Source organism: Pseudoliparis swirei, chromosome 8, assembly GCF_029220125.1.
Source record: "Pseudoliparis swirei isolate HS2019 ecotype Mariana Trench chromosome 8, NWPU_hadal_v1, whole genome shotgun sequence".
Lineage (NCBI taxonomy): Eukaryota > Metazoa > Chordata > Actinopteri > Perciformes > Liparidae > Pseudoliparis > Pseudoliparis swirei.
The window spans coordinates 1,320,164-1,464,342 of NC_079395.1; the positions used below are offsets into that span (position 1 = coordinate 1,320,164).

The 144,179-nt window shown below is 44.4% G+C and overlaps 5 protein-coding genes, 3 long non-coding RNA genes, 4 other non-coding genes and 1 pseudogene across 12 annotated transcripts; 7 read left to right on the plus strand and 6 right to left on the minus strand.

The window, feature by feature from the left end:
- Positions 1-4,384: 4,384 nt before the first annotated feature.
- LOC130198233 (zinc finger protein 200-like) lies at positions 4,385-9,669 on the minus strand (the record flags this gene model as incomplete). The annotated part of the gene is made up of 3 exons (XM_056421380.1): positions 9,624-9,669; positions 8,712-8,891; positions 4,385-5,148 (listed from the first exon to the last, which is right to left on the minus strand). Coding segments are annotated over exons 2-3 (939 nt in total), but the record flags the coding sequence as incomplete, so codon positions are not given.
- Positions 9,670-15,912: 6,243 nt separating this feature from the next.
- LOC130198211 (tripartite motif-containing protein 16-like) lies at positions 15,913-20,884 on the plus strand. Its single transcript, XM_056421358.1, has 2 exons — positions 15,913-16,341; positions 18,456-20,884. Exon 2 carries the CDS (start codon positions 18,677-18,679, stop codon positions 20,354-20,356), a length of 1,680 nt encoding a protein of 559 aa, XP_056277333.1. The 5' UTR covers positions 15,913-16,341; positions 18,456-18,676; the 3' UTR covers positions 20,357-20,884.
- A 17,304-nt stretch (positions 20,885-38,188) lies between these two features.
- On the plus strand, positions 38,189-41,241 carry LOC130198216 (tripartite motif-containing protein 16-like; annotated as a pseudogene).
- Positions 41,242-42,213: 972 nt separating this feature from the next.
- Positions 42,214-51,596, minus strand: LOC130198346 (uncharacterized). Its single transcript, XM_056421498.1, has 4 exons — positions 51,326-51,596; positions 47,924-48,176; positions 42,878-42,926; positions 42,214-42,366 (listed from the first exon to the last, which is right to left on the minus strand). The coding sequence occupies exons 1-4, from the start codon at positions 51,594-51,596 to the stop codon at positions 42,214-42,216; spliced, it is 726 nt and encodes a 241-aa protein (XP_056277473.1).
- Positions 51,597-58,565: 6,969 nt separating this feature from the next.
- Positions 58,566-59,472, minus strand: LOC130198251 (uncharacterized). Its single transcript, XR_008832592.1, has 2 exons — positions 59,395-59,472; positions 58,566-59,280 (listed from the first exon to the last, which is right to left on the minus strand). It is a non-coding gene; the product is annotated as an uncharacterized LOC130198251 (long non-coding RNA).
- Positions 59,471-60,318, minus strand: LOC130198248 (uncharacterized). The gene is made up of 3 exons (XR_008832588.1): positions 60,102-60,318; positions 59,833-60,000; positions 59,471-59,519 (listed from the first exon to the last, which is right to left on the minus strand). It is a non-coding gene; the product is annotated as an uncharacterized LOC130198248 (long non-coding RNA).
- A 193-nt stretch (positions 60,319-60,511) lies between these two features.
- On the minus strand, positions 60,512-61,908 carry LOC130198249 (uncharacterized). Its single transcript, XR_008832589.1, has 4 exons — positions 61,603-61,908; positions 61,070-61,204; positions 60,858-60,951; positions 60,512-60,536 (listed from the first exon to the last, which is right to left on the minus strand). It is a non-coding gene; the product is annotated as an uncharacterized LOC130198249 (long non-coding RNA).
- An 8,316-nt stretch (positions 61,909-70,224) lies between these two features.
- LOC130198347 (uncharacterized) lies at positions 70,225-71,453 on the minus strand. Its single transcript, XM_056421499.1, has 4 exons — positions 71,317-71,453; positions 70,715-71,199; positions 70,500-70,604; positions 70,225-70,371 (listed from the first exon to the last, which is right to left on the minus strand). Exons 2-4 carry the CDS (start codon positions 71,114-71,116, stop codon positions 70,225-70,227), a joined length of 654 nt encoding a protein of 217 aa, XP_056277474.1. The 5' UTR covers positions 71,117-71,199; positions 71,317-71,453.
- An 8,191-nt stretch (positions 71,454-79,644) lies between these two features.
- On the plus strand, positions 79,645-79,727 carry trnal-uaa (transfer RNA leucine (anticodon UAA)). The gene has a single exon. It is a non-coding gene; the product is annotated as a tRNA-Leu (tRNA).
- A 927-nt stretch (positions 79,728-80,654) lies between these two features.
- Positions 80,655-80,737, plus strand: trnal-uaa (transfer RNA leucine (anticodon UAA)). The gene has a single exon. It is a non-coding gene; the product is annotated as a tRNA-Leu (tRNA).
- A 10,165-nt stretch (positions 80,738-90,902) lies between these two features.
- Positions 90,903-90,985, plus strand: trnal-uaa (transfer RNA leucine (anticodon UAA)). Its single transcript has one exon. It is a non-coding gene; the product is annotated as a tRNA-Leu (tRNA).
- A 946-nt stretch (positions 90,986-91,931) lies between these two features.
- trnal-uaa (transfer RNA leucine (anticodon UAA)) lies at positions 91,932-92,014 on the plus strand. Its single transcript has one exon. It is a non-coding gene; the product is annotated as a tRNA-Leu (tRNA).
- A 16,652-nt stretch (positions 92,015-108,666) lies between these two features.
- Positions 108,667-110,461, plus strand: LOC130198350 (tripartite motif-containing protein 16-like). The gene is made up of 2 exons (XM_056421501.1): positions 108,667-108,682; positions 109,173-110,461. The coding sequence occupies exons 1-2, from the start codon at positions 108,667-108,669 to the stop codon at positions 109,841-109,843; spliced, it is 687 nt and encodes a 228-aa protein (XP_056277476.1). The 3' UTR covers positions 109,844-110,461.
- The last annotated feature ends 33,718 nt before the right edge of the window (positions 110,462-144,179 follow it).

The following is a 144,179-nucleotide window of genomic DNA, read 5'->3' on the forward strand; positions in this document are numbered from 1 at the left end:
CAATAATCACAACAAAGATTATAGTACACACCAACTGTTACTAATAAAAGAGCCATATATACAACTATTTATAGAGAGATGTGTGTGACCTCTGTCTCCTGGCCAAATGAATGTCATGGAGCATTGTTTATTTAATATAGAAATACATATGTATATATTTATATTTATTTATGAATATAGAAATTTATATTTATTCATGTATTTAAATATATATATTTTTTCAATATGTATATATATATAAATATAAATATAAATACACATAGACATATATATTAAAGAAAAATATTTAAAAAACATCTCTCTCTCTATATATAAATATAAATACACATATATATAAATAGAGTTCTCGAGGACAGTAACTAATCGTATTAGTAGCACAACAACGACACCTTATGAATGTCCCAAAACAGGAAGTTGTGCCCCAGCATCAGCAACTCAAAAGGGCCGATTCATGATACTGAGGAGCAGGAGACGTGGTTCACGAAACAATCTTCATTTTTACACTCAATAATCACAACAAAGATTATAGTACACAGCAACTGCTACTAATAAAAGAGCCATATATACAACTATTTATAGAGAGATGTGTGTGACCTCTGTGAGATGTCTCCTGGCCAAATGAATGTCATGGAGCATTGTTTATTTAATATAGAAATACATACGTATATATTTATATTTATTTATGAATATAGAAATTTATATTTATTCATGTATTTAAATATATATATATTTTCAATATGTATATAAACAACTTCCTGTTTTGGGACATTCATAAGGTGTCGTTGTTGTGCTACTAATACGATTAGTTACTGTCCTCGAGAACTCTATATATATATACATGTGTATTTATATTTATATATAGAGAGAGAGATGTTTTGAAAATATTTTTCTTTAATATATATGTCTATGTCTATTATATAATATATAAATATAAATATAAATACACAGACATATATATTAAAGAAAAATATTTAAAAAACATCTCTCTCTCTCTATATATAAATATAAATACACATATATATATTAAAGAATTTGACTAAAAAAACATCTTTCTCTATTTCTATATATATGTAAAAGAAATCTCTATATATTTTTTAAAAGTGTAAACATATACATATTTATTTATGAATATCGAAAAATATATTTATTTATGTATTTAAATATATACATAAACAAAAAATATTTCTTCAATATGTATGTATATATAAATATAATTACACATAGACATATACATTATTATTATATTATTTAAAAAAACATATCTCTCTCTCTCTCTTTATATATATATATATATACAATAAATCTATATTTAAAAAAAATTGTATACATATATAACTACTGATAAAGTAGATTTGTATTTTCTTTCTAATCAACAGACGTCACACTCAAACTTTTAAAACCTTTAGGAGGATTCCCTCTGCTGCCCTCTGCTGGCCCTTCTTTAAACGTCCAGTTTGGCTTTTTACGAGGGCTTGAACGTTGCATTTCATTGTCAACCTCACACAGCTGAGGCTCAACATAGAGTAATCATTTAGTAGTGAAGACAAGGACAGCTTTAAATAATCAAAGTACAGGTGGAGCGAGAGACGATGAGAGAAACCAAACGACTGTCCTCTGAGAAACTCCAACAGCAGCTCTCAGTGAACGACTCTGCTTCGGTCTGAAAAGGTCTCTGATTGATCATCTGCAAACCTGAAGCTCCTCACTCCACTAACGACTTGTGCATGAACCCATGTGAATGAATGCTCCGGTGTTAGTCGAAGACAAAGGGACAGTCCTGACACCAACGAGGACTCTCTCCATCCTGGAGGACGTCAACAGGCTGTTCAAGAGAAGCCCAGTAGACGACCTGCTGAGCAGCAAACAACAGACGCTCATCAAGAAGCTCACGAGTGAACCAGATCAGATGATTCTGCAGTTTGTTGGTGATTTATAGGAAAAAATAAATCTGTAGTATTGATCAACTTGACATTGTTCTCATTTAATTGGGTTAAAGTTTCTCTGACTTCTTGAATTGTCATTAAAGAACTTTGTAATAATTTTGAAGAATTTTAAATGTTATTCTTGATTTTACAGGGAACCAGTGGAGAGCAGCTAGTGCAGGAGTCATGTGATCTCTTTTCTTAGTTTTAGTGAGAACACGAGCTGCAGCATTCTGGATCAACTGGAGGGACCAAAGAGACTTATTAGAGCAGCCTGATAATAAGGAGTTGCAGTAATCCAGTCTCGAAGTAACGAACGCATGAACCACTTTTTCGGCATCTTTTTGGCATGTGTCTGATTTTAAAAATATTGCGTAGATGAAGGAATGCAGTCCTTGAGATTTGCTTTACGTGGGAGTTAAAGGACAAGTCCCGATCGAAGATAACGCCGAGATTCTTTACAGTGGTGTTGGATGCTAGGGCAATGCCGTCTACAGAAACCACATCACCAGATAATTGATCTCTGAGGCGCTCAGGGCCGATTAAAATTACTTCGGTTTTGTCTGAGTTTAACATCAAGAAGTTGCAGGTCATCCATGTTTTTATGTCTTTAAGACATGCTTGAATTTTACTGAGTTGGTTGGTCTCCTCTGGTTTTATCGATAGATATAGTTGAGTATCATCTGCATAACAATGAAAGTTTATGGAGTGTTTCCTGATAATATTGCCCAAAGGAAGCATGTATAAGGTAAATAAAATTGGTCCAAGCACAGAACCTTGTGGAACTCCATGATTAACGTTGGTGGTTATCGAGGCGTCATCGTTTACAAATACAAACTGAGATCGATCTGATAAATAGGATTTAAACCAACTTAGTGCGGTGCCTGAAATGCCAATCGACTGCTCCAGTCTCTGTAACAGGATGTCATGGTCAATGGTGTCGAACAAGACCAGTACAGAGATGAGTCCTCTATCAGCACTAAGGTCGAACAAGACCAGTACAGAGATGAATCCTTTATCTGATGCTATTGGGAGGTCAATAGGCATGTCCATATTATTGTATGTAAGGAATAAATGTGTCCATATCAGTGTGTGTGTATAAAATAAGTTTGTCCATATTCGTGTGTTTGGAATAAGTGTGTGTCGCCATGGGAAAGGCGCTCACCTCAGGGGCTGGATGATGACGTTGCCGTGGAGACCTCTCAGTCAGGTGACGTCCCGATCCAGGAACTGATTAATTGAAGACTCAGAAACAAGTGATGTAGTCAAACTGTAATGCAGTCGATGTTTATTTAACACAAGATAAAAAAAATAAAAAGTTTAACAGCTAAATAAGTAAAACTCGAGCTGATGAGCAACGTGTTTTTCCAAAGAGTGATGGATCAATATCTGAACGTCCGTATCCGTCTAGAAGGATCTATTCGAAGACCTCTATTCCTTCTTTTTTTCATGGACATTTTGCTCAAATTGTTTAAAATAGATTTTTACGGACACTCTGGACTCGCACACCTCTCACACATGATTACAATACTTTGTGATACAGCATGTACCAAGGAATGACATCGTAGTACACATTACATCAGTTACATACATCACACACAGATTATATTGCAGAGTGCGTCACTACATAGGGACTCCACCACAAGTTAGCCGCTCCCGGTATGCGGTCTGCAGCGTAAAGACACCTTTATCCTAGAGTGCTTCAATATAAGAAATAAAATATCCGTTTCATTGAAATGGAATCGATGCTGCAGAGACCAGTGGAAATACTCACAGTATCGATCGATATGGCAGTAGCAATATTTACAATGAGATGAACCATAGGACAACAGCACCCTGTGGACCACACGTAACAGCACCGGCACACAGCTTGAACTCTTATATGAGGCCCACTGGGTCGTCTGGCTGGCAGCTCTCAGCCAAATGTCCTCAGATGTAGGTTCATCTGCAGGCAGGGTCACGGGCGTCACCTGCATGGATCCTGGGGATGGGGAGAGAGAGAGAGAGACAAAGAAAGAGAGAGACGTACGAAACACATTCTATCCTGTGTGGATTCTCTTGTGTTTGGTCAGAGTTACTTTTCTTGCAAAACTTTCCCCACAAACATCACAACTGAATGGTTTCTCTCCTGTGTGGACTCTCATGTGTTGCTTCAGATTATCCTGCTGTGTGAATCTTTTCCCACAAACATCACAACTGAATGGTTTCTCTCCTGTGTGTACTCTCATGTGTGTCGTCAGACTTGCCTGTTGTGTAAATCTTTTCCCACAATCATCACAACTGAATGGTTTCTCTCCTGTGTGGACTCTCATGTGTTTCTTCAGATCTCCCTGTTGTGTAAATCTTTTCCCACAATCATCACAACTGAATGGTTTCTCTCCTGTGTGGACTCTCATGTGTGTCGTCAGACTTCCCTGTTGTGTAAATCTTTTCCCACAATCATCACAACTGAATGGTTTCTCTCCTGTGTGGATTCTCATGTGTTTCTTCAGATCTCCCTGTTGTGTAAATCTTTTCCCACAATCATCACACCTGAATGCTTTCTCTCTCATGAGCTCTTTTGATCGTGATTCATTGGATTTGTTGCCAGTGTTACATCCCACATGACTTACAAGAGCTTCCTTATATTTCAGGGCATGTGCAGCAGACTCAGGTGCCCTGGGCTCCTTCCAGACATTGTCCCCGTCTTCACTTTCAGGTCCAGAATCTGACAAAGCTTCTTGCCAATCACCACAACTGACCTCAGTCTCAGAAGAGTCTGAAGCCTCTTCATCATCAGCATTTGGATGTGAATGACGATGTGGATTTAGGTTCCTGTCTGGTCCTGATCCCCCACAGTCCTCTCCATCAGTTTCTGTTTGTATTGGTGTAGCTGAGCTGCAGGCGGGAGGCTCCGCCTCTTTGTTGTTCTCCGTCTGGCTTTGATGAAGCCGTGAGGTCTGAGGTTCGTCATCTTCACTCTTCACAGTAACAGCAGTGGATAAGAACTTGGTGATATCGGCCTCCTCCAGCACAATGAGCTGATCTCCCTCTAGACGGGTCCAGAGATCCTGCAGCTCCTCTTTTATGAGGAGGGGCTCCGGCTCCTGTTTTATGTGGAGGGGCTCCGGCTCCTCTTTTATGAGGAGGGGCTCCGGCTCCTCTTTTATGTGGAGGGGCTCTGGGTCCTCTTGGTCCTGGTCCTCAGGGGGGACATCTGGTTTAATCCAAACCAGCTGCTGGACATCTGCAGGGAGCACATTATGAACAACGGTGACTTCAGACTGATATCAACTTTCATTACTGACTAAATGTGTATTTGTTGCTCTTCATGTACAAACACAGAAATACAAAACAATAACATTTGTAAGCAGCGGGGCCCTATTTCTCGTACGCGGCTCAACAAAGTCGATCACATGTCCTATTTTCCCGCTTAATTTAACGAGATGATTGACATCAGGCTCTCTCTGCGTCTCAAAGGCTGATCCGCCCTCAAACTGTCCCGTTAATTCTAACCAGACGTCAGTCCTCAGCATGATTGCCCGTCCGACATCAAAAGGGGGAAGCGTCGATCACAGAAACATTGATTTTATAACGGCACAAAGTCAAATAAACTCAAAGGAAGAAATAACCACTATTTCTGCTCTATACTTGTGAAATCACACAAACGTGGAAACATCAAACTACTCAACGCGTTTGGTGTGAACATAAGTGTTAAATATATCGGCTAATTTTAAGTGCCTCGTCACCCCATCATATAACCATCTCTACTCTTCCAGAACAAGTCGATAATATAAATGTGTGCAAACATGTATGTGGAGATGATCATACAAAACAGGAGTTTGAATATGTGTGTGAATGTGTGTGTGGGCCAGGGATCGTAATGAACATCCAGAAGTTTAAGCGCTAAATAAACTTTATGAACAGCTCGGCATACAGCGGCTTTCCTGATGTTCTGCATCGCCGACACTGGACCACACTGTACCACACTATATTACTTTACATGTCATTAAGCAGACACTTTTATCCAAAGCGACTTACAATGAGTGCATCAACCAAGAGTACAAACTCAGAACAACAAGAACCCAGAAAGTAAATTTTTTTCAAGAAAGTCAAAGTACAAAAGTACCAGAAGTATGAGCCACTGAAGTGCTAATCTGTGTTTTAATCCAGATATAATCGGAAAAGATGTGTTTTTAGTTTCTGGCAGAAGCTGTAGAGACTTCCTGCTGTCCTGATGTCAGTGGGGAGCTCGTTCCACCAATGAGGAGCCAGGACAGCAAACAGTCTGGATGTAGAGTGATGAGCTCGAGGTGCAGGAGTCACAAGTCGGTTGGCTGTTGTGCCGGGGTGTACGGTGTGACCACATCCAGGATGTAGACGGGGCCCGATCCGTTCAGAGCACGGTACCCAGAACCAATGTTTTGAAGCGGATGCTGCTCCACCGGTAACCATGAAGAGAGGGGGAACGAGAGGATCAGTTGGGTGTCATCAGCATGGCTATGGTAGGAGAAGCCAATGACAGAGCCGAGAGAATAAGTGTACAGAGAGAAGAGGAGGGGACCCAGGACGGAGCCTTGAGGAACCCCAGTAGTGAGAGGACAAGGATCAGACACAGATCCTCTCCAAGGTACCCGGTAAGTGTGGTCGTTGAGGTAGGAGGAGAAGAGGGAGAGTGCAGAGCCTGAGATACCAGGACCTGAAGGGAAGAGATAAGGATCTGGTGGTTCACGGTGTCAAATGCTGCAGAAAGGTCTAGAAGGATAAGGACAGAGGAGAGAGAGGCTGCTCTAGCAGAGTGAAGGATAAGGACAGAGGAGAGAGGCTGCTCTAGCAGAGTGAAGGATAAGGACAGAGGAGAGAGAGGCTGCTCTGCAGAGTGAAGGATAAGGACAGAGGAGAGAGGCTGCTCTAGCAGAGTGAAGGATAAGGACAGAGGAGAGAGGCTGCTCTAGCAGAGTGAAGGATAAGGACAGAGGAGAGAGAGGCTGCTCTAGCAGAGTGAAGGATAAGGACAGAGGAGAGAGAGGCTGCTCTAGCAGAGTGAAGGATAAGGACAGAGGAGAGAGAGGCTGCTCGAGCAGAGTGAAGCTGCTCAGACAGCAAGGAGGCCAGTCTCTGTTGAGTGGCCTTGAATCCAGACTGATGAGGGTCAAGAAGGTCGTTGCCGTGGAGACAGGAGGACACTTGGTTGAAGAAAGATCAGAAGGTCACGAGCAACAGTCTGGAGGATGTGAGACGGGACGGGGTCAAGGGGGCAGGTGGTCGGTCGGGCGGAGGTCACCAAGCTAAGAACTTGATTAGGAGACAAGGGGGTGAAGGAGGAAAGAGAGGGGGATGAAGAAGAAGTGGGTGGACTGATAGAAGATGGGTTAGTAAAGGACAGGGGTGCTCACACTTTTTCAGCATGCGAGCTACTTATTATGTGACCAAGTCAAGGCGATCGACCGACGGGGGTGCTAGTAAGTGTGCTCACCTACCGCGACCGAACCGACGGAAGTGCTAGTTGTTGACGGGGGGTGCGAAGAAGACTATTTCTTTGCTCTGTCCGTCCCAATGCGCGCCAAACGTGTCGTCGAGTCTCGCGGCACGCGGACGCGGCGGGCAGAGGACTGTCAACGCGACACGTAGAAACAGAAATGACATGCTGCTGCTGTAATGTGGCGCTATAGAGAAAGTGACAGGGGGGCGGGCCAAATTTTTTTTATGTCATGCGATCTACCAATACTACGCCGCGATCGACTGGCAGGTCGCCGCGATCGACGTATTGAGCACCCCTGGTAAAGGAGGAGCGTATGTCGTCTTCTCGTTTGTAAAGTAGTCACAAAGTGTCAGAAGGGTGGAAGGAGGAGGGGGGCAGGGGGGTCAAGGAGGTTGGAGAAGATAGACGAGTTCTTTGGGGTGAGAGAAAGAAGACCGAATGTTGGTGAGGAAGAAAGAGCTTTTGGCTGCAGAGACAGAGAAGGAGGAGAGGAGAGATTGAGAGGAGAGCAGGTCGTCAGCTTGATTAGATTATCGCCATTTCCGTTCCGTTGCTCGCCATGTGGCTCGAGATCAGAGTCAGACGACCACGGAGAGGAGAGGGTTTGGGAACCGGTCGAGTCTTAAGAGGACAAAGAGAATCGAGAGGAGAGACAGAGTAGAGACAGAGTGGTACCACAATGTACATTACTATAGAACAATGTACATTACTATAGAACAATGAACATTACTATAAAACAATGAACATTACTATAAAACAATGTACATTACTATAAAACAATGTACATTACTATAAAACAATGAACATTACTATAGAACAATGAACATTACTATAAAACAATGAACATTACTATAAAACAATGTACATTATTATAAAACAATGCACATTACTATAAAACAATGAACATTACTATAAAACAATGTACATTAATATAAAACAATGCACCACACTGAAACGTATTTCCACAACTGGATGTCTGAAGTCATAATTCAGCCAACGACCTTCTCTCGTTCTCTCCTTTCCAGCGGGAGGATTTATTCTCTGATCACGTGTCAAACAGAAGCTCATGTGATGCATCACAGAGTCCTTCTCAGGCAGCACAGGTCAGAACCCAAAACCACTCTGCTCTCCCAGAACAAGTCCGGCTCTTCCAGCACCCACATCCCGTGACGTGGTCCTGACCTCGGATCTGCTCGTGTGCTCCTTCCTCACAGGAGGGGCCCTCCTCCCCCTCTCATTGATTATTATTTACTCGACACATCTCCTCGCCGTGTCGGTCGTAAACCCGACACGAGCACGAGACGGGATAATAATGAAAAAGCACAAACCTGATCTGTGCAGCTGAACTCGAGGGTTGAACACGGCCTCCAGGAGTTTGTGTCGTCGCTCATTTTCCCTCAAACGAGAAACTTCCTCCTCATAATCTGCTGTGAATCTGTCAATCAGCCCCAGAGTGCGTTCAGAAGCCGCCTGGAGTCTCTGCTTCACCAACAGTCTCAGCATTTCTCCTGGAGACGGACACAGAAGGTCACAGTCCAACAGTCAGATCGTGACCTCCTAACGTCGCTTCCTAACCACTTCTCCTTGACCTCTGGGGAACACGTCACGGGGTCAAGGAGAGATGGGAAGGAGAGGTCATGAGGAGTTAGGAAAATGTTGGTTTGCTTTATATGCAGATTATAATCTGATCCCAATAGATTATGAAACACCACAACTCAGTGTGACCTAGAAGTGACTTGATGGTGTTTTAAATTGTAATGTTGATTCAAAAGATGATCATCAGAAACAACTCTGACTAAAGGACCAGCTGCACTCAATGCAGTTTAACCCTTTCACCACAACTTCTGGAGCTGAAGTCACATCAAAGACTGAGGCTGCAGAACACCTGAGAGATCAGACACTCTGACCGCTTTACGACACTGATCGCTTTATAGAACTTTCACCACTTTATATTAACACACACACACACTATTGCAAACAATTAGATCCGTTGGATCCTCGTAACACACACACGGTTATTAACAGACTAACACATCTCCGTGAGGTCCTGGAGGTTTGACTAGAGGACCGTCGGGTGTGTAAAGTTCCTCCCTGGTGAAGCTGGTCGGAGGAGAGCTGGAGACGAACCATGTTCACCAAAAGTCTCGCTGACTACAACCAACGAGCTGGAAACGGACTAAATGTGACGTAAAGCCGTAAAACGAGCATGAAGACCGGGACCAGGAAGAAGAAGCACCGACCTGATCTGTGTCGCTCATGTTCTCTAAAACGAGAAACGTCCTCCTCATAATCTGAGAGTAATCTGTCAATCAGCCCCAGCGTGTCTCCAGAAGCCGCGTGGACTTGCTGCTTCACCAACAGTCTCAGCATTTCTCCCGGAGACACGGGCTGTGTCTACTACCGCGCACTTGAGCACTTCGAGCACTGACTTTCAGTGTTCGAAGTGCGCCACTGAAAAATCCAGCAGAATTCAGTGCACTGAAAGTACCCGGATGGTGCACTGCAAACGGGCAAAAAATGTAGTGTAAAACGATGGACACTACTCGCCCTAAGCGGCCGCCATCTTGGCGACGTAGCGGAAGAGGAGGAGCCCTTTCGCCAGCTTTTCATTTTATTTCTAAAACAATGGCGGACAGCACAAGCGGTGAACCACGGCTACAGACCGTAAATGTAAGTATCAGCGGTTATTACACATTGTACTGGTATTACAATGTACTACTAACATGCCATTCTCAGATTAGTGAGCATACCTAGGTAGCATTAGATGCCATTGGATCTGCATGGCAGTTATGATAAGCTAGCTGGGTAATCCACCACCCGCCAGTCTGGCAATGTACTACTAACATGCTTTTCAGATTAGTGAGCATACCTAGGCAGGTCGGCTCCTGGCGCTTGCTCCAGCGGCAAGTCCGACGACAGATAGCTGTCAGTCATCGGACAGTGTTAAACAACGGCTGTTCTGTTAACCAATCGAAATAGCAATTTTAATAATGGATTAACAATGGATATGCTCAGTTTAATAACGGGTTAACATGACACATGACGTTGCCCAAACGCCCGATAATTAATACCGTTACGATAGCTATCTAAGCTTGTCCTTCTAGAAATAATTGTAGCTTTCAATCATCGTTGTGTGTTGTTTTTTTAATGTCGTGTATGTATTAATTTAAATGTAATCGTGGTCTGGGACAGAGCACTGAATGGCTATCCTATTTCTGTTTCCTGCCCCAGAGACGTTTCCTGGAGGTGCTGGTGCTGGTCCTCTGCTGCCCTCCCGACATCTGGCTCCAATGACCTCTGGCACCTCACATCCACCTCCAGGGCCTTTAAGAAGATGGACCGCCATCGCGTCTTCAGTATGGCGAAGGAACTCACCAGAACACAGCTCGCCTTTGACAGACAGCAGATGTAGCTTGGAGGTGGACAGGCTGCCTGAAGGGGTCATGAGGCAGATGGGTTGGGACAGGCAGGGGAGCCACCATCCCCAAGGATACAGTATCCTGGTGGAGGGGATGACTGCTCATAGAAGATGGGGCTGTTATTCAGGACCCTGGCATCATGCACTGAGCCCGGGGCCTGTCGAAGGCCCTGGCCACCACCCGATAGGAGGTGGCGCTGGCAAGCCAAAAAATACAAACTAGACAGGAGATCTCGGGGCCCCAACCGTGGTCACAGTCAGTGCCCAGCACAGCCATGAGGGCGTTGAATGACTCTCGGGTGAGCCTGAAGTCCACCCTCATGTCACTGTGGTCATCAAAATACAACGCCAGCAGTGGCATTGCAACATTGATACGGCAGCGCCGCCTGGGACTGGGTGGCTGCTGTAGAGTGTGTGGGGGAAGGAAGATTATATTAATATGTAAGTCATTTTATCAATAAAATGTTGTCATTGAGGTTTTGTAGTCTTTTATTGCGTTTTCTGATTTATATTAGAATTGATGCATGTTTGTAACAACAAATTAATATGCCTGTGTGTTCAATTGCTCATTGATTCCTGTATCAGGGTAAACTTCACCACAACAGAGATGTGTATAAAAGTACAGTCAGTCAAAGTAGGCCTATTACTGTGTGAATTCAAGCAGATGATGACTATCATTTCAGTGGATAATTCTTAAAACTAATTGGAATCTAGGGACAAACATGTACAGATTTGTCATGTTTTATTTCCATATGGTGTGTATGTGGATTGCAAAGAAGAAGGCTACTTCTGACAAAGATAATTGAGAATTTAGCATACCTAGCGAGGAGAATTTAATTGCAACTACTACATGAAGCTATGCTGTGAAGGTAAGGCAAAATCACACAATTAAATGTACATATACCATCTCGACTTCAGCCAGAAGGGCGAGGCTCCTGCCGCGATTGTGGAGGTATCGCAGTTTCCACATGGGGTGGAGAAAGGTAAACAAGGGGCAACAAGAGGGCAAGAAGTGCATTCATTTGGTCACTTTAAGGGTTAGGGTATCGCAAGCAGATTTGCATACGTCACTCCCGGCTTAATTTCGCGGGTGCCGTGAACAGATTTGCGTCCGTCACTTCCGCCAAGTGGTGAACGGTTAAGTGTTCCATTTGAGACAGCACTTCATCAGCGACGCAGTACACTGCAATGCAGTGCACTGCATTGCAGTGTACTTCGTTAAGTGCGCGGTAGTAGACACAGCCACGGAGACCGACACTGGAGGCTCGTGGGAGAGGAGAAGGTCCGCAGAGTCCGTCTCCGAACTACGCATGCGCGGTTAGATGAGCGTCCGACTGGCCCTGACGTCATGATCACGTTGGGCACCGATAATCTCACGAGAGCGAGGCGCTTGCTGTTGCTTCTCCACGGACTGCCTGGCCCAGTGCATGATGGGAGATCCCAACGAGGTCTGTAAACTACAAGTTGCCTACAGAATGAACTAACAGGAAGTGAGTGACTTCCTGTGTTTTCTTGACAGGCAGCTGGAGACCCTCCCACGTGATGACGCTGTTTTAAAACTCATATTGGAATTACATTTAGGTTATTTGCAAATAGTTATTAAAATAAATATTTTGCATTTTGGATATTTTCTCAAAAATAAAGCAGCCCAAAAAATGCCAAATAAGATCAGATAATACATTATATAATAATAATATAATATATCATTATACAATATATATTAATAAGTTCAAATATGTATTATATTAATTATGAAGCGCCCTGATTCTCTATCTTTAAAAGAAAGAGAAATCATAATCACTGGCCAGTTATATATATATATATTATAACACAATACAAACAGAAATGATGTGTAAACATAAGGTTATTATTACTAACATTATCTATCCAACTGTTATTCTGAACCGTCGGGTTTTAATAGAGGGGTCTTACCACCGATGGCCGCTAGAGGGCAGTGTAGCCTCACGGTGGGCCGGTCTCAGATTGATATTCACACAGATCGTCTTTTTCTCATCTCACAGACCTATTCCTTCACAATCATCTGTTGAATAACTTTAGTGAATTTATAGAATAACGTGATGACTTCTACCGTGTGACCAAACATCTGTAATATTTACATCAAAACATCTGCTGAGACAAACAAAGGAGTGAGCCGCAATGAGCCGCAGTCATTGAGAGGAGACGCTGTGAAACCACCCGAGGACACGAGTGATGACGTCATCGCCGAGGCGTTGTGAGCGAGCAACAACCAACGTGGACACGCCCACACTTACCAACTGAGTCTGGCTGGTTGCCAACTTCCTGTTCTACAAACTGGTTTCTTGGTCTGTGGCAACAATATTAAGGTGTGAGATCATGGAATTATTCATGGAGTAATTGAACAACTTCTGACCTCCACATATGAATTATACTTGGAGTCTAGCTTTAAAATACATGTTGCGTGTCGACGTGAAGAGGAGTCACAAGCTTACGCCTCTGAGCCCCACTAGATATCGGTAGGTCTCTGTTTGCTGATGATGGGGCATTATGGAAGAAAGGAAGGAACATTGAACATGCAGTCAGAAAAGTTCAAAAAGCAATCGATGAGGTGGTGGAGTGGGGATATGATTGGGGGTTCAGGTTCTCAGTGGAAAAAACACAAACGGTTTTTTTCACCAGGAAAATAATGAAGGATGGGATGAAGCTTACGATGTATGGGAAAGAATTAGAAAGGGTGGGCACATTTAAATTTCTGGGGGTTCTTTTTGATTCACGGTTAACATGGGCAGATCACGTCAGGAGAGTAGAGGAAAAATGCAAAAAAGTAATAAATGTGATGAGATGTGTGAGTGGTAGGGAGTGGGGAGCCAGCTGTTCAGCTTTAAAAACCATTTATGTGGCCTTGATAAGATCGGCGTTGGATTATGGAAGCATAGCATATGGATCAGCAGCTAAATCTTTAATTGGTAGATTAGATGTGGTTCAGGCGCAGGCATTACGAGTTTGTAGTGGAGCTTTTAAAACATCGCCAATCCCTGCCCTGCAGGTGGAAGTGGGAGAAATGCCGCTGGATTTAAGAAGAAAGCAACTAATGGCAAACTACTGGGCTAATTTGCAGGGACACAATAATGCTCACCCTGCAAATGGAGTGTTGCAGGCGGTCTGGGAGAATGGGAGGAGCCAGAAAAATAACTTTGGTCGGATAGGCAATGACATTGCAAAGGAGTTTAAGGTGTTTGATCTCAGAATAAGCCCTCTGTGGTTTACCGGTGGCGGCTCCATGGACACTGGTGTGGCCTGAAGTAGACTGGTATCTGTTAGATTTAAAAGAGAAGAGAAAGGAAAAGGGATTTGTTAAGTGCATTTGAATATCGAGTCACGGAAATATACAGTGAGTATACTATGATTTATGGACGGTGCGAAGAAACCTGAGACGGGACTGACAGGATTTGGGGTGGCAATACCAGATAAAGGAGTAGGGATCAACAGGAGAACATCTGATAGGCTAGGGGTCTACACAGTGGAGATGGTGGCAGTGCTGGTGGCGTTACGATGGGTGGAAAAGGCAAAACAGGGCAAGGTGTTAATATGCTCCGATGCAGCCTCAGTCCTAGCAAGCATCAGATCTTTTCATTCAAGCAGTCAGCAAGATATTCTCTATGAGGTCCTTCAGTCGGTCACACGTGTTACCAACCAGGGAGGTCAGGTGACATTCATGTGGGTTCCAGCACATATAGGGGTGAGTGGGAATGAGAGGGCAGACAAGTTGGCAAAGAGTGCTTTAAAGAAAGGAGACATAGAAATGAGAGTTAACATCAGTAAGGCGGAGGTCAAGAGTATTATCTGGGAAAACGTCAACCAAATGTGGCAAAATAGGTGGGACAGAGAGGAAAAAGGGAGACATTTGTATCTTATTCAAAGGAGTGTTACGGCAACCAGGATGGGAAGTTGGAACAGGAGAGAGGAAACGGTGCTGACAAGGCTACGGTTGGCCATACTGCACTTAACATGACATTGAAAATGATCGGGAAACACCAGACAGGCCTGTGTGAAGGATGTGGAGAAGAGGAGTCGGTGGAGCATGTGGTGGTTCATTGTAAGGCGCATGAGACTCATAGAGAGGTGATGAGGAAGAAACTGGGGGAATTGGGGGTGCGTGAGTGGACACTGAAGGGAATACTGAGCATGGGGGGGAGAGCACAGATTAGAGTACTGTTCACGTTCTTAAAGGACACAGGGGTTTATTATAGGGTATAGTTGAAATATAGGGATGAGGGTTACATTTTGGTTTGTTATATATTTTTATTTGTTTATTTATTTATATATATATATATAATTTTATTTATCTTTTGGGGGGGGGGGGGGTTTGTTGGTGTTGGGGGTAAGGCGTCAACTAACGGAATAGTACTCCAGAGGGTGGCGGTAATGCACCAATTATATGGATGCCAACCGCCGTTAAAAAAGAAGAAGAAGAAGAAGAAGAAGAAGCCTCTGAGCCCTCGTGCTCGTGGAGAATAACAGGAGACGGTATTCATCATCACTGCTGGTTGCTCGCTGCCTCGGCATTTCATGTCAGATCCTGTTGTCGTGTTCCACTTGAGACAGCTGCTTTGCATCAGAGCGTCGACTTCGACCCAGAGAGTTACATGTAGAGATGGCGTCTGCAGCAGAGAGATTTATAACAACATGAAGGCATGCAGAGGGCGAGCCGGGGGAACGTTAGACTCTGTGAGGGAGAGGCTCCTGACTGACTGCTTCTACCTGCTCGGCTGCTTTAATGACAGGCAGCCAACTGGTTCAGGAGAACAAACAAATCACTGGGACAAACCTCAGCAGGCAAACTGGATTTGAGGAAGAGTTGTAGAGAAATATGGAGCAATCATCAACATCTGAGCAGCACATAAATATGTTAAAATGAAGAAAGTGAGGTGATGTAAAACATGGAGCAGGTTGTAACAGAGTCTTTGTCTGTAAATGAGGAACAAAGTTCACATTCACAGCGCTCCTCCTCCAGGAATGAAGTACAGCTTGATAAGCCCTCCTCTTCCTCCTGCTCTCAAACACAGGCGGCTGCACTCTGTCCACACACTTCCTGGTTCCTCCCACTAGAGCTGACACGCCCCGTTCACTGAACCGTCACATGTTGTTCACATCAGAAGTCAAAGCAGAGTCGCTTCTGAGGAAGTGAAACTCAGACAGTCGTTGCTCCTGAGAGGTGAAAAGGAGCAGAAAGGAGTTCAGCCTCGAATCTTCGGCCCTGTGTGTGTGTGTGTGTGTGTGTGTGTGTGTGTGTGTGTGTGTGTGTGTGTGTGTGTGTGTGTGTGTGTGTGTGTGTGTGTGTGTGTGTGTGTGTGTGTGTGTGTGTGTGTGTGTGTGTGTGTGTGTGTGTGTGTGTGTGTTCGTTCCTTCTTCTTGTTATTGAGGTGGTCCCTGAGGAGGAGAGGCGGCTGTTGGACCTTGAACGCATCTTCCCAGCTTCCAGTGAGTGAACGCAACGCGGGGGAGCCGAAAGAAACATGAATCCAACTTTGAACAACCAAAACATGAACAAGGGCGACACGGTGAGTCACGTGATCTGGTCGTGTGGCCGTGTGCGTCAGGGCACGTTCCTCTTTTCTTTCTTCTCTTCTTTCTTTCGGGGGTGAACATGTCCTGAACTCTGTCTTGTAAACGTGACGGACTTCTGTTGGACAGGATCGAGAGTGGATTTGGATTTGGACCGTGACGAAGGGGGCGTGGCTGTGAGTGACGTGGGATGTTTCTCTGTGTCCAGTGTTTCAGTTTTTCTCGATTGCTAAGACACATTTCTTGAAACTCAAAACAGTTTTACCTGTGCTCAAAATCAAACACTGCTCTCAAATCATGAACAAAGTGATCCATATAATATTCACTATCAAGCAGTCAGTAAACAATACACCAATAAATAGAAAACACATTGTTCAAAACATATAGTTCTCAGGGAGAAGTAGATTTTTAATCAAATTTCATAAGAAGGAAAACATGTTTGATGAGTCGCTACACATTGATAGATTTACTCCTGTGCTTTGCTCTCTGCATTTCTTTTGTTCTTCCTCCTCCTTGTACCCTATTGTTACAGGACTGCACTCTGCAGCTCACAGCGTGTCCTTTGTCTCTGTCAGACGGTCATTCTTGTTCTTTGTTGGGATGAAGCTGCAACCAGTCAACATGTATTGGTCAGTCCGTCCTGTCAGCGTAACCAATAGAAAGCAGGATGGTCAAGGCCCCACGGTGAGTTCATGGTCCATGATCCAGCCTCCAATGCACTGCGGGCCTCCTGCAGTCGACACTCCTCCAGTGAAGGGAGTCAACATGTCACCAACGGGCTTCTTCTGGTCTCCGGGCGGAGCACTTCGTCCACATCACAAGCAACATGTCCTCTCCTGAGGCGCCGGGGGAAGAAGCCTCTTGTGTGTCTTTGAAGCAGCTGCAGAGAGCGGAGTCCAGAACATGTGCGACCACCGAGAGACGGGAGCATCCTGACCCCGCCCCCTGAACGCCGTCACCATGGCGACGCACAACATCGGCTCACATCGGGCTGAGTCCAAGTCCTGCTGCCCTCGTCGTCTGTGGACCATCACCTGGTCTCTGGCTGCTGCTCCAGGGTCGCCACGGGTTACACTCTGTGTCCTCTTCCTCCTCTCCTCCTCCTCCTCTTCCTCCTCGTCGCCCTCCTCTTCCTCCTCGTCGCCCACCTCGCATACGCCCTCCTCCTCGTCGCCCTCCTCTTCCTCCTCGTCGCCCACCTTGCATACACACTTGCCCTCATCCTCTCACATTGTTTCTTCTATCCATTCTCAGACTTTCTCCTTCCCACCTTCAACCACCTGTTTGCTCTCCACTGGCTTATATTGGTTGTGTCACATCATTTGATACGAGTTAAATCCATTTAGAGTGATTGTGTTGATCCATGACGTGTGTTCTCTCTTTGTATTTCATCGTTGCCCCTTGTGTTTACAGTATGGATGACGTGTGCATTAGAGGGCAGAATGTGTTTTGGGACTGAGGATGTGTTTAGAGTTTTGCTGAAAAGTCTAAGTGAGATCTGCAAATTGTGTTTTACCATGTGAAATAGTTTACTGTATTGACAACAGACTATTGCACAGTTGGCTAAATGAGTTCAGGCGTCTGAGAACTTTGTTCAACCAATGGGTTTTAGTGTTTTAGCAATTGAGAAAAACTAATGGGTTTTGACCTGGGTGACCTCGACCCACGTGACTGAAAGGGTCACGCACGGGTCCATTTGTGTGGATCTAGTACTACAGATGTGTAACCTGTGGCTCTATTTTAATTATTGTAACTCAGGTTTATGAACTAGTCACCAAGTTCAGCTACAGAGTTCAATTGTTGTGGGGAAAAAACACCAAATTAAATAGTTCAGTTTTTAGGGATTCAACAAAAATCAATCAAGATCACACACATATATTTATAATAAATAATAAACTTTCAGGTGGTCAGTCATCCGTGTGGTTCACCCTGTGGGCAGCTCTCCATCTGATATCAAGTGGTGCTCGAAGTGATCATCTGCTTCATTAACGTTAACCTGCTACTCAGTCAGACTGAAAAAAAAATTTGTTATCCTTTGGGATGTTTCAGATGCAAAACATTGTTTTTGGATTATTAATTTTCCTATTTTCTTTTTCACTCCCTCTTTCAGCTCCTCCTCCAGGAATGAAGTACAGCTTGATAAGCCCCTCCCTCTTCCTCCTGCTCTCAAACACAGGCGGCTGCACTCTGTCCACACACTTCCTGGTTCCCTCCCAATAGAGCTGACACGCCCCGTTCACTGAACCGTCACATGTTGTTCACATCAGAAGTCAAAGCAGAGTCGCTTCTGAGGAAGTGAAACTCAGACAGTCGTTGCTCCTGAGAGGTGAAATGGAGCAGAAAGGAGTTCAGCTGGATCGGGAAACCATCTCTTGTTCCATCTGTCTGGATCTCCTGAAGGATCCGGTGACTATTCCCTGTGGACACAGCTACTGCATGAACTGTATTGAAGCCCACTGGGAGGAAGAGGAGGGGAAGAAACTCCTCAGCTGCCCTCAGTGTAGGCAGACCTTCACACTGAGGCCTGTCCTGCTGAAGAACACCATGTTGGCAGCTCTAGTAGAGCAGCTGAAGAAGACTGGACTCCAAGCTGCTCCTGCTGATCACTGCTATGCTGGAGCTGAAGATGTGGCCTGTGATGTCTGCACTGGGAGGAGACTGAAGGCCTTCAAGTCCTGTCTGGTGTGTCTGGTTTCTTACTGTGAGAAACACCTCCAGCCTCATTATGATGTACCTGCCTATGAGAAACACAAGCTGGTGGAGCCCTCCAACAAGCTCCAGGAGAACATCTGCTCTCATCATGACGAGGTGATGAAGATGTTCTGCCGTACTGATCAGCAGTGTATCTGTTACCTCTGCTTAATGGATGAACATAAAGGCCACGACACAGTCTCAGCTGCAGCAGAAAGGACCGAGAGGCAGAGAGAGCTGGAGGGGAGTCGACTCAACATCCAGCAGAGAATCCAGGACCGAGAGAAAGACCTGAAGCTGCTCCATCAGGAGGTGGAGGCCCTCAACCTCTCTGCTGATAAAACAGTGGAGGACAGTGAGAAGATCTTCACTGAGCTGATCCGGCTCATGGAGAACAGAAGCTCTGACATGAAGCAGCAGGTCAGATCCCGGCAGAGAACTGAAGTGAGTCGAGTCCAAGAGCTTCAGGAGAAGCTGGAGCAGGAGATCACTGAGCTGAAGAGGAACGAGGCTGAGCTGAAGCTGCTGTCACACACAGAGGATCTCAAGCAGTTTCTACTCCACTACCCCTCACTGTCACCACGCGCTGAGTCTACACACTCGTCCGGCATCGATATCCGTCCTCTGAGACACTTTGAGGGCGTGACGGCTGTGTCAGAAGTCAGAGATAAACTACAGGACGTTCTGGGGGACAAGTGGACAAACGTCTCACTGGCAGTGACTGAAGTGGACGTTTTACTGTCTCCTTCACAAGCAGAGCCCAAGACCAGAGCTGGATTCTTAAGGTATTCATGTGACATCACTCTGGATCCAAACACAGCAAACACACGTCTGTTATTATCTGATGGGAACAGAAAAGCAACATTTATGAGAGAAGAACAGTCTTATTCTAGTCACTCAGACAGGTTCACTACATGGTATCAGGTGCTGAGTAGAGAGAGTCTGACTGGACGTTGTTACTGGGAGGTGGAGTGGAGAGGAGGAGTTAATGTAGCCGTCTCATACAAGAATATCATCAGAACAGGGAGCAGGGATGAATGTCTGTTTGGATTCAATAATAAATCTTGGGCGTTACTTTGTTTCAATAACATTTTTACATTTTTCCACAACAAAGTCCAAACTCCCGTCTCTGGTCCTCAGTCCTCCAGATTAGGAGTGTACCTGGATCACAGAGCAGGTATTCTGTCCTTCTACAGCGTCTCTGACACCATGACTCTCCTCCACAGAGTCCAGACCACATTCACTCAGCCTCTCTATGCTGGACTTGGGTTTAATTATTATTCTCCTGGAGTCACTGCTGAGTTCAGTAAACTCAAATAGACAGAAGTGAGTTCAGGGACATCTGGTTAAAGTCTGTGTTTTAACTCTTAAACTTATTTTGTTTCCATCATCGTCGCTGAGCAGACTTTTCTTCAGCTGTCAATCAAACCTTGTGGGCGGGACTTGTCCATCTTCTCCTTGTTGTTGTGTAGGTGTCTGAGTTCCTGTAGGTGGCGCTCCTTCCTGTGTGTGTTGAGTCATGGAGGCTCTCACTGCTCATGATGCTCTTTGTTTACCTGAACTCATATTTCTCTGCAGGGAAATGTAAAATGCTCTGAGCTCTAAATGTTTGATGAATATTGTTATTGATGTATTCTTTAATTTAAGTTTCTCTTCCTCTGCATGGGTCTTAAAGAGAGAAAGCACCAGAGCTTCTTTATCGGAGATATTTTGTTCTTAGAACTTCATGCAAATTATTCTATTAATACATTTGTAAGACTAAATGTTGTTGTTGTTGTTTTCCCAATCAACATACACATGATGTACTGTGTTGCATTATGAAATAAAGTATCATAATCAATCAGTAAATCTCTCGTCGTTCTTTTCCATAACTGAGGTGGTGGTCCAACACGTCTCACAGACTTCACTGAAGGTTTCATGTAACGTTCAAGTTCTTTCCGTGCGTCGGCTTCACTTCTCAAAGCCGGAGGTCGGCTCCTCTGGAGGTCACGAGTGTGACCCTGTTTCCTGCATGTGGTGTGTGTGCTGTGCCTTTAAGGGTCTGAACCAGGGATGTGAAAGAGGTGAGCGCTCCCCAGCTGAGTGCTTCTGCTCTTCCGGTCCACTGTGTCCTGACTCACGGTGTCGCTGTGGGCAGGCGCCAACCCTCTGGTTCCCCCTCAGGGAAACACCCAGAATGCACTGGGGCCAGAGGCCACTGAACCGGAAACACAGGACTCACAGACGGGTGGAGTCACTTCTACATTTAATACATGCATCAAAGTGCACAGACAAGAAAGTAAAGCATGTGGGGTTAAATAAAAACATAACGTATACAGTCACACAATGTGTTGGTCATTTAGGAGTCACGCCCACTTACACTAAATAAAATGTACCTGTTGACAGCAACAATAAAAGGCCCACGCTAAGATGGCTGCTCTCTCTCAGGTGTGTCTGACTACAGGAAGAAAGGCCCAGGTGAGCTTCCAACTCCCTTTTATAGGCTCCACCCCTTTCACACAAAGGATAATAATTTCAATTCAGTTTATTTGTATAGCCCAATTTCACAAATTCCCCTCATAGTGCTTTACAATCTGTACACATAGACATCCCTAACCTTTGACCTCACATCGGATCAGGAAAAACTCCCAAGTAACCCTTCAGGGGAAAAAAAAGGGAAGAACCCTTCAGGAGAGAACAGAGGAGGATCCCTCTCCAGGATGGACAGAACAATAGATGTCATGTGACCAGAAGGACCGATTTAGAGTTAAAATACATTCAATGAATATGACAGAGTGTATGAATAGTTCATAGTCGGCATATTCCACGATGGAGACCTCCACGATCCATCAGGCAGATGGAGGTAGAGAGGAGGAGTGGGCGGAGTCTCAACAGGGCAGTGGCGTAGTTGGTAGCAGGAATTCCACGTTCCAGACCTCGATGATCCATCGAACCTGATTCAGCCCTGACTATAAGCTCTACGACTATAAAATAAAATAAAATAAAAATATCACTATTTTAAAGGATAAAACATTATTAGTTTTAATCTGCATCCACTGACAGAACAGGTGCCTCACTTGACTCAACACCAACATGTCCGTGTTGTTTCAAGTTTCAAGTTTTTATTGTCACATCCCCTTTTATACAAGTATAATCGGTTCGTGAAATTCTTATGTGCAAAACACCCGACAGCAGTAGCAGACTAAAAAAGAATAAGAATGAGAATAAACTATACAATATCCACACACAAAAAAGAAGAAAGTATTAACAATATATATATAAAACAGTGTAATAGAATATACATCATGACAATATATATATATAAAACAATGTAATAAAATATACACTTTTTTGAGACTATATATATATATATATGTATATACATACAATATATATATACAATATATATATATATAAACAATGTAATAAAATATACACCATGGCCATAGATATTCACAGAATATGTTCTGGTGTGTAGTGTTAATGAGGGTCTCAGTCCTTGTTCAGCAGCCTGATGGCCTGACTGAAGAAGCTGTCCCTCAGTCTGTTTGTGCGGCACTTGATACTGCGGTATCGCCTGCCTGACGGTAGAAGGGTGAACAGCTTGTGGCCGGGGTGGTTATTGTCTTTCATCATCCGTTTGGCCCTGGCCACGCACCGCTTGGTGTATATGTCCAGGATGGAGGGAAGCTCACCTCCAACGATGTACTGTGCCGACCGCACCACCCTCTGTAGTGCCCTACGCTCCAGGGCGGTGCAGTTCCCGTACCAGACGGTGATGCAACCTGTCAGAACACTCTCGATGGTACTGGTGTAGAATGTTCTGAGGATGCGGGGGCCATGTTGAATTTCCTCAGTCGCCTAAGGAAATACAGGCGTTGTTGGGCCCTTTTCACCACGTGAGTGGTGTGCGTGGTCCATGTGAGGTCCTCGGAGATGTGCCGCCGAGGAACTTGAAGCTGCTGACCTCTCTACTGCAACTCCGTCTATGGAGATGGGGTGTGCTCTCCTCTCCGCTTCCTGTAGTCCACGATCAGCTCCTTGGTCTTCTTGACGTTGAGGACGAGGCTGTTCTCCTGGCCCCACTGTACCAGTGATCCAACCTCCTCCTGTAGGCTGTCTCGTCGTGCCGGTGATCAGCCCCAACACTGTTGTCGTCAGCAAACTTGATGATGACGTTGGAGCTGTGCATGGCCGTGCAGTCGTGGGTGTACAGGAGTAGAGGAGAGGCTCAACACGCATCCCTGAGGGCTCCGTGTTGAGGGTCAGCGGCTCTGAGGTGGTACTGCCCATCCTCACCACCTGGCGGGCCCGACAGGAAGTCAGTATCCAGCTGCACATGGTAGAGTGCAGGCCTGACCTCTGAGCTTGGTGTCGAGCTTGGCGGGAACAATAGTGTTGAACGCTGAGCTGTAGTCCACAACCAGCATTCGCACACAACAGTTCCTCCCCTCCAGGTGGGAAAGGGCGGTGTGAAGTGCCATGGCAATTGCGTCGTCGGTGGATCTGTTTTGACGATATGCAAATTGCCATGGGTCCAGCGTGGCAGGCAACATGGAACAAATGAAGTCCTTGACCAACCTCTCGAAGCATTTACTGACAATCGAGGTGAGGGCTACGGGTCTCCAGTCATTCAGGCAGGTTACCTTGGGGTGTTTGGGGACAGGCACAATGGTGGACATCGCCAGTCGGTGTTCATTTAGGACAGCAACTTCATCTTCAAACCCGGTACTTTTGGAGACTGCTTAATCCCATCCAGTTCAAGAAGAAGTTTTTTTTAAACTTCAAATGTGAAGCGCAATGCTGGTGGGTAAGCGAGGTTCATGGCGTAAATAAGCCCCATCAGCAACATGCAAGCTTTGGCACGCTGCCGCATCCCGCCAACATCTCCTCGCCTTCAAGGAGGATCGATACCTCAACGGGATCTTCTCCATCGTTGCCACGGACAACCACGATCTTCACGATGTGTTGAGTTGCATCACTGCGGCTGTCCACCTGGATATAACATACAATAAGAATTTAGACAATAAATAAATAAATAAACTTACCAGGCAGTCTTCAAATAACGCCTCCTCTTTCTCGCCAAGGTACAGGATAAGGCTGTGATAATAGTTTCACGTTTCATCTCAATGCTTTGGTTCTGTGAATAGATAAATATGTTGTCAATAATGAACCCCTTGTTCACGCAAAATGAACTGCATACATCTGCAGAAACGGTGAAAGCAAGACTCATTTGTGGAAGCATGGAGTGTGGAGGAACAAAGAAGCAACAGAGGAGGAGTTGGTGTCTCTGCATAAAGCAGGTACAGTGTGAACAAGCATCACTTTGAACAAACACACCTGACTCAGTCCAACATGGCCTCAGCTTGGTCCCAAGGACAACACCCTTGGCTTTCATCAAGCTGATAAGTTGTAGTGTGTGATAGTCAAGCTCGTACATGAACGTCCGCTCGAGGGGAATTGTCGTAATTCTTCTGAATCCTGCCTCTGAATGGACAAAAGTCAACAACAGGAACTGAGCCCAATGCTACAATACACAATACAAGTTAGCACTGCAATAACGATGAACACAAATAAAGCATCGGTTTGGCTTGTCATTTAGAACAGGGGTCCCCAACCCCCGGGCCGCGGAAAAAAAGTGAATAAAAAAAGTTGTAACTTTTTTTTAAAAATCTGTCGGAAAAATATATTATTTTGAAAAAGGAGCGGATCCACCCGTGTGTACGTCTGAGCCGCGTTCAGGAGTCTTAAAGTTCGGGTTTATCGTTGCAGGCGAGTCTCACGCGCCGAACCCTCTGCCGGCGGCACAGTGACAAAGAATCTTAAAACATATTCAACCTGCTCAATGAATTCTGTCACTTCAGGGAAATGACAACTGTTTTCAAGTTGGCCGATAAAGTCGCTGCTGTGTGGGCGAGTGAACAGCGGAATATTCGACATGTTTCAGACGTTGATCGTCTGTGTCGCCGTCTCCATTAGCGGCTCGTTGCAGGTAAACAAGCGCACGGCTCACACTAATTCGGCGTCATGATGAGTTGTAGTTTTAGCACTTTATGCCCTTCGTATAATTGTATGACGTCATATTTATTACGTCATTTATATTGCCGGTCCGTGAAAATAATTCCTGACACGGAACCGGTCCGTGGCTCAAAAAAGGTTGGGGACCTCTGCTGTAGACGACCTGCTGAGCAGCAAACAGCAGACGCTCATCAAGAAGCTCACGAGTGAACCAGATCAGATGATTCTGCAGTTTGTTGGTGATTTACATGAAAACATAAATCTGTAGTATTGATCAACTTGACATTGTTCTCATTTAATTGGGTTAAAGTTTCTCTGACTTCTTGAATTGTCGTTAAAGAACTTTGTAATAATTTTGAAGAATTTTAAATGTTATTCTTGATTTTACAGGGAGCCAGTGGAGAGCAGCTAGTGCAGGAGTCATGTGATCTCTTTTCTTAGTTTCAGTGAGAACACGAGCTGCAGCATTTTGGATCAATTGGAGGGACCTAAGAGACTTATTAGAGCAGCCTGATAATAAGGAGTTGACCTAAGAGACTTATTAGAGCAGCCTGATAATAAGGAGTTGCAGTAATCCCGTCGAGAAGTAACGAACGCATGAACCAGTTTTTCGACATCTTTTTGGCATGTGTCTGATTTTAAAAATATTGCGTAGATGAAAGAATGCAGTCCTTGAGATTTGCTTTACGTGGGAGTTAAAGGACAAGTCCCGATCAAAGATAACACCGAGATTCTTTACAGTGGTGTTGGATGCTTGGGCAATGCCGTCTAATTGATCTCTGTGGCGCTCAGGGCCGATTAAAATTACTTCGGTTTTGTCTGAATTTAACATCAAGAAGTTGCAGGTCATCCATGTTTTTATGTCTTTAAGACATGCTTAAATTTTACCGAGTTGATTGCTCTCCTCTGGTTTTATCGATAGATATAATTGAGTATCATCTGCATAACAATGAAAGTTTATGGAGTGTTTCCTGATAATATTGCCCAAAGGAAGCATGTATAAGGTAAATAAAATTGGTCCAAGCACAGAACCTTGTGGAACTCCGTGATTAACGTTGGTGGTTATCGAGGCGTCATCGTTTACAAATACAAACTGAGATCGATCTGATAAATAGGATTTAAAGCAACTTAGTGCCGTGCCTGAAATGCCAATCGACTGCTCCAGTCTCTGTAACAGGATGTCATGGTCAATGGTGTCGAACAAGACCAGTACAGAGATGAGTCCTCAATCAGCACTAAGGTCTAACAAGACCAGTACAGAGATGAATCCTTTATCTGATGCTATTGGGAGGTCAATAGGCGTGTACATATTATTGTATGTATGGAATAAGTGTGTCCATATCAGTGTGTGTGTATGAAATAAGTTTGTCCATATTCGTGTGTATGGAATAAGTGTGTGTCGCCGTGGAAAAGGCGCTCACCTCAGGGCCTGGATGATGACGTTGCCGTGGAGACCTCTGTCAGGTGACATCCCGATCCAGGAACTGATTAATTGAAGACTCAGAAACAAGTGATGTAGTCAAACTGCAATGCAGTCGATGTTTATTTAACACAAGATAAAAAGGTTAACAGCTAAATAAGTAAAACTCGAGCTGATGAGCAAAGTGTTTTTCCAAAGAGTGAAGGATCAATATCTGAACGTCCGTATCCGTCTAGAAGGATCTATTCGAAGACCTCTATTCCTTCTTTTTATGGACATTTTGCTCAAATTGTTTAAAATAGATTTTTACGGACACTCTGGACTCGCACACCTCTCACACATGATTACAAGACTTTGTGATACAGCATGTACCAAGGAATGACATCGTAGTACAGATTACATCAGTTACATACATCACACACAGATTATATTGCAGAGTGCGCCACTACATCGGGACTCCACCACAAGTTAGCCGCTCCCGGTATGCGGTCTGCAGCGTAAAGACACCTTAATCCTAGAGTGCTTCAATATAAGAAATAAAATATCCGTTTCAAAGAAACGGAATCGATGCTGCAGAGACCAGTGGAAATACTCACAGTATCGATCGATATGGCAAAAGCAATATTTACAATGAGATGAACCGTAGGACAACAGCACCCTGTGGACCACACGTAACAGCACCGGCACACAGCTTGAACTCTTCTATGAGGCCCACTGGGTCGTCTGGCTGGCAGCTCTCAGCCAAATGTCCTCAGATGTAGGTTCATCTGCAGGCAGGGTCACGGGCGTCACCTGCATGGATCCTGGGGATGGGGAGAGAGAGAAAGAAAGAGACGTACGAAACACATTCTATCCTGTGTGTACTCTCTTGTGTCTCTTCAGATTTTCCTGCTGTGTGAATCTTTTCCCACAAACATCACAACTGAATGGTTTCTCTCCTGTGTGGATTCTCATGTGTTCCTTCAGACTTCCCTGTTGTGTAAATCTTTTCCCACAATCATCACAACTGTATGGTTTCTCTCCTGTGTGGACTCTCATGTGTGTCTTCAGACTTCCCTGGTGTGTAAATCTTTTCCCACAATCATCACACCTTAATGATTTCTCTCTCATGAGCTCTTTTGATCGTGATTCATTGGATTTGTTGCCGGTGTTACATCCCACATGACTTCCAAGAGCTTCCTTATATTTCAGGGCATGTGCAGCAGACTCAGGTGCCCTGGGCTCCTTCCAGACATTGTCCCCGTCTTCACTGTCAGGTCCAGAATCTGACAAAGCTTCTTGCCAATCACCACAACTGACCTCAGTCTCGGAAGAGTCTGAAGCCTCTTCATCATCAGCGTTTGGATGTGAATGACGATGTGGATTTAGGTTCCTGTCTGGTCCTGATCCCCCACAGTCGACTCCATCAGTTTCTGTTTGTATTGGTGTAGCTGAGCTGCAGGCGGGAGGCTCCGCCTCTTTGTTGTCCTCCGTCTGGCTTTGATGAAGCCGTGAGGTCTGAGGTTCGTCATCTTCACTCTTCAAAGTAACAGCAGTGGATAAGAACTTGGTGATATCGGCCTCCTCCAGCACAATGAGCTGATCTCCCTCTAGACGGGTCCAGAGATCCTGCAGCTCCTCTTTTATGAGGAGGGGCTCCGGCTCCTCTTTGTCCTGGTCCTCAGGGGGTACATCTGCTTTAATCCCAACCAGCTGCTGGACATCTGCAGGGAGTACATTATAAACAGTGACTTCAGACTGAAATCAACTTTCATTACTGGACACGTTCAAGGAGTCTGACTGAATGTGTATTTCTTGCTCTTCATGTACAAACACAGAAATACAAAACAATAACATTTGAAAACAGCAGGAGAGTTGTGCATTGGTGGAGAGCAAAGGGTGGTTGAATAAATATGGAATGTTTAACAGGGTTCACACACATGTTGACCAATGGGTGTCCAGGACTTTAAACCAAATTTCAAGGACCAACTGTTTCGTGAAATCTCGGTGCATACATGAAAAAGTGAGAAAATGTCATATTTCAACTAACAAGGAGAATTCTAAAGCATACAGTATATAACCTTAAATGACAAATGAATGAGCAACAATAGTTTGATTAGTTTATACTTTTGATCAAACTATTGTCCCATATCTGCAAATCCATCTGTTGTGACTGTAAATGGTGGTTCAGGCTTTGGTCAGACAGAAAGACATCGGCCCTTCAACACGTTGACAAAGTGACTCTTGAAGTGACGGAGCCCCAACGAGCAGCGAGATGAGCTGCCGGGGAACATTCGTCAAAGAGCAGGCTGGCATCTTCGGATGATTTTAAAGAAAATGTAACATCACCTCCAGTCAGGGCTTCACTTTGTGACAGCATCGCCTGAGCCGAACAGAGAGAAATGCTGCGCAGCGTAGCAGCTGCCCTCGCTGTGGTGAGCTAGCCGGTGATGGGTATGCCGCAGCTCCGCTAACGAGCAGCTCCCCTAGCAGCAGCTCTCTGATGCCTGCTTCCTTTAGCACGGCTCGTTAATGCCTCTCCCATGTTTGACATGTCCAATGTTTCGCCACCACAGAGTAGCCAGCATGGTTAAAGCTACACTTCTCTGGCATAGAGGATTATCCCGACCGCTTCCCTAAACTACTGTTGCTATGGCCACCAAACCCTTCAGTTAAGGTGCGTTCAGTTGCAGTGAAAAAAACAATAGAAAGTGAGAGCGTATGTGCCAGCTTATATTTTGAGCATCTTTCTTTTACAAATATTTTAAACTCAGCGTGAAAAACAACATTTATATTGGTAGTTCGTCCAGCTGCTCATTGAAAATGTTTTTTTTCTTGTTCATATTGTGTGCCGTTCACAAATAATTTACTTTTATATTTAACTTAAATTCTGTGTTCCTGGTCACATCAATTTGAAAGCTGGACCAAAGTGTTTTGATTTCATTCAATTAGAATTAGGCCAAATAAAAAGCCTCAAGCTGTAAATCCAGTCTGGACCGTCGTTTTCTCTCAACGCCTCAATAGGGAGATCTCGCCTGTCACGAAGACAGAGGTCAGGGATCTCAGGCTCAAAAAGGTTGATGACCACTGCAATAACAACAAAAATTAAGATATTTTGTATTATTATATTATAAAATAGCTATAACTTTGTAATTATGCTTGGGGCTTAGAAGGCCTGGCACACACTAGTGTAAATATATATATATCTGCTGATCCGATAATACCGATCACTGTGTCGATTGAAGCATTCTATTTATTGTGAAGCATTATTTATGAAATGAATTATTCTTAACAACATTGGTTTTGTATTTTAAGTCTTTAAAATTAAAATACATTCAATACACTAAACTTAAATTGAGTACATTAAAATTGTTTGATTACTATTGTAGGGGATTTCAGATATGTATGGAACACATCTGCATCATTCATTTCCTGGAACTCTTGGGGAAATCTATATACAGGACTTTAAATAATCAGAAATGTGCTTTTTTAACATACAAATGTCTGACTTTTATTTTTCTAAACTCTTCCTTGGTACAGTAACAGTTTTAATTTTAGAATTTAAGCTAAATCTCAGAAACGATCTATAAAGATACAAAATCAGTTCATTGTTTACTTTTATATGCTAGTGTATGATTTGTCGACATCTTATTTTGAAAACCGGATATTGTGTCACGTGGTTCTTTCCGCTAACTTTGCAAAACCGGATGTTGTGTCACGTGAATCCTTCCGCTAACTTTATCAAAACCCTCGGCGCTCTCGATCAAATGCGTTTACCGTGAGCATCAGTCTCTAGGGGCTCAGACATGTGAGAGTCGGCTGAGTCGACCCAGAGATTCAACTCGGGGGACGGGGACGCCGCTCGGTGGTGAGGATCCCCTCGTTTTGAGAACGCCGATCAAAACCGATAATGGGAATATCGGCCGATATGGATCGGCACCGATCAGATCGGAGTAGTCCTATCCCTAATACATAAAACTGCCTGTAGTAATAATTGTAATTGCCAATATTCAGGTTTATTTATATTGATTAATTAATGTTCTTCTAACGTTACCCTGCGATGCGCTTGCATCATAGAAGACTGAAAATAAGAATATATATCACCGGCTTTTATTTTGACATTCGTTTTAAGCACTACCGTTATCATATTTTTGGATTCAGAGACAGAAACGGAAAACAAAAGTAGTTTCCCGTTTTTGGTTTCAAACAGAACACGAACAAACCACGCAATCTACGTATTTACGTATTTTGAATGAAGCATCAAACAAACGAACAAAGCTCCCCGGACCCTCCACGTGCAGATCCCGTAACACGCGGCATGGAGACCGGGACCAGTGAAGAAGAAGCACCCACCTGATGCGCGTCGCTCGTGTTCTCTGAGCTGAGACACGGTGTCCTCATAAGCTGCTGTCAATGTGTCCAACAGCCCAAAAGACTCTACGACGGCCGCGTGGACTCGCTGCTTCACCAACAGCCTCAGCATTTCTCCCGGAGACACGGAGACCGACACCGGAGGCTCGTGGGACTCCATCTTTGAACGACGCACCATCACGTGGTCACTGAGAATCTCAACAGAGCCGAGGCGCCGCAGTTGCTTCTCCACCGACTGCGTGGCCCAGTGCATGATGGGAAACGCCTCGCTGCCCTCACGGAGAGCTGATTGGCTCTTAGATTTCTTCTTCTTCTTCTTCTTCTTGTTTTTTAACGGCGGTTGGCATCCATATAATTGGTGCATTACCGCCACCCTCTGGAGTCCTAATCCGTCAGTTGACACAACAACAACAAATTATATATATATATATATAAAATAAATGAATTAAATAAATGAATTAAATAAAAATAATAAATGAATAAATTAATAAATAAATTTAAAAAATAAATTAAAAAAAATAATTAAAAAAATTAAAAAAAATAACCCTCATCCCTACATTTCAACTATGGCTCTTAGATTTCATCACAAACGCCACACTATATACACCATACGTTGTTATGTTGTCATGGTAATGGGATATATTCAAGTCCTACAGTCTCTCACACTCGAGCTCTTAACAGGTGACGTCAGGGAGCCTTTGAGGGTTCAGGGTTTATTCTATATTAAAATGTTATTGTATTGGGTCATCCAACAACAACAGAACACACCAGCATCGACCTTTAGTCTGACTTTTCAACATGTAAACGTCTAAACAGAATGAAAGTCCATCACCAGGTGGCGCTAGAGGACCACCAAACCAGAGAGAGTCCCAGGCTGCAGACTGGAGAACTGTCGTCCAGCTGGGTTTTCTCTCTTCTTTACTGCTCACATGAACGTCTCACTTGTGTCAAAATAAAACCTTTTTTTAACAACATGATGCAGACATTTACATTCATCTCTCAAAGCATCAACAGCACACTGAATGCCCTTTGTTTACCTTTTTCCTTTTCTCACACAGAGGGTTCCAGTGCATTCAATCTACTCTCCTTTCAATAAATACACAACAGAGCAGAAGGTGTACATGTTGTTTCACAAAAAACACACAGAGCAGCAGAATGATGCAGGAATCAATAAAGTTACTTCTGACTATTCCAGGTAAGTTTCACATCTTTAACATATTGTCATGTATTTATTATTTATTGTTGACGGTGTGGCGAGACAAGGGTGTGGTTTGAGTTCTAGAGGACAGTAACTAATCGTATTAGTAGCACAACAACGGCACCTTATGAATGTCCCGAAAGAGGAAGTTGTGCCCCAGCATCAGCAACTCAAAAGGGCCGATTCATGATACTGAGGAGCAGGAGACGTGGTTCACTAAACAATCTTCATTTTTTACACTCAATAATCACAACAAAGATCATAGTACACACCAACTGCTTCTAATAAAAGAGCCATATATAAAACTATTTATAGAGAGATGTGTGTGACCTCTGTGAGATGTCTCCTGGCCAAATGAATGTCATGGAGCATTGTTTATTTAATATAGAAATATATATGTATATATTTATATTTATTTATGAATATAGAAATATATATTTGTTCATGTATTTAAATATATCTCTTTTTTTCAAGATGTATATATAAATATAAATATAAATACACACAGACATATATACTAAAGAATTATATTTAAAAAACATCTCTCTCTCTCTCTTTATATAAATATATAAATATAAATACACAGATACATATATTAAATAATTAGATTTCAGAAAACATCTCTCTCTCTCTATATATATATATAAATATAAATACACATCGATATATATATTAAATAATTAGATTTAAAAAAACATCCCTCTCTCTCGATATATATACATATGTAAAATAAATCTCGATATAATTTAAAAAGTGTATACATTTGTAAATACATATATTGTGACGGTCCCCGTGTCTAATCAGTAATCAGTCCCTTGTCCTTAGGTGAGTGATTGCCGGATGCAGCACACCTGGTCCTGGAGAGCAGGAAGGCATAAAGGCCTTGAGCTCACACGGTACAGAGGGCGCGTTGTTCTCCTCACAGGTGGATTGGTGGTGGTGGTGGTTGGGACTTTGCTGCTGGTTCCTTTGCTGTTGGTTTCCTTTGGTTTGGCTGACAACACTTACACTCCATTACACACACATGCACATGGACACTACTGATGTTACTGACTGCCACACTTCACTACGTTGTATTCCGTTGTTCTGTTAAATAAACACTTTTTCCTTAATTTAATGCTGTGTCCGCGCCATATTTGCCATACCCTAAGAGCCGGGTTGTGACAAATTGGGGGCTCGTCCAGCTTTTTCCCGTGTGCAGTAGGTGACTTGGGAACGTGTAGCAGTGGCCTGTTGAATTTGTTTCCTTGCAGCATTTGCGGCAACGATACGGTAAAAAGTGTTCTTAAGGTGGGTTTACGTCGTAACCTAGCGGTACGTGGCGCATATATGCAAATATTTGGTTGAGCACTTTCCAAGGCATTCATTTGTTGTTTGTACCGCTCGTGGGATTTGAGGTTTTGGGTTTGAGCTACTCCGTAAATTACGATATTTATTGTGGTCTTTGCTCTTCAGTATTCGAGGAGGTTTGTTACATTTATGCTGCGGCGGGTCCAGATGGCGATTGCAGGTTGCTCGGTGCGTAAGTGGTGTGGAGTTTCCCCTGGTAGGCGTAGCGACGTTCCCTGTTGGGTTCGTTGAGCGGTGTTTGTTGTTGTGCTGTGGCGAACGTGGTTGAAGCTTGCTTGGGAGCATGGCCGTAGTGTCTGTGGAGTTGCTCTAAACCAGCGGTCTTCAGTGCATAAATACCCACCACAAGTAGCTGCATGAAGACTAGGGACAAGCTTAGATAGTAGGGAGACTCTACATCAAGTTGAGGGTTATTCCTCATTGCACGCAGGGGTTCACTTTGTGGGGTCTGTCTGGGTCTGCCGTGGTGATAAACGTGGCTTTTGTTGGTCGTCTTGGTAAATAGTTGAGATGTCGGAGGCTGAGGCGTTCGTTGATGCTCCATCTCAGGAGTCCCTGGATGTGTGCACAAGAGAGCAGCTGCTTTGGATCGCAGATCATTACAAGGTGGTGGTTGAAGGGGACAAATGTTTCAAAGAGAATATCAAAGATGCTATAATGTCAAAATTGATTGAGAAAGGAATTATGTCTGAGGGTGAAGATTCTGGCCCCGTTTCTACTGCTGTGTCTTTTCGAACTCATGGACTAACGTTTGAGCAACAAAAGGAGTACTTCTAATAGACTGGGTGACTGAGAGTGACACACACCCTGTTCAGGGCTCTCAAGTTTTGAAGACAGGCAAGAGTGACATTTCTGCAGATCCATACGACTGCACCAAGAGGATGACTATGTGCTGGCCTTTGGTCATCTTTTATAACATAATTTATGCATATCAACACTATAAATGAACATAACTAAAGTTTACTTTCAATACAAATCCTTTATGACTCATTTGGCTTGATTTTTAGTGGGCGGGTCATTATGACCCTGAACACAGGTGTCTCATCTCTTTTTATCTACATCACCCCATGACATTTTTTTTACTAAATGGTAATAAAATGTAGGAGAATATACATGTTATAGTAAACTAATGCAATTTAATTTAGATTTAGATTTTTTCAATGTACCTAAAAAATAGTTTGAACATGTATTTTTCATTAAATCTATGGAGGGGTGAATAACTCAATTCCACTAAAAACTGATTGGATTGTTAGTAATGGTGTTGGTGATGAGGTACAAACTATAGTTATTAGGATTTTTTTGTTTCTGACCACTTTTGGGTCAAACTGACCCGGGAGAATGACGGCTGTATGTAAGAAACGAACATAACAGGAGGGTTAAAGTATAACATACTAACCTTACACACACTTATAGTTTCGTTGTATGCATTTTTTTCGCGCAAATAAATTAACTGCACCCTACCTGTGTTATTGCATTGCAGACTTGCAGCTTCAAGTTGTTGGTCCGTCACTCGCTGTCTTTTTAACCCGTGGTCTTTACAAAACTTCCGAATACTGGCCACGGACGCTCCTCTACGCAAGCCACATTCAAATATCAAGTGTTTTTTTATGTCCACATCACTACAGCCACTATGCATCATTTGTTCTACAATAAGGTAACAGGCTGGAGTCCATCTTGCGTGTTTCAGTGCAAAAGGGTGTATATAGCAGTGGCAAACCTAAACACGTCTACTGCGGGAGATAAACACAGAATAAACTCAGTTACCCAAAATGCAACCCTTTGTAGTGTCAACTACATTTAACCCTCTTGTTATGTTACGGGTCAAATTGACCATTTGTTTCTTTGTAAATGTGGGACAGTCTTTCTTGCTCCCTCCAACCATATGTTTCAAAACACACACACACATTAAATGAGAAGGTGATTCTTGCTGTGTACATGAATATTAAACTTCCCGTCGTCACCACTGTCGCTAACATATCCAGGTTTAATTCTTTATTCTTTATATTGACTAACTAATATTCTTCTAACGTTACCCTGCTGTGTTTGCATCGTTAAAATATCCCCGTTTAATTATTTATTCTTTATATTGATTAATTAATATTCTTCTAAGGTCAATACGAATATGTATCACTGGCTTTTATTTTGACTTCATTTTAAGCACTTCCGTTCTGTCGTTTTTGGTTTCAGACAGCAGAAACGAAATACGGAGGTGGTATTCCGTTTTTGGTTTTCAAACGGAAAACGAAAAAACCACGTGATTTCCGCATTCCGTATTTGGAATTAAACGAAAAAACAAACTAACAAAACGTACACGGACCGTCTTACCACCGATGGCCGCTAGAGGGCAGTGTAGCCTCACGGTGGGCCGGTCTCAGATTGATATTCACACAGATCTCACAAACCTATTCCTTCACAATCATCTGTAATAACTTTAGTGAACTTATAGAATAACGTGATGACTTCTACCGTGTGACCAAACATCTGTAATATTTACATCAAAACATCTGCTGAGAGAGACAAACAAAGGAGTGAGCCGCAATGAGCCGCAGTCATTGAGAGGAGACGCTGTGAAACCACCCGAGGACACGAGTGATGACGTCATCGCCGAGGCGTTGTGAACAAGCAACAACCAACGTGGACACGCCCACACTTACCCAACTGAGTCTGGCTGGTTGCCGACTTCCTGTTCTACAAACTGGTTTCTTGGTCTGTGGCAACAATATTAATGTGTGAGATCATGGAATTATTCATGGAGTAATTGAACAACTTCTGACCTCCACACATGAATTATACTTGTAGTCTAGCTTTAAAATACATGTTGCATGTCGACGTGAAGAGGAGTCACAAGCTTACGCCTCTGAGCCCTCGTGCTCGTGGAGAATAACAGGAGACGGTATTCATCATCACGACTGGTTGCTCGCTGCCTCGGCATCTCATGTCAGATCCTGTTGTCGTGTTCCACTTGAGACAGCTGCTTTGCATCAGAGCGTCGACTTCGACCCAGAGAGTTACATGTAGAGATGGCGTCTGCAGCAGAGAGATTTATAACAACATGAAGGCATGCAGAGGGCGAGCCGGGGGAACGTTAGACTCTGTGAGGGAGAGGCTCCTGACTGACTGCTTCTACCTGCTCGGCTGCTTCAATGACAGGCAGCAAACTGGTTCAGGAGGACAAACAAATCACTGGGACAAACCTCAGCAGGCAAACTGGATTTGAGGAAGAGTTGTAGAGAAATATGGAGCAATCATCAACATCTGAGCAGCACATAAATATGTTAAAATGAAGAAAGTGAGGTGATGTAAAACATGGAGCAGGTTGTAACAGAGTTACATGTCCTGAACTCTGACTTGTAAACGTGACGGACTTCTGTTGGACAGGATCGAGAGTGGATTTGGATTTGGACCGTGATGAAGGGGGCGTGTCTGTGAGTGACGTGGGATGTTTCTCTGTGTCCAGTGTTTCAGTTTTTCTCGATTGCTAAGACACATTTCTTGAAACTCAAAACAGTTTTACCTGTGCTCAAAATCAAACACTGCTCTCAAATCATGAACAAAGTGATCCATATAATATTCACTATCAAGCAGTCAGGAAACAATACACCAATAAATAGAAAACACATTGTTCAAAACATATAGTTCTCAGGGAGAAGTAGATTTTTAATCAAATTTCATACGAAGGAAAACATGTTTGATGAGTCGCTACACATTGATAGATTTCCTCCTGTGCTTTGCTCTCTGCATTTCTTTTGTTCTTCCTCCTCCTTGTACCCTATTGTTACAGGACTGCACTCTGCAGCTCACAGCGTGTCCTTTGTCTCCGTCAGACGGTCATTCTTGTTCTATGTTGGGATGAAGCTGCAACCAGTCAACATGTATTGGTCCGTCCTGTCAGCGTAACCAATAGAAAGCAGGATGTTCAAGGCCCCACGGTGAGTTCATGGTCCATGATCCAGCCTCCAATGCACTGCGGGCCTCCTGCAGTCGACACTCCTCCAGTGAAGGGAGTCAACATGTCACCAACGGGCTTCTTCTGGTCTCCGGGGCGGAGCACTTCGTCCACATCACAAGCAACATGTCCTCTCCTGAGGCGCCGGGGGAAGAAGCCTCTTGTGTGTCTTTGAAGCAGCTGCAGAGAGCGGAGTCCAGAACATGTGCGACCACCGAGAGACGGGAGCATCCTGACCCCGCCCCCTGAACGCCGTCACCATGGCGACGCACAACATCGGCTCACATCGGGCTGAGTCCAAGTCCTGCTGCCCTCGTCGTCTGTGGACCATCACCTGGTCTCTGGCTGCTGCTCCAGGGTCGCCACGGGTTACACTCTGTGTCCTCCTCTTCCTCATCGTCGCCCTCCTCCTCGTCGCCCACCTCGCATACACCCTCCTCCTCGTCGCCCACCTCGCATACACCCTCCTCCTCTTCCTCCTCATCGCCCACCTCGCATACGCCCTCCTCCTCTTCCTCCTCGTCGCCCACCTCGCATACGCCCTCCTCCTCTTCCTCCTCGTGGCCCACCTCGCATACGCCCTCCTCCTCTTCCTCCTCGTCGTCCACGTTGCATCCACACTTGCCCTCATCCTCTCACATTGTTTCTTCTATCCATTCTCAGACTTTCTCCTTCCCACCTTCAACCACCTGTTTGCTCTCCACTGGCTTATATTGGTTGTGTCACATCATTTGATACGAGTTCAATCCATTTAGAGTGATTGTGTTGATCCATGACGTGTGTTCTCTCTTTGTCTTTCATCGTTGCCCCTTGTGTTCACAGTATGGATGACGTGTGCATTAGAGGGCAGACTGTGTTTTGAGACTGAGGATGTTTTAGAGTTTTGCTGAAAAGTCTAAGTGAGATCTGCAAATTGTGTTTTACCATGTGAAATAGTTTACGGGATTGACAACAGACTATTGCACAGTTAGCTAAATGAGTTCAGGCGTCTGAGAACTTTGTTCAACCAATGGGTTTTAGTGTTTTAGCAATTGAGAAAAACTGTAATGGGTTTTGACCTCTGGGTGACCTCGACCCACGTGACTGAAAGGGTCAGCACGGGTCCATTTGTGTGGTTCTAGTACTACAGATGTGTAACCTGTGGCTCTATTTTAATTATTGTAACTCAGGTTTATGGACTAGTCACCAGGTTCAGCTACAGAGCTCAATTGTTGTGGGGAAAAAACACCAAATTAAATAGTTCAGTTTTTAGGGATTCAACAAAAATCAATCAAGATCACACACATATTTATAATTAATAATAAACTTTCAGATGGACAGTCATCCGTGTGGTTCACCCTGTGGGCAGCTCTCCATCTGATATCAAGTGGTGCTCCAAGTGATCATCTGCTTCATTAACGTTAACCTGCTCCTCAGTCAGACTGAAAAAACATTTGTTATCCTTTGGGATGTTTCAGATGCAAATCTATGTTTTTGGATTATTAATTTTCCTATTTTTTTTCACTTCCTCTTTCAGCTCCTCCTCCAGGAATGAAGTACAGCTTGATAAGCCCCTCCCTCTTCCTCCTGCTCTCAAACACAGGCGGCTGCACTCTGTCCACACACTTCCTGGTTCCCTCCCACTAGAGCTGACACGCCCCGTTCACTGAACCGTCACATGTTGTTCACATCAGAAGTCAAAGCAGAGTCGCTTCTGAGGAAGTGAAACTCAGACAGTCGTTGCTCCTGAGAGGTGAAATGGAGCAGAAAGGAGTTCAGCTGGATCGGGAAACCTTCTCTTGTTCCATCTGTCTGGATCTCCTGAAGGATCCGGTGACTATTCCTGTGGACACAGCTACTGCATGAACTGTATTAAAGCCCACTGGGAGGAAGAGGAGGGGAAGAAACTCCTCAGCTGCCCTCAGTGTAGGCAGACCTTCACACTGAGGCCTGTCCTGCTGAAGAACACCATGTTGGCAGCTCTAGTGGAGCAGCTGAAGAAGACTGGACTCCAAGCTGCTCCTGCTGACCACTGCTATGCTGGAGCTGAAGATGTGGCCTGTGATGTCTGCACTGGGAGGAGACTGAAGGCCTTCAAGTCCTGTCTGCAATGTGTGGTCTCCTTATGTGAGAAACACCTCCAGCCTCATTATGATGCACCTGCATATGAGAAACACAAGCTGGTGGAGCCCTCCAACCAGCTCCAGGAGAACATCTGCTCTCGTCATGACGAGGTGATGAAGATGTTCTGCCGTACTGATCAGCAGTGTATCTGTTACCTCTGCTTAATGGATGAACATAAAGGCCACGACACAGTCTCAGCTGCAGCAGAAAGGACCGAGAGGCAGAGAGAGCTGGAGGGGAGTCGACTCAACATCCAGCAGAGAATCCAGGACCGAGAGAAAGACCTGAAGCTGCTCCATCAGGAGGTGGAGGCCCTCAACCTCTCTGCTGATAAAACAGTGGAGGACAGTGAGAAGATCTTCACTGAGCTGATCCGGCTCATGGAGAACAGAAGCTCTGACGTGAAGCAGCAGGTCAGATCCCGGCAGAGAACTGAAGTGAGTCGAGTCCAAGAGCTTCAGGAGAAGCTGGAGCAGGAGATCACTGAGCTGAAGAGGAACGAGGCTGAGCTGAAGCTGCTGTCACACACAGAGGATCTCAAGCAGTTTCTACTCCACTACCCCTCACTGTCACCACGCGCTGAGTCGACACACTCGTCCGGCATCGATATCCGTCCTCTGAGACACTTTGAGGACGTGACGGCGGCTGTGTCAGAAGTCAGAGATAAACTACAGGACGTTCTGGGGGACAAGTGGACAAACGTCTCACTGGCAGTGACTGAAGTGGACGTTTTACTGTCTCCTTCACAAGCAGAGCCCGAGACCAGAGCTGGATTCTTAAGGTATTCATGTGACATCACTCTGGATCCAAACACAGCAGACACACATCTGTTATTATCTGATGGGAACAGAAAAGCAACATTTATGAGTGAAGAACAGTCTTATTCTAGTCACTCAGACAGGTTCACTACATGGCGTCAGGTCCTGAGTAGAGAGAGTCTGACTGGACGTTGTTACTGGGAGGTGGAGTGGAGAGGATCAGTTTATGTAGCCGTCTCATACAAGAATATCATCAGAACAGGGAGCTGGGATGAATGTTGGTTTGGATACAATAATAAATCTTGGGCGTTACTTTGTTTCAAAAACGGTTTTATATTTCTTCACAACGAAGTCCAAACTCCCGTCTCTGGTCCTCAGTCCTCCAGATTAGGAGTGTACCTGGATCACAGAGCAGGTGTTCTGTCCTTCTACAGCGTCTCTGACACCATGACTCTCCTCCACAGAGTCCAGACCACATTCACTCAGCCTCTCTATGCTGGACTTGGGTTGAATTCTTTGGGAGACACTGCTGAGTTCAGTAAACTCAAATAGACAGAAGTGAGTTCAGGGACATCTGGTTAAAGTCTGTGTTTTAAGTCTTAAACTTATTTTGTTTCCATCATCGTCGCTGAGCAGACTTTTCTTCACCTGTCAATCAAACCTTGTGGGCGGGACTTGTCCATCTTCTCCTTGTTGTTGTGTAGGTGTCTGAGTTCCTGTAGGTGGCGCTCCTTCCTGTGTGTGTTGAGTCATGGAGGCTCTCACTGCTCATGATGCTCTTTGTTTACCTGAACTCATATTTATCTGCAGGGAAATGTAAAATGCTCTGAGCTCTAAATGTTTGATGAATATTGTTATTGATGTATTCTTTAATTTAAGTTTCTCTTCCTCTGCATGGGTCTTAAAGAGAGAAAGCACCAGAGCTTCTTTATCGGAGATATTTTGTTCTTAGAACTTCATGCAAATTATTATATTAATACATTTGTGAGAATAAATGTTGTTGTTGTTGTTGTTTTCCCAATCAACGTACACATGATGTACTGTGTTGCATTATGAAATAAAGTATCATAATCAATCAGTAAATGTCTCATCGTTCTTTTCCATAACTGAGGTGGTGGTCCAACACGTCTCACAGACTTCACTGAAGGTTTCATGTAACGTTCAGGTTCTCTCCGTGCGTCGGCTTCACTTCTCAAACCCGGAGGTCGGCTCCTCTGGAGGTCACGAGTGTGACCCTGTTTCCTGCATGTGGTGTGTGTGCTGTGCCTTTAAGTGTCTGAACCAGGGATGTGAAAGAGGTGAGCGCTCCCCAGCTGAGTGCTTCTGCTCTTCCGGTCCACTGTGTCCTGACTCACGGTGTCGCTGTGGAAGCGAGGCGCCAACCCTCTGGTTCCCCCTCAGGGAAACACCCAGAATGCACTGGGGCCAGAGGCCACTGGACCGGAAACACAGGACTCATAGACGGGTGGAGTCACTTCTACATGTAATACATGCATCAAAGTGCACAGACAAGAAAGTAAACCATGTGGGGTTAAATAAAAACATAACGTATACAGTCACACAATGTGTTGGTCATTTAGGAGTCACGCCCACTTACACTAAATAAAATGTACCTGTTGACAGCAACAATAAAAGGCCCACGCTAAGATGGCTGCTCTCTCACTGTGTGCTCTCTCAGGTGTGTCTGACTACAGGAAGAAAGGCCCAGGTGAGCTTCCAACTCCCTTTTATAGGCTCCGCCCCTTTCACACTTAGGATAAAAAAGGAAAATAAAATAAAAATATCACTATTTTAAAGGATAAAACGTTATTTGTTTTAATCTGCATCCACTGACAGAACAGGTGCCTCACTTGACTCAACACCAACATGTCTGTGTTGAAGCAGCTGCTGAACATCGCCAGTCGGTGTTCATTTAGGACAGCAACTTCATCTTCAAACCCGGTACTTTTGGAGACGGCTTAATCCCATCCAGTTCAAGAATAAGTTTTTTTTAAACTTCAAATGTGTAGCGCAATGCTGGTGGGTAAGCGAGGTTCATGGCGTAAATAAGCCCCATCAGCAACATGCAAGCTTTGGCATGCTGCCGCATCCCGCCAACATCTCCTCGCCTTCAAGGAGGATCGATACCTCAACGGGATCTTCTCCATCGTTGCCACGGACAACCACGATCTTCACGATGTGTTGAGTTGCATCACTGCGGCTGTCCACCTGTGTAAAACATACAATAAGAATTTAGACAATGGTATCAACATATTAATTAACTAACAGCTCATTAAACATTACACAAACTTTGATCAAATAAAATGAATGAATGAATGAAAAAACTTACCAGGCAGTCTTCAAATAACGCCTCCTCTTTCTCACCAAGGTACTGGATAAGGCTGTGATAATAGTTTCACGTTTCATCTCAATGCTTTGGTTCTGTGAATAGATAAACATGTTGTCAATACTGAACCCCTTGTTCACGCTAAATGAACTGCATACATCTGCAGAAACAGTGAAAGCAAGACTCATTTGTGGAAGCATGGAGTGTGGAGGAACACAGAAGCAACAGAGGAGGAGTTGGTGTCTCTGCATAGAGCAGGTACAGTGTGAACAAGCATCACTTTGAACAAACACACCTGACTCAGTCCAACATGGCCTCAGCTTGGTCCCAAGGACACCACCCTTGGCTTTCATCAAGCTGATAAGTTGTGGTGTGTGATAGTCAAGCTCGTACATGAACGTCCGCTCGAGGGGAATTGTCGTAATTCTTCTGAATCCTGCCTCTGAATGGACAAAAGTCAACAACAGGAACTGAGCCCAATGCTACAATACACAATACAAGTTAGCACTGCAATAACGATGAACACAAATAAAGAATCGGTTTGGCTTGTCATTTAGAACAGGGGTCCCCAACCTCCGGGCGGCGGTACCGGTCCACGGCTTGGTTGGAACCGGTCATGGAAAAAGTGAATAAAAAAAGTTGTAATTTTTTTGTTGTTGAATCTGTCGGAAAAATATATTATTTTGAAAAAGGAGCGGATCCACCCGTGTGTCTGAGCCGCGTTCAGGAGTCTTAAGGTTCGGGTTTATCGCTGCAGGCGAGTCTCACGCGCCGAACCCTCTGCTGGCGGCACAGTGCCAAAGAATCTTAAAACATATTCAACCTGCTCAATGAATTCTGTCACTTCAGGGAAATGACAACTGTTTTCAAGTTGGCCGATAAAGTCGCTGCTGTGTGGGCGAGTGAACAGCGGAACATTCTCCATGTTTCAGACGTTGACTGGGTGGAAGAGGCTTTTAAAAGAGTTTGAGCGGTACTCCAACCACAAAAGACCCGACTGCAAAAGAATAGACCTGCAACCCATTTGTAAACAAACCCACCCGGTGAATCGAGCCCGTCCGAGCTAGAAGAACATGTGTTGGAGATGCAAATGACGGTGGCCTTAAGGGACATTTCACACAACAACTCTGCCGGTGTTCTAATGACAGCGACCAGAACTCGGTTAGGAGCAGCGGACCAAACACACGTCTGTGTCGCCGTCTCCATCAGCGGCTCGTTGCAGGTAAACAAGCGCACGGCTCACACTAATTCGGCGTAATGATGAGTTGTAGTTTTGGCACTTTATGCCCTTCGTATAATTGTATGACGTCATATTTATTACATCATTTATATTGCCGGTCCGTGAAAATAATTTCTGACACGGAACCGGTCCGTGGCTCCCAAAAGGTTGGGGACCGCTGATTTAGAACACATATACATGAATAAACTTCTGTTGGGAGCAGCAGTCCTACATGGGGATGTTGTTGGGTGTTGTTTTAACAGTTATTCCCTTACCTCAGCTTCAGAGAACAAAGCAGGCCATCTCTGTTCCAAGTCATCAGCCGCAGGACTTCCGGTCGCGGTCTCCAGCCTCCGCATGGAGAATGTCATGGCCATTTTGTCTTGAGTCACCTTGGTGTTGTTCTTCTTCTGTACCTCATGAATAAGCTCCTGTCTCACCACCTCCAGACTGTGTGTGGTACTTGTGCATGAACCCATGTGAATGAATGCTCCGGAGTTAGTGGAAGACAAAGGGACAGTCCTGACACCAACGAGGACTCTCTCCATCCTGGAGAGGGACGTCAACAGGCTGTTCAAGAGAAACCTGTAGACGACCTGCTGAGCAGCAAACAGCAGACGCTCATCAAGAAGCTCACGAGTGAACCAGATCAGATGATTCTGCCGTTTGTTGGTGATTTATAGGAAAAAATAAATCTGTAGTATTGATCAACTTGACATTGTTCTCATTTAATTGGGTTAAAGTTTCTCTGACTTCTTGAATTGTCGTTAAAGAACTTTGTAATAATTTTGAAGAATTTTAAATGTTATTCTTGATTTTACAGGGAGCCATTGGAGAGCAGCTAGTGCAGGAGTCATGTTATCTCTTTTCTTAGTTTCAGTGAGAATACGAGCTGCAGCATTCTGGATCAACTGGAGGGACCTAAGAGACTTATTAGAGCAGCCTGATAATAAGGAGTTGACCTAAGAGACTTATTAGAGCAGCCTGATAATAAGGAGTTGACCTAAGAGACTTATTAGAGCAGCCTGATAATAAGGAGTTGACCTAAGAGACTTATTAGAGCAGCCTGATAATAAGGAGTTGCAGTAATCCCGTCGAGAAGTAACGCATGAACCAGTTTTTCGACATCTTTTTGGCATGTGTCTGATTTTAAAAATATTGCGTAGATGAAAGAATGCAGTCCTTGAGATTTGCTTTATGTGGGAGTTAAAGGACAAGTCCCGATCAAAGATAACACCGAGATTCTTTACAGTGGTGTTGGATGCTAGGGCAATGCCGTCTAATTGATCTCTGTGGCGCTCAGGGCCGATTAAAATTACTTCGGTTTTGTCTGAGTTTAACATCAAGAAGTTGCAGGTCATCCATGTTTTTATGTCTTTAAGACATGCTTAAATTTTACCGAGTTGATTGTTCTCCTCTGGTTTTATCGATAGATATAATTGAGTATCATCTGCATAACAATGAAAGTTTATGGAGTGTTTCCTGATAATATTGCCCAAAGGAAGCATGTATAAGGTAAATAAAATTGGTCCAAGCACAGAACCTTGTGGAACTCCGTGATTAACGTTGGTGGTTATCGAGGCGTCATCGTTTACAAATACAAACTGAGATCGATCTGATAAATAGGATTTAAAGCAACTTAGTGCGGTGCCTGAAATGCCAATCGACTGCTCCAGTCTCTGTAACAGGATGTCATGGTCAATGGTGTCGAACAAGACCAGTACAGGGAAGAGTCCTTTATCAGCACGAAGGTCTAACAAGACCAGTACAGAGATGAATCCTTTATCTGATGCTATTGGGAGGTCAATAGGCGTGTACATATTATTGTATGTATGGTGTAAGAGCCAAATGCATGATTTCATTTGTTATAATAATTTAGTTTTAAAAGATTTAAAAAGGTAACTGAATATAAATCCTTTTCATTATGATTTGAAAGAATGTTTAGTTTAACATATATAATTTAGTCTTGTATTTGAAAGCTTCATAATTTGTCTGAATGTGAGCTTACAATCAGATGATGTCACGTCAGTATAACAGCTAGCTGTGTTGGACTGTCAGTCATGTGAGTTCAGAGTTGTTGGAAGCGACATAGTTTTTTGACCGTGTGACCGTGTACTATACGATTTTTAAGTAAACATAATTTTGTATGAAACTACTTGTGTCACTCGCGTGTCAATTAATAGCTTTTTAAAGACTGATCTCAATAGTGTGGTACAAAAGAACCAGAACTAGACGGAGTGCCACTACATATGGAATAAGTGTGTCCATATCAGTGTGTGTATATGAAATAAGTTTGTCCATATTCGTGTGTATGGAATAAGTGTGTGTCGCCGTGGGAAAGGCGCTCACCTCAGGGCCTGGATGATGACGTTGCCGTGGAGACCTCTCAGTCAGGTGACGTCCCGATCCAGGAACTGATTAATTGAAGACTCAGAAACAAGTGATGTAGTCAAACTGCAATGCAGTCGATGTTTATTTAACACAAGATAAAAATAAAAAGGTTAACAGCTAAATAAGTAAAACTCGAGCTGATGAGCAACGTGTTTTTCCAAAGAGTGAAGGATCAATATCTGAACGTCTGTATCCGTCTAGAAGGATCTATTCGAAGACCTCTATTCCTTCTTTTTATGGACATTTTGCTCAAATTGTTTAAAATAGATTTTTACAGACACTCTGGACTCGCACACCTCTCACACATGATTACAAGACTTTGTGATACAGCATGTACCAAGGAATGACATTGTAGTACACATTACATCAGTTACATACATCACACAGATTATATTGCAGAGTGCGTCACTACATAGGGACTCCACCACAAGTTAGCCGCTCCCGGTATGCGGTCTGCAGCGTAAAGAAACCTTAATCCTAGAGTGCTTCAATATAAGAAATAAAATATCTGTTTCAAAGAAACGGAATCGATGCTGCAGAGACCAGTGGAAATACTCACAGTATCGATCGATATGGCAGTAGCAATATTTACAATGAGATGAACCGTGGGACAACAGCACCCTGTGGACCACACGTAACAGCACCGGCACACAGCTTGAACTCTTCTATGAGGCCCACTGGGTCGTCTGGCTGGCAGCTCTCAGCCAAATGTCCTCAGATGTAGGTTCATCTGCAGGCAGGGTCACGGGCGTCACCTGCATGGATCCCGGGGATGGAGAGAGAGAGAAAGAGACGTACGAAACACATTCTATCCTGTGTGGACTCTCTTGTGTTTGGTCAGAGTTACTTTTCTTGCAAAACTTTCCCCACAAACATCACAACTGAATGGTTTCTCTCCTGTGTGGACTCTCATGTGTCTCTTCAGATCTTCCTGTTGTGTAAATCTTTTCCCACAAACATCACAACTGAATGATTTCTCTCCTGTGTGGACACCCATGTGTCTCTTCAGACTTCCCTGTCGTGTAAATCTTTTCCCGCAATCATCACAACTGAATGATTTCTCTCCTGTGTGGACTCTCATGTGTCTCTTCAGATCTCCCTGTTGTGTAAATCTTTTCCCACAAACATCACAACTGAATGATTTCTCTCCTGTGTGGACACCCATGTGTCTCTTCAGACTTCCCTGTTCTGTAAATCTTTTCCCACAAACATCACAACTGAATGGTTTCTCTCCTGTGTGGACTCTCATGTGTTTCTTCAGATCTCCCTGTTGTGTAAATCTTTTCCCACAAACATCACAACTGAATGGTTTCTCTCCTGTGTGGACTCTCATGTGTTTCTTCAGATCTCCCTGTTGTGTAAATCTTTTCCCACAAACATCACAACTGAATGGTTTCTCTCCTGTGTGGACTCTCATGTGTGTCTTCAGACTTCCCTGGTGTGTAAATCTTTTCCCACAATCATCACACCTTAATGATTTCTCTCTCATGAGCTCTTTTGATCGTGATTCATTGGATTTGTTGCCGGTGTTACATCCCACATGACTTCCAAGAGCTTCCTTATATTTCAGGGCATGTGCAGCAGACTCAGGTGCCCTGGGCTCCTTCCAGACATTGTCCCCGTCTTCACTGTCAGGTCCAGAATCTGACAAAGCTTCTTGCCAATCACCACAACTGACCTCAGTCTCGGAAGAGTCTGAAGCCTCTTCATCATCAGCATTTGGATGTGAATGACGATGTGGATTTAGGTTCCTGTCTGGTCCTGATCCCCCACAGTCGACTCCATCAGTTTCTGTTTGTATTGGTGTAGCTGAGCTGCAGGCGGGAGGCTCCGCCTCTTTGTTGTCCTCCGTCTGGCTTTGATGAAGCCGTGAGGTCTGAGGTTCGTCATCTTCACTCTTCAAAGTAACAGCAGTGGATAAGAACTTGGTGATATCGGCCTCCTCCAGCACAATGAGCTGATCTCCCTCTAGACGGGTCCAGAGATCCTGCAGCTCCTCTTTTATGAGGAGGGGCTCCGGCTCCTCTTTGTCCTGGTCCTCAGGGGGGACATCTGGTTTGATCCCAACCAGCTGCTGGACATCTGCAGGGAGTACATTATAAACAGTGACTTCAGACTGAAATCAACTTTCATTACTGGACACGTTCAAGGAGTCTGACTGAATGTGTATTTCTTGCTCTTCATGTACAAACACAGAAATACAAAACAATAACATTTGTAAACAGCAGGAGAGTTGTGCATTGGTGGAGAGCAAAGGGTGGTTGAATAAATATGGAATGTTTAACAGGGTTCACACACATGTTGACCAATGGGTGTCCAGGACTTTAAACCAAATTTCAAGGACCAAATGTTTCGTGAAATCTCGGTGCATACATGAAAAAGTGAGAAAATGTCATATTTCAACTAACAAGGAGAATTCTAAAGCATACAGTATATAACCTTAAATGACAAATGAATGAGCAACAATAGTTTGATTAGTTTATACTTTTGATCAAACTATTGTCCCATATCTGCAAATCCATCTGTTGTGACTGTAAATGGTGGTTCAGGCTTTGGTCAGACAGAAAGACATCGGCCCTTCAACACGTTGACAAAGTGACTCTTGAAGTGACGGAGCCCCAACGAGCAGCGAGATGAGCTGCCGGGGAACATTCGTCAAATAGCAGGCTGGCATCTTCGGATGATTTTAAAGAAAATGTAACATCACCTCCAGTCAGGGCTTCACTTTGTGACAGCATCGCCTGAGCCGAACAGAGAGAAATGCTGCGCAGCGTAGCAGCTGCCCTCGCTGTGGTGAGCTAGCCGGTGATGGGTATGCCGCAGCTCCGCTAGCAGCAGCTCCCCTAGCAGCAGCTCTCTGATGCCTGCTTCCTTTAGCACGGCTCGTTAATGCCTCTCCCATGTTTGACATGTCCAATGTTTCGCCACCACAGAGTAGCCAGCATGGTTAAAGCTACACTTCTCTGGCATAGAGGATTATCCCGACCGCTTCCCTAAACTACTGTTGCTATGGCCACCAAACCCTTCAGTTAAGGTGCGTTCAGTTGCAGTGAAAAAAACAATAGAAAGTGAGAGCGTACAGGACTGTCTCAGAAAATTAGAATATTGTGATAAAGTTCTTTATTTTCTGTAATGCAATTAAAACAAAAATGTCATGCATTCTATTACAAATCAACTGAAATATTGCAAGCCTTTTATTCTTTTAATATTGCTGATTATGGCTTACAGCTTGAAAACTCTAAAATCCTATCTCATAAAATTTGAATATTTCCTCAGACCAAGTTACTAAAAAGATTTATAACAGCTGAGTGTTTGTCAAGGCTCAGGAAACCCTTGCAGGTGTTTCGAGTTAATTAGACAATTCAAGTGATTTGTTTAATACCCTACTAGTATACTTTTTCATGATATTCTAATATTTAGAGATAGGATATTTGAGTTTTCTTAAGCTACAGCTACAGCTTGCTGATTATGGCTTACAAGCCATAATGAGCAATATTAAAAGAATAAAAGGCTTGCAATATTTCAGTTGATTTGTAATGAATCCAGAATGCATGACATTTGTTTTTTTAATTGCATTACAGAAAATAAAGAACTTCTGAGACAGTCCTGTATGTGCCAGCTTATATTTTGAGCATCTTTCTTTTACAAATATTTTAAACTCAGCGTGAAAAACAACATTTATATTGGTAGTTCGTCCAGCTGCTCATTGAAAATGTTTTTTTTCTTGTTCATATTGTGTGCCGTTCACAAATAATTTACTTTTATATTTAACTTAAATTCTGTGTTCCTGGTCACATCAATTTGAAAGCTGGACCAAAGTGTTTTGATTTCATTCAATTAGAATTAGGCCAAATAAAAAGCCTCAAGCTGTAAGTCCAGTCTGGACCGTCGTTTTCTCTCAACGCCTCAATAGGGAGATCTCGCCTGTCACGAAGACAGAGGTCAGGGATCTCGGGCTCAAAAAGGTTGATGACCACTGCAATAAGAAGAACAAAAATTAAGATATTTTGTATTATTATATTATAAAATAGCTATAACTTTGTAATTATGTTTGGGGCTTAGAAGTCCCGGCACACACTCGTGTGTGTATATATATATATATCTGCCGATCCGATAATACCGATCACTGTGTCGATTGAAGGATTCTATTTATTGTGAAGCATTATTTCTGAAATGAATTATTCTTAACATTTATTTTGTATTTTAAGTCTTTAAAATTAAAATACATTAAATACACTAAACTTAAATTGAGTACATTAAAATTGTTTGATTGCTATTGTAGGGGATTTCAGATATGTATGGAACACATCTTCATCATTCATTTCCTGGAACTCTTGGGGAAATCTATATACAGGACTTTAAATAATCAGAAATGTGCTTTTTTAACATACAAAAGTCTGACTTTTATTTTTCTAAACTCTTCCTTGGTACAGTAAAAGTTTTAATTTGAGAATTTAAGCTAAATCTCAGAAACGATCTATAAAGATACAAAATCAGTTCATTGTTTACTTTTATATGCTAGTGTATGATTTGTCGACATCTTATTTTGAAAACCGGATGTTGTGTCACGTGGTTCTTTCCGCGAACTTTGCAAAACCGGATGTTGTGTCACGTGAATCCTTCCGCTAACTTTATCAAAACCCTCGGCGCTCCCGATCGAATGCGTTTACCGTGAACATCAGTCTATAGGGGCAGACATGTGAGAGTCGGCTGAGTCGACCCAGAGATTCAACTCGGGGGACGGGGACGCCGCTCGGTGGTGAGGATCCCCTCGTTTTGAGAACGGCGATCAAAACCGATAATGGGAATATCGGCCGATATGGATCGGCGCTGATCATCCCTAATATATAAAACTGCCTGTAGTAATGATTGTAATTGCCAATATTCAGGTTTATTTATATTGATTAATTAATGTTCTTCTAACGTTACCCTGCTATGCGTTTGCATCATAGAAGACTTAAAATAAGAATATATATCACCGGCTTTTATTTTGACATTCGTTTTAAGCACTTCCGTTATCTTGTTTTTGGATTCAGAGACAGAAACGGAAAACAAAAGTAGTTTCCCGTTTTTGGTTTCAAACAGAACACGAACAAAGCACGGTATTTACGTATTTACGTATTTTGAATGAAGCATCAAACAAACGAACAAAGCTCCCCGGACCCTCCACGTGCAGATCCCGTAACACGCGGCATGGAGACCGGGACCAGTGAAGAAGAAGAAGCACCCACCTGATGCGCGTCGCTCGTGTTCTCTGAGCTGAGACACGGTGTCCTCATAAGCTGCTGTCAATGTGTCCAACAGCCCAGAAGACTCTTCGACGGCCGCGTGGACTCGCTGCTTCACCAACAGCCTCAGCATTTCTCCCGGAGACACGGAGACCGACACCGGAGGCTCGTGGGACTCCATCTTTGAACAACGCACCATCACGTGGTCACTGAGAATCTCAACAGAGCCGAGGCGCCGCAGTTGCTTCTCCACCGACTGCGTGGCCCAGTGCATGATGGGAAACGCCTCGCTGCCCTCACGGAGAGCTGATTGGCTCTTAGATTCTTCTTCTTTTTTTGTTTTTTTTGTTTTTAGGCGGCTGGCATCCAAACTGGTGCATTACCGCCACCTACTGCCTTTCTTTGCGAACTACAAATAGCAAGCCCTTTATCCCCTCAAAAAGAAAAGAAAAGAAATAAAAATAAACTAAACTAAGAAGGGAGCCCTGTCAACTTCAGTGCCCTACATTCTTCTATTCAACCCTGTCTCCTTCAGATACTGCAGCACCCTTCCTGCATCCCTCAATTGCACCCCTCCTCCTGCCAGCCTCCTCTTCAACCTGCCTCGCTCGTTTCTAAATTTCTGGCAATGCCACATGACATGATCCACCGTTTCTGCTATCTTGCAGGACTCGCACAGTCTGGTTGGGTGTTTTTTAATTAATTGCATTGTTTTGTTTAGCTTTGTATGTCCAATCCTGAGTCGACCCAATATGTTTTCTTCTCTAGTGCTAAATATTGTTGTCCTCCCCTTGTTAACATCCTTCTGAATAGGATACAGATGTCTTCCTGTGCCTCCTGCCTCCCAACTGTGCTGCCATTCCTTAATCATGTTCACCTTTATTATTGATTTAGCTTCTGATTTGCTAAATAAAATATCCTTCTTGTTCTGACATTCCAATGCTTGCTTTGCTAGTTTGTCTGCTGCTTCATTTCCCTTTACCCCTCTATGTGCCGGCACCCACATGAATGCTACCAAAATACCCATATGCTTAAGACGGAAAAGTGCTTTGTGTATTTCATTGATTAAGTCCTGCCTGCTGTTAGATGTGAGTGATTGTAATGACAATAATGTTGAACTGGAATCCGAACAAATGATGACCTTACTTATCTGAACCTCCTCCACCCACTGTAGTGCTGCTAGAATGGCCAATGTCTCGACTGGATACACCGACAGATGGTCTGACGATCTCCGTTTGACTTCATAACGAAAAGATGGGCTGGTGACCGCAAAACCGGTTCTACCTGGACTAGGATCTTTCGATCCATCCGTGAATGCCGGAGTAAATGATTTATATGTCGTCTTTAGCCTATCCTCCACCATTCCTGCAATATTATCAATGTTTTTAAGTGCTTGGGTTTTGTTCAGAGTGAGAAAAAATGGATCAACTAATACTGAGGAAAATAACCAAGGAGGTGTTACCGATAGCGACACGGTAGCAGTGGATTTGATCTGATTCAACCCCATCTCCCTTGCAAATTGTCCACTACTCCACGCAAAGCAGCCCCGTTTGTCCCTTTGGCTTTCCCAACACGGCATGAGCCCCTTTGTGGTTGGCTGCTTGTCCACGGAATGCCCTTCAGATTGGCCCAATAGCTCAACATTAACTGTTTATGTCTCAAATGCAGCGGCATCTCACCCACCTCCACCTGGAGAGCAGACACAGGACTTGTTCTCAAAGCCCCACAACAAAGTCTCAGAGCCTGAGATTGCACCACATCCAACTTTTTTAGTGAAGTTTTTGCCGCAGTTCCAAACGCTATACACCCATAATCAAAAACTGATCTCATCAGCGCAATATAAATATTCTTCATTGCAGGCCTGCTGGCTCCCCATTCCGACCCGGTTAGGCACCTCATCACATTTAAAATATTTTTACATTTCCTAACTATCATCTGAATCTGCTCATTCCATGTTAGCTTATCATCGAACCACACCCCTAGAAACCTAGAAACCTTCACTTGTTCAATCATTTGCCCATATAGCTTTAGCTGAGTAACCACTCCTCTCTTCCTAGTAAAGCAGATTGTTTTAGTTTTCCCCACAGAAAACTTGAATCCCCATGCATAAGACCATCTTTCTACTTCATTCACGGCCTCTTGTACCTTCCCTTTAATATGGTTTATGTTCTTCCCCCTCTTCCACAACGCTCCATCATCTGCGAATAGGGATCGTCCAATATCACTCTGAACTCGAAGGAACACATCATTTATCATGATGGAGAACAGTATTGGACTGATTACACGACCCTGAGGTGGACCATTCTCCACCGGGTATCTTCTCGATAGTGCTGTCCCAATTCTGACTTGGATAACTCTGTCAAGTAAAAAGTCTTTAATCCAATTGTATACTCTGCCCCCTATTCCCATAATATTCAACTTAATCATCAACCCTTCCTTCCAAACCATGTCATATGCCTTTTCCACATTAAAAAACACCGCCATCACTGACTCCTTATTTACCTGGGCTTTTTTGATTTCTGTCTCTAAACAAATAATTGGGTCCATAGTTCCTCTACCTTTCCGAAATCCACTTTGATGAGGTGTTATCATTCCCCTGGTCTCCATATAATATCTTAATCTCTCGGTTATCATTCTCTCCATAATTTTACCGACATGAGAGGTTAGTGCTATGGGTCTATAATTTGTTGGATTTGATGAATCTTTGCCCGGTTTCCTGATTGGAATAAGCACAGCTTCTTTCCATGATCTAGGAAGTCTCCCCATTTCCCAAATTTTATTATAAAATGATACCAATTTCGTCATTGCTAACCTCCCTAAATGCTTCAGCATTATATAACATATTTCATCCTTCCCTGGTGATGTCAATCCGGCTCTTTCTATCCCCCTTTGAACCTCTTCCAAAGTAAATGGGGCATCCATTGAACTATGAGTATTGTCTCTTCTTTCCAGAGCACCAGGATGAGCCGACCGTGTCCTTTCCCTCCCTAATTTACCCTCTCCTGTAAGGTTGGCAGAGCTGTGGATTTCTGTTAACGCTTTTGCCATCATCTCTGCCCTCTCCCCATCTGTCGCTGCCGTTTCCTCCCCTTTCTTCAGTACTGGATACTGCCATACTTTTCTGATTCCTCTCATGCTTCTGATCATCCCCCAAATCTCTCCCACAGGTGTTGATCTCCCAATTCTACGACAGTAATTCCTCCAGCTTTCCCTTTTTGCTTTCCGAATGGTTCCCCGTACTCTTGCCTGCGCTTGTTTGTACTGGATCAGATTCTGGAAGTTATGTGTTCTTTTTAACAGCTTAAGAGCTTTGTTTCTTTCTTTCACTACTCTCCCACATTCCTCTGTCCACCAGGGGACCCCCTTTCTTTTCATCCTTCCTTTACTTTTAGCTATTGCTTGTTTTGCTGCTTCCAGTATTGTAAATGTCATTTTTATATCAACCTCGTCGACATCTTCATTTAAGTCTATTTTATCCATTTCTTGCTCGCATATATATTTGAAAAGTTCCCATTTTGCCCTATTAAACACCCACTTTATATCCACTCTCCCTGCTCCTTACTCCTTTGTAATGCTATTTTACACTTTATTGGAAAATGATAACTGCCCACTGATGTTTCCTCTTCTACCTCCCACTCGCATATCCCTGCTAAACTCCTCGATACAATGGTGAAGTCTAGCGCCGACATGTTCCCTGTGTGCACATCTAATCTAGTCCCTCTGCCATTGTTTAAACAAACCAAATTGTGTTCCTCTAGTAACTCTTCCATTACCTCCCCATTGAGATCTGATCTTGCTCCACCCCATAATGTACTATGTGCATTAAAATCTCCACATACCACCACCTTGTTGCCACCTATCCTTTCAATTTGTGCCAATATATTCACCTCTAATTTTTTACAGGGATTATAAAAATTTACAACTATGACCTCTCCTTCCCTTGCCCAGATCTCCACAGTTACATATTGGAGCTCGGTCCCTATCTTCACCTCTCTAAATGTGACGTCTTCACTCATAAATGTGGCACATCCTCCTCCCTGACCCTCCCTATCACACCGAACACACGCATATCCAGCTAGTCTGAAGTCCACATTTGGTTTTAACCATGTTTCCTGTATGCATATGACATCTGGCTTACTAGGCATATCCCCAACATATTTTTTGAATTCTTGTCCATTTACCAACAAACTCCGAGCATTCCATTGTAGAATTAACATGATGATTAATCCTGTGAGCATGATTCTTTGGTTAACTGCCCCTGTTTCCTAAGCTCTTCCTGTACCGCCATCCCAGTTATTCTGTGAATATTTAAGTATCTTGCTGCACTTTTTACTATTATTTCAATTTTCTCAGATCTCCCTTTTGCCTGGAATGTGCAGTTAACCACTTCTGCCATGAAAAACACAAAGTTCTCCTTATTTACTGCCATTATATTCTCATCTCCCCTCTTAGCCGATAGTTGTTCACTTGGCTGTTGAGCCGGTTCCTTCCTTACTACATCTCCCCCCCCCCTCTTTCCCCCCCTCTCTCCCCCCTCTTTCCCTCTGAGCCCTCTTTGCTGCTTCTGCATACGATATATTCATTTTCACTTTCAGCTGCTGCACTACCACTGCCTTCTTTCTCACTTCACACCCACCATAGGCCACACTGTGTGCACCTCCGCAATTTGCACATTTGATCTCTGTCCCAGCCTCACATTTCCCGTAGTCATGTTCCCCTCCACATTCTCCACATCTTTGCTTCCCTTTACACGCTGCCGCAATATGGCCATACTTTTGGCATTTGAAACACCTCAAAGGTGGTGGGACATACACTCTTACTCTATACCTTAGATACCCCACAGTAACTGAGTCAGAAAACACCCTTTCTTCAAAATCTAGCAGCACTGACAAACTGTCCACCCTTTCTCCACCTCGTCTTGCCTGCAGACGTTTAATCCCTAGAACTTTACCCCCTTTAATACTTGCTCTCAGTTCCTCCACGTTCTCTTCCACTGGGATACCGTATATCACGCCTCTAACAAAGGGCCCATCATTCAGCTTCTTCACGCTCTCAACCACTATGTTGCACACTTTTTTCAGCTTCATTGCTTTCCCTCTCTGCCCCTCGTCCTTACACTGGATCAACAATCCGCCATCAGACAGCACCTTCGCCATCACAATCTCACCAACTTTCTCCTTCAACCCGCGAGTCAGCGCCACCGGGCTTATTTTCCGAATGTCATTTCCGTCCTTGAATCTCACAATTATTTTGAACCCCTCCTTCTCTGCAATCTTCTCCCTCATCACCCTGCTTTTCTCTCTCCCGTCCCCACGACTACCAGATCTACTGCTACGACTCCTGGCTCGTTTCTTATTCCCCACTTCAGTCCAGCTATTATAATCCATATCCTCACTCCCACCCTCTCCATCACTATCGCCTGCCGTCCTTAGTCCAGTCACAGGTCAGTGTATGTACACTCCGTTGAAACTAATCCTCCAAACTTTCTGTAGTTAGTCACGCTTACAAGCTTCGCACCACTCCGGAAAAAACAAAACAAAACGACAGCCGCCCGCCTCCCTGCCCTTCGCCCCCGTCGCCGACGTCATGGGAAACGCCTCACGGAGAGCTGATTGGCTCTTAGATTTCTTCTTCTTCTTGTTTTTTAAGGGCAGTTGGCATCCATATAATTGGTGCATTACCGCCACCCTCTGGAGTACTAATCCGTCAGTTGACACAACAACAACAAATATATATATATATATATAAAATAAATAAAATGAAATAAATAAAATAAAATAAAATAAAAATTAACCCTCATCCCTACATTTCAACTATGGCTCTTAGATTTCATCACAAACGCCACACTATATACGCCATATGTTGTTATGTTGTCATGGTAACAGGATATATTCAAGCCCTACAGTCTCTCACACTTGAGCTCTTAACAGGTGACGTCAGGGAGCCTTTGAGGGTTCAGGGTTTATTATATATTAAAATGTCATTGTATTGGGTCATCCAACAACAACAGAACACACCAGCCTCGACCTTTAGTCTGACTATTCAACATGTAAACGTCTAAACAGAATGAAAGTCCATCACCAGGTGGCGCTAGAGGACCACCAAAACAGAGAGAGTCCAAGCCTGCAGACTGGAGAACTGTCGTCCAGCTGGGTTTTCTCTCTTCTTTACTGCTCACATGAACGTCTCACTTGTGTCAAAATAAAACCTTTTTTTAACAACATGATGCAGACATTCACATTCATCTCTCAAAGCATCAACAGCACACTGAATGCCCTTTGTTTACCTTTTTCCTTTTCTCACACAGAGGGTTCCAGTGCATTAAATCTACTCTCCTTTCAATAAATACACAACAGAGCAGAAGGTGTACATGTTGTTTCACAAAAAACATACAGAGCAGCTGAATGATGCAGGAATCAATAAAGTTACTTCTAACGATTCCAAGTAAGTTTCACATCTTTAACATATTGTCATGTATTTATTATTTATTGTTGACGGTGTGGCGAGACAAGGGTGTGGTTTGAGTTCTAGAGGACAGTAACTAATCGTATTAGGAGCACAACAACGACACCTTATGAATGTCTCTAAAGAGAAGTTGTGCTTCAGCATCAAGAACTCAAAAGGGCTGATTCATGATACTGAGGAGCAGGAGACGTGGTTCACTAAACAATCTTCATTTTTACACTCAATAATCACAACAAAGATTATAGTGCACAGCAACTGCTACAGTAAAATTGGCTGAGTAAAATGTACTCAAATTGAATAAAATTTTACTCTAAAAAAGACAACATTTGGTCCCAGTCCAAATAGAGTAAAATTTACTCTTATGACAGAGTTAAACTTTCAGTTAAATTTACTCTATTTAGTGCAAGAATTTTACTCTACCTGATGATAATTCACTCTTTAGCATAAAATAAAAACAACTCTACCCTAGTTTTACTCTATTTAGTGCAAGAATTTTACTCTACCTGATAATTCACTCCATTTAGCATAAAATAAAAACAACTCTACCCTAGTTTTACTCTGTATAGAACTGAATTTTACTCAATATAGAAATCAAAATTATAAATGGTACATCATTTTACTCCAAATAGAATATATTATGAAGTGAATGTTACTCAAAAGAGTTTAACTTTATTATGAATAGAACAGAATTTTACTCACTATATAACTTTTTACACTCAGTCATTATACACTGCAAAGTTTTTAAAAAGGTGAAATAAATAGATCAGAACCCAATACCTTAAGTGACACCTTTACTTTATTAAGTGTTCACAGGAAACAGTATGGCACAATATAAAAACTGGAGTCATTATGACTGCAAGACACCTGTAAATCAAATGCTTTGTGACAGAAGAGATCGTTGACAAACACAATATGAGGTCCGTCTGTTGTGTACAAAACTTGAACTGCATTAAAATGCTCGATGAGACACTGTTTTGTAGTGCAAAAGTAACAAAAAACAATGTCTCATCCTTCACAACAGCATGGTGGATCTTATGAAAAACTGGCATGTCACAATGAATTTTAACACATACAACTAAATTAGTATTTGTCTGAGAGCTCTTACAAATGAAAAACAACATTTTAGAATACCTTAATTCTGGAATGGAGCCCTCACAGAAAAACAAATCAGAAAAATCTACTCAACGCAGCATCTGAGCCCTCAACTCTGCAACTCTAGGATTCACCTTGGTTGTATCAATATCGATTTCATAAATGGTTGACTGAAGGACGTTGTACACATTGACGAGATCGTGGTTGTACGAAGTGCCAAAGACAAAGTGAGCTTAGAAAAGCTCATCAAATCAAGCAAGAGAGCCAGATGACTTACAAGATCTTGCATGTTTGTCAATGAAGTACTTGTGAATCACATTCCTCTGAGTTCCCACAGCAAGCAGGTATGGTTGAAGGCTGCCTGCGATTCCATCGAGATGCCCCTGGATGCTGGTCCCTGTCTGTGACAGAAGAAAAAGTTTGAGAAAACAGCTTTTTTTTTAAAACACCAAGAAAACGACAAAAAGATATGTGGTGTGATATAGCTCGTGATGTTTCCTGTATGGCAGCCTTACCTTGATGAACTTCACAAGATTCTCACTGGTTTGTCTGGCGGAGAGCTTTCCTGGTCTCTTGCGGCCAAGAGGTGACGGCAGCAGGTGCACAAGGATCAAAATGGACGACATGTCACTGTCCCATCCTGAAAGAATAAAGTAATAATGAAAAACAAAGACTTCCAGGATTACTTTAATACAAAAATCTAAACACTACTTTATGTACCAAAAAAAGTCAGCACAAATAGTGTTGCACTTCTAATGCTCCCATTTACAATAAATAGGCTTTATGCACAGCTCCACTACTTCCTGAACTTAAGCCAGCTCCTTTATTTCCTGTCTTACATTGTTGGACCAACTGATTAATCCAGCTGCATCAAGTGCTTTTTCCTAAAAACATTCAATCTTATCACAACCAAAACAGAACAATAACAATATAATCCATTTATTTCGCCTCACCACTTTCGACTTCTGTTGTGGATTCAGCAGTCTGGACGAGGTACTGCAGATCATCCGACTGAGACCACGGCTTTGTTCAAGGACTTTTTTCTTGTAAATTGTGGGCCACTTCTCCAGGAACTTTGCAGAGATGTCATCATCAAACATCAAAGTAAAATCTTGCTCAATCTGCAGAATAGATGAAATCATGTTGTTAATGATGTTTCTTAAATACAAGTCAACAAGTTACAAGTTAAAATACAAGTTACAATGAAGTAAGTTGAACATACTAATCCTTGTATGTCCAGGAATCTTGGGAAGGCCAGAAAGACATCAGAGGACTTCACTGGATCATGAATGATCTTTTGGCGATAGTTGAAGGTCTGCTTCATCTTCGTCATAACAATTCCTTCATCAGCTGTATGCTTCATCAGTGCAATGGCCTCAGAACACAAGCTGTCAGTTATTGGGGATTGTCCCCTCCCTCAAGTCTCTTTCAGCTGATGGGCCCCCTGTAACAGTGGATATGATGGATATGACAGTGTCCTAGGATTTAATAAACAACACTTGGGAACTCTGCCATGATTCTCATGTATGCAGTTTGGTTACAGGTAACAATAACACATACCCATTTGTGTTCTTGAGAGTCTCATGGCCTTCTTTTGTCCATCAGAAGCTTCCTTTGGACAAACTTCAATCTCAAGCCAGATACCCACTCCCATCTTCTGCATTGTAGAAATTTTACCAAAAAGATATTATTCAGAGTGAAATTAATTGTTATTTTGGACAAGTTTGAATTAGCAGGATAACATATTTTAACACTTAAATCTAAAAAAATGCAGCAGCTGAGCTGAACTTGCTCAAGACTGGACTGCTACCACTGATGGTGGACGTGCATGAATGTTAACATCTTTAGTTTTTCTCAAACCATAGCCAAGCAGTTAATATATACATATTTTTTAAATCTAGCTGTACATCATGCTCGAAAACTGTTGAGTTTAGAAGTGAAGACTAAATAGGTAGGACTAATTATTTTCTGAACTTACATAACCAAACTTGCTCCTTGGATCAGCCAGGTATGGGAACAAGTTGATGATCCCCTTTGCGTGGTCCTCTTTGACACGCCTTGAAGGACTTGTCCTACACATATACACACAAACTATGAGCACTGTTGAAAATATTAGAGTGTAAATGACACTGTCAGCAAACTTGGTGCATACAAAACGTTAGTTGTGAATTAAATAATATTTCAGCATACCCATGTTCACTTATTTGTGCAACCAATATCTTGACCATGTCGCTCCGCCTGCCATCTGTTAAGACTTTTTGTCTGAGCATACTCATTGATGATCCTCTCTCCGCCAGGTTTGTTCTTTAGAACATCTTCAATCATCTAGGTGACATTAAAAAAAATTACACTACTATAAAATCAGATCAATGTAAACACATAAATCTCCTCATCTACGAGCACACACGACTTCTATGTAGAGCTGCAACAATTAATCAAACAAAAAATAATCAACTATTTTGATAATCGAATAATTGGTTTGAGTAGGGTTTTTTGAAACCAAATAAGCTTTTAAGAAGATTTCAGCTTCTTAAACGTTAATATTTCTGGTTTCTTTGTTCCTTTATGACAATGGACTCAATATCCCTTTAGTTTGTGGACGAGACATTTGAGGACGTCATCTTGCGGACGGAAACTGACATTTTATTGACTAAACAACAAATCGATTAATTGTTTAAAATGTAAACTTTTTGAAGGTGTGTAGTGCAATCAGCATTGCTTACTTTGGCAAGAGAGGTGTTTTCAGCTCTCTGTCTTGTGGCAGGACTGCACTGCAATATTACGGTGTCATCAGAGTCCCCTTCAATATCCCCACTGGAGCTGGTAAAGGAGCTGCTTGCAGGGGAACTCAGGCAATCTGTCAAACCATGTAAACATTCAGCTGGTGTGATTAACACGAATACCATACAATTGCCAAAAGTATTAAAGTAACTACCAAAAAAATATCATACAAACAAAGATTATTGGAGCTATAATAAACTAACAATCCAGCAGATTTATCTGCTCGTCTTAAATAGAACATGTTAGGCTCGCCAAGACTCAAAGAATGAATGACACGGTGTGCTCAGTGGCTACGTGGTTAACCCTTGTGTTGCCTTTGGGTCATTTTGACCCGAATCAATATTACACCTCCCCGCTTTAGGATTAATTTGACCCCATTCAATGTTTAATGTCGGTGTTCTTTCGGTAGTCAACAAACAAACATAAAGTGCCTCACACTTAAACTTGGAAAACAATATTAATTCTAATAATTTTCTGGAGGTTTTAATTGCTGGCGTCAAATTGAACCCAAAGGGTAAAATATGTTAGTAAATATAAAGTTAACAGGAGGGTGAAACATTGAATCGGGTCAAAATGACCCAACGGCGGGGGGAGGGTGTAATATTGATTCGGGTCAAAATGACCCTAAGGCAACACAAGGGTTAAGACTCTTAAGTCCAAGGTTGGGATGCTGAACTTCTTGGAACCTGTGAACATAAAAAAAATTAATGCACTTAAAATTTATTATGAACTCCAGAACAAGGGAAATTTAATAAAATAAGCAATATAAACCTCTACAGTTAAGGTATATCTTCTCCTTAGTAATAGTGCATTAAAATCTGCACCATGCCCCCAAACCGACAGCTTCAGTTTGTTTACTGTGTTAGACTGAAATTCATTAGGTTTTCCACTCACCACTTTCCAAATACAATGCGTACTTGGCCCTCAAAACAGGTATTTTTGTCGATCTCTGTACTTCACTCCAACAGCATTCATCCTACATGACATGAAAAGGTTATATGTATTAGCTTTTGCACATCTATTTACAAAGTCATTCGTTAACATTCATGATCCATTGTCCACCTTGACTTATTCCATTTGTATTGTACACATGTTGTCTATGCTGCTCTGATTAAGTAAATCGGGTGAACAAAATAATGGCCAACTCTATAGCAGCAACAAGTTACGTAAATGACATGTCTATAAGGTTTGTATGATGCTAGTCCAACACACTGGCCATGAGGGAATGTCAGTAGAAGTATATACCTGCTAACCAAACTGCAGATAAAAATAGAAGTAAAACACACAAGCTTGCTCATCGAACAGCGAAAACGGTCAATGTACAGGACTCAATTCAGAGTAAAACATGTGTTTGCTAACCAAACAGCAGGTCTAACAAAACAGACATTACTAAGTAGGAAGCAGGTGAATTAAAACACCAAATGCTTACTAACCGGACAGCAGGTTAAATAAAAACCACACAGGATTGCAAACCACATGCTTGCTAGCCGAATAGCAGTTGAAACACACAATAGCTTGCTAACCTCGTGCTTGCTAGCCCAATAGAAGTTGAAACATACACAATAGCTTGCTAACCTCGTGCTTGCTAGCCGAATAGCAGTTGAAACACACACAAGATGTCACGTCAATGTACACCATTAAATTTAGAGTAAAACACATGTGCTTACTAACCGAACAACAATGACCCTAACACACAAATTCGCCAGCTATCATGTAACTCACCGGCTTTACTTTTCAAATAAGCCAACAAAAAATGCTGATGACATTTTATCCTATATTTAGTACTTTGCAGACTTACCTGGCTCACCGCCATCTCGCTGCCACTCACCTCACCTTGCACTGCGGGACTAGAAAATGGCGGCAGAAACGAAACTTAACAAACATTAGTGGGCGTGTTCTTAATATTACTCCAAGAAGGTTTACTCTGTTTTTTAACTCCCATTCTTGTGGTCATCGGAAATAATTATAATCCGAAATGAATAAAAATGACTCTTTCAGAGGAAAATAATGTTAACTCTGGAAAAATTACTCTACCCTTTTCCTGTGTACTAAAAAGAGCCATATATGCAACTATTTATAGAGAGATGTGTGACCTCTGTGAGATGTCTCCTGGCCAAATGAATGTCATGGAGCATTGTTTCTTTAACATAGAAATACATATGTATATATTTATATTTATTTATGAATATAGAAATTTATATTTATTCATGTATTTAAATATATATATATTTTCAATATGTATATACAGGACTGTCTCAGAAAATTAGAATATTGTGATAAAGTTCTTTATTTTCTGTAATGCAATTAAAAAAACAAAATGTCATGCATTCTGGATTCATTACAAATCAACTGAAATATTGCAAGCCTTTTATTCTTTTAATATTGCTGATTATGGCTTACAGCTTAAGAAAACTCAAATATCCTATCTCTAAATATTAGAATATCATGAAAAAGTATACTAGTAGGGTATTAAACAAATCACTTGAATTGTCTAATTAACTCGAAACACCTGCAAGGGTTTCCTGAGCCTTGACAAACACTCAGCTGTTATAAATCTTTTTTTTTACTTGGTCTGAGGAAATATTCAAATTTTATGAGATAGGATTTTAGAGTTTTCTTAAGCTGTAAACCATAATCAGCATTATTAAAAGAATAAAAACTTGCAATATTTCAGTTGATTTGTAATGAATCCAGAAATGCATGACATTTTTGTTTTTTGAATTGCATTACAGAAAATAAAGAACTTTATCACAATATTCTAATTTTCTGAGACAGTCCTGTATATATAAATATAAATACACATAGATATATATATTAAAGAAAAATATTTTAAAAACATCTCTCTCTCTATATATAAATATAAATACTAGGGCTGTCAATCGATTAAAAAAAAGTAACTAATTAATCGCACATTTTGAAATTGCGATTTATTAATCGCGATTCATCGCGATTAAAAGTTTTTTCCTTCTTTTTAAAGACAAAACTTCACACAGAGCTGTGTTTTCAAAGAGGCTCCTACATATACAGTGCCAGCGAGGTATTTAATATCGTGGATGATAAATTGTTTCTTCAGTGAAACATCAGATTAGTAAAAAAAAAAAAGTATATTGAGACCCCATTGGTCCTGTCATCTTTAACATTGAACAGCAGCAGAACCAGTGGCCTTGGTAACTGACTGACATTCACATATGTCACGTTAACCCTCTGGAGGCTGGGGGCATTCTATACATTTTACCAAAAAAATTAAATTCACCGTTTAAAGTCTTTTGCATGTGACACACCCCCACGTGTTCTACATCAAACATTCCAGAACAATCTCAGCTCTGTAATGAGGCTCATTGTCCTCACGCCGTGTTCTCTGGTTCTCTGACTGACAGGCTGCTAAATGAGCCTCACCTGTGAGGTGGGAGGTCCAACAATTCAAGATGGCGGCGCGCACGGACGCAGCGGCCCCTCTCTGTCCTGACCATTTGGTGTTTTGTTCTGTTTCTAAATGTTTGTGCAAAAGTTCGTCCATAAATTGTTCGCCTCGTCTGTCTACGTCGGAACCCAAATATAGTCGCCAGGTTCTGTTAACCATCGGCAGGACCAAACTACACGGCACTCTGGACGCTGAACAAGCGGAAACACTCATGAGCACGGATTACCATGGCCCACGACCGACCACACCGGACTCGACTGCCACTCCTCCCCAGAAAGGAGGCGCGCAAGCGTTGTGAGAGGAAGCAGAAGAGGGGTAAACGGAGGAACCCGAGCTAGGCTAGCGGCTGAGCCAACTCGTCCAGCCATACCATCCATTATCATGACTAATGTGCGATCCTTGGACAATAAAATGGACCACATTAGACTGCTGCAGACGGAGCAGCGAGGCGTGAGGACTGCTGTGTGCTTATCTTCACGGAAACATGGCTAGCGACAACATCCCGACTCTGCTGTGAGACTGGAGCAGCTAACATGCTACCGGCGGACAGAGCCCTCGCTGATGGAGGAAAACTCGCGGCGGCGGGGTCTGTGTTTACATCCGGGACGCATGGTGCCGGGACGCTGCCGTGGTATGTAGACACTGCTCACCACTGGCGGAGTTTATGATCGTAAGGTGCCGTCCTTTTTATCTGCCGAGGGAATTTACGGCGATTCTGCTAGTCGCTGTTTACATCCCCCCGACTTCCAACAACAGTGATAGAAATGCGGCACTTTGTGAACTGTATCAGGCCATCAGCGAACAACAGACGGCTCACCCGGACGGCTTCACCATCGTTGCTGGAGATTTCAACCATGCAAACCTTAAGACTGTCCTTCCCAAACTACACCAGCATGTTGATTTCCCTACAAGAGGAGACAACATTTTGGATCTGGTCTACACAACCCACAAAAGGCGTACAAGGCCTCCCCTCCCCACATAGGTCGCTCTGACCACATCACCGTCATGCTAATGCCAGCATACAGACCCAGAGTGAAAGCCTCCAGACCGGTTCTGAAGCAGGTAGGTGTGGCCAGAGGGGCCTCCTGCGCTCCAAGACTGCTTTGACTCAACAGACTGGGGAATGTTTAAACAGGCAGCCACATACAACGACCACACAGACATTGGGGAGTACACAGACACTGTTACTTCTTACATTAGCAAGTGCATTGATGATGTGACCCACGTAAAGACCATCACCACTCGGGCTAACCAGAAGCCGTGGCTAACAGGGGAAGTCCATCGGCTGCTGAGGACTAGAAATAGGGTCTTCAGAGCTGGGGACGAAACGGACCTGAAAACAGCGAGAGCCAACCTGTCACACGGCATCAGGAAAGCAAAAAATTCCTACAAAAAAGATAATCCGGCACTTTAAAGACAGCAGAGACACACGCAGCCTGTGGCGGGGCATTCAGACCATCACAGACTATAAACCCACGCCACAGAACTGCGACAGCAACATCTCTCTGCTTAACAACCTCACCAGCTTCTTTGCACGGTTTGAAGCACAGAACAGCACTCGTCCACATAAGACTCCGCCCCCACCCCACGATCAGGTGCTGTGCCTGTCTGCTGCCAGCGTGAAGGACTCTCTCGTCCATCATCACCCACAAGGCAACAGGTCCAGACAACATCCCTGGTCGTGTGCTGGAGGTCTGCGCAGAGGTGCTTAAGGACGTCTTCACGGATGTCTTTAATACTTCTCTGAGACAAGCTGTTGTTCCATCATGCTTCAAGTTAACCACCATCATACCTGTGCCAAAGAAATCCACTCCGTCCTGCTTCAACGACTATCGTCCAGTGGCACTGACCCCCATAATCATGAAGTGCTTTGAACGACTAGTCATGTCGCATATCAAATCCATTCTCCCCCCCACTCTGGACCCTTTCCAGTTTGCATACGGGCCAAACGGTCCACGGAGGATGCAATCTGCTCTGCTCTCCACCCAGCCCTCACCCACCTGGACAAAAAGACTCCTATGTAAGAATGCTGTTCATAGACTTTAGCTCAGCATTCAACACAATCATCCCACAACAACTAATCTGCAAACTTGACCAGCTGGGGCTCAACACCTCGCTGTGTAACTGGCTGCTGGACTTCCTGAGTGAGAGGCCACAAGCACGTGTTGGCAACAACACCTCGAGCAGCATCACACTCAGCACAGGGCCCCTCAGGGCTGTGTGCTCAGTCCTCTGCTCTTCACCTTGCTGACTCACGACTGCAAAACCAGCTACAGCACCAATCACATGGTCAAGTTTGCAGATGACACAACATTGATAGGTCTCATCACCAAGGATGACGAGACCCTCTACAGGGAGGAGGTCAACCTTCTGACCACGTGGTGCGAGCCAACAACCTCCTGCTCAACAACAGCAAGACCAAAGAGACGGTTGTTGACTTCCGGAAACCACACCCATCACCCACCACTGACCATCAGCGGTGCGGACATTGAGCAGGTCAGCAGCACCAAATTCCTGGGGTGGAAATCAGTGAGGACCTCGTGGACAGCCAACACTACATCGCTGGCAAAGAAAGCACAGAGGCGCCTCTACTTCCTCCGGAAACTGAGGAAAGCAGGAGCCCCATCCATCATGTGCACCTTCTACCGCGGCACCATCGAGAGCATCCTGACCAACTGCATCACTGTGTGGGCGGAAGCTGCACAGACCACAGCAGGAAAGCCCTGCAGCGCATAGTGAAGGCAGCTGGAAGGATCATGGGTGCCTCACTCCCCCCCCTCCCTGCAGGACATATACAACACCCGCCTCACCCGCCAGCGACCTCGATTGTAGTGACCCCTGCCACCCCTCACACGGTCTCTTCAGCCTCCTGCCCTCTGGGAGGAGATGCCGGAGCCTCGGGCTCACACCACCAGGCTGTCCAACAGCTTCATCCACCAAGGCGGTCAGGAAGCTGAACTCTCTCCCCATCCTCCCACTCCGTCCTCTTTCAGACTCACATGTCTGAATGCTGCTAGCACAATTTATGTTGTCTATATGTTTACATGTTTCTTACTATTTTTGCACTTTATGTTGTCTATGCACTTTATGTTGTTTATATGTTCACATGTTTTTTACTATTTTTGCACTCTATGTTGTCTATATGTTGCACAATTCACTTTATGTTGGACAGAAGAGAAACGCAATTTCGATCTTCTGTATGTTTGCACATATGGAAAATTGACAAATAAAACTGACTTTCACTTTTGACTTTGATATATACATTGTAATTCTATTATCTCTCATTTGAGTTACTGTGGCCCTGGGTAAAAGTGATGAAAACTGGTCAGTCTAACAAAACAATATTGTAGCTTTTACTCTAATCAGAGTATTGGAGAGTTATTAGTCACTTGAAAACAAGAGTTTGAAAGCAAAACGTATGAGAAATGCAATGATTTATTAAAATAAGATACGGACACAATATACAAAACACCACATTATAATAGAACACCTAAACATATTAAACAACTATATACAAAATTAATGTCCAAAGTTATTTCTTTCTCCTGCTTTCCAACCACTGCTCCTTTGGAACTGTCTCTACTGAGGGCAGTAAATGACCCCTTGTACTGGCTGTGCCCAGTCTCTGCAGTCCTGAACTGCCGCATTTTTGCGTGTTGTGCAGTACTTTTCTTGAAAGTGTTCTGCGGGCAGGAGCAGAAGTAGGAGCAGGGCCAGGAGCAGGGCCAGGAGCAGTGGCAGGAGCAGTGGCAGGGCCAGGAGCAGGACCAGGAGCAGCAGCAGGAGCAGTGGCAGGGCCAGGAGTAGGGCCAGGAGCAGGGCCAGGCGCAGTGGCAGGAGCAGTGGCAGGAGCAGTGGCAGGGCCAGGAGCAGGGCCAGGAGCAGTGGCAGGGCGAGGAGCAGGGCCAGGAGCAGTGGCAGGGCCAGGAGCAGGGCCAGGAGCAGGGCCAGGAGCAGTGGCAGGAGCAGTGGCAGGAGCAGTGGCAGGGCCAGGAGCAGGACCAGGAGCAGCAGCAGGGCCAGGAGTAGGGCCAGGAGCAGCGGCAGGAGCAGTGGCAGGGCCAGGAGCAGTGGCAGGAGCAGTGGCAGGAGCAGTGGCAGGAGCAGGGCCAGGAGCAGCGGCAGGAGCAGTGGCAGGGCCAGGAGCAGGGCCAGGAGCAGTGGCAGGAGCAGTGGCAGGAGCAGTGGCAGGAGCAGTGGCAGGGCCAGGAGCAGGGCCAGGAGCAGTGGCAGGAGCAGTGGCAGGAGCAGTGGCAGGGCCAGGAGCAGCGGCAGGAGCAGTGGCAGGAGCAGGGCCAGGAGCAGCGGCAGGAGCAGTGGCAGGGCCAGGAGCAGGGCCAGGAGCAGTGGCAGGAGCAGTGGCAGGGCCAGGAGCAGGGCCAGGAGCAGGGCCAGGAGCAGTGGCAGGAGCAGGAGCAGGGCCAGGAGCAGGGCCAGGAGCAGTGGCAGGAGCAGTGGCAGGGCCAGGAGCAGGGCCAGGAGCAGTGGCAGGGCGAGGAGCAGGGCCAGGAGCAGTGGCAGGGCCAGGAGCAGTGGCAGGGCCAGGAGCAGGAGCCAGAGCAGGAACAAGCCTCTGAGGGACCGAGGGTGAAGGGGAACAACTGCCTTGTGGCATTGGATGGGAGAAGGAAAGGTGGCTGTCGAACCACCAGCTGAGGGGCCAGGGATGGAGCAGGAAAGAGCTGCCGCTCCGACTTCCTCTTTAACCTGGCCTGTCCGACAGTGCTGCTGGGCAGCGTATAGAGGTGTGCCGGGCTCGGCAAGGTGGGTGTTGATGCTGGTGGTTGAGTGGCACAAATAAGAGGGTGAGCTGCCAGGAACATTTGACTGGGCATATTTAGCCCTTGTATGACAACTGCATTGTCCTGCTTCTTCACCCTCTTATTGTGCCACTGCACCAGGGTTGTATGGCTCACGTCCACCAGCTGCAGGGTGGTCTCCTGCATGACTATCCCGTTGTCAAGAATGCACTGCCTGACTGTACGATAGACATCCAGTATTAGCAGCCATCTGGACAGCGTGCCTATACCCTTCTTCTTGGGACTACGGTGAATAGAGCAGAGCCTGATAAATATAGTCTCTATCAGGCGGCAGCAGTCAGGCCACTGTGCAAGTGGGCCAGTGGTTGTCAGGCTGTGCCTCTTCAAACTTTCCACCCCTGTGGTGAAGTCCTGCTTTTTTGGAGGACTTGAACCTCCCGTGTCCAGCCGACTCTGGTGCCTGGCAGAGAATATGATTCTTTTTTATCATACTCATCCAGGTTCTGCCACAGAGCAACAATGTTGCTTGCCTATGCAAAGAGAGAGTGATAGAGAACACGGTGCATGAGAAGAAAATAAATCTGAATCAATGAGTTTGAATATGAATTACTCGGCACAGAGAGAATCAAATATGTCAATGACAATAAATGTTCCTCACCGTCTGGTTGCTCAGAGCCATGGAGGACTGGTTCCTCAACTCCACCAGACACTCTGCCAACTTGTCCACCTTGTCCAACCCTGGCATGCACGAATTATCCACAGCCTGGACAAATCAGAGAAGGATTAGTCACACAATTTGAGGAAAGTAAGCAATGGGACAAAAGACAGAAACAGTGATTTTATTTATCTATACAAAATGATGTATTTATATACCTCGGACTCTGAGGAGACACCTGGCTGCGGTATGATGGCAGCAGGATGGAAGGAGGAACTAGCAGACTGGGAGGAGGAGGTAGCAGCCTGGGAGGAGGCAGGAGGCTGGAAGGAGGAGGTAGCAGCCTGGGAGGAGGCAGGAGGCTGGAAGGAGGCTGGAGGCTGGAAGGAGGCTGGAGGCTGGGAGGAGGAGGTAGCAGCCTGGGAGGAGGAGTTAGCAGGCTGGGAGGTGGACGCAGCAGGCAGGGAGGAGGCAGGAGTCTGGAAGAGCAGATAGGTGGCTGCAGGCTGAGAAGAGTCAGTGAGGCTTGGGTCATCCAGGAGACTTGACACTGTGTCTTCCTGGAAGCCCTCGTCTTCTCCTTCTTCTTCTTCCTCTGTCTCGTTCACATCCTCCAGCATATTGTCTGTCTCCTCTGAGTCAGGGAGTATTTTAAGGGGCTGGCCAGTCTGACTCAACAAATAATCAACCCCGATAAGCTCACCTGTGAAAAAGAGCAGAAACCCCAGCTTAAAAAGACAAACAAACACCACTAGTTTTAGTCAAAGCATACATATAACCGACAAAATTATTATGTAGCCAGGTATTTAACAATACATACCAGTGTACACTTAGAACAGGTCGCAGAAAAGGCCGCGCTAAGTCCACGGACTGTTCAGAAGCAGCACGAGGTGCTGCAGCTGCTGCTGGTGCTGAGACTGAGGCCACGGACATTTCAGTAGCAGCAAGAGCTGCTGGAGCAGGTGCTGGTGCTGGAGCAGGTGCTGGTGCTGGAGCAGGTGCTGGTGCTGGAGCAGGTGCTGGAGCAGGTGCTGGAGCAGGTGCTGGTGCAGGTGCTGGAGCAGGTGCTGGAGCTGGAGCAGGTGCTGGTGCTGGAGCAGGTGCTGGTGCTGGAGCAGGTGCTGGAGCAGGTGCTGGTGCTGGAGCAGGTGCTGGTGCTGGAGCAGGTGCTGGAGCAGGTGCTGGAGCAGGTGCTGGAGCTGGAGCAGGTGCTGGAGCAGGTGCTGGTGCTGGAGCAGGTGCTGGTGCTGGAGCTGGAGCTGGAGCAGGTGCTGGAGCAGGTGCTGGAGCAGGTGCTGGAGCTGGAGCAGGTGCTGGAGCAGGTGCTGGTGCTGGAGCAGGTGCTGGTGCTGGAGCTGGAGCAGGTGCTGGTGCTGGAGCAGGTGCTGGTGCTGGAGCAGGTGCTGGTGCTGGTGCTGGAGCAGGTGCTGGAGCAGGTGCTGGAGCAGGTGCTGGTGCTGGAGCAGGTGCTGGAGCAGGTGCTGGTGCTGGAGCAGGTGCTGGTGCTGGAGCAGGTGCTGGTGCTGGAGCAGGTGCTGGAGCAGGTGCTGGAGCAGGTGCTGGTGCTGGAGCTGGAGCAGGTGCTGGAGCAGGTGCTGGAGCAGGTGCTGGTGCTGGAGCTGGTGCTGAGGCTGAGGCCACGGACTGTGGAACAACAGCAGAATATTGTAACAACAACAGCATAACAGCTTTGTAACAGACATGCAATGCAAGATGAACAATAAAGAGACATCATTCTTAAACAAATCACCATAACGCCGTGGAATCCACAATCACAGGCCATGGCGGCCATGGACCCTCCAAAGAGCGTGGTCTGTCCACGGGCCTGCATGGGGCATTTCTCAATCTGAAATGGTAAGATTTGATATTTTGTTACGACCTCAGACACTTAGGAAGTAGGACCCAATTGCACGACCCGGGAGACAGAGATAAAGTATTTGTAAGTACTTTATTTTTCGGTTCGGCAGTGAACAAAATGAAAGCGCTCACGTAGTGAGGGATCAAAAACTTTTCAAGAGCATAACATAACCCGACCTGATCATGGCAAAAGACCAGGCAGACTGACAAGGAACACTGGGAGACAGGGGAATTTAAGCACATGGTAACAAGACACAGGTGGGACCAATCAGGGGCGGGGCTGACACTGATGAGCATAGGAGACAGGTGTGATGACAGGTGAAAACAATCAGGAAGCCTGGAATGAGAGAAAGCGAACATAAATGACATGAACCTCTCTAGCATATCTGTCGGTGCACAACAGTACCCCCTCTAGGGCCAACTCCTGATGGCCCAGGCTGATTGTAAAAGTCGTGGATAAGAGTCTTGTCTCGATAAATGAAGCAGCTATCCAGCTTCTAGCCTCAGGACCGTAACCCTTCCAGTCTACCAGGAATTGCTTGCCTCCCTATTACGGACCTCCAGTAGCTTACGGACCTTGTAAGCGTCACCTTCAAAGAACTGGGGCGGTGGAGGGCTTGGAGGCGGGAACAAGTGTGCTCTCACACACACGGCTTGATCTTACTAACGTGAAGCGTTGGGTGCACTCTCAAGGTCCTGGGGAGTTGCAAGCGTACCCGGCCGGGTTGATGACTCTGGACACTGGAAGCGGACCCACAAATCTGGAGCCAGTTTCTTTGAGGCGACATGGAGTGGTAAGTCTTTGGTAGAGAGCCAAACCTTTTGGCCTGGACTGTAGGAGGGGCGACCCTGCGATGAACGTCCGCAACAGCCTTCATCCGAGCTGAACCCGGAGAAGAGACTGGCGAGCACCAGCCCAAACTCTGCGACAACGTCTGATCATGGCATGTGCCGATGGAACCCTCACCTCTTCCTCGTTGTTAGGGAAGAGTGGAGGCTGGAAACCATTGACACAATGGAATGGAGAGAGACCTGTGGCCGCCGTGGGAAGGGTATTGTGGGCAACCTCGACCCATGTGAGGTGGTCACTCCAGGTGGTCTGGTTCGGAGGCGAGACAACGTGGCGTAGTCTCTAGTTCTTGGTTCAGGCGCTCCGACTGTCCATTTGACTGAGGGTGATATCCTGATGACAGGCTGACGGTGGCACCTATGAGTCGACAAAACTCTTTCCAGAAGGCGGAAATGAATTGTGGACCCCTGTCGGAAACAATGTCATTAGAGAATGCATGGATCCTGAACACGTGATTCATCATGACCTCTGCGGTGACTTTGGCAGAGGAAGCTTGGTCAATGGGATGAAGTGAGCCATCTTTGAAAATCGATCAACCACTGTTAGAACCGTAGTCTTGCCTCTGGATGAGGAAATCCTGTCACAAAATCCATCGAAATGTGTGACCAGGGCGATGGGGAATCGGCAGCGGCTGGAGCAAGCCCATCTTAACTTGAGATGAGGTCTTATTACACGCACACACGGACAAGCCGCTACATACTCGGCCACATTTTTCTTCATGGATGGCCACCAGAAACGTTGTTGAATCCTGAACATTGTTCTTGCTACTCCCGGATGGCACGAAAGCACAGATGAGTGAGCCCAGTGGATGACCTTGGGTGAAGAGCCTCAGGAACAAACAGCAGATTGTTGGGACACTCGCTAGGCGCTGGATTCATGACATTTGCCTCTTTAACGTCTGACTCCACTTGCCAGGAAAAGGCTCCGATCACCCGGTTAAGTGGAAGGATGGTCTTGGGCTCTACCGCAAGTGGTTCGGGATCGTAAAAGGCGAGACAAAGCATCGGGTTTTGATTCTGAGACCGGGGCGAAAAAGAGTGTGAAGTTGAATCTACTAAAGAAAAGTGTCCACCTGGCCTGGCGGGAGTTGAGGCGCTTAGCCTTTCTTATATATTCTAGATTCTTGTGATCTGTCAGACTAAAACGGTTGCTCTGCACCCTCTAGCCAGTGTCTCCATTCCTCGAGGGCAGCTTTTACAGCTAACAATTCCTTGTTTCCACGTCATAATTCCGCTCTGCCGTTGTCAACTTCGCGACAGGTAAGCACATGGATGCATCTTGTTGTCTTCTGCAGAGCGTTGAGACAGTACTCCTCCAATTCCCTCATTGGAAGCATCCACCTCGACCATAAACTGGCGCTGGGGATCTGGAATGGTGAGTATGGGAGCTGATGTGCATCTATCTCTGAGAAGTTTGAAAGCAAGATCCGCCTGGGGGGTCCACTTGAAGGGAACCTTAGGAGAAGTCAGAACATGCAGAGGAGCAGCAACAGAACTGAAATTCTAATAAACTTCCTATAGAAGTTAGCAAATCCTAGGAACTGCTGAACCTTTTTCCTGGAGTCTGGTGTGGGCCACTGGGATACTGCACTGACTTTTGGATCCATTTGGATATGATTAGGTGAGACTATGTATCCTAAGAAAGACACCTCTTCTGTGTGGAACTCGCTTCTCTGCCTTGACATATAGCTGATTATCCAGTAGTTTCTGCAAAACTTGGCGGACATGGTTAACATGAGATTTAGCGTCTGGGGAGAAAATCAGTATGTCATCCAGATACACAAACACTGAAATATTCAAGAATTCCATAAAACCTCATTCACAAAAGCTTGAAAAACAGCGGTGCATTGCACAGTCAAAAGGCATTACCAAGTACTCATAGTGACCATTCTGAGTGTTGAATCCAGTCTTCCACTCATCCCTTGTTTTATTCTAACCAAGTGATATGCATTTCTTAAATCCAACTTGGTGAATATCTTGGCCGTTGAAGCAGTTCAAAAGCAGATGACATGAGTGGCAGAGGATAGCGGTTCTTCACCGTAATGTCATTTAGTGGACTGTAGTCTATGCAAGGTCTCAGAGACCCGTCTTTCTTTTCCACAAAAAAAAATCCCGCTCCGGCTGGAGACGATGAAGGACGGATAATCCCTGATTTGAGTGAAGAGGAGATGTATTCATCCATTGCTGTTCTCTCAGGTCTCGAAATCGAGTAAAGTCTCCCCTTGGGAATGGGGGCTCCCGGTACGAGATCAATGGGACAGTCAAAATCTCGGTGAGGAGGTAGCGACAAGGCTTTAGACTTGTTAAAAGCTTCTTTTAAATCATGGTAACAGGAAGGTACCTTCTGTAGATCAGGATAGTCAGGGTGATCTATAATGATCCTACTAGAGTCTGTTGGTGCATTAACAGGTTGCGAAAGTTTACACCTGCCCTTACAATCCTCTCCATTCCTTAACTTTCCCTGAAGGCCAGTCTATGTGAGGATTGTGGATCTTCAGCCAAAACCCCAAAATAATCGGGTACTGATTCGACTCAAAATATGAAATTGCATGCTCTCGGTATGGTCCTTATTTATAGTAATCCGTATGGGCTCAGTGCAATGGGTAACTGTGAACAACAAGCGGCCGTCTAAGGCACTGGCACTAACAGGATGAGATAGCGGGACAGTTATTATCTTTAGCTGTTTGACTAGGCCCCAGTCTATAAGGCTTTCGTCAGCCCCTGAGTCTATTAACACACCCTGGTCAATGGTCTGATTGTTAATACAAATGTCTACCTGAGTAACAGGTCGAGGAGGAAGTCTGGGAAACTTGCTCACCAAGCGCCCTCCTTTTGACTGGTGAGCACGATCTTTTCCCGGGCACAGGCGAGTTGATGACCCGGCTGGCCGCGGTAGAAACAACAACCCTCCGTGACGGCGCTGCCTCTCCTCCAGAGAAAGCCTGGTTCTTCCAAGCTGCATGGGTTCACGGAGTCATTCGAAGTGTAGTCCTCTGATGGTCCGGTAACATGAGCTGGAAATCCTCCGCTGGCGCGCGACCCTCCGGGCGAATTCTGGAAGCTGGGAATAACATCTCGGTTGCGTCGGCGCTCCTCTCTCTTTCGAAGGCGGTTATCGATCCGGATGGCCACAGCGATGAGGATTCCAGATCCGGTGTCTCCAGTGGAGCCAGCTGGTCCTTTATCGGTTCGAAAGTCCTGTCATGAAGGCGTCACGAAGAGCGGAACATTCCATCCGCTGTCCGCTGCTGCTGTACGAAACTCGATGGCATAATCAACCACCTGGCGGTTGAGCTGGCGTATGTGAAACAGTCTTCTGCTGGCCTCCGGAGCATGCGATGAGTGGTCAAAGATGCGCCTCATAGTCTCTATGAAATCGGCCAATGAGTAACATAGTACGGTGTCTCTAGACCATTCTGCAGTAGCCCAGGCTGCAGCACTTCCCGTTAAATGAGACACAATAAAGGCCACTTTACCATGCTCAGATAAAAAGCTGCTGGGTTGTGTTGAAAATGCAGATCACACTGTACCAGAAAGGCTCTGCAATTGAAGAGTCTCCGGAAAATCTCTCCGGAAGAGCCAGCCGTAATGGGAGGAAACAGCCTGACCTGGGTCGTCAGCTGGAGTATTGACAGGCAAATTCTCAGCTGTGGATGACGTCACGGAGGAGCAGTCTGTTGATGAGTGAAAAATTATTCATTTGGGCAACCAGTTGTTGCATCTGTGTAGATAATTCTTCCTGAACCCGGCCTGGCGTCCTCTCAGCTCTTGTATTTCCGGCTGACTTTGTCCAGTTTTTCCTCGTGATGAAAAATCGTCACACCCTGTACCGACAGAGCGGCGTGAAGCGTTCTTGGGTCGGCTGGGTCCATAATGTGGTCAGTTCGTTCTGTTACGACCTCAGACACTTAGGAAGTAGGACCCAATTGCACGACCGGAGACAGAGATAAAGTATTTGTAAGTACTTTATTTTTCGGTTCTGCAGTGAACAAAATGAAAGCGCTCACGTAGTGAGGAATCAAAAACTTTTCAAGAGCATAACATAACCCGACCTGATCATGGCAAAAGACCAGACGAACTGACAAGGAACACTGGGAGACAGGGGAATTTAAGCACATGGTAACAAGACACAGGTGGGACCAATCAGGGGCGGGGCTGACACTGATGAGCATAGGAGACAGGTGTGATGACAGGTGAAAACAATCAGGAAGCCTGGAATGAGAGAAAGCGAACATAAATGACATGAACCTCTCTAGCATATCTGTCGGTGCACAACATATTTAGCCTGGAGTGAGTCTCTCAGTGTACGAGGTCTTAATGACATTATCTGCGAAAAAGTCAAGTCAATAAATCAAGTGTGTGGTATACTAATGACACTAATATGTAAACGGTCATTATTGTGTTATACTTTACCTTCTGATAGAAGGCGAACCACTTCTTCTGCCTTGGGGCTGGTCTATTGCCTCCTCCAGAAGGCCAAACCCCAGAGCTGGCAAACGCCCTCAGCCTTGCCATCCACTCCTTATCGCTCATAGCCTTGTGGCTCTTTGGTTTTGTGCTCATCTAAAGAGAACATTGAAACAGCGATAATAGCTAAATATAGCCATAACCATGGTGTGCTGAGCTTGCTGAATTCGTGCATATTTATGAGAACAGTAACACAGACACAGCAACTGTTAGTTAAGCAAACTACACTGATAACATGTTGTCGGTTATTGAAACATGGTATTTACACATGTAATCATATCAATACATATAAATATATATATATATATATATGGATACACATTATTCACAATTATACTGTGTAATTATACTGTTTCTATAATAAGTCTGTACCAGTTGTTAAATACCAGTAATAAACTATGACTCTGTTTCCTTTAACGCTATATATAAAATGAAGATATATTATTAGAGTCTTTATAAATTAACCATGTACATATGCTGTCTATACTTGGACGTTTGCGTGTTTTCACTCGGTGCATTACAGTAGTATTTATCCATGGCGTTTCCGGACATTTTGCGATCACGTTAATATTATACACTTATTATTACACGACTTGCGTTGACGCTCGCGATCTTGCGAGCCTTAGCTCGTTATGCGAATGTACAAATGGCAACCAATGACTTCATGTAGATACACAGTGTATTACTAATGGAGAAGAGAATAAAACCGTGCCATGTCACGGACGAGTTGATTATGCTTGCTAGCTACCACTGACTGCTATACCGTTGTCCAACACTCGTTATTACAATGTAGGTAGCGATCTCGGAGCATTCGCTCGCTGTGCCTGTAACGTGATGTGACACCGGGCGGAGAAAAAGTTAACAACCTAGATGTGGCGTTTACGGTGGCTAACGAATAATAAAGTAGGATAACTTACGGTTGACACGTTGTCTTCGTTGTAGAAAAGAGCTTCGTCAATGTCATGCGTAGCCGTGTTGGTGATCTTGTGCGGCGTAACGATTGGCTGAATCCATTGTGAGGCCGCGCACCATTGGCCCATCCATTGTTGAAGTGTACGTTGCGTACGTCGTACCAACCTTCGCGAGACTTGCCGCGAGATTTGGCCGGTTTGCCCTGCGGCGCCGTGATTGGCGAATCCATTGTGAGGCCGAAACGCCATTGGCCCATCCATTGTTGAGCGAGCACAGGGATTGGGCGCTGACAATGGATTTTTTGCTGGCCATGCCTGAGGCAGATAGCGCTTAAGATCCAATGGGCATATACCCTTGTGGGTTTGAACCCCACTCCTGGTATTATATTACTCCCTTTTAAATAAAAAATAAGTCTATTTATCGATAAACAAAAGAAGTCGAGTGGTTAAGGCGTTGGACTTAAGATCCAATGGCCATATTTGAACCCCACTCCTGTTATATTTGACAGTTTCCACATTAATGCAGAAATGTAAACCGGTCTTAGATCGGTCAGCCCTTGAGAGTGGGGGTCGCCTCGCGAGAGAATGATCCACACCGAAGAAGTCTGGATCCTTATTATCCACAAACAGCAGAAGTCAGAGGCAAAGCACTTTTAAAAATAAAAAGCCTGTTCACGTTTAACTTCTAAATCTCCACCCACGTAAACATCAACATCGATCAATACAGCAGAGCGGCTGACACGGTGGTTAAAGACTGCAGCAGAAGAACTCATGAAGTGAGTCAGCTGCACGTTGCTGTTGCCTCTTTTTATCAATGCAAAGTAACATTGGTGCCAGCAGACGGGGACAAAGGTGTTGAAGCCCTTTGCACCTCGTCAGTCGTCTCACTGGGTGCCAATGGACACAAGGCTGCGTGGCTTACAATCACACTTTTGGTGTGGAGGCATTTGCTGGATTGGTTCCCCTCCAACACTCCAAAAACATCTCTTCGCCTCAAATAAATGTATCTTGGAGGAAAATTAGAAATAAAAATAAATTTCCCTTGAAATATCACTACAAATATAACCAGGATGGCCGAGTGGTTAAGGCGTTGGACTTAAGATCCAATGGGCATATGCCCTCGTGGGTTCGATCCCCACTCCTGGTATATTTGACAGTTTCCACTTTACTATGACATATCTGCATTATCCAGAACTACTTCTATGGAAGGTTGGATTTAAATTAAGCCCTTTCAAATTCATAAGGGTCTTCTGGCTGCCTCTGTGTTGTTCACACTGCTATCCATCCGGCATCATTTTGGTTTTGTTCTGTTCCAGGAAGCAGATGTAAGTGAGAACTGAATTATGCCAGATAATAATCGAATAAATGAAATCTGGGAGATATTTTTTTTAACAACTAATTTATAATTACGGGAATATTTCATTGCCTGAAATTTCCAGTAACGAGTGTCAATGAGTGCCGAAAGCAAGCAAAATGCAATGGACACAAGGCCGGGTGGGTTCCAATCCCACGCTTGGTGTGTTGACATTTTTTGGGTGAGAATTATCCATATTTTGAAATTGACATCATACAACAGTCAAAAAAGAGCACCAGGATGGCCGAGTGGTTAAGGCGTTGGGCTTAAGATCCAATGGGCATATGCCCTCGTGTGTTCAAACCCCACTCCTGGTATATTTGACAATGTTCACAATAATGCAAAAATTCTATGCACAATTTCACAAACAGCTTCCTGCTCTCCCTCCATAGACCGGTCTTAGATTGGTCATTCCTTGAGAGTGGGTGCTGCCTAATCCCTACAAATGTCTTGAAACTATTAAAACTCTGTGACTTCTTCTCTGTTACTCCCGTCTAAATAAAGAAGAAGTCTGCATTCTATTTATTGACAAACAAATGAGGTCGAAATTGCCGGATGGTTCAGGTCCAACGTCATTAACGGGCTGTTTACATTCAGCGTGATTGCGGATTGATTCACCTCCAACATTGAAACGTCTCTTCGCCTCACAAATAATTGTATCTTGCTAAGAATTAGAGCAAAATGAAAATAAATTTCATTTGAAATCACACTGTAAATATAACCAGGATGGCCGAGTGGTTAAGGCGTTGGACTTAAGATCCAATGGGCGTGAGCCCTCGTGGGTTCGAACCCCACTCCTGGTATTATATTACTCCCTTCTAAATATAGAAGACGTCTGCATCCTATTTATCAACAAACAAAAGTAGTCAACATTGCTGGATGGTTCACTCCCACCACATCTCTTCCCCTCACAAATATGTTTATCTTTATAAAGATTTGAGGTAAATAAAAATAAAAATTTCCCTTGAAATATCACTGTAAACATCACCAGGATGGCCGAGTGGTTAAGGCGTTGGACTTAAGATCCAATGGGCAGTTGTCCTCGTGGGTTCGATCCCCACTCCTGGTATTATATTACTCCCTTCAAATAAAAGATCCAATGGGCAGTTGTCCTCGTGGGTTCGATCCCCACTCCTGGTATTATATTACTCCCTTCAAATAAAAAAGAAGTCTATTTATCGACAAACAAAAGAAGGAGGAAAAACTCCCAAGAAAAAAAACTTTCACGGGAAAAAAAGGTTAAGAAACCTTCAGGAGAACAACAGAGGAGGAGGAACCCTCTCCCGGATGGACAGAGCAATAGATGTCATGTGACCAGAAGGAATCATTACAGAGTAACAACACATTCAATGAATACGGATTCCATCTCCACTCCTGGTATATTTGACAGTTTTTACTTTACTACGACATATGTGCTTCATCCATTACTACTTCTAAGGAAGGTTGAATCTAAACCTGTTCCCTTGAAACTCAGATGGGTTTCCTGGCTGCTTATTCAGATGTCATCTTTTTGGTTTCGTTCTGTTCCTTCAGATCTACCGTAGAACTGAATTCTTATGGATAATAACTGAATAAATGAAAAATCAAACTATGACTGGAGCAGATTCTGCTTCTCTCGTGAGGATGTGTCTGTTGTATGTTATACAAACAGGGCTGCCAGGGATTATTTCACCCTCTCGGTCTCCCATGAACAATAATTCTCCGTTCTTTAATGGAAATACTTTGAGTGCGAGAGGATGCTTACTATTGTTTGTGTGCATTTGTTTAAAATTAATCTCGAATGACACCGACAACTTACACGGACAGAGCAGGACTGCAAACGTTAGATGATATTTCCTCCAACGTCAAAGATTAATAACCAGGATGGCTGAGTGGTTATGGCTATGAACTTATGATCCAATGGGCCCTTGTGCGATCAATCATCACTGTTTGTATCTGAGAACTCTTATGTGTGTATTTTTGATAGTGAGCGTGAGAAAACATATCACCAGGATGAGAGTTTAAGGGCAATGGATCCAACACGGGCAGGCAGAGTTTATTGCTGGATGTAAAACTGTCCACTATCATATATCACTGAAGACTATAAAGACCTTTTATTTTTCCCTCCGCAAAGAGCGGTGTAAATCTTCGGCAAACGTTTTCTAGCGATCACCTCCAGATGCCGTGCGATATGAAGCCTGCAGACATTGAGGACACCAGGAGATCAGCGGGGACACCTGCTGCCTCTCACATGACCGCCCACCGATACACTCTCAGGGACTCGGCGCCTGGCGCTCGGCCGCTCAGCGACGGCAGCACGGCGCCCGACGACGGCGACCGACCTGCAGGTGGCTGTAGTTTCCCAGCAGCCTTTGCTGCACCATAATCAGGTCCACCGGCTGGTTCTCCACGCTGAGGAGACGCATGCAGCCCGGAAAGAGGCTGAAGGGATTCCATTTTCTTCCGCAGGACAACCGGCGGAAGTGGAAGACAGTCAGATTGTAATACACGCCGGTGGTAATGACGCCCGAGCCCGCCGCTCGGAACTCACTAAAATTAATGTGGAATCGGTGTGTGCTTATGCCAAGACGTTGTGGACACCGTAATTTTCTCTGGCCCTCTCCCAAATTTGCAGACAGACGAATTGTATAGCCGAATAGTCTTTCAACCGCTGGCTGTCGAGGTGGTGCCCAGCGAATAATGTGGGCTACGTAGACAACTGGAAGACTTTCTGGGGAAAACCTGATCTGATGAGGAGAGGCGGCATTCATCCCACGTTGGACGAGCGCGTCTCATTTCTGCGAATATGACCAAGTTGATCACCGGACTTAATCCATGACAATCCAGGGTTCAGATCAGGAACCGGGAGCAGAGTTGTAGTTTAACACCCTTCTCTGCTCTTCCATTCGAGCAGTTACCCACCCATGACTTTAGAGTAGAGACTGTGTCTGTCCCAGCCACTTCAATTAAATAAATCAAAAGTAAGCAGAAGAGGAGTCGTACACAATAACCTTATACAAGTTAACACAATTATTTCAGCAGTGCAACAAAATAGGTCTATTAAATGTGGTCTCCTAAATATTCGATCTCTGTCATCTAAAGCTGTGTTACTGAATGATTTAATATCAGATAATCACATTGATTTATGTTGCCTAACTGAAACCTGGCTGAGCCATGAAGAATATGTCTGCCTGAATGAATCGACTCCTCCAAGTCATATTAATACTCACATTCCTCGAGGCACGGTCGAGGAGGTGGAGTAGCAACCATCTTTGAATCGAGCCTATTAATTAATCCTCAACCAAATTACACTACACCTCATTTGAAAGCCTTGTTCTTAGTCTTTCACATCCAACCTGGAAAACACTACAGCCAATTCGATTTGTGATTCTGTACCGCCACCAGGTCCATATTCAGAGTTTATATCTGAATTCTCAGAATTTATATCAAGTTTGGTTCTTAAAACCGATAAAGTTATTATTGTTGGAGATTTTAATATCCATGTGGATGTTGATAATGATTGCCTTAGTGCTGCATTCATCTCCTTGTTGGACTCGATTGGCTTCTGTCAGAGGTACAGAAACCCACTCACAGCTTTGGCCACACGCTTGATCTTGTTCTTACATCATTCTTAAACAAATCACCATAACGCATGGAATCACAATCACAGGCCATGGCGCGTATGGACCCTCAAAGCGTGGTCTGTCCACGGGCCTGCATGGGGCATTTCTCAATCTGAAATGGTAAGATTTGATATTTTGTTACGACCTCAGACACTTAGGAAGTAGGACCCAATTGCACGACCCGGGAGACAGAGATAAAGTATTTGTAAGTACTTTATTTTTCGGTTCGGACAGTGAACAAATGAAAGCTCACGTAGTGAGGATCAAAACTTTCAAGAGCATAACATAACCCGACCTGATCATGGCAAAAGACCAGACGAACTGACAAGGAACACTGGGAGACAGGGGAATTTAAGCACATGGTAACAAGACACAGGTGGGACCAATCAGGGCGGGCTGACACTGATGAGCATAGGAGACAGGTGTGATGACAGGTGAAAACAATCAGGAAGCCTGGAATGAGAGAAAGCGAACATAAATGACATGAACCTCTCTAGCATATCTGTCGGTGCACAACAGTACCCCCTCTAGGGCCAACTCCTGATGGCCCAGGCTGATTGTAAAAGTCGTGGATAAGAGTCTTGTCTACGATAAATGAAGCAGCTATCCAGCTTCTAGCCTCAGGACCGTAACCCTTCCAGTCTACCAGGAATGCTTGCCCCTCCCCCTCTTTCGGACCCCCAGTAGCTTTCGGACCTTGTTAACGACACCCCCTTCAAAGAACTGGGCGGTGGAGGGCTTGGAGGCGGGAACAAGTGTGCTCTCACACCGGCAGATCTTACTAACGTGAAACGTTGGGTGCACTCTCAAGGTCCTGGGGAGTTGCAAGCGTACGCCGGGTTGATGACTCTGGACACTGGAAACGGACCCACAAATCTCGGAGCCAGTTTCTTTGAGGCGACATGGAGTGGTAAGTCTTTGGTAGAGCCAAACCTTTTGGCCTGGACTGTAGGAGGAGCGACCCTGCGATGAGCGTCCGCAACAGCCTTCATCCGAGCTGAACTTGGGAGAAGAGACTGGCGAGCACCAGCCCAAACTCTGCGACAACGTCTGATCATGGCATGTGCCGATGGAACCCTCACCTCTTCCTCGTTGTTAGGGAAGAGTGGAGGCTGGAAACCATTGACACAATGGAATGGAGAGAGACCTGTGGCCGCCGTAGGAAGGGTATTGTGGGCAACCTCGACCCATGTGAGGTGGTCACTCCAGGTGGTCTGGTTCGGGAGGCGAGACAACGTGGCGTAGTCTCTAGTTCTTGGTTCAGACGCTCCGACTGTCCATTTGACTGAGGTGATATCCTGATGACAGGCTGACGGTGGCACCTGAGTCGACAAAACTCTTTCCAGAAGGCGGAAATGAATTGTGGACCCCTGTCGGAAACAATGTCATTAGGAATCCATGGATCCTGAACACGTGATTCATCATGACCTCTGCGGTGACTTTGGCAGAGGAAGCTTGGTCAATGGGATGAAGTGAGCCATCTTTGAAAATCGATCAACCACTGTTAGAACCGTAGTCTTGCCTCTGGATGAGGGAAATCCTGTCACAAAATCCATCGAAATGTGTGACCAAGGACGATGGGGAATCGGCAGCGGCAAGCCCATCTTAACTTGAGATGAGGTCTTATTACACGCACACACCGGACAAGCCGCTACATACTCGGCCACATTTTTCTTCATGGATGGCCACCAGAAACGTTGTTGAATCCTGAACATTGTTCTTGCTACTCCCGGATGGCACGAAAGCACAGATGAGTGAGCCCAGTGGATGACCTTGGAGTGAAGAGCCTCAGGAACAAACAGCAGATTGTTGGGACACTCGCTAGGCGCTGGATTCATGACATTTGCCTCTTTAACGTCTGACTCCGCTTGCCAGGAAAAGGCTCCGATCACCCGGTTAAGTGGAAGGATGGTCTTGGGCTCTACATAAGTGGTTGGGATCGTAAAGGCAGACAAAGCATCGGGTTTTTGATTCTGAGACCGGGGCGAAAAAGAGTGTGAAGTTGAATCTACTAAAGAAAAGTGTCCACCTGGCCTGACGGGAGTTGAGGCAACTTAGCCTTTGTTATATATTCTAGATTCTTGTGATCTGTCCAGACTAAAAGCGGTTGCTCTGCACCCTCTAGCCAGTGTCTCCATTCCTCGAGGGCAGCTTTTACAGCTAACAATTCCTTGTTTCCCGTCATAATTCCGCTCTGCCGTTGTCAACTTCGCGACAGGTAAGCACATGGATGCATCTTGTTGTCTTCTGCAGAACGTTGAGACAGTACTCCTCCAATTCCCTCATTGGAAGCATCCACCTCGACCATAAACTGGCGCTGGGGATCTGGAATGGTGAGTATAGAGCTGATGTGCATCTATCTCTGAGAAGTTTGAAAGCAAGATCCGCCTGGGGGGTCCACTTGAAGGGAACCTTAGGAGAAGTCAGAACATGCAGAGGAGCAGCAACAGAACTGAAATTCTAATAAACTTCCTATAGAAGTTAGCAAATCCTAGGAACTGCTGAACCTTTTCCTGGAGTCTGGTGTGGGCCACTGGGATACTGCACTGACTTTTCGCAGGATCCATTTGGATATGATTAGGTGAGACTATGTATCCTAAGAAAGACACCTCTTCTGTGTGGAACTCGCACTTCTCTGCCTTGACATATAGCTGATTATCCAGTAGTTTCTGCAAAACTTGGCGGACATGGTTAACATGAGATTTAGCGTCTGGGGAGAAAATCAGTATGTCATCAGATACACAAACACTGAAATATTCAAGAATTCCGCAAAACCTCATTCACAAAAAGCTTGAAAAACAGCGGTGCATTGCACAGTCAAAAGGCATTACCAAGTACTCATAGTGACCATTCTGAGTGTTGAATCCAGTCTTCCACTCATCCCTTGTTTTATTCTAACCAAGTGATATGCATTTCTTAAATCCAACTTGGTGAATATCTTGGCCGTTGAAGCAGTTCAAAAGCAGATGACATGAGTGGCAGAGGATAGCGGTTCTTCACCGTAATGTCATTTAGTGGACTGTAGTCTATGCAAGGTCTCAGAGACCCGTCTTTCTTTTCCACAAAAAAGAATCCCGCTCCGGCTGGAGGCGATGAAGGACGGATAATCCCTGATTTGAGTGAAGAGGAGATGTATTCATCCATTGCTGTTCTCTCAGGTCTCGAAATCGAGTAAAGTCTCCCCTTGGGAATGGGGCTCGATGCGAGATCAATGGGACAGTCAAAATCTCGGTGAGGAGGTAGCGACAAGGCTTTAGACTTGTTAAAAGCTTCTTTTAAATCATGGTAACAGGAAGGTACCTTCTGTAGATCAGGATAGTCAGGGTGATCTATAATGATCCTACTAGAGTCTGTTGGTGCATTAACAGGTTGCGAAAGTTTACACCTGCCCTTACAATCCTCCCATTCCTTAACTTTCCCTGAAGGCCAGTCTATGTGAGGATTGTGGATCTTCAAAGGAAACCCCAAAATAATCGGGTACTGATTCGACTCAAAATATGAAATTGCATGCTCGGTATGGTCCTTATTTATAGTAATCCGTATGGGCTCAGTGCAATGGGTAACTGTGAACAACAAGCGGCCGTCTAAGGCACTGGCACTAACAGGATGAGATAGCGGGACAGTTTTTATCTTTAGCTGTTTGACTAGGCCCCAGTCTATAAGGCTTCGTCAGCCCCTGAGTCTATTAACACCCTGGTCAATGGTCTGATTGTTAATACAAATGTCTACCTGAGTAACAGGTCGAGGAGGAAGTCTGGGAAACTTGCTCACCAGCGCCCTCCTTTTGACTGGTGAGCACGATCTTTTCCGGGCACGGCGAGTTGATGACCCGGCTGCGTAGAAACAGCAACCCTCCGTGAGACGCTGCCTCTCCTCCAGAGAAAGCCTGGTTCTTCCAAGCTGCATGGGTTCACGGAGTCATTCGAGTGTAGTCCTCTGATGGTCCGGTAACATGAGCTGGAAATCCTCCGCTGGCGCGACCCTCGAGGCGAATTCTGGAAGCTGGGAATAACATCTCGGTTGCGTCGACGCTCCTCTCTCTTTCGAAGGCGGTTATCGATCCGGATGGCCACAGCGATGAGGATTCCAGATCCCGGTGTCTCCAGTGGAGCCAGCTGGTCCTTTATCGGTTCAGTCCTGTCATGAAGGCGTCACGAAGAGCGGAACATTCCATCCGCTGTCCGCTGCTGCTGTACGAAAGCTTCGATGGCATAATCAACCACCTGGCGGTTGAGCTGACGTATTTGAAACAGTCTTCTGCTGGCCTCCGTAGCAGGCGATGAGTGGTCAAAAATCGCCTCATAGTCTCTATGAAATCGGCCAATGAGTAACATAGTTCGGTGTCTCTAGACCATTCTGCAGTAGCCCAGGCTGCAGCTCTTCCCGTTAAATGAGACACAATAAACGCCACTTTACCATGGTCAGATAAAAAGCTGCTGGGTTGTGTTGAAAATGCAGATCACACTGTACCAGAAAGGCTCTGCAATTGAAGAGTCTCCGGAAAATCTCTCCGGAAGAGCCAGCCGTAATGGGAGGAAACAGCCTGACCTGGGTCGTCAGCTGGAGTATTGACAGGCAAATTCTCAGCTGTGGATGACGTCACCGGAGGAGCAGTCTGTTGATGAGTGTAAAAATTATTCATTTGGGCAACCAGTTGTTGCATCTGTGTAGATAATTCTTCCTGAACCCCGGCCTGGCGTCCTCTCAGCTCTTGTATTTCCCGGCTGACTTTGTCCAGTTTTTCCTCGTGATGAAAAATCGTCACACCCTGTACCGACAGAGCGGCGTGAAGCGTTCTTGGGTCGGCTGGGTCCATAATGTGGTCAGTTCGTTCTGTTACGACCTCAGACACTTAGGAAGTAGGACCCAATTGCGACCGGAGACAGAGATAAAGTATTTGTAAGTACTTTATTTTTCGGTTCGGCAGTGAACAAAATGAAAGCGCTCACGTAGTGAGGGATCAAAAACTTTTCAAGAGCATAACATAACCCGACCTGATCATGGCAAAAGACCAGACGAACTGACAAGGAACACTGGGAGACAGGGAATTTAAGCACATGGTAACAAGACACAGGTGGGACCAATCAGGGGCCGGGCTGACACTGATGAGCATAGGAGACAGGTGTGATGACAGGTGAAAACAATCAGGAAGCCTGGAATGAGAGAAAGCGAACATAAATGACATGAACCTCTCTAGCATATCTGTCGGTGCACAACATATTTAGCCTGGAGTGAGTCTCTCAGTGTACGAGGTCTTAATGACATTATCTGCGAAAAAGTCAAGTCAATAAATCAAGTGTGTGGTATACTAATGACACTAATATGTAAACGGTCATTATTGTGTTATACTTTACCTTCTGATAGAAGGCGAACCACTTCTTCTGCCTTGGGGCTGGTCTATTGCCTCCTCCAGAAGGCCAAACCCCAGAGCTGGCAAACGCCCTCAGCCTTGCCATCCACTCCTTATCGCTCATAGCCTTGTGGCTCTTTGGTTTTGTGCTCATCTAAAGAGAACATTGAAACAGCGATAATAGCTAAATATAGCCATAACCATGGTGTGCTGAGCTTGCTGAATTCGTGCATATTTATGAGAACAGTAACACAGACACAGCAACTGTTAGTTAAGCAAACTACACTGATAACATGTTGTCGGTTATTGAAACATGGTATTTACACATGTAATCATATCAATACATATAAATATATATATATATATATGGATACACATTATTCACAATTATACTGTGTAATTATACTGTTTCTATAATAAGTCTGTACCAGTTGTTAAATACCAGTAATAAACTATGACTCTGTTTCCTTTAACGCTATATATAAAATGAAGATATATTATTAGAGTCTTTATAAATTAACCATGTACATATGCTGTCTATACTTGGACGTTTGTTTTCTCGGTGCATTACAGTAGTATTTATCCATGGCGTTTCGGACATTTTGCAGAATCACGTTAATATTATACACTTATTATTACACGACTTGCGTTGGCCGCGATCTTGCGTGCCGTAGCTCGTTATGCGAATGTACAAATTGCAACCAATTTCTTCATGTAGATACCCAGTGTATTACTAATGGAAGAGAATAAAACCGTGCCATGTCACGGACGAGTTATTATGCTTGCGCTAGCTACCACTGCTATACCGTTGTCCAACACTCGTTATTACAATGTAGGTAACGCGATCTCGAGCATTTCGCTGTGCCTGTAACGTGATGTGACACGGCGGCGGAGAAAAAGTTAACAACCTAGATGTGGCGTTTACGGTGGCTAACGAATAATAAAGTAGGATAACTTACGGTTGACACGTTGTCTTCGTTGTAGAAAAGAGCTTACGTCCAATGTCATGCGTAGCCGTGTTGGTGATCTTGTGCGGCGTAACGATTGGCTGAATCCATTGTGAGGCCGACGCACCATTGGCCCATCCATTGTTGAAGTGTACGTTATGCGCGTCGTACCAACCTTCGCGAGACTTGCCGCGGTTGGCGGTTTGCCCTGCGCCGTGATTGGCCGAATCCATTGTGAGGCCGAAACGCCATTGGCCCATCCATTGTTGAGCGAGCACAGGGATTGGGCGCTGACAATGGATTTTTTGCTGGCCATGCCTGAGGCAGATAGCGCTTAAGATCCAATGGGCATATACCCTTGTGGGTTTGAACCCCACTCCTGGTATTATATTACTCCCTTTTAAATAAAAAATAAGTCTATTTATCGATAAACAAAAGAAGTCGAGTGGTTAAGGCGTTGGACTTAAGATCCAATGGCCATATTTGAACCCCACTCCTGTTATATTTGACAGTTTCCACATTAATGCAGAAATGTAAACCGGTCTTAGATCGGTCAGCCCTTGAGAGTGGGGGTCGCCTCGCGAGAGAATGATCCACACCGAAGAAGTCTGGATCCTTATTATCCACAAACAGCAGAAGTCAGAGGCAAAGCACTTTTAAAAATAAAAAGCCTGTTCACGTTTAACTTCTAAATCTCCACCCACGTAAACATCAACATCGATCAATACAGCAGAGCGGCTGACACGGTGGTTAAAGACTGCAGCAGAAGAACTCATGAAGTGAGTCAGCTGCACGTTGCTGTTGCCTCTTTTTATCAATGCAAAGTAACATTGGTGCCAGCAGACGGGGACAAAGGTGTTGAAGCCCTTTGCACCTCGTCAGTCGTCTCATACGCGGTGCCAATGGACACAAGGCTGCGTGGCTTACAATCACACTTTTGGTGTGGAGGCATTTGCTGGATTGGTTCCCCTCCAACACTCCAAAAACATCTCTTCGCCTCAAATAAATGTATCTTGGAGGAAAATTAGAAATAAAAATAAATTTCCCTTGAAATATCACTACAAATATAACCAGGATGGCCGAGTGGTTAAGGCGTTGGACTTAAGATCCAATGGGCATATGCCCTCGTGGGTTCGATCCCCACTCCTGGTATATTTGACAGTTTCCACTTTACTATGACATATCTGCATTATCCAGAACTACTTCTATGGAAGGTTGGATTTAAATTAAGCCCTTTCAAATTCATAAGGGTCTTCTGGCTGCCTCTGTGTTGTTCACACTGCTATCCATCCGGCATCATTTTGGTTTTGTTCTGTTCCAGGAAGCAGATGTAAGTGAGAACTGAATTATGCCAGATAATAATCGAATAAATGAAATCTGGGAGATATTTTTTTTAACAACAAATTTGTAATTACGGGAATATTTCAGAGCCTGAAATAATCCCCATTGTGTCACAGATAGTAACGAGTGTCAATGTGTCAAAGCAAGCAAAATGCAATGGACACAAGGGGTGGGTTCCAATCCCACGCTTGGTGTGTTGACATTTTTTGGGTGAGAATTATCCATATTTTGAAATTGACATCATACAACAGTCAAAAAAGAGCACCAGGATGGCCGAGTGGTTAAGGCGTTGGGCTTAAGATCCAATGGGCATATGCCCTCGTGTGTTCAAACCCCACTCCTGGTATATTTGACAATGTTCACAATAATGCAAAAAATTCTATGCACACAATTTCACAAACAGCTTCCTGCTCTCCCTCCATAGACCGGTCTTAGATTGGTCATTCCTTGAGAGTGGGTGCTGCCTAATCCACCACAAATGTCTTGAAACTATTAAAACTCTGTGACTTCTTCTCTGTTACTCCCGTCTAAATAAAGAAGAAGTCTGCATTCTATTTATTGACAAACAGATGAGGTCGAAATTGCCGGATGGTTCAGGTCCAACGTCATTAACGGGCTGTTTACATTCAGCGTGATTGCCGGATTGATTCACCTCCAACATTCGAAGAACGTCTCTTCGCCTCACAAATAATTGTATCTTGCTAAGAATTAGAGCAAAATGAAAATAAATTTCATTTGAAATCACACTGTAAATATAACCAGGATGGCCGAGTGGTTAAGGCGTTGGACTTAAGATCCAATGGGTGTGAGCCCTCGTGGGTTCGAACCCCACTCCTGGTATTATGTTACTCCATTCTAAATATAGAAGACGTCTGCATCCTATTTATCAACAAACAAAAGTAGTCAACATTGCTGGATGGTTCACTCCCACCACATCTCTTCCCCTCACAAATATGTTTATCTTTATAAAGATTTGAGGTAAATAAAAAAAATTTCCCTTGAAATATCACTGTAAACATCACCAGGATGGCCGAGTGGTTAAGGCGTTGGACTTAAGATCCAATGGGCAGTTGTCCTCGTGGGTTCGATCCCCACTCCTGGTATTATATTACTCCCTTCAAATAAAAGATCCAATGGGCAGTTGTCCTCGTGGGTTCGATCCCACTCCTGGTATTATATTACCCTTCAAATTAAAAAGAAGTCTATTTATCGACAAACAAAGAAGGAGGAAAAACTCCCAAGAAAAAAAAACTTTCACGGAAAAAAGGTTAAGAAACGTTCAGGAGAAAAACAGAGGAGGAACCCTCTCCCGGATGGACAGAGCAATAGATGTCATGTGACCAGAAGGAATCATTACAGAGTAACAACACATTCAATGAATACGGATTCCATCTCCACTCCTGGTATATTTGACAGTTTTACTTTACTACGACATGTGCTTCATCCATTACTACTTCTAAGGAAGGTTGAATCTAAACCTGTTCCTTGAAACTCAGATGGGTTTCCTGGCTGCTTATTCAGATGTCATCTTTTGGTTTCGTTCTGTTCCTTCAGATCTACCGTAGAACTGAATTCTTATGGATAATAACTGAATAAATGAAAAATCAAACTATGACTGGAGCAGATTCTGCTTCTCTCGTGAGGATGTGTCTGTTGTATGTTATACAAACAGGGCTGCCAGGGATTATTTCACCCTCTCGGTCTCCCATGAACAATAATTCTCCGTTCTTTAATGGAAATACTTTGAGTGCGAGAGGATGCTTACTATTGTTTGTGTGCATTTGTTTAAAATTAATCTCGAATGACACCGACAACTTACACGGACAGAGCAGGACTGCAAACGTTAGATGATATTTCCTCCAACGTCAAAGATTAATAACCAGGATGGCTGAGTGGTTATGGCTATAGACTTATGATCCAATGGGCCCTTGTGCGATCAATCATCACTCTTGGTATCTGAGAACTTTTATGTTTGTATTTTTGGATGTGAATGTGACAAAACATATCACCAGGATGAGAGTTTAAGGGGCAATGGATCCAACACCGGGCCGGGGCAGAGTTTATTGCTGGATGTAAAAACTGTCCACTATCATATATCACTGAAGACTATAAAGACCTTTTATTTTTCCCTCCATAAAGCGGTGTAAATCTTCGCAAACGTTTTCTAGCGATCACCTCCAGATGCCGTGCGATATGAAGCCTGCAGACATTGAGGACACCAGGAGATCAGCGGGGACACCTGCTGCCTCTCACATGACCGCCCACCGATACACTCTCAGGGACTCGGCGCCTGGCGCTCGGCCGCTCAGCGACGGCAGCACGGCGCCCGACGACGGCGACCGACCTGCAGGTGGCTGTAGTTTCCCAGCAGCCTTTGCTGCACCATAATCAGGTCCACCGGCTGGTTCTCCACGCTGAGGAGACGCATGCAGCCCGGAAAGAGGCTGAAGGGATTCCATTTTCTTCCGCAGGACAACCGGCGGAAGTGGAAGACAGTCAGATTGTAATACACGCCGGTGGTAATGACGCCCGAGCCCGCCGCTCGGAACTCACTAAAATTAATGTGGAATCGGTGTGCTTATGCCAAGGCGTTGTCGACACCGTAATTTTCTCTGGCCCTCTCCCAAATTTGCAGACAGACGAATTGTATAGCCGAATGTCGTCTTTCAACCGCTGGCTGTCGAGGTGGTGCCCAGCGAATAATGTGGGCTACGTAGACAACTGGAAGACTTTCTGGGGAAAACCTGATCTGATGAGGAGGAGCATTCCTCCCAGGTTGGACGGAGCGCGTCTCATTTCTCCGAATATGACCAAGTTGATCACCGGACTTAATCCATGACAATCCAGGGGTCAGATCAGGAACCGGAGCAGAGTTGTAGTTTAACACCTTCTCTGCTCTTCCATTCGAGCAGTTACCACCCATGACTTTAGAGTAGAGACTGTGTCTGTCCCGGCCACTTCAATTAAATAAATCAAAAGTAAGCAGAAGAGGAGTCGTACAATAACCTTATACAAGTTAACACAATTATTTCAGCAGTGCAACAAAATAGGTCTATTAAATGTGGTCTCCTAAATATTCGATCTCTGTCATCTAAAGCTGTGTTACTGAATGATTTAATATCAGATAATCACATTGATTTATGTTGCCTAACTGAAACCTGGCTGAGCCATGAAGAATATGTCTGCCTGAATGAATCGACTCCTCCAAGTCATATTAATACTCACATTCCTCGAGGCACTGTCGAGGAGGTGGAGTAGCAGCCATCTTTGAATCGAGCCTATTAATTAATCCTCAACCAAAATTACACTACACCTCATTTGAAAGCCTTGTTCTTAGTCTTTCACATCCAACCTGGAAAACACTACAGCCAATTCGATTTGTGATTCTGTACCGCCACCAGGTCCATATTCAGAGTTTATATCTGAATTCTCAGAATTTATATCAAGTTTGGTTCTTAAAACCGATAAAGTTATTATTGTTGGAGATTTTAATATCCATGTGGATGTTGATAATGATTGCCTTAGTGCTGCATTCATCTCCTTGTTGGACTCGATTGGCTTCTGTCAGAGTACAGAAACCCACTCACAGCTTTGGCCACACGCTTGATCTTGTTCTTACTTATGGCGTTGACATTGAGCATTTGAACGTCTTCCACAGAATCCTCTTCTGTCAGACCACAACCTCATAACTTTTGAATTTATACTACGGAGTGTACTCCGTTAGTCAAAAGTTTTACACTAGATGTCTAACTGATAGTGCTGTAGCTAAATTTAAAGCGATTCCTTCTGTATTTGATTCGATACCACGTCTCAATATAACAGAGGACTCCTGGTCTAACTTTAGTCCGTCCCAGATTGATCATCTTGTTGACAGTGCCATAGGCTCTCTGAGAATGACACTGGACTCGATAGCCCTCTGAAGAAGAAGACAGTGAGGAAGGAGGTTTGCTCCTGGTATAACCCTCAGACCCGCAAACTGAAGCAAGCGTCACGAAAGCTTGAGCATATGCGTTCAACTAATCTCGAAGAATCCCGCTTAGTTTGGCGAGATAGTCTTAAAACATATAGAAGGCCCTCCGTAATGCCAGAGCAGCCTATTACTCATCAATAATAGAAAAATAAAACAACCCCAGGTTTATCTTCAGCACTGTAGCCAGGCTGACAGAGAGTCACAGCTCTGTGGGCCGAGCATTCCTATAAACCTTAGTGGTAATGACTTTATGAACTTCTTTAATGAAAAGATTTTAACTATTAGGGACAAGATTAATAATCTCTTGCCCATAACCAGTGCCAATCTGTCCTCAAGTGGAATGGCCTTGGAAACCGCTGTATGCCCTGGTGTATATTTGGAGGATTTTCTCCTATCAACCGTGACCAATTATTTTCAACGGTTTCTACTTGAACACGTCTACCTGTCTCTTGGACCCCATCCCGACGAGGCTGCTTAAAGGCGTTTGCCTTTAATTGGCGGCTCTCTATTAGATATTATCAATGTGTCTCTGCTAACAGGCCACGTACCACACTCCTTCAAGGTGGCTGTTATTAAACCTCTCCTGAAGAAGCCCTCTGGATCCAGAGGTATTGGCTAACTACAGACCGATCTCTAACCTCCCTTCCTCTCCAAGATCCTTGAGAAAGTGGTCGCAAATCAGTTGTGCGACTTTCTACATCATAATAGTTTATTTGAGAAATTTCAATCAGGATTTAGAAAACACCACAGCACCGAGACGGCACTGGTGAAAATTACAAATGACCTCTTAATGGCAGCAGATAAAGGACTCCTCTCTGTCCTGGTCTTGTTAGACCTTAGTGCTGCATTCAACACCATTGACCATGACATCCTGTTACAGAGACTGGAGCAGTCGATTGGCATTTCAGGCACGGCACTAATTTGGTTTAAATCCTATTTATCAGATCGATCTCAGTTTGTATTTGTAAACGATGACGCCTCGATAACCACCAACGTTAATCACGGAGTTCCACAAGGTTCTGTGCTTGGACCAATTTTATTTACCTTATACATGCTTCCTTTGGGCAATATTATCAGGAAACACTCCATAAACTTTCATTGTTATGCAGATGACACTCAACTATATTTATCGATAAAACCAGAGGAGAGCAACCAACTCTGTAAAATTCAAGCATGTCTTAAAGACATAAAACATGGATGACCTGCAACTTCTTGATGTTAAACTCAGACAAAACCGAAGTAATTTTAATCGGCCCTGAGCACCTCAGAGATCAATTATCTGGTGATGTGGATTCTGTAGACGGCATTGCCCTGGCATCCAACACCACTGTAAAGAATCTTGGCGTTATCTTTGATCGGGACTTGTCCTTTAACTCCACGTAAAGCAAATCTCAAGGACTGCATTCTTTCATCTACGTAATATTTCAAAAATCAGGCACATCTTGTCTCAAAAAGATGCAGAAAAATTGGTTCACGCGTTCGTTACTACGAGACTGGATTACTGCAACTCCTTATTAGCAGGCTGCTCTAATAAATCTCTTAGGTCCCTCCAGTTGATCCAGAATGCTGCAGCTCGTGTTCTCACTAAAACTAAGAAAAGAGATCACATCACTCCTGCACTAGCTGCTCTGCACTGGCTCCCAGTAAAATCAAGAATCACTTTTAAAATTCTTCTCTTAACCTACAAAGCCTTGATTGGTGATGCTCCATCATATCTTAAGGAGCTTGTCGTACAATATTCCCCCACTAGAGAGCTACGCTCACTAAATGCGGACTACTTGTAGTTCCTAGAGTCTTAAAAAGTAGAATGGGAGCCAGAGCCTTTAGTTATCAAGCTCCTCTTTTATGGAACCAGCTTCCAATTTCAGTCCGGGAGGCAGACACAGTCACCTCGTTTAAGAGTAGACTTAAGACCTTCCTCTTTGACAGAGCTTATAGTTAGGGCTGAATCAGGTTCACCTGGTCCAGCCCCTTGATATGCTGCTATAGGCTTATAGCTGCCGGGGGACGTTTTAGGATGCACTGAGTACCTATCTCCTCTTTTTCTCTCCTTAAGGATGAATTTTCATCTCTCAATCACACGTTACTAACTCTGCTTTCTCCCGGAAGTCCTTTTGACTTTCGTCTCATGGGGTCATCGGACCCTATGAGACGGCATAGATCCTATCTGCCTGATGGATCGTCTGGGTGGAATTCCTGCTCATGACTACGCCACTGTCCTGTTGAGACTCCCACCTCCTCCCCACCGCCATCTGCCTGATGGATCGTGGAGGTCTCCATCGTGGAATATGCCTACTATGAACTATTCATACACTCTGTCATATTCATTGAATGTATTTTAACTCTAAATCTGTCCTTCTGTACACATTACATCTATTGCATCTGTCCATCCTAGGAGAGGGATCCTCCTCTGTTGCTCTCCTCCAGGTTTCTTCCCTTTTTTTCCCCCTGAAGGGTTATTTGGGAGTTTTTCCTGGTCCGATGTGAGGTTTTGGGGCAGGGATGTCTATGTGTACAGATTGTAAAGCACTCCGAGACAAATTTGTAATTTGTGAAATTGGGCTATACAAATAAACTGAATTGAATTGAATTGAATTGAGGGGAGGGGTTAGTTTGGGTGTATTCATATGTGTGTGTGTGTGTGTGTGTGTGTGTGTGTGTGTGTGAGATGCGATGCTAAAAGGCCTGAGGCAGTTGGAGGCCGTGCCCTTGACTGTAACACGGCCGAGCGAAGAGCGGACAAAGGAGATGAGATTTGAAAGGGAGGCCAGTGGAGAAGGAAAGAAAAAGACTGGAGGGGAATGAATGAAGAGAGGAAAGCAAACAGGAAGAGAGAGAGGAGGGGGATCGAGCAAAAGCTCATAACTCTCATTATGAAAGAGCAGCGAGCTGAATGTGACTGAAGCAGCAGCTGGTCCGTACAGTACGGGAGCGTCACAGTGTGTTTACCGCAACTACAAGTTTACTGATGAAGGCGCTGTGAGGAAAGATTGCAGCGTCCATGGAAATGAAAAGACGCCACGAGCTGACAATACATTGTATAAATAGTCTCAGGGTCCGGTGGGTGGCATTGACTGACAGTCTGGGTTCATTTCACAGACGCTTTTATCCAAAGCGAATGACAATAAGTGCTTCAACGCAGACCAACAACATTCAAGGAAGTAGTTTCTTCAACAAAGCCAAACTATAATTGCTATAAGTAAGTCTCATTTATAGTGCTACTAAAGTGCTGCTTTAATCGGTGAATGTCGCCTTGAGTTTGATAACGGCGTTATGTGTTTCACTCTTACCGCCGAGGAAGAGTTGACTTCCTGCTGTGGAGTGGCTGGCCCTTCATCCACGGCGATGGTCACATAATAACTATTAACTTTACTTTGAAATGCTGCTAGAGCAAAACAAATCACCCGTATGATTAAGAAACTATCCATATATCTAACCATCTATCTACCTACCTATCTATTTATCTATCCATCCATCCATCTCTCTATCTCTATCTATCTATCTATCCATCCTTCCATCCATCTATCGATCCATCTATCTATCTATGTACCTACCTACTTATCTATCGATGTCCCGACCTACTTGTCTACCTATCCATCCATCCATCCATCTACCTACCAACTGACCTACCTAAGGTTAATTTAATTTGTTAAAGGTATTGTTTCTATCTATAAATGTTAGGTTTTACATTTCATGTATTGGTAACACAAGCTCGGGGGTTACACATTCATGTTACGGGTTGGTAGTCCGCCCTGCAGTGAGCTCTGAGGACCACGCCCCCTTCCCGAGGCAGGTCAAAGGTGAGCAGGAGCCCCGCCTCGTTCAAGGTCCGGAACTGGAACCCGACGGACACGCCCCCCGACGACGGCGACGCCCCCCGACGACGAGAGAGAGAGAGAAAGAGAGAAGAGGTGGGACATATATAAATAATTACAAGAGAGATTAAACAACATTAAACATGAATATTAAACACCTGCAGAGGTTGTTATCACGCCTTCTCATAACGACCAGCCGTGACTCCAGCCTCTTTCAGATCTTCGGCCGTGAGCAGGCTCGGGAAACAACCGTCAGCAGAACGTTCTGTCAGCCGTCAGGCGGCAGCTCTTATTCCTGGTGGCCATTGATGCCGTATTCTGTCTCAGAAATGATGAGCTGAGAGTTTGAGCTGAACATCAAAGCTGCTCGCTGTGAACGCCAGATCATAAACCATCTGTCGTCATCACCTTGGAGGAAAACAACAACAACAACAACAACGAAAGAATCGGAGGATTGCATTTCCCATTTTCTCTCTTTCTCCTTGCTCGCTTTTTAACCGATGAATTTATCGATGATTGATTTAGGCTCTGACCTCTGGGCTCCCAGCAAGCGTAGAAAATAACTGAAAAACCAAATGTTTTTATTATTTATTTCGTATATTTTTATAAAAAGTGTTCTCACCATTTCAGAAACTCGGTGGTCGTTGTTCTTCGCTCCTTCTGTCAGCTCGAGGCCGTTGGACAGCAGGTTCTCCAGGCAGCCGGGAAAGGCCCTCTGGGAGGCGGGGCCCCCTCCGCCCCACACTCGGCTGCACAAGGGGACGAAAAAGGAGCGTTCATTTTGGTCGTGAAAAGGTGCGGGGCAAAAGGAGGACGATGAAGACAAGGAGGAGGGAAGGTGTGGGGGGAAAGGAGGATGAAGATGAGGAGGAGGATAAAGGTGAGGAGGAGGGAAGGTGTGTCGAAAAAGGAGGAGAATGAAGGTGATGAGAAGTGAATGTGTCGGGCAAAAGGAGGACAATGAAGACGAGGAGGAGGGAAGGTGTGGGGAAAAAGGAGGAGGATGAAGGTGAAGAGGAGGGAAGGTGTGGGGCCAAAGGAGGAGGATGAAGGCGAGGAGGAGGGAAGAGCAGAGGAGGATGAAGGAGGAAAGATGAGTCATCACACATTTTGTCATCAACAAAGTTCCGGGAAAGAAAAGACGAAATCAAAAGTTGAACGTTTTTTGACTTCATCGTTTTTCAAGTTGGTCATTCTGAATATTTAATAAATAAAGAAGGTTCACCTTCCATTGACAGCGACTCTATTTTTAAATTATCTATTTTTTTCCTCTCGCTTTCTCTCTTTTGTTATCGGACGTGTTTGTTTGTTGTTTGTTGTTTGTTGTCTTCCACCAACAGGCCGACCTGGGAACCCCCCCCCCCCGACGGCCTCACGCTGCGCGACATGTTTCTCCGTCTCTCTGCGTCCCGCGGAGAGGATCACGGCGAGGTCGCCCCCTCTCGGCTCCTTAGGGACGACGACCAAAATACAAGAGAACGCCCGAGAGGAGGAGGAGGAGAAGAAGAAGAAGAAGAAGAACAAAGGAAACGCAGCGAGACGCCATCAATGATTGATGAGCGCCACGCGGGTCCAACACCAGCAGATCTGTCCCCAGAAAGCACCGGCAGAGAAACTTTCTTTTCTTTTATTTTGCAGAGAGAGAGAGAGAGAGAGAGAGATATTAATCATGTATTTGATGTTCTTGAGGGAGAGACGACTTCAAAGAGAGGAGCAGAGACGGCTCGTATTCCTGATCATGCAGACGGATTAATGGTGTGCAGCTCGGAAAAAAAAACTTTATAGAGAAAGTGTCATGATCTGGAGTTTGTGTCTAGTTTTGTGTCTTGTTTTGAAGTCCTTGTGTCGTCTGTCTCCCTGTGATTGTCTGCCCTGGTCCTGATTGTTTCCTTCTGTGTGATTGCTGGCCCCGCCCTCATTGTGTCCACCTGTGTCTCGTTCCCCGTTGTCCAATCACCTCCGCTTGCCTGTGTATGTAAACCCTGTTCGTCTCATTCCCAGTGTGGCTTCGTACTGTTTGGTCCACATTTGTGTCGTTCCTGTCTGGTCTGGGATTTTTGTAATTAAATAGTTTGTGCAGGAATGTCGGCGTTTGGGTCCTCTCTTGCTGCGACAACCGTGACCACACATGACAGAAAGAGAGAGAGCATCAGGATGCAGACCTGGTGATAGAGAGACAGAAAGAGACATATAGTTAAATAAAACCGTCTGAACCTCTAACGAGCCGTCAACGTGGCTCATGGGGGGACGTCTGATGATCATGATCATATGTTAAGATCATGTTATGATCATAACATACGATCGTATTGTAGGTGCGTGGAAAATAACGAAGAGTCGAGTGATTTCTGCTTGCTCGTGGTTGTTTATTTTCCTTTCCAACACCTCCTCACTCGCTACTTCCTGGTGCCCTTTAACCCCCTTCGTCACCAGGGCTACGCCCCTTTCCTTAAAGGGCCCTCGTGAATTTGTATACCCCTACAGTATGTTATAATCATTATTACCCTCTCACCTCCAGGCTGCTGTTGCTCTCCATCATGAATCATTGATATCGTTCTACCTCCGTCACGCTCTTCGTCCTGCACCCTCCTCTTCTTCGGTCCGCCTGCTGCACTTTTATTTATTGTGATAATTACAGTTTTTCTCCATTGCTTTGGCTCAATTCTTGAAACAGAAATTACATTCTCAAAGCTCTTAGTGCATTTGGTAAAATAGCCTATATGGTTCAGCACAACTACATAGATCCCCTTCAAAAGGTCACATCTCACCCAAAACAGTTAACTCAAGCTTCAAACCCAAATCATTTTCTCATAAAAATAGTCAGTGCCCCCAAAATGAAAACTTCCTTCTCGATTGCTGTGGCTCATCTCTCGAAAAAAAAAGGACATTCTCAAAGCTTTAAATACATTTGCCAAAATAACCTAGATGGTTTAGCAAAACACTATGGCACACCTGCAAAAGGTCATATCTCTCCCAAAACAGACAACTCATCAGTCAAAACGAATTCCTTTTCTCATACAAATAGTCAGTGCCCCCAAAATGAAAAGTCCCTTCGTCATTGTTTAAACACTGCAGGTCAAGATGTTTAGATGTTTTGTCAGTATGGCAGTGGACCATAGAAATATCCCTCATGTGCACAATTCAATCTTGGCTTAGTCCTTTGACACTGAATGGTTACTGTAGGAGATGTTTTCTTTCCAGAATACTATGTGTATCAAACAGAACAAAGATTCATTCAAGAGGAGCCAACAAGGTTTCACATCACATACTGTATTGCACTTATACTGCCATGGAAATTATTACAGTAATTGCAAAACAGAAACAGAAAATGTGTACAGCAAAAAATAGTGTCAAACAAAAAGCACATACAAAATGAAATGAAGTATAGCCTACACTACTGTAACAAACAGTAGCAAAGCTGGAGTTCATCCTCCCTCTCCTGCTCGTCCTCGCGCTCACGTCTGTCTGGACACAGATTTTCGTCAACATCGCATCTGATGTTCTCCCTGATGCAACGGGGGAAGAACCGCCGTGCATGACGCAACCATCTGCTGTGACATCGGCACAAGCAGCATCCATTGCCTGGAGAAGGGACCTCTGGTTTAGAGCCCGATGCTCATACACCCTCCACCACCATGCACCCTTGCTCCTCTTCCTCTTCTTCTTCCTCCTCTTCCTCGAACAGGCAGTTGCCCTTGTTCGTTTACCTGGCCAGGTGCTTCCATGTTCATACTGTAAACTGTACTGAACTTTGTCAAGCCCTAGATATTTGATGGAAGCATTTATACTCCTGGATAGCACCTGTCAGCTAACTAAAATGACTGTGATTGGTGATCGGATGTGAGAAACTCCCCCTTGATGAGTAAAGTTCTAGTTGCACCTGAAAATGAAGCCGATGATCCAAGAGATCCATATTATAGTATATACCATGATGTTTTTCATGGTATTATGTGCCTGAACGATTTTGACAGTGGAGTGAACTCTTGTGCAGGTGATGATGTACACAAGGAAATGATGCCAAGATGTTTTGCAGAGAACAACCACTTGACTGAGAAGCAACAGTCAGTTTAGACCAGCCAGATGTATTCAATTGGTAATTGGGCTAACTGAAGGCAATTGTACCGAACCGTTTGCACAGATGTGCTAAATCATTTGAAATGTGTGCAAGCTGTAGGCAATTGTACTTGTCATTTGCAAGGAGTTTCTAAAACAATTGCAATTTGATTAAAGGAATGGGAAATTCAAATCTGTTGTGAACAAGTGCCCAGTGGTTTGGAGGTTTGCACAAGTTGTTTTGAGAATGTCATTTCTGTTTCAAGAATTGAGCCAAAGCAATGGAGAAAAACTGTATATATTAATAAGTTCAAATATGTATTATATTAATTATGAAGCGCCCTGATTCTCTATCTTTAAAAGAAAAATAAATAATAATCACTGGCCTGTTATATATACATATAAATATAACACAATACAAACAGAAATGATGTGTAAACATAAGGTTATTATTACTAATATTATCTATCCAACTGTTATTCTGAACCGTCGGGTTTTAATAGAGGGGTCTTACCACCGATGGCCGCTAGAGGGCAGTGTAGCCTCACGGTGGGCCGGTCTCATTGATATTCACACAGATCGTCTTTCTCATCTCACAGACCTATTCCTTCACAATCATCTGTTGAATAACTTGAGTGAACTTATAGAATAACGTGATGACTTCTACCGTGTGACCAAACATCTGTAATATTTACATCAAAACATCTGCTGAGACAAACAAAGGAGTGAGCCGCAATGAGCCGCAGTCATTGAGAGGAGACGCTGTGAAACCACCCGAGGACACGAGTGATGACGTCATCGCCGAGGCGTTGTGAACGAGCAACAACCAACGTGGACACGCCCACACTTACCAACTGAGTCTGGCTGGTTGCCGACTTCCTGTTCTACAAACTGGTTTCTTGGTCTGTGGCAACAATATTAATGTGTGAGATCATGGAATTATTCATGGAGTAATTGAACAACTTCTGACCTCCACATATGAATTATACTTGTCGTCTAGCTTTAAAATACATGTTGCGTGTCGACGTGAAGAGGAGTCACAAGCTTACGCCTCTGAGCCCTCGTGCTCGTGGAGAATAACAGGAGACGGTATTCATCATCACTCCTGGTTGCTCGCTGCCTCGGCATCTCATGTCAGATCCTGTTGTCGTGTTCCACTTGAGACAGCTGCTTTGCATCAGAGCGTCGACTTCGACCCAGAGAGTTACATGTAGAGATGGCGTCTGCAGCAGAGAGATTTATAACAACATGAAGGCATGCAGAGGGCGAGCCGGGGGAACGTTAGACTCTGTGAGGGAGAGGCTCCTGACTGACTGCTTCTACCTGCTCGGCTGCTTTAATGACAGGCAGCAAACTGGTTCAGGAGGACAAACAAACCACTGGGACAAACCTCAGCAGGCAAACTGGATTTGAGGAAGAGTTGTAGAGAAATATGGAGCAATCATCAACATCTGAGCAGCACATACATATGTTAAAATGAAGAAAGTGAGGTGATGTAAAACATGGAGCAGGTTGTAACAGAGTCTTTGTCTGTAAATGAGGAACAAAGTTCACATTCACAGCGCCGCTCCTCCTCCAGGAATGAAGTACAGCTTGATAAGCCCTCCCTCTTCCTCCTGCTCTCAAACACAGGCGGCTGCACTCTGTCCACACACTTCCTGGTTCCTCCCACTAGAGCTGACACGCCCCGTTCACTGAACGTCACATGTTGTTCACATCAGAAGTCAAAGCAGAGTCGCTTCTGAGGAAGTGAAACTCAGACAGTCGTTGCTCCTGAGAGGTGAAAAGGAGCAGAAAGGAGTTCAGCCTCGAATCTTCGGCCCGGTGTGTGTGTGTGTGTGTTCCTTCTTCTTGTTATTGAAGTTGTCCCTGAGGAGGAGAGGCGGCTGTTGGACCTTGAACGCATCTTCCCAGCTTCCAGTGAGTGAACGCAACGCGGGGGAGCCGAAAGAAACATGAATCCAACTTTGAACAACCAAAACATGAACAAGGGCGACACGGTGAGTCACGTGATCTGGTCGTGTGGCCGTGTGCGTCAGGGCACGTTCCTCTTTTCTTTCTTCTCTTCTTTCTTTCGGGGGTGAACATGTCCTGAACTCTGTCTTGTAAACGTGACGGACTTCTGTTGGACAGGATCGATGGTGGATTTGGATTTGGACCGTGACGAAGGGGGCGTGGCTGTGAGTGACGTGGGATGTTTCTCTGTGTCCAGTGTTATAGTTTTTCTCGATTGCTAAGACACATTTCTTGAAACTCAAAACAGTTTTACCTGTGCTCAAAATCAAACACTGCTCTCAAATCATGAACAAAGTGATCCATATAATATTCACTATCAAGCAGTCAGTAAACAATACACCAATAAATAGAAAACACATTGTTCAAAACAAATAGTTCTCAGGGAGAAGTAGATTTTTAATCAAATTTCATATGAAGGAAAACATGTTTGATGAGTCGCTACACACTGATAGATTTCCTCCTGTGCTTTGCTCTCTGCATTTCTTTTGTTCTTCCTCCTCCTTGTACCCTATTGTTACAGGACTGCACTCTGCAGCTCACAGCGTGTCCTTTGTCTCTGTCAGACGGTCATTCTTGTTCTTTGTTGGTATGAAGCTGCAACCAGTCAACATGTATTGGTCAGTCCGTCCTGTCAGCGTAACCAATAGAAAGCAGGATGGTCAAGGCCCCACGGTGAGTTCATGGTCCATGATCCAGCCTCCAATGCACTGCGGGCCTCCTGCAGTCGACACTCCTCCAGTGAAGGGAGTCAACATGTCACCAACGGGCTTCTTCTGGTCTCCGGGGCGGAGCACTTCGTCCACATCACAAGCAACATGTCCTCTCCTGAGGCGCCGGGGGAAGAAGCCTCTTGTGTGTCTTTGAAGCAGCTGCAGAGAGCGGAGTCCAGAACATGTGCGACCACCGAGAGACGGGAGCATCCTGACCCCGCCCCCTGAACGCCGTCACCATGGCGACGCACATCATCGGCTCACATCGGGCTGAGTCCAAGTCCTGCTGCCCTCGTCGTCTGTGGACCATCACCTGGTCTCTGGCTGCTGCTCCAGGGTCGCCACGGGTTACACTCTGTGTCCTCCTCTTCCTCCTCCTCTTCCTCTCCTCCTCCTCCTCCTCTTCGCCCACCTCGCATACGCCCTCCTCCTCTTCCTCCTCGTCGCCCACCTCGCATATGCTCTCCTCCTCTTCCTCCTCGTCGCCCACCTCACAAACACCTTCCTCCTCTTCACCCACCTCGCATACGCCCTCCTCTTCCTCCTCGTCGCCCTCCTCGCATATGCCCTCCTCGTCGCCCACCTCGCAAACACCTTCCTCCTCTTTGCCCACCTCGCATACGCCCTCCTCTTCCTCCTCGTCGCCCACCTCGCATCTGCCCTCCTCTTCCTCCTCGTCGCCCACCTCGCATACACCTTCCTCCTCCTCCTCGTCGCCCTCCTCCTCCTCGTCGCCCACCTCGCATACGCCCTCCTCTTCCTCCTCGTCGCCCACCTCACATACGCCCTCCTCCTCCTCCTCCTCGTCGCCCACCTTGCATACACACTTGCCCTCATCCTCTCACATTGTTTCTTCTATCCATTCTCAGACTTTCTCCTTCCCGCCTTCAACCACCTGTTTGCTCTCCACTGGCTTATATTGGTTGTGTCACATCATTTGATACGAGTTAAATCCATTTAGAGTGATTGTGTTGATCCATGACGTGTGTTCTCTCTTTGTATTTCATCGTTGCCCCTTGTGTTCACAGTATGGATGACGTGTGCATTAGAGGGCAGAATGTGTTTTGAGACTGAGGATGTGTTTAGAGTTTTGCTGAAAAGTCTAAGTGAGATCTGCAAATTGTGTTTTACCATGTGAAATAGTTTACGGTATTGACAACAGACTATTGCACAATTATCTAAATGAGTTCAGGCGTCTGAGAACTTTGTTCAACCAATGGGTTTTAGTGTTTTAGCAATTGAGAAAAACTGTAATGGGGTTTGACCTCTGGGTGACCTCGACCCACGTGACTGAAAGGGTCAGCACGGGTCCATTTGTGTGGTTCTAGGACTACAGATGTGTAACCTGTGGCTCTATTTTAATTATTGTAACTCAGGTTTATGGACTAGTCACCAGGTTCAGCTACAGAGCTCAATTATTGTGGGGAAAAAGCACCAAATTAAATAGTTCAGGTTTTACTGGGATTCAACAAAAATCAATTAAGATCACACACATACACTACCGTTCAAAAGTTTGGGATCACCCAGACAATTTCGTGTCTTCCATGAAAAATCACACTTTTATTTATCAAATGAATATAAAATATAGTCAAGACATTGACAAGGTTAGAAATAATGATTAATATTTGAAGTATTTTGTTCTACAAACTTCAAGCTCAAAGGAAGGCCAGTTGTATAGCTCATATCACCAGTATAACTGTTTTCAGCTGTGCTAACATAATTGCACGGGTTTTCTAATCATCCATTAGTCTTCTAAGGCGATTAGCAAACACAATGTACCATTAGAACACTGGAGTGATAGTTTATGTAAAAGGGCCTCTATACACCTATGGAGATATTTCATTAGAAACCAGACACTTCCACCTAGAATAGTCATTTACCACATTAACAATGTAGAGAGTGTATTTCTGATTAATTTAATGTTACCTTTATTGAAAAAAACAATGCTTTTCTTTGAAAATAAAGTCATTTCTAAGTGATCCCAAACTTTTGAATGGTAGTGTATATTTATAATGAATAATAAACTTTAAGGTGGACAGTCATCCGTGTGGTTCACCCTGTGGGCTCTCCATCTGATATCAAGTGGTGCTCCAAGTGATCATCTGCTTCATTAACGTTAACCTGCTACTCAGTCAGACTGACAAAAACATTTGTTATCCTTTGGGATGTTTCAGATGCTAAACTTTGTTTTTTGAATATTAAATATCCTATTTTTTTCTTCACTTCCTCTTTCAGCTCCTCCTCCAGGAATGAAGTACAGCTTGATAAGCCCCTCCCTCTTCCTCCTGCTCTCAAACACAGGCGGCTGCACTCTGTCCACACACTTCCTGGTTCCCTCCCACTAGAGCTGACACGCCCCGTTCACTGAACCGTCACATGTTGTTCACATCAGAAGTCAAAGCAGAGTCGCTTCTGAGGAAGTGAAACTCAGACAGTCGTTGCTCCTGAGAGGTGAAATGGAGCAGAAAGGAGTTCAGCTGGATCGGGAAACCTTCTCTTGTTCCATCTGTCTGGATCTCCTGAAGGATCCGGTGACTATTCCCTGTGGACACAGCTACTGCATGAACTGTATTAAAGCCCACTGGGAGGAAGAGGAGGGAAGAAACTCCTCAGCTGCCCTCAGTGTAGGAAGACCTTCACACTGAGGCCTGTCCTGCTGAAGAGCACCATGTTGGCAGCTCTAGTGGAGCAGCTGAAGAAGACTGGACTCCAAGCTGCTCCTGCTGACCACTGCTATGCTGGAGCTGAAGATGTGGCCTGTGATGTCTGCACTGGGAGGAGACTGAAGGCCTTCAAGTCCTGTCTGGTGTGTCTGGCTTCTTACTGTGAGAAACATCTTCAGCGTCATTATGATGTTCCTCAATTAAAGAAACACAAGCTGGTGGAGCCCTCCAACCAGCTCCAGGAGAACATCTGCTCGCTCTCGAGGTGATGAAGATCTTCTGCCGTACTGATCAGCAGTGTATCTGCTACCTCTGCTTAATGGATGAACATAAAGGCCACGACACAGTCTCAGCTGCAGCAGAAAGGACCGAGGCAGAGAGGCTGCGACAACATCCAGCAGAGAATCCAGGACCCGAGAAAGACCTGAAGCTGCTCCATCAGGAGGTGGAGGCCTCAACCTCTCTGCTGATAAAACAGTGGAGGACAGTGAGAAGATCTTCACTGAGCTGATCCGGCTCATGGAGAACAGAAGCTCTGGCGTGAAGCAGCAGGTCAGATCCCGGCAGAGAACTGAAGTGAGTCGAGTCGGTCAAGAGCTTCAGGAGAAGCTGGAGCAGGAGATCACTGAGCTGAAGAGGAACGAGGCTGAGCTGAAGCTGCTGTCACACACAGAGGATCTCAAGCAGTTTCTACTCCCTACCCCTCACTGTCACCACGCTGAGTCTACACACTCGTCCGGCATCCGTCCTCTGAGACACTTTGAGGACGGCCAGTGGCTGTGTCAGAAGTCAGAGATAAACTACAGGACGTTCTGGGGGACAAGTGGACAAACGTCTCACTGGCAGTGACTGAAGTGGACGATTTACTGTCTCCTTCACAAGCAGAGCCCGAGACCAGAGCTGGATTCTTAAGGTATTCATGTGACATCACTCTGGATCCAAACACAGTAAACACACGTCTGTTATTATCTGAGGGGAACAGAAAAGCAACATTTATGAGAGAAGGTCAGTCTTATTCTAGTCACTCAGACAGGTTCACTGCAAGGTGTCAGGTCCTGAGTAGAGAGAGTCTGACTGGACGTTGTTACTGGGAGGTGGAGTGGAGAGGAAGAGGAGGAGTTTATGTAGGCGTCTCATACAAGAATATCATCAGAACAGGGAGCATGGATGAATGTGTGTTTGGATACAATAATAAATCTTGGGCGTTACATTGTCTCAACAGTTTTACATTTCGTCACAACAATGTCCAAACTCCCGTCTCTGGTCCTCAGTCCTCCAGATTAGGAGTGTACCTGGATCACAGAGCAGGTATTCTGTCCTTCTACAGCGTCTCTGACACCATGACTCTCCTCCACAGAGTCCAGACCACATTCACTCAGCCTCTCTATGCTGGACTTAGGTTGAATTCTTTGGGAGCCACTGCTGAGTTCAGTAAACTCAAATAGACAGAAGTGAGTTCAGGGACATCTGGTTAAAGTCTGTGTTTTAAGTCTTAAACTTATTTTGTTTCCATCATCGTCTCTGAGCAGACTTTTCTTCACCTGTCAATTGTTAAAGAATATATATTCTAGCTTAGCACAGCCTAGTATTGTTTGCCTAAATATTATGTGTAAGATGGAAAAACACTGAATAAGAGTTGAATACTTCGGCAGGGCAATCTGGCGTCTGAGCTGATCTAAAGAAAGATAACAGTGAGACCCCCTCCTCCGCATCCACACATTCGGAGGGGATCACATACAAAGAGCTCTCTATACTCTCAGAGATAACGAAGGGTCCAGATGTGGCCATTATTCTCCTTTTAGACACTCGAGGCCAGCCACTGACCTCGGACCTGACACACACACACATGTCCTTCCTATGACCCAACACACACACACCATGGGAACAGGCCTTTCTCCCCCCCCCTTATGTTTGGACAGCCTTCGGAGAAGACCCAGACCCCATTCCCCAAACAAGGCGCCTTCCTGTCTTCCCCCACCTTTTCACAACATGTGCACTCATTGGCAGACGAGAAGAACCAATGAAGGGACGGCAGAGGCGGAGCTGGCAACAAGAACCAATGAGAAGACACGCCCCTTTGCTCCTGACGAATCAGAACTGTGCCTTTCGGCTATTTAAAATGGCCGCTCACACTGAGACGGCGTCTTTTTCTCCGGTGCCGAGGCCATCGGTCAGAGCTCTGGAGAAGGGTCCACAAATGATTGTCCACCTGTATCCTGATTTCTGAATAAAACGCTAATAGATGTAACGTAGAAGTCTACCGCTCTTTCTTCCAGTGAGTCCTGTCCAGGTGGTGTGATGCTGTCCAAAAACCAACAAATGGTAGCAGAGGATGGTTGTGAAATCCGGTCCAGAGACCTGAGGAGGACGAGCACGAGAGACCCCAGACGGACCACTTGCTTTCAAGGCCCACTCCAAGAAACTGATCGAACGCCGGTGTCAACAAAAGGTAAAGACTGAACCCGTTTATTTCAAATCAGTCAGATTGAATACTCTAAAATTGATCAGGCGTATTGAAGTGAGTATTGAAACTGCAGAAATTTTGACTTGATTTAAATAAATAGAATAAAGCGTAAAAGGAAATCACGATACAGTTTGACATTATAGCCCTCTAACAGAAGTGAGGCGGCGAATAACGCTGGAGAGTCGAACCCTGAAAGAAACCGGGCCGCGTGGTTTAAAGTCCTCTAATAGAAGAGAGGCCGGCGGGTAACGTTGGAGAGTCGGCCCCGAAAGTAACCGGGTCGCGTGGTTTAAAGCCCTCTAACAGAAGAGAGGCCGGCGAATAACGCTGGAGAGTCGAACCCTGAAAGAAACCGGGCGCGTAGTTTAAAGCCCTCTAAAAGAAGTGAGGCCGGCGGGTAACGTTGGAGAGTCGGCCCCGAAAGGAACCGGGGTCGCGTAGTTTAAAGCCCTCTAAAAGAAGTGAGGCCCGAATAACGCTGGAGAGTCGAACCCTGAAAGAAACCGGGCAGCGAGAAATTAAACACATGTGTAATGCATAAACTGTGAATGAATGTTGAATACCGGTGGTGAATACATGTTGTCAAAGTGGAATCAACAAAGCAGAGTCGAAACCTCACGGTGTCAACGCAAGCTCTAGTCTGTTGAATTTCACGAGTGACAAATAAGGATTTATTGTTTTGAAAGGCACGCTGCCGAGTAAAGAACACCCATATGGCGATTGTGTACTATGTGTAAGAGCAGTTACGAGTTTGAGATTGAGGAGGTTACTGCGAAACAACGAGGAAACTCAGCTTAAACACTGCAATAAGGCAAGAGCAGAAACGTAAACACAGAAGGGAGAGAACAGCTGTAAGAGGCTGCAGCGGATCACCGCGCGGAGCACACGCGCCGTCACAGACAGAGCCGCCCCTCCCTTTCCACTTAGCTGCGCGCGCCGCTCCTGTAGGCTCTCTGAATGAGAGAAGTTGAGAGAGGACAGTGACAAAGAATCCTTTTGAAGATAAGATATAGTGTTGGGTTTACTATTGATTTTGAGAAACAATAGTGGTTATTATTACAGTAATGCCGTCCGGCGTACGAGTAATTGATTTCCATCACTGTTTTAGTACTGAGTTTTTATTTGTTTATCTGTTTTGATTGACAGTTTTAGAGAATAGTGTTGGGTTTACTGTTTTTCTTGGGAAAAGACAGTGGTTATTAATACAGTAATGCCGTCAGGCGTCATTTAGTAATTGATTTCTCATCACCGTTTAAAAACTGAGGTTTATTTTTATTTTAGTCGGTTTCAAAGGATAGTTTTGGGTTTACTGTTTTTTGGAAAAATAGTGGTTATTATTACAGTCGTCCGTTGGATGTACGAGTAATCGATTTCTCATGAGCTGTTAAGAAACTGACACCTGTTTATGCGATGTGCAAATGTTTTGTTTTTCCCATAAACTGATAGAGTGTGTGACCATCAGCTTTCTGTCTGAAACATAGTTTTAATAAATACGTATTTATTTTATATAATATTACCAGAAAACGGACATTTGCAGTTCAGATAAAATATAAAAGAGCACAACAACACATAATGACGAGCCCACCCAAAGGAGAGATGACAGTGCGAGATTGGTTGAAAGAGCAGTGAAGGACAGAGCAGGCCTGAAGTGGGCAGAAGTAAGCAACGTATTCAAAAGAGTAGAAGGAAGTTGGATACAAAGGGATGGTTAAGACCAAACAATTCTCTCCCCAACGAGGAAGAAAGAGAAAGCATGAGGAAAAGCATAGACAAGGATGTAGAAGATGCAAAGACAGATATGACCAGATAAAAAGGGTTTGAGTACAATTTCAACCCGTAAAAGGCTAGAGTAGGAATAACAGAGGCGGAAGAAGAGAAGCAGGTCAAACAATGGGCCCTTGAGGAACTGGAGCGTAAAACAAAATCGATAAGAGGCGGCAGGGTAGAGAAAGCTCAGCAGCAGGACAGCAGTTTATACCCAAACCTAAAGAACACTAATCTAAAATAGACAGCAGAGCAGGCCGACAGCGCCTCCATCATATCATTCAAGCAACCCATTCATACAGATGCGGTAATAGAAGTGGAAGATGGAGGAATAAAGGCCTCCATCTCAGGCATCGTTACACTTAATGCAGTACAGGGACAGGTGAATGCAGACTTTAAATCCAGAACCACAGATGACGAGAGAGACTAAGCAACTTGTCAGGGACAACAGAAGGACGGAAGAATTCCTTTTGAAGATAACTATTAATTAGTAGAGTGTGACCATCTTTACTTTTTGAAATGATGCTTTAAAGAAATGCATTGTTTTGCCAAAGTTTTAATTTTTCTTTAAATTAACTGATAAATTGCCTGGCTAGCTCAGTTAGTAGAGAATGAGACTTCTAATTCAAAGGTTGGAGGGTATTCAGTTTTAAATTGATCCCCTTTATTATTTTATATAGTCATCTATTTTATATTCCTCAGTCTCTCTTAAAGATTTGACCCCTTTCAAGCATAACTGAAGTTTTTCCCAGCCACAAGGCACCTCTCTTAGCAGTTCACATTAAAAATAATAAAAAAACTGAGAAAAAAGGTTGATGGTTCTAAGATAATGATGATGCCACCATTTGATGGTGAGGGATGAGCAACTTATTTAGATAGAATCAGAGAGTTGTAGAATGACAAACTAGGAAAGATTTCCTTGAATATAGCATGACTGAACAGTTTTAGGTTATCAATAGAATCATCAGTGACTGTGACCATACAGACCGAACTGAAAGGGATAGTAGGACTAAAGTACATGAACTTCTATGACTTAGAAGCTCAGGTCAGACGACAAACAGATAAAATAAACAGCAGAGAAAAGATGACCTGACCAAAGCAGAAGTAAATGGCACAAGCCACGGTGCAGCAGACTGCAGCACAACTACATGGACCTTAAGTCCTGTATAGTCTGTATCCAGCTCCTCCTCCAAATCCATAAGCACTGATCTATCAACAGCCACAGCAAGCCACGTTTGCACCGCTTCAAGCTTAGTTCCCTCAAACCTTATGTCCCGCAACAGGTGGGTCAGCAGCCCATAGATGGGGCCCCATAACAGAGAGATAATATGCATAAAAGAAGCCCGCTCAGGAGTAAGAGGAGTAACTACTGGGGCAACGGAGGCTTTAGGCGAGCATTAATAAATTTTTAATTATAGTCAGGCTGGACATTGGGCTAATTTTGTCCTTATCCACCACAGGGTTAAGCAGTCTCAGTCAGAACCACTTCAGTACTCTCATAATGTCTAACCCCGCCATAACAAGCACCCAACACATAGCCACAGCCACAAGGCAATAGTGATCCACGGCACCAGGCCCGGACCAGAGACACAGAATTAGGCGTGCCCAGATCCAACAGCTGACAGCGAACTGTACTCACTGAACAGAAATGTGCCACACCCACTAGTCACCCAATGATTCAACTGGAGACTAAAGAGACACTGAACAGGAAGCAAAGTGTCCGGTGGGACAGAGTAGATGATGATGACATCACACCTGCATGACAACAGCCTGCAGTGGAGACTTTGGTTCAAAGTCCTGCATCCCTACTCGCCACCAGGGGACCAAAGACATTGTGCCCTTAACTCCTCCTTGATACAAGATGAGATCTGAATTCCTGAGGGACTGCCTGCAACACGAGATTGAGGTTCGTGAAGACCCAGCTGAGGAGGCTTGGAGATCTATGCACTGAACAAGGAGTAGCAGCGGCGGTGAATGAACACCAGAGTTGCAGATTGAATGCAATCGTTGACACTGCAGCTCCACGTCACAGTGTTGGTCCAGAGTGGAGGCACAGAGAAGAACAATGGTGAAAGCAGAGGTTGAGGCTACGGACTGGGTGCACAAACAAAATTAACACTTGCATTACTCCACATTTGAGGATATGTAAAGAACTGCACACACATCGGAGGTCAGTTAATATTAGAGACGCATGCTGACACATGCTTAGCCACACATAGTAGAGAGAACACTGATCATGGGGACACTGACAACATGCTTAACTTATTTTTCAGACATTTTAGGACTGAAGGGTGAACTGATGTGTGACTGATTCTGATAGCTCCCATAGAGGTAGAGTTAAAACTGCGTGCGATTCTAATTTAATCATCACCAGCATCCCTTAAGGATGGAACAGACTAGATATATTTTTAAATCATAGAATGGTTGTTATAGGCAGGTGTACTGGAGAGGACGAGGCGCCCTGGAATACATTAATTACTTAATTTCCTAAACCTGGAAAATGGGCCTTGATATGGGGCCAATAAATAAATGTGTAACCCGTTCTTTAATAATTAGGCCGACTTATTATGACATTCCTTACCCAAGCACAATGATGGCTGTGAGTTCAGACAAGACATGGTTCTCCTGCATTGATTGACAGGCAAGCATTTTTATTTTATTTCTCTCTTTTCTTCTAGAAGTTGACTGTTTATTAAGATTATTATTATTGAAAAGGACGGATTTAGGAATTCCATCCTATTTCAAAAGAGGATAAAGCACACAACAATCTATGTTGAGGACAGACTATTAAGAGGAGGGCCAGACAAGTACAGACTAATAGATCAGATAGCAGCAGGTTTAGAATCAGTGACCCCAGAGAATCATAAAAAATAATTTTGAAATCATAAATATGCTTGATAAATGAAAAGATGTAATCTTATTTGTGTTCCTTCCATAGTTGTGGTGATAGTAGATGGGGTTCAACGTCGACAGATACGAGGAAGAGCCGCCACTCCTGTACACATAACTTGCGAGTGTTTGATCACATCCCATATAGTGCACACAGGCACACACTCAAGGTATAGAGTTACAAGACGCATCAGGTCCGACAACGGAACACATTTTAACAAACTGCTGGGGAAAGTTGATATGCACTGGGCATAACCTACAAGTTTGGGTCTATATATCACCCTCAGTCTCAAGGATTGGTCGAGAGAGCCAATCAAATAATTAAGAGGATAATGTGAAGGCGCTTCCACTGGTACTGATGACCATGAGAGCAGTACCAGGGGAAAACGTCACCAAGTGAGTTGTTAACAGGAAGAAGTATGCCAGAGCCACCCAGAGATGGGGGTCATATGCCACCTCTGGATGTCTGTAAAATTGAAATGTCAGAATATATAAAAGCTCTAATTTCTCTCTCACCAAAGCTCTCTCAAACCAGGTTGTTCGAGCCCAGACGATCGATCAGGAGGCAGCAGAGCCAACCAAAGTAAAAGTAGGTGACTGGGTCAGGGTCAGGGTTCACAAGAGGAAGTGGACTGAGCCTAGGTGGACTGGTCTGTACGAAGTGGAGGTTACTTCACACATGGTCCAGGTCAAGGGTAAGGCAGAGGCACCTTGACACCACCTGACACATTGTGCCCCAGATACCTGTCCAACAAGGACATTGACAGAAACACAATCAGATCGAAAAATGTTGAGGACCAGAGGTCGCCAGAGGGGTATCGGGATCCTGATAGCCCAGCTAGAAGGCCCCCCCCCCGCAAACCACTATAGGAACAGCTGGAAGGCAGACAAACTGTTCTAATGGTCATGGGACTGACCCTTGCCATTATCGTAGGATTATTCATTTGAGGTTTAGAAGAACCTGCCAAAAGACATTATAATAGGAAAGATTAGGGGGAATATTGTTATTAATGTATGTTGCCTGAGAGTGACTGTATGTTAATATTATAGATTGAAGCCAGTTGAATTACATGAAGGAAAAGAAAAGTAGGAAAGACAGGAAAAGAAAAGTAGGAAAGACAGGAAAAGAAAAGTAGGAAAGACAGGCAATGAAAGGTTGCAAAGACAGGCAAAGAAAGGTTGGAAAGAAAGGAGACAGAAAGGAGACAAGAAGGAGACAGAGAGAGAGACAAATGAGAGAAGAATTAGACAGAAAGAGAGAGAAATCGCAAGAAAAGAAGACTCTTATTGTGAAAATACTTGGTTAAGCGACTTGACCGGAAGTGACGTTTTGACCATGGGTTAGTGACATTTGACCCCTCCATTGTTCTAGCGGAACTTTGAACTAATCACTAGGTGTTAAAGGCTGGACTCACCTTTGAGTGAGGATTGGCTGATTTTGAGTCTAAGACTCTGGGGATTAGAGATGGCAGTCTCATCAACAGATATCTCGATGCTGGAAGGCTGAGGAAGCAGAGGAGCCAATGAAGAAGCATCCTGAATGAGAAACTTCTAACAGAAAGAAGAGGTTTCAAACAGGATGTCCCCAACCACCACCAGAGGTTTGCAGGTGCTGAATGCTGAGACAACAAACGTGACAATGACCAGTGATGGCTGTGTTGAGTTCTCTCCACCTTCATGTTTATGAATCAAATGGAATTTGCTTCAGAAATAAGGAGGAGGAGTAGAACTGAGATGCTGATATGCTGTTAAAGGAGATCGCTAATGTACTGCAGCTGAAATTAGACTACATTGAAAAGGCTTAAACAAGACACTTGGCATTTCAAAAGAAACACACTCACCTCGCACACACTTATACTCAATCACTCAGCCAATTGAAGCAGCTGCAAGAGTCGTCCTGGAACCATGAAGAAGCAACAGTCATGAAGAGACACCATAACTTACAGACCACAGTCGCCAGAGGCAATAAAGTAGCTGACCTCTCAGAGGAGTGCAGCAGCTGGGTTAAACAGATGACAGCCGCTGCCATACCGGGACTCCCGGAACTTGCATTGGAGGACATCAAGCTCATGCAGACAGAAGATCCAAAGACAGTGGTGAATTGTCTAAAGAAGAAACTGATACTGAGATATGGTGATAAAAGGAGAATCAGATCTGACAATGGCACACATTTTGCAAACCAACACCTACAAGAAGTTGAGAAATATTTCTAGAGAGCACATTCACACGGAGCAGTCTATTGCCCAATCACAGAGGACACTCGCGCTAGCTAATCAACAATTGAAGCAATTGAGACAATGATGGCTAAATTATTACCAAGGAGGAGAACATTTCTCTCCCATGAGTTATTGACATGAAGACCCATGCGGGGCCAACAGAGTTAGGAGACAGTCCTAGACTTGACAAATTTCAGAGAATATTCTGAAAAAATATATAACTGACCAGATCTAAGTTTTTCTCCAAGCAGGTTGCTGAAGCCCACTAGGAGCCAGCTGATGAGTCATCAGTGGAACCAGGTGACTGGGTAAGACTCGAGGTTCACATGGGAAGTGGACTGAGCCCAGGTGAACAGGGTGTTTTGAAGTCATAGGACTTCACAGCGCCCTCAGGTGAGAGGCTTCACCAAGAGGTGCACCGTATAACACATTGTACATTTGCAGATAAGCCGGCCGAAGAATCACAACCAGCCGCTGGATAGTTGCCTCATCAGGGTAATTCTGACTAACAGATCTGTTTTAGGGTTCAAGCACGAGAGAGGAGGGTGCTGGACGAATACCTGCCTGCTATCAGATCCTAGTAGGATTTGAATATTTCTATGCCCTAGTCAAGGGCCACAGATAGGATCAATTGCATTTATCATAACCAGTAAAGATAAATAAAGTTAGATTGGATTGGATAAGTAATTAAGACTCTGTTGGATGACGGATGGCCATTTAATAGATGATTCCTCCACACGGGTGAGAAGCTGTTCCTCCGACTCAGTTAAAGATTGCAATTCAAGCCTAGAAAGTATTAGATACTTATTAAATATAGAAATTAAATACAATTTTTCATAGTCAAGTGTCACATTCTGTATAGAGCCGGCCTAGTGGCGCTGTGTTGTGTTGTGTTTTCTCATTCTCTTCAACAGCTACACCTGACGCTCCAGCATCGACCTCCATCGTGTGCTGACTGCCTGCTGTGAGGACCTGCCATGAGGAGCTGCCCACAGGGCATCGGACACCATCATCACCCGGCTCAGAGACTGAGGAGCCAATGAAGAGCACGCTCTACCACCCACGATGCTGCCCATGAGAGTCATGTCGGATCCAGGGCCCATGCGACACCAGTGGAAGAAGAACAACAAGCAAGACCACTGGATAAAGACCCCATCGACAGCCAGAGGACCAGAGGACCAGAGGACCAGAGGACCAGAGGACCAGAGGACCAGAGGACCAGAGGACCAGAGGACCAGAGGACCAGAGGACCAGAGGACCAGAGGACCAGAGGACCAGAAGGACCCAGACCAGGTAGAAGCAGATGAGTTGCAGCGGGGACCGGATCGTCAACTGGTTATCAGGATGCCAACCTGCTACTCACCAGCCGCTAGGATGCAAGACCCCCCCCCTGCCTGACCACTCTCAATTTCACCTCTTTCCTTTGACACCTGCACACTACAGATTTAACGCACACAGACCTACTGACTTCCCTAGGATGGAAGATCGAAGAGGGTGGATCGGAGTACCACATGACAGAAACCACGCCCCTATTCCCATCCCTAACAGAGACACTCTCCCCGAGAAATAGGTATTTTACAGGTCTTATGGGACCTTAATCTAGGCAACGAAAGATTATATTTCAGGAGACTCATTCACGTCAAGTGGCAGAGCTAAGACAGGACGAGGAGACCAGAACACATAGCCACTTAGGGAGGCCAGGCCATGACAAGATCTGGCATCAAGAGGGAAATAAATATTCCCAGAGGAAGGTTCACATCCAGCGGATGTGAAAAGAGGATTGTTAAAGAATATATATTCTAGCTTAGCACAGCCTAGTATTGTTTGCCTAAATATTATGTGTAAGATGGAAAAACACTGAATAAGAGTTGAATACTTCGGCAGGGCAATCTGGCGTCTGAGCTGATCTAAAGAAAGATAACAGTGAGACCCCTCCTCCGCATCCACACATTCCGGAGGATCACATACAAAACTCTCTATACTCTCAGAGATAACGAAGGGTCCAGATGTGGCCATTATTCTCCTTTTAGACACTCGAGGCCAGCCACTGACCTCGGACCTGACACACACACACACATGTCCTTCCTATGACCCAACACACACACACCATGGGAACAGGCCTTTCTCCCCCCCCCTTATGTTTGGACAGCCTTCGAGAAGACCCAGACCCCATTCCCCAAACAAGGCGCCTTCCTGTCTTCCCCCACCTTTTCACAACATGTGCACTCATTGGCAGACGAGAAGAACCAATGAAGGGACGGCAGAGGCGGGAGCTGGCAACAAGAACCAATGAGAAGACACCGCCCCCTTTGCTCCTGTCCAATCAGAACTGTTCCTTTCGGCTATTTAAAATGGCCGCTCACACTGAGACGGCGTCTTTTTCTCCGGTGTCGAGGCCATCGGTCAGAGCTCTGGAGAAGGGTCCACAAATGATTGTCCACCTGTATCCTGATTTCTGAATAAAACGCTAATAGATGTAACGTAGAAGTCTACCGCTCTTTCTTCCAGTGAGTCCTGTCCAGGTGGTGTGATGCTGTCCAAAACCAACACAATCAAACCTGGTGGGCGGACTTGTCCATCTTCTCCTTGTTGTTGTGTCGGTGTCTGAGTTCCTGTAGGTGGCGCTCCTTCCTGTGTGTGTTGAGTCATGGAGGCTCTCACTGCTCATGATGCTCTTTGTTTACCTGAACTCATATTTATCTGCAGGAAATGTAAAATGCTCTGAGCTCTAAATGTTTGATGAATATTGTTATTGATGTATTCTTTAATTTAAGTTTCTCTTCCTCTGCATGGGTCTTAAAGAGAGAAAGCACCAGAGCTTCTTTATCGGAGATATTTTGTTCTTAGAACTTCATGCAAATTATTCTATTAATACATTTGTGAGACTAAATGTTGTTGTTGTTGTTTTCCCAATCAACGTACAAATGATGTACTGTGTTGCATTATAAAATAAAGTATCATAATCAATCAGTAAATGTCTCATCGTTCTTTTCCATAACTGAGGTGGTGGTCCAACACGTCTCACAGACTTCACTGAAGGTTTCATGTAACGTTCAGGTTCTTTCCGTGCGTCGGCTTCACTTCTCAAACCCGGAGGTCGGCTCCTCTGGAGGTCACGAGTGTGACCCTGTTTCCTGCATGTGGTGTGTGCTGTGCCTTTAAGTGTCTGAACCAGGGATGTGAAAGAGGTGAGCGCTCCCCAGCTGAGTGCTTCTGCTCTTCCGGTCCACTGTGTCCTGACTCACGGTGTCGCTGTGGAAGCGGGCGCCAACCCTCTGGTTCCCCTCAGGAAACACCCAGAATGCACTGGGGCCAGAGGCCACTGGACCGAAACACAGGACTCAGACGGGTGGAGTCACTTCTACATTTAATACATGCATCAAAGTGCACAGACAAGAAAGTAAAGCATGTGGGGTTAAATAAAAACATCACGTATACAGTCACACAATGTGTTGGTCATTTAGGAGTCACGCCCACTTACACTAAATGAAATGTTCCTGTTGACAGCAACAATAAAAGGCCCACGCTAAGATGGCTGCTCTCTCACTGTGTGCTCTCTCAGGTGTGTCTGACTACAGGAAGAAAGGCCCAGGTGAGCTTCCCACTCCCTTGTCTGTCTGCCTGTCTGTCTGCCTCTCCGGTGCCTCGTCCCTCACAGACAGGACCTCTCCTGCGGCGTTGCCCGAGTGATGGAGTCGCTGTGCCTCTCCATCCTCAGGAGGAGGCGTGGCCTCGGCTCCATCCTCAGGAGGAGGCGTGGCCTCAGCTCCATCCTCAGGAGGAGGCGTGGCCTCGGCTCCATCCTCAGGAGGAGGCGTGGCCTCGGCTCCATCCTCAGGAGGAGGCGTGGCCTCGGCTCCATCAGGGCGGCACGGCGTCTTCAGGGCGTTTACGTCAGAAAGGCGAGCAGCAACACACACGCTCGGGACAAAAGAATCCTGCTCAAAGGTTCTGGCTCCAGTCAAAGTCTGCAAGGTTCTATGAGAACATGAACACCAAGTGGTTCTCCAAAAGTATTTATCGTTGGGCGAAAATGGCCTCAGTCATCGTTAGATTATTACATATTAAACTGTTAGATTCTTGTTATCGATGCATTTTAATGTTCATTCGTGACATTGCTGTGTGGTTTAATTATAACATGCTTCTTTATATTTCATTTGCTTATTCAATACATAAATAAAACTATCTGCAATAACTTCAGTCGAGTGAAAATAAATATATTTCCCTCTGAAATGTGGAGTTGGAATATAAAAGAGCATCAAATGAAAACACTCAAGACAGACTAACTGGGTAACTTACTTTAACACAGTAGTAAAGTACATTTACTCAGTTACCGCTGCAGTAATAACATATCCGTTTCATATTTGTTATTTGTGTAGCGTGATTATTTTAAAACTAATGTTCTTTTCCACCAGCTCAATAGCTTGTGTTTGGCCTGCAGTGTGCAGCCTCCGACCACCAGAGGGCAGTAGAACACTGGTTTTCAGTTTGAGGTGAATTGAGACGCTCCTCGCACACAAAGAAGACTCCACCATATCTTCACATGGACGACAGATGTTTGACATTGCTCCGAATAATTGATTATTGACACGCGGGAACTAACTAAACTACCAACACTCTCCGGGCGTCACATTGTCTTTGTCCGTTTTCAGCCAAATTCGAAAGTTGAGATAATTCGGACGTGGAAGGTTTCGTGCTTTTGAGGCGATGAGGAGCGTCGTCAAGCGAGAATCCTCCCAGTTCGCTTCTTTCCATGTCAACGTCATCGGAGGGGAGAAAGATTAAAAGAGTTATTGACTCAAGAGTAAAAAAGAAAAAAGAAGGGATGTGTCAGTTGTATTTTGCAAAAAGTTGATAAATGGGATTCAAGGACTTTCACAAAACACACATTTTGTGAAATCTCGCTATAGACATTAGAAAGTATTTAAACTAACAATGAGAATTCCAAAACATACAGTATATAACCTGACAAAAAATGAATGAGAAAAAGAGAGAGACGAGGGGAAAAAGAAGAGCGGGAATGAGAGAAGAGGCGGAAAGAGAGACAGGGAAAGAAATAAGAGCGGTAAAGAGAGAGAAGATCGAGAAAGAGTGACAAGGAAAGAGAGAAACAAGCAGGAAAAACAGAGAAGAGCGGTAAAAGAGAGACAAGCAGGAAAGAGAGCAGGCGGGAAAGAGAGATGTTGACTTCAGCTGATACTTGTATTGTTATTAATTTTAATGTGAAAGTATTGTTAAATAATGAAGTGGAGGGAGTAAAGTGATAGAGCCACACGTTGCACGCCATCAACCAATCAGGGCCTTTCATATAAAATAAGAGCTTTGACATCAAACCACCACCAGATTTGGAATTATTCTAAAATACCTGCATCATTTAGTAAATTGAGTCCCCGAAAATGATTTGTTTTCTCCCAGTCCATCAAGCGTTTGCTGAGCTCGGCAATTTTCCTCGTCATCCCTCATTTCCTTCACTCATCCGCTTGCCTTTGTCCTATTTTCTCCGTGGAGTGAATGTATGCGTTTGGATGTTTTAAATGTCCTTTGTGACTAAATCCCGCTGCTGGTATTTACCCTGGAAGAAAAAAAAAAAAGAAAAAACCATTGCTACGATTGAACACATGAATGTTTTTCTGGAACTCGCCATGTGTCTCACACCTTTATAGAAAAGATGATTTTTGATTTAATATTTTCAAAGCGCTCCCGTTTTGAACTTGTAGTGAACTACGGGATTTCGCATAATTGAAGTGGACACCTCCTCCTCTCCAACAAGGTTATCGAAATTTAGAGGTCGCCTTCAAAATAAAAGACTCCGATGTTGCTTCATTTTCAACACGATGGGAATCCGTGAAAAGACGTAACGACGGCAGAAGTTGGGGTGAGCTTTGAAAAAACGGGAAAAAATGATGAGATGAGCCCATCCATCCATTCTCATCCGCTTATTCCGGGGACGGGTCAGGGGCAGCAGACCCAGCAGGTTGACCCAGACTTCCCTCTCGCCAGCGACACTTTCCAGCTCATTCTGGGGATCCGAGGCATTCCCAGGCCAGCCGGGAGATATAATCTCCAGCGTGTCCTGGGTCTTCCCGGCCTCCTCCCAGTGGACGTGCCTGGAAAACCTCTAACTTTTATTAGGAGGATGACTTTAAAAAAAAAAATATATATATATATTTCCCCGATGAGCCGTTCGCCTCTGTGGAGTCCGGATCCCAAAAAGTTTCCCCGTTTTTGGATTCCATTCGCGGAAGTCGTTGTGTTGATTGTTTCAAAGAAGGCGTGGACGAAATGTTTGCGGCGTCGAAAGACGATACGGAAAAGAAAGCGCCACGGTGTCCGTATCCACCTTTCCTTTGAATCATCTCATCACCATTCGTTGGGAAAGTCAGCAATTAAATGAACAACCAGATGGGAGCCAGTCATCTAAAGAAATGCGCTGCAACATCGTTGGCGTTTTGATGGTAACTGATTGGGTAGAAGAGGATATGTATCAGTATATGTTTTGAATGTGTTTCCTCTGGGCTCAATTTAATTTAATGAGCAAAGATCCTCATTAACCCTTGTGTTGCCTTCGGGTCAATATGACCCGATTCAATGTTTAACCCTCCTGTTACCTTTATATTTACGAACATATTTTACCCTTGAGGTCAATATAACCCCAGCTATTAAAATCTCCAGAAAATTATTAGAATTAATATTGTTTTCCAAGTTTAAGTGTGAGGTACTTTATGTTTGTTTGTTGACTCCGAAGAACACCGACATTAAACATTGAATCGGGTCAAATTGACCCGAAGGCGACAGGAGGGTTAAATATTGAATCGGGTCAAAATGACCCAAAAGCAACACAAGGGTTAAAAGGAAAGCGGTGGATTGTTTTTTTAGCTTTAGCATCTTTTGATGTCGCTCCTGTTTTATAAAGCCTTTTTCTGGTGTTGTTGCTTGTCTGTTATCTCGTTGTCTATGTGAAACTTTGGTGGCCAATGAGTTTCTCCACTGAGGATTAATAACATTAGCTAATCTGATTTCCGCTCGATTCGACTGACCTTTGGCCCCAAGTCCTTTTCACAATGCCGTGACGAGTGAGTCTGGGTCAACTCTTATATACAAATACATATTTATTAGTGCTGTGAAAAATAACGCGTTAACTCAGTTAATCCAATTACAGGTTTAACTAGTTTTGTTTTTTAACGCATTTAACGCATGCGCAGAATGAGCTTCCAATCCGTCTGTTGTTGGTCGTCGGGACGAAAAAAAAGTCACTTGCAAAATGAGCTTCCAATCCACCACTTCAATCTGAACTCTGTCCGCTCTCATGCAGACGGTCTGTTCATCGGTAATGATCCTTCAGTAGGTTCACGTCCCGAAACCTTGTTACGACTTTTACTTCCTGTAGATCAGGGTCTCAACACGTCGATCGCGACCTGCCAGTCGATCGCGGCGTAGTGTTGGTAGATCACATGACATTAAAGAGATTGGCCCGCCCCCTGACATGTTCTCTAGAGCACGTCTTTGTTCTTTTGTTAAACTAAACGTCTGTTGTTGATCGTATCTCCACAGCAGCATGTCATTTCTGTCTCTTCGCGTTGCGTTAACACTTATCGATCTCCGTCTGGCGCCACAGAGCTCCGTCTTGCGCGCATCGACCGAGCAAAAAACGTCACTTGTCAATCTGTCCACCATTAGATTGTATCATGGTGGAGTTAATGGTTGACAAACAAGAGAAACATTTTCTGTTTAACCCTCCTGTTACCTTTACATTTACTAACATATTTTACCCTCGGGGTCAATTTGACCCCAGCAATTAAAACCTCCAGAAAATTATTAGAATTAATATTGCTTAAGTTTAAGTGTGAGGTACTTTATGTTTGTTTGTTGACTCTAAATAGCCCTTTAAATAAATGAAAAGTTGATATTTCTTATATGTTTGACACAGTGAAAACAGCCTGGGGTCAAATTGACCCAAGAACACCGACATTAAACATTGAATGTGGTCAAATTGACCCGAAGGTAACAGGAGGGTTAAACATTCTGTTTAGGATGAAGATGTATTAATGTTCCATATGGAAAATAGCGGCGCCCAGAGACTTAATTCTAAGCTTCTATGCAGACAGTGAACTCTATTAGTTCATTCAATGAACTGTAATATAGGGAGGATCATTGATCGATAAGATGCACTGAATACACGGAGGTCTGCGGGGCTGTAATTAATAAAACACATGTCAAAAAAACAATTACGCTTTTTTCATTTGTGCCATTTAGATCCCGAAGACATCACGATTTAAAAAAGGTACGATCTAAGAGTCCCAAAAGCTGCTGCATCGCTGATGCAATCACATCGCCCGGCGAGTGGCTGGGAGCCAGAGCTCAACACTCTTCACTGACTGTGATTTAATTAGTTCGGCTAAACCCGTTTTCTCCTTCCGACGCGCTCACGAAGAAGCAGATTTTAATCTTTAAGCGTTAATATGGGTAAATGCAGAGAGTGGACCGAGTTCCTTCCAAGAAAACACGAGGAATCATATCTTATTTTAGTTCATTAGCTAAAAGGCCTATTAGAAATATTCTATTTAATAGTCGGGAAAAACGTGACATTTTCTCTGACATTAATTTCATATCGTCATCACACCAACATTTTCATTCATATCACACGACCTTCATCGGCAGAGAACTTTTTTTGGTCAAAAGCATTCGTACAGCAATTATTTTCACAAAGTAACATTTATACTTCACGTGTTAAAGCTGCATTCTCTCTCCTGACCACCAGGGGGCGACTCCTCTGGTTGTATAGAAGTCTATGCTTCACGTGTTAAAGCTGCATTCTCTCCTGGCCACCAGGGGGCGACTCCTCTGGTTGTAGAGAAGTCTATGCTTCACGTGTTAAAGCTGCATTCTCTCTCCTGACCACCAGGGGGCGGCTCCTCTGGTTGTAGAGAAGTCTATGCTTCACGTGTTAAAGCTGCATTCCCTCCACTGACCACCAGGGGGCGACTTGGACGATGTTATTCCGTTTTTTTTGTTTTTTACCTCGTTAACAAACTTCATGAAAAGAGCAAATTTGACAACGTGTTTGTGTCCGACTTCCATTGGTCACGACTAAACACGAACATATTAAATATAAAGGTCACAAATAAATATGAATCTTAAAACGTTCCTCAAACAGGAGTGAACATGTCCGGGACTATTTTCAGCGGATTAGTGCACATGTAGCATGTTCAGGCTCATGGAAATGCACCGTGCTCTATAGAGCCGCACATCCAGCATTGGCCACACACACTAGGCGTGTCATTCGGGACAGTTTAAAAGTTATTTTCCTCTTTTCTTCTTTTGAATTTATTGATGGAAAAGAAAAATAGTGCTTGAGTTGTGAGAGTTGAGGTGAAGTTACAAATACAGACGGGTACAAAAAGCACTTTGAAGTCTTCTCAAACTTTTGTCCTCATTAAAATCCCATCTGCGCTTTGGGGGTCTTGAGAAACAGACGGCGTGGGCGTTGCCGTCACGCTCTCGGCCTCCGCCACGCTCTGCAGCAGTTAAATCCACTCGCGGAGGGTCGGGGGTGGTGGGCATCGGCCTCTCTCATCGAGTCACAATCCACGAAGAGGAAGAGCATTTAGGAAAAGGACATTAACGGCGGGAGGTGACCAGAATGTAGAGCGTCGGTGTCATAAAAAAAGTCTTTACTCTTCTTGTTCGGAGACGTTTAGAGAGCCGTGGGAGAAGAAAAGGTTGTTTTTTCAATTTCTTGGGAGTTGTTCCTGACCCGATGTGAGGTCAAAGGTCAGGGATGTCGTATGTGGACAGGTTGTAAAGACGGCTGAGGCAAATTCATAACTCTACTTGGCTGTGACCCCATGACCCCCCAGAAGTCCAGTCATTGTGCTAAACGGCTAGACGGTAGCAATCAGATCAATTTTAAAAGGGATTATTTAAATCATTCATGTATTTAAGGTAAGAAAAAATAATACTCACCTGGAAAAAAAACATATATGTTTGTATTCCTATTTAGAACAAGTAGGGTTGCCTTTTTTTTTTTTTACAGGTGAGGACAACATATTTACGAATATTAGATAACAGTTTTTTGCGAATAAAATACTTACCAATAAAATGAATTAATTAAAATATAGCAACAAATACTAAATCATATATAAGGTAAGATAAATTAGTATTCATCTGGAAAAAAAACATTTTTTTTCCTATTCATGCTGAGTATTACAAAAGTAACTTTACATAATTACGAATATTATATACCAGTTTTTTGTTCATAAATGGAGTCTTACTATTATATGTATTAATTAAAATAAAGCAACAAATAATAAATAATATGTAAAGTAAGACAAATTTAAACTCAACTGAAAAAAATTAACATTTTTATTCCTATTTAGAACATGATGTAGGGCGTAGGAGTATTAAAATAATTATAACTTTTTTTCAGACGAGAACATAGTTACGAATATTTTATCCCAATTTTTGCTAATAAATGGAGTATTACTTTAAGATGTATTGATTCAAATATAGCACTAAATAATAAATAATATTATTATAGAAAATTAATACTTAGCTGAAAATTTTAAAATGTTGTATTCCTATTTAGAACATGATTTAGGGCTGACCATTAAAACAAATTAGTTTTTTCTCAGGTGAGGACAACATTGTTATGAATATTATACACCAGTATTTGCTAATAAATGGATTATTACTTTTCGATGTATTGATTAAAATATAGCAAAAAATAATAAAGGTAAGAAAATTAATACTCACCTGGAAAAACATTATTTTATTCCTATTTAGAACATGATGTCGGGCTGAGTATTACAAAATTAACTTTTCTTCAGGCGAGAACATAGTTAAGAATATTATATACCAGTTTTTGCAATTAAATGGATGATAACTTTTAGATGTATTAATTCAAATATAGCTAAAAATAATAAATAATATGGAGTATGAAAAAAAATTCAGGCGAGAACATAGTTACGAATATTATTAACCAGCTTTTGCTAATAAATGGTGCATTTCGATGTATTAATTAAAATATAGCAACAAATAATAAATAATATATAAGGTAAGACAAATTAATATTCAGCTGAATTTATTTTGTATTCCTTTTTAGAACATGATGTAGAGTATTAACAAAAAATATTGTTTTCCCCAGTTGAGGACAACATTGTTATGAATATTATATACCAGATTGTGTATTACTTAAAATAAAGCACAACAACAATAATCTCAAATAGCGTTTGTCTCTGAATGCGTGCTGACTGACTTCCTGAGTGTCTGGCCGTGGTCTTTATTATATTCCTGCCCATCTCCGTGTCCCCGGGTGTCTGAGCCGGGTCCGCCCACTAATCTACAGCTGCAGAACACGGTGAACATCACTTCACGTCCTCAGGCCTTGGCTGGACCCTTCTGTTCATTATCCGGAGAAAGAAAAGTTTCATTTAATGTAAATTGCAATTTCCCCACCGAAAAAAATACGGAACAAAATCAATTTTCGGGCCATATTGCTTTGGGTTTTTTGCATTCCAAGATAACGCATGGAAGTCTTTTTTTTTCCCGGCCCGGATTACTTCTTTGTGCACCGAGACGGTCGCGCAGATTTTAAGAGACACTTTTCAATGAACTTCTGACACTTCTTTTTAATCAATCCGACTGGGCGGAACAATTATCCAAAACGTTTAACTTTTTGATGGATTTCTTTTATCGCCATCTTCTCCGAGACGACTGCTCGTCAGCGAGATGTGGGAGTGTCCTCTCCGGACTCTGATGGTGAGAAGAGAGTCCAAAAACAGTGAGGAGAAGAGAAGGTGAAACAAGGTCCAGCACCTCCGATCAGAGCCGAGCCGGTCCTCATGGCGTTGACTTGAGGTTGACCCGAACCCACCGGACCAGACTGGTCTGCAGCAGAGAGAAGGAGGGAGAGAGAGAGAGAGAGAAACAGAGAGAGAGAGAAAAAGAGAGAGAGGAGACAGAGAGAGGGAGAAAGAGAAAGAGAGAGAGGCAGAGAGAGAGGGAGACAGAGAGAGAGATAGAGAAAGAGAGAGAGGGAGAGAGAGAGGGAGACAGAGAGAGAGAGAAAGAGAAAGAACCAACACTACCACTTTAGTCCACAGGGGGCACCAGAACCAACACTACGAGGAAACAAGCTCCTCCCCCTCTCCCATTTCCTCACCTCCTACCACCATGTGTCTGTCTGTGTGTCTGTGTGTGTCTGTGTGTGTGTGTGTGTGTGTGTCTGTGTGTCTGTGTGTGTCTGTCTGTCTGTGTATATGTGTGTGTCTCTGCGTGTGTGTGTGTCTCAGTGTGTGTGTGTGTATCTTTGTGTGTGTGTGTGTGTGTGGTAACCTGCAGGGACACACGGTGACGCCGTGCAGTCGGCCAGACTCTTCACTCGACACACACACACACACACATATTAAGAGGCCATTTAAAGAAATTTACTTTCTCTATGTTTCTATATATATAAATAAAGATAAAGAATCGGTCGTCAAAGTCTCGTCTCCTCGGGAGGAGGCGCGGCGAGGAGGTGTCATGGCCACGAGGAGGTGAAAAGAGATGAGCCCTCGCCGAGAAAACACACGCTCTCTGGGATTTAATTGGGCACTTGGGCGGTGAAGTGGCCGTTACCTGCCGACCCGGCGGTCGCCGTGGAGCCGCCGCCGAGTCGTTAACGCCGGAAGAAAAACACATTTGAGGCTAATCTGCCAGCAAAGTGACAATTTCATTGGCCGACGGGACGCGGAGAGACAATTAAAACTCAAAGAGACTCTAAACTCACAACATGGTGATCACGCCGGAGCTAGGAGACACATCGGAGGTCTGATTGATCAGCACACTGATGTATATATATATATATATATATATGTATGTATAGATATATAAATATCTATACATATACAGGACTGTCTCAGAAAATTAGAATATTGTGATAAAGTTCTTTATTTTCTGTAATGCAATTAAAAAAACAAAAATGTCATGCATTCTGGATTCATTACAAATCAACTGAAATATTGCAAGCCTTTTATTCTTTTAATATTGCTGATTATGGAAACTCTAAAATCCTATCTCATAAAATTTTAATATTTCCTCAGACCAAGTAAAAAAAAAGATTTATAACAGCTAAGTGTTTGTCAAGGCTCAGGAAACCCTTGCAGGTGTTTCGAGTTAATTAGACAATTCAAGTGATTTGTTTAATACCCTACTAGTATACTTTTTCATGATATTCTAATATTTAGAGATAGGATATTTGAGTTTTCTTAAGCTGTAAGCCATAATCAGCAATATTAAAAGAATAAAAGGCTTGCAATATTTCAGTTGATTTGTAATGAATCCAGAATGCATGACATTTTTGTTTTTTTAATTGCATTACAGAAAATAAAGAACTTCATCACAATATTCTAATTTTCTGAGACAGTCCTGTATATATATATATGTGTATGTATATATATATACTATATATACACATATATACATATATATATTTATATATACATATACTTATATACATACATATTAGTGCTGTGAAAAATAACGCGTTAACTCAGTTAATTCAATTACAGGTTTAACTTCGTTTTTTTTTTTTTAACGCATTTAACGCATGCGCAGAATGAGCTTCCAATCCGTCTGTTGTTGGTCGTCTCTCCAGCAGCGTGTCATTCTGTCTCTCGTGTCGCGTTAACACGACTCTGATCTCCATCTCGCGCACCCCAGAGCTCGGATGCCGTGTGCGCACATTGGGACGAAAAAGTCCTTGCAAAATGAGCTTCCAATCCACCACTTCAATCTGAACTCTGTCGCTCTCATGCAGACGGTCTGTTCATCGGGTAATGATCCTTCCGCAGGTTCACCTCGAAACCTTGTTACGACTTTTACTTCCTGTAGATCAGGGTCTCAACACGTCGATCGCGACCTGCCAGTCGATCGCGCGTAGTGTTAGTAGATCACATGACATTAAAAAGATTGGCCCGCCCCCTGACATGTTCTCTATAGCACGTCTTTGTTCTTTTATTAAACTAACGTCTGTTGTTGATCGTATCTCACAGCAGCATGTCATTTCTGTCTCTTCGTTGCGTTAACATATCGATCTCCGTCTGTGGCGCCACAGAGCCCGTGCGCCGCATCGGACCGAGCAAAAAAAAAGTCACTTGTCAATCTGTCCACCTGTCCGGCCGGTGAGGTTTCAGCTTTGCAGCGGTGTCCCCGCCGTCCCTTTCATCACGGCCCAGTTCATGAAGAAAACCCACACAGTCAGTTTGCCTCAGCAGCTGCTAGAGGAAGACTAGAGGCCTTTAGATTGTATCATGGTGGAGTTAATGGTTGACAAACAAGAGAGAAATGCTCTGTTTAAACCTCCTGTTACCTTTACATTTACTAACATATTTTACCCTCGGGGTCAATTTGACCCCAGCAATTAAAACCTCCAGAAAATTATTAGAATTAATATTGCTTCCCAAGTTTAAGTGTGAGGTACTTTATGTTTTTTTTGTTGACTACCTAAATAGCCCTTTAAATAAATGAAAAAGTTGATATTTCTTATATGTTTGACACAGTGAAAAACAGCCTGGGGTCAAATTGACCCCAAAGAACACTGACATTAAACATTGAATGGGGTCAAATGGACCCGAAAGGTAACAGGAGGGTTAAACATTCTGTTTAGGATGAAGATGTATTAATGTTCCATATGGAAGAAAACTGCTAAATAACTGCTGAGTTGCAGCACCATTGTATAGAAGAATGTATAAATGTATATATCTGTCTTTTGTCATAAATCTCTATGTTCTCACAAAATATACCGAGAATATCGGTAATATGTGATTAATCATGATTAATCCACAAAACCTGTGATTAACGATTAAAAATGTTAATCGTTTCACAGCCCTAATATAAATACATATATATATTTATATATACATATATTTCTATACATACATATATATACACATATATATATGTATATATACATATATATATATATATATACAGGACTGTCTCAGAAAATTAGAATATTGTGATGAAGTTCTTTATTTTCTGTAATGCAATTCAAAAAACAAAAATGTCATGCATTCTGGATTCATTACAAATCAACTGAAATATTGCAAGCCTTTTATTCTTTTAATATTGCTGATTATGGCTTACAGCTTAAGAAAACTAAAATATCCTATCTCTAAATATTAGAATATCATGAAAAAGTATACTAGTAGGGTATTAAACAAATCACTTGAATTGTCTAATTAACTCGTAACACCTGCAAGGGTTTCCTGAGCCTTGACAAACACTCAGCTGTTATAAATCTTTCCTTTTACTTGGTCTGTGGAAATATTAAAATTTTATGAGATAGGATTTCAGAGTTTTCTTAAGCTGTAAGCCATAATCAGTAATTTTAAAAGAATAAAACTGTATTCAGTTGATTTGTAATGAATCAGAATGCATGACATTGTTTTAATTGCATTACAGAAAATAAAGAACTCATCTATTCTAATTTTCTGAGACAGTCCTGTATAGAGAGCCAGAGAGAGAGAGAGGCGAGGAAGTTCCTCCGCTCTCCGTGGACTCGCTCCTCTTGACGAGCGTTGACCTTTTGACCTCCGGACATTTGGGGTTTTGTGGGAAATGGCGCTGCTGATTAAACCAACTCCAGATCCTGGCGTTCCTTTTCAAAGAGCTCTCCTCTCTTCTGTTTGCCCTCCGCTCTCGCTCCTCCTTTCAAGCACAAAACAAGCTTCCTGTCGTGTTTCAGCCCCCAAACAAACAAACAGGAAGTCGCCTCCGGAGGCTCATGGCGCCTCGTCCTCCGAGAGATGAAGCGGCGAGATGAGACGACGTCTCGCCGCCGCTCTCGCTTTTTAGGAACAGTTCTCCGAGGAAGCGGAGAACCCGGCGGCCACCGGGCGGCGATGATTTCCCCGAGGCGAGCGTCCCGCGTTAGATCCCCCGCTCGCCTCTTCCCGATCCCTTTGTGTTTTAACTAAATGCAGAAATGTGGAACGATATTAAAGAAATAAAAATAAACTGCAGACTAAACCAAAGTGAGCAGAACTAGGACGACTCAAGAAGGTCGACCGTCGGCACAAAGGAAACCCCTCGCCGGCGTTGAGGCCACCGTTTATAAACGGAGAGGGACCGCGAAGGTGGAGCGATGACCCGCCGCCGTGAGGTCCACAAACACGACTTCTGGTTCCACAAAGAACCTTTCACCAGGGTTCCTTAAAGAACCATTAACGTTAACCTGCTACTCAGTCAGACTGACAAAACATTTGTTATCCTTTGGGTGTTTCAGATGCAAATCTATGTTTTTGGATTATTAATTTTCCTATTTTTTTTCACTTCCTCTTTCAGCTCCTCCTCCAGGAATGACGTACAGCTTGATAAGCCCCTCCCTCTTCCTCCTGCTCTCAAACACAGGCGGCTGCACTCTGTCCACACACTTCCTGGTTCCCTCCCACTAGAGCTGACACGCCCCGTTCACTGAACGTCACATGTTGTTCACGTCAGAAGTCAAAGCAGAGTCGCTTCTGAGGAAGTGAAACTCAGACAGTCGTTGCTCCTGAGAGGTGAAAAGGAGCAGAAAGGAGTTCAGCCTCGAATCGTCGGCCCGGTGTGTGTGTGTGTGTGTGTGTTCCTTCTTCTTCTTGTTATTGAAGTTGTCCCTGAGGAGGAGAGGCGGCTGTTGGACCTTGAACGCATCTTCCCAGCTTCCAGTGAGTGAACGCAACGCGGGGGAGCCGAAAGAAACATGAATCCAACTTTGAACAACCAAAACATGAACAAGGGCGACACGGTGAGTCACGTGATCTGGTCGTGTGGCCGTGTGCGTCAGGGCACGTTCCTCTTTTCTTTCTTCTCTTCTTTCTTTCGGGGGTGAACATGTCCTGAACTCTGTCTTGTAAACGTGACGGACTTCTGTTGGACAGGATCGATCGTGGATTTGGATTTGGACCGTGACGAAGGGGGCGTGGCTGTGAGTGACGTGGGATGTTTCTCTGTGTCCAGTGTTTCAGTTTTTCTCGATTGCTAAGACACATTTCTTGAAACTCAAAACAGTTTGACCTGTGCTCAAAATCAAACACTGCTCTCAAATCATAAACAAAGTGATCCATATAATATTCACTATCAAGCAGTCAGTAAACAATACACCAATAAATAGAAAACACATTGTTCAAAACATATAGTTCTCAGGGAGAAGTAGATTTTTAATCAAATTTCATACGAAGGAAAACATGTTTTATGAGTCGCTACACATTGATAGATTTCCTCCTGTGCTTTGCTCTCTGCATTTCTTTTGTTCTTTCTCCTCCTTGTACCCTATTGTTACAGGACTGCACTCTGCAGCTCACAGCGTGTCCTTTGTCTCTGTCAGACGGTCATTCTTGTTCTTTGTTGGGATGAAGCTGCAACCAGTCAACATGTATTGGTCGGTCCGTCCTGTCAGCGTAACAATAGAAAGCAGGATGGTCAAGGCCCCACGGTGAGTTCATGGTCCATGATCCAGCCTCCAATGCACTGCGGGCCTCCTGCAGTCGACACTCCTCCAGTGAAGGGAGTCAACATGTCACCAACGGGCTTCTTCTGGTCTCCGGGCGGAACTTCGCCCACATCACAAGCAACATGTCCTCTCCTGGGCGCCGGGAAGAGGCCTCTTGTGTGGCTATGAAGCAGCTGCAGAGTGCGGAGTTCAGAACATGTGCGACCACCGAGGCAGGAGCATCCTGACCCGCCCCTGAGCGTCACCATGGCGACGCACAACATCGGCTCACATCGGGCTGAGTCCAAGTCCTGCTGCCCTCGTCGTCTGTGGACCATCACCTGGTCTCTGGCTGCTGCTCCAGGGTCGCCACGGGTTACACTCTGTGTCCTCTTCCTCCTCATTGCCCTCCTCGCATACGCCCTCCTCCTCTTCGCCCACCTCGCTTACGCCCTCCTCTTCCTCCTCGTCACCCACCTCGCATACGCCCTCCTCTTCCTCCTCTTCGCCCACCTCGCATACACCCTCCTCTTCCTCCTCGTCGCCCACCTTGCATACGCCCTCCTCTTCCTCCTCGTCGCCCACCTCGCATACACCTTCCTCCTCCTCCTCGTCGCCCACCTCGCATACGCCCTCCTCCTCTTCCTCCTCGTCGCCCACCTCGCATACGCCCTCCTCTTCCTCCTCATCGCCCACCTCGCATACGCCCTCCTCCTCTTCCTCCTCGTCGCCCACCTCGCATCTGCCCTCCTCCTCGTCGCCCACCTCGCATACGCCCTCCTCCTCTTCCTCCTCGTCGCCCACCTCGCATACGCCCTCCTCCTCTTCCTCCTCGTCGCCCTCCTCGCATATGCCCTCCTCCTCTTCCTCCTCGTCGCCCACCTCGCAAACACCTTCCTCCTCTTCGCCCACCTCGCATACGCCCTCCTCTTCCTCCTCGTCGCCCACCTCGCATCTGCCCTCCTCCTCTTCCTCCTCGTCGCCCACCTCGCATACACCTTCCTCCTCCTCGTCGCCCTCCTCGCATACGCCCTCCTCCTCTTCCTCCTCGTCGCCCACCTCACATACGCCCTCCTCCTCTTCCTCCTCGTCGCCCACCTTGCATACACACTTGCCCTCATCCTCTCACATTGTTTCTTCTATCCATTCTCAGACTTTCTCCTTCCCACCTTCAACCACCTGTTTGCTCTCCACTGGCTTATTTTGGTTGTGTCACATCATTTGATACGAGTTAAATCCATTTAGAGTGATTGTGTTGATCCATGACGTGTGTTCTCTCTTTGTCTTTCATCGTTGCCCCTTGTGTTTACAGTATGGATGACGTGTGCATTAGAGGGCAGAATGTGTTTTGAGACTGAGGATGTGTTTAGAGTGTTGCTGAAAAGTCTAAGTGAGATCTGCAAATTGTGTTTTACCATGTGAAATAGTTTACGGTATTGACAACAGACTGCACAATTAGCTAAATGAGTTCAGGCGTCTGAGAACTTTGTTCAACCAATGGGTTTTAGTGTTTTAGCAATTGAGGAAAACTGTAATGGGGTTTGACCTCTGGGTGACCTCGACCCACGTGACTGAAAGGGTCACGGGTCCATTTGTGTGGTTCTAGGACTACAGATGTGTAACCTGTGGCTCTATTTTAATTATTGTAACTCAGGTTTATGGACTAGTCACCAGGTTCAGCTACAGAGCTCAATTGTTGTGGGGAAAAAGCACCAAATTAGATAGTTCAGGTTTTACTGGGATTCAACAAAAATCAATTAAGATCACACACAAACACTACCGTTCAAAAGTTTGGGATCACCCAGACAATTTCGTGTCTTCCATGAAAAATCACACTTTTATTTATCAAATGAATATAAAATATAGTCAAGACATTGACAAGGTTAGAAATAATGATTAATATTTGAAGTATTTTGTTCTACAAACTTCAAGCTCAAAGGAAGGCCAGTTGTATAGCTTATATCACCAGCATAACTGTTTTCAGCTGTGCTAACATAATTGCACGGGTTTTCTAATCAGACATTAGTCTTCTAAGGCGATTAGCAAACACAATGTACCATTAGAACACTGGAGTGATAGTTTATGTAAAAGGGCCTCTATACACCTATGGAGATATTTCATTAGAAACCAGACACTTCCACCTAGAATAGTCATTTACCACATTAACAATGTAGAGAGTGTATTTCTGATTAATTTAATGTTACCTTTATTGAAAAAAACAATGCTTTTCTTTGAAAATAAAGTCATTTCTAAGTGATCCCAAACTTTTGAATGGTAGTGTATATTTATAATGAATAATAAACTTCAAGGTGGACAGTCATCCGTGTGGTTCACCCTGTGGGCAGCTCTCCATCTGATATCAAGTGGTGCTCCACGTGATCATCTGCTTCATTAACGTTAACCTGCTACTCAGTCAGACTGAAAAAACATTTATTATCCTTTGGGATGTTTCAGATGCTAAACTTTGTTTTTTGAATATTAAATATCCTATTTTTTTCTTCACTTCCTCTTTCAGCTCCTCTTCCAGGAATGAAGTACAGCTTGATAAGCCCCTCCCTCTTCCTCCTGCTCTCAAACACAGGCGGCTGCACTCTGTCCACACACTTCCTGGTTCCCTCCCACTAGAGCTGACACGCCCCGTTCACTGAACCGTCACATGTTGTTCACATCAGAAGTCAAAGCAGAGTCGCTTCTGAGGAAGTGAAACTCAGACAGTCGTTGCTCCTGAGAGGTGAAATGGAGCAGAAAGGAGTTCAGCTGGATAAACCTTCTCTTGTTCCATCTGTCTGGATCTCCTGAAGGATCCGGTGACTATTCCCTGTGGACACAGCTACTGCATGAACTGTATTAAAGCCCACTGGGAGGAAGAGGAGGGGAAGAAACTCCTCAGCTGCCCTCAGTGTAGGCAGACCTTCACACTGAGGCCTGTCCTGCTGAAGAACACCATGTTGGCAGCTCTAGTGGAGCAGCTGAAGAAGACTGGACTCAGGCTGCTCCTGCTGACCACTGCTATGCTGGAGCTGAAGATGTGGCCTGTGATGTCTGCACTGGGAGGAGACTGAAGGCCTTCAAGTCCTGTCTGGTGTGTCTGGCTTCTTACTGTGAGAAACATCTTCAGCGTCATTATGATGTTCCTCAATTAAAGAAACACAAGCTGGTGGAGCCCTCAACCAGCTCCAGGAGAACATCTGCTCGTCATAAAGAGGAGATGAAGATCTTCTGCCGTACTGATCAGCAGTGTATCTGCTACCTCTGTAATGGATGAACATAAAGGCCACGACACAGTCTCAGCTGCAGCAGAAAGGACCGAGAGGCAGAGAGAGCTGGAGGTCGACTCAACATCCAGCAGAGAATCCAGGACCGAGAGAAAGACCTGAAGCTGCTCCATCAGGAGGTGGAGGCCCTCAACCTCTCTGCTGATAAAACAGTGGAGGACAGTGAGAAGATCTTCACTGAGCTGATCCGGCTCATGGAGAACAGAAGCTCTGACGTGAAGCAGCAGGTCAGATCCCGGCAGAGAACTGAAGTGAGTCGAGTTCAGGAGAAGCTGGAGCAGGAGATCACTGAGCTGAAGAGGAACGAGGCTGAGCTGAAGCTGCTGTCACACACAGAGGATCTCAAGCAGTTTCTCCTCCACTACCCTCACTGTCACCACGCCGCTGAGTCTACACACTCGTCCGGCATCGATATCCGTCCTCTGAGACACTTTGAGGGGCGTGGCCCGGCTGTGTCAGAAGTCAGAGATAGACTACAGAGCGTTCTGGGGACAAGTGGACAAACGTCTCACTGGCAGTGACTGAAGTGGACGATTTACTGTCTCCTTCACAAGCAGAGCCCGAGACCAGAGCTGGATTCTTAAGGTATTCATGTGACATCACTCTGGATCCAAACACAGCATACACACGTCTGTTATTATCTGATGGGAACAGAAAAGCAACATTTATGAGTGAAGATCAGTCTTATTCTAGTCACTCAGACAGGTTCACTACATGGTGTCAGGTCCTGAGTAGAGAGAGTCTGACTGGACGTTGTTACTGGGAGGTGGAGTGGAGAGGAGAAGGAGTTTATGGTGCCGTCTCATACAAGAATATCATCAGAACATGGAGAGGTGATGAATGTGTGTTTGGATGGAATAATAAATCTTGGGCGTTACGTTGTCTCAATAACAGTTTTACATTTCGTCACAACAAAGTCCAAACTCCGTCTCTGGTCCTCGGTCCTCCAGATTAGGAGTGTACCTGGATCACAGAGCAGGTATTCTGTCCTTCTACAGCGTCTCTGACACCATGACTCTCCTCCACAGAGTCCAGACCACATTCACTCAGCCTCTCTATGCTGGACTTGGGTTTGATTATTATTCTTCTGGAGACACTGTTGAGTTCAGTAAACTCAAATAGGCAGAAGTGAGTTCAGGGACATCTGGTTAAAGTCTGTGTTTTAAGTCTTAAACTTATTTTGTTTCCATCATCGTCTCTGAGCAGACTTTTCTTCACCTGTCAATCAAACCTTGTGGGCGGGACTTGTCCATCTTCTCCTTGTTGTTGTGTAGGTGTCTGAGTTCCTGTAGGTGGCGCTCCTTCCTGTGTGTGTTGAGTCATGGAGGCTCTCACTGCTCATGATGCTCTTTGTTTACCTGAACTCATATTTATCTGCAGGGAAATGTAAAATGCTCTGAGCTCTAAATGTTTGATGAATATTGTTATTGATGTATTCTTTAATTTAAGTTTCTCTTCCTCTGCATTGGTCTTAAAGAGAAAGCACCAGAGCTTCTTTATCGGAGATATTTTGTTCTTAGAACTTCATGCAAATTATTCTATTAATACATTTGTGAGACTAAATGTTGTTGTTGTTTTCCCAATCAACGTACAAATGATGTACTGTGTTGCATTATAAAATAAAGTATCATAATCAATCAGTAAATCTCTCATCGTTCTTTTCCATAACTGAGGTGGTGGTCCAACACGTCTCACAGACTTCACTGAAGGTTTCATGTAACGTTCAGGTTCTTTCCGTGCGTCGGCTTCACTTCTCAAACCCAGGTCGGCTCCTCTGGAGTCACGAGTGTGACCCTGTTTCCTGCATGTGGTGTGTGTGCTGTGCCTTTAAGTGTCTGAACCAGGGATGTGAAAGAGGTGGCGCTCCCCAGCTGAGTGCTTCTGCTCTCCCGGTCCACTGTGTCCTGACTCACGGTGTCGCTGTGGGCGAGGCGCCAAGCCTCTGGTTCCCCTCAGAAACACCAGAATGCACTGGGGCCAGAGGCCACTGGACCGGAAACACAGGACTCACAGACGGGTGGAGTCACTTCTACATTTAATACATGCATCAAAGTGCACAGACAAGAAAGTAAACCATGTGGGGTTAAATAAAAACATAAAATATACAGTCACACAATGTGTTGGTCATTTAGGAGTCACGCCCACTTACACTAAATAAAATATACCTGTTGACAGCAACAATAAAAAGCCCACGCTAAGATGGCTGCTCTCTCACTGTGTGCTCTCTCAGGTGTGTCTGACTACAGGAAGAAAGGCCCAGGTGAGCTTCCCACTCCCTTGTCTGTCTGTCCATCTGCCTCTTTATCTCTCTCTCTCTGTCTGTCTGTCTGTGTGCCTGTCTGCCTCTCCGGTCGCCTCGTCCCTCACAGACAGGACCTCTCCTTTGCGGCGTTGCCCCGAGTGATGGAGTCGCCGTGCCTCTCCATCCTCAGGAGGAGGCGTGGCCTCGGCTCCATCCTCAGGAGGAGGCGTGGCCTCGGCTCCATCGGGGCGTCACGACGTCTTCAGGTCGTTCGTCAGAAAGACGAGCAGCAACACACACGCTCCGGGATAAAAGAATCCTGCTCAAAGGTTCTGGCTCCAGTCAAAGTCTGCAAGGTTCTATGAGAACATGAACACCAAGTGGTTCTCCAAAAGTATTTATCGTTGGGCGAAAATGGGCTCAGTCATCGTTAGATTATTACATATTAAACTGTTAGATTATTGCTATCGATGCATCTTAATGTTCATTCGTGACATTGCTGTGTGGTTTAATTATAACATTATTTATATTTCATTTGCTTATTCAATACATAAATAAAACTATCTGCAATAAATTCATTAGAGTGAAAATAAATATATTTCCCTCTGAAATGTGGAGTTGAAGTATAAAAGAGCATCAAATGAAAATACTCAAGTCAGACTAACTGGGTAACTTACTTTAACACAGTAGTAAAGTACATTTACTCAGTTACCGCTGCAGTAATAACATATCAGTTTGATATTTGTTATTTGTGTTGTGTGATTATTTTAAAAACTAATGTTCTTTTCCACACCAGCTCAATAGCTTGTGTTTGGCCTGCAGTGTGCAGCCTCCGACCACCAGAGGGCAGTAGAACACTGGTTTTCAGTTTGAGGTGAATTGAGACGCTCCTCGCACACAAAGAAGACTCCACCATATCTTCACATGGACGACAGATGTTTGACATTGCTCCGAATAATTGATTATTGACACGCGGGAACTAACTAAACTACCAACACTCTCTGGGCGTCACATTGTCTTTGTCCGTTTTCCAGCCAAATTCCCGAAAGTTGAGATAATTCGGACGTGGAAGGTTTCGTGCTTTTGAGGCGATGAGGAGCGTCGTCAAGCGAGAATCCTCCCAGTTCGCTTCTTTCCATGTCAACGTCATCGGAGGGGAGAAAGATTAAAAGAGTTATTGACTCAAGAGTAAAAAGAAGGATGTGTCAGTTGTATTTTGCAAAATGCTGATAAATGGGATTCCAGGACTTTCACAAAACACACATTTTGTGAAATCTCGCTCGAGACATGAGAAAATGAGAAAATGTCGTATTTAAAATAACATTGAGAATTCCAAAGCATACAGTCAGGCACGTGCACAGATAGAGCCCTAGTGGTGCTCAAGCTCCGCCCCTTTGCCCTGGATGAGTAAAGGTCCCTTTTCCTGGAGACACATTTTTTCATTCATCGTATTTAAGAATACAAGTTACTCTCTCGGTCATAAACTCCCCCCAAATGTGTTTTAATATCCGACGGGGCATTTATTTGAGTTATTGTGAGAATTTCGCCCCGACCCGCTCCGCGGCGCTCACGGCCCTCCTCCCCCTCCCCCCGCCACGCCCCTCCCTCCTCCTCCACTTCCTCCTCCGCGCAGTGCTCCTCGCGCCACGAAACGGATGCACCTCCTTCTCCTCTGACCCGCAGCACCAGACAAACACAGGGCTCTCAAGTGTCACGCATTGAACGTGAGACTCACTCATTTCGGTCTTAAGTCACACACTCCGCCACACATCGCATTTCTCACGCTGAAAATAACTCTCGGCTATTTAATGTTTTAATGTGCCGCAGCGCGCCAACATGAGCTGGCCGCGCTGCCCTCACCGTGGAGGAATCAAGCGCTCCCCTCTAGTTCTGCTGTGAGGAGCCACTTATCAGCCAATCAAAAAAAAGAAATGGGCTGCTACACAATAGCCAATCAGAAAAAAAAACGTATCTGGGTAAAATTTAATCCAGCAACCAATGAAAATAAAGCATCCTGGAATTGCGCGCGACTGACTAATATCCGAAAATTTCGTTCTGCGGGGGGGGCTCTCTATTCTCTTATGTTTAGAGAATAGAGAGAGAGAGGAGAGAGAGAGGGAGAGAGAGGAGAGAGAGAGAAAAGAGAGAGAGAGGGAGAGTTCTTATTCCGTTCTATTTAACAGGGGCTAGTCTAGGATTTGCGAGGCCAGACTGAAAAAAAAATCATAAGGCCTCTCTGGTATTGTTCAGAGGGCCGGGCCAAATGTGGAGGCGGGCCGTATCCGGCCCGTGGGCCTTAGTTTGAGGACCACTGCTCTTGGCTGTTGATGTCTATCAATATCGCTCATTTTGAAAATGAGGTCAGAGGGCAATACGGATCCGTATCAGACCAGCGAGGAGGGCAATACGTGGCTGGCATGACGACCCATTAGCCAATCAGAACGCTTGTACTGTTGTTGCTATATAATAATTCACCTTTATTCATAAAGAAAATGTAGCTAGTGGTCTGATGCTGCCCAGAGGAAACGCAGGTCGAGGACAGCATCATCAGTGTATTGTTGCTTATGCTTCAACTCTGTCAGAATTTTCTTTTGCCATTGGGTGCCCTTTTTTGGTTTGAGCACCTGCCCCCAAAATGTCTGTGCACGTGCCTGCTGTCAGTATATAACCTTAAATGACTACAAATGAATGAGAGACAAAGAGAGAGGCGGGAAGAGAGATGTTGACTTCAGCTGATACTTGTATTGTTATTAATTTGAATGTGAAAGTATTGTTAAATAATGAAGTGGAGGAAGTAAAGTGATAGAGCCACACGTTGCACGCCATCAACCAATCAGGGCCTTTCATATAAAATAAGAGCTTTGACATCAAACCACCACCAGATTTGGAATTATTCTAAAAATACCTGCATCATTTAGTAAATTGAGTCCCCCGAAGATAATTTGTTTTTTCTCCCAGTCCATCAAGCGTTTGCTGAGCTCGGTAATTTTTCCTCGTCATCCCTCATTTCCTTCACTCATCCGCTTGCCGCCTTTGTCCTATTTTCTCCGGTGGAATGAATGTGTACGTTTGGATGTTTTTAAATGTCCTTTTGTGACTAAATCCCCGCTGCTGGTATTTACCCGGGGAAAAAACAACAACAACAAAAGAAAAAAACCATTGCTACACGATTGAACACATGAATGTTTTTTTTCTGGAACTCGCCATGTGTCTCACACCTTTATAGAAAAAGATGATTTTTGGATTTAATATTTTCAAAGCGCTCCCCGTTTTGAACTTGTAGTGAACGACCGGGATTTCGCATAATTGAAGTGGACACCTCCTCCTCTCCAACAAGGTTATCGAAATTTAGAGGTCGCCTTCAAAATAAAAGACTCCGATGTTGCTTCATTTTCAACACGATGGGAATCCGTGAAAAGACGTAACGACGACAGAAGTTGGGGTGAGCTTTGAAAAAAGAAAAAAACCCCGATGAGATGAGC

Coding starts and splice junctions, on each gene's coding strand:
- LOC130198211 (XM_056421358.1), top strand. CDS start 18,677: ATGGAGCAGAAAGGAGTTCAGCTGGATCGGGAAACCATCTCTTGTTCC.
- LOC130198346 (XM_056421498.1), bottom strand. CDS start 51,596: ATGCACTGGGCCACGCAGTCGGTGGAGAAGCAACTGCGGCGCCTCGGC. Junction 48,177..51,325: donor ACACGAGCGACGCGCATCAG/GTGGGTGCTTCT, acceptor TACTCCCTGCAG/ATGTCCAGCAGCTGGTTGGG. Junction 42,927..47,923: donor GAGGACAACAAAGAGGCGGA/GCCTCCCGCCTG, acceptor TTGTCCATTCAG/AGGCAGGATTCAGAAGAATT.
- LOC130198347 (XM_056421499.1), bottom strand. CDS start 71,116: ATGCTGGAGGATGTGAACGAGACAGAGGAAGAAGAAGAAGGAGAAGAC. Junction 70,605..70,714: donor GTGTCTCCTCAGAGTCCGAG/GTATATAAATAC, acceptor TGATTTGTCCAG/GCTGTGGATAATTCGTGCAT. Junction 70,372..70,499: donor TGGCTCTGAGCAACCAGACG/GTGAGGAACATT, acceptor CTCTTTGCATAG/GCAAGCAACATTGTTGCTCT.